The sequence below is a fragment of the Hirundo rustica genome, chromosome 22, assembly GCF_015227805.2.
Source record: "Hirundo rustica isolate bHirRus1 chromosome 22, bHirRus1.pri.v3, whole genome shotgun sequence".
Taxonomy (NCBI): domain Eukaryota; kingdom Metazoa; phylum Chordata; class Aves; order Passeriformes; family Hirundinidae; genus Hirundo; species Hirundo rustica.
This window is the reverse complement of record NC_053471.1, coordinates 7,215,644-7,357,305: the sequence shown is the minus strand read 5'-3', so window position 1 is coordinate 7,357,305 and position 141,662 is coordinate 7,215,644. Positions and strand designations below refer to the sequence as shown.

The window sequence follows — 141,662 nt, the reverse complement described above, 5'->3', positions numbered from 1 at the left end:
ACAGGAACCCTGTCCACATTGTGGATCTCTGGCTGGAGAATCCCTGTGGGATTTATCCAACATTTCCATGAGCCTCCTACCCATAACAGGATCAGATAATTGACAGCTTTCAGAACAGGTCTAAAACTAGTCTAATCATTCCTTTTAGTGATTAGAGACACCGGTGCTGAGATCTTCCTTAAGTGCATGGAGTGGAATAATGAACTAGTAGAATCACAGAAATGGGAATCTTTTCTGATGAACAGAAGGTGTTGAGGCGTTATCTTGGGGCTCAGGAGATCTAAGATTGGTCTCAGGTCTCTACTATGCTAAGTTTTGTGTTGATCTAAAACAAATCTCTTACCCAATTTGTGCCTCAGTTCCCTGCCTGAGTAGCTGAAATAACACTCTTGTAGTAAAGTTGATAGGAAGGGTGTGTTGGGTTTCAAACTCTGCTGTACTGAGGGGCTGAGCCTGGTGTGGCTCCTGGAGTGAGTCCCCAGGTGGTCTCAGTGCCTCAGTTCCCCCATGTGTGCAGGGAAAAAAAATTACTTTTTTTCTCTCCCTGGACTTTGATGAATGTGTATGTGTCACAGCTCTGCTATTTTGCACTGATCTCTCCACCCACATCCCAGACAGTTTCCGGGTTCCCAGCCCACCAAACCCCTCAGGCATCTCTTCAGGGGCCCTTTCCTCTTCCAGTTGAGTGCTGCCTTATCCCAGAGCTGGGTGGTGGGGTGCAGCAGACATCCCATTTGGGAGCAATCCAGAACGGCTGAAAGGCTGAGCGTGCTGACGAGTTGTTTTTTGTGCGTCCCTGCATTGCAAGGGTGCACAGCCCAGAGCTGACTTTGTTGTCTTGACTGTCTGTGAGCCAGATCCTCTGGAAGCTGGCTTTATCAGGAAATGTGTCATTGAATTGCACTTAGGGAGAAAAGCACTTTTGAGGGTGATGTCCCCAGTTCTGCTCCAACAAGGAATCTGGACATGCAGGAAGCATGTTACACTTCATCTGCATCTGTAGGTTTTCCTGCTTCAGGCTTGAATACCTGGCTCTGTCCATTTCATATTCTTGCCTGTGCTGGGAAATTTTTATCAGTACCATCACAGATTTGTATTTTCTCTGAGATTATACTTCACACGCCTTACACAGCTGCTCTGACCTGTTTAAAGGGGGTGGATGCGGATACAGACGTGGTGTGGGACTCCGTGTTTTGTACAGACCACTGGGCAGCCATCAGAGTAGTAACTTACAGTCCCTTTTGATCTGGGTTGGTTTTAAACCAGATGTCAAAGAATGTATGCTGTAAAACAGAAATTATTTCTCTAATCTCTGCAGAGTTCATCTCCTGTGTCTTCTCCTTGCAAGGAGGAAAGAAAAGGATTTGTGTAGAACAGTTTTCTGCTAACCCTTATGAAGTCTTGTGTAAAAAAGGTTAAAATTTATTTTGGTATGTATTCGCTGGTCAAGCGAAGCCCTGGAGAGCGTCTCAGATTCACATTAAAGGTACAACCTACGTTAGCCATGCAAAGCATGTCTCTGTTGAACTAGATGCCACAACTGGTGACTTCATTATGACATGGATTTCACTTCAGTTTTAATGGTGTCAGGAATCTGCTCTCTTCTTAGTGCTGACCTATCCTAACACCCTGAAAGTTAAATAAAATGCTTCTACTCACTGCTCACTCAGCTACAGGTGGTGGTGAGAACTTTTGCTTCTTTTTTCTTGGGAGTTTGGCAGTTAGTCTGGATTACGGGGCTGAGGTGTGCTTCTGTTACTACCCAGCCCTTTCAGCGTTCTCCCATCCCCTGCTCATGGCTGTGTAGGCTGATGTGCTGAGTTGATGAAGGCTTAGAGAAAATTTAAGGATCTTGTGTTGGAAAGTGTTATAGTGGAACCTGAGCAAACACCCTGACAGCCATGATGGCATTTAATTCAGGTCTAGTGCCCTTAATCCTCTTCTAATGATCAGCAAAAGTTCAGACTTTATGCAAAGTGAAGGAGCATTAATTGCCCTTTTCAAGCAAAGGGGAAATCAAGTCACAGGAAAAGTTACATGAATAATTTTCAGGTGTTCATGAGCCTTTGGCAGAGCAGGGAGTGGTGCTTGAGCACCTACCTCTCAATCCTGTGCTCTTAACTTCTAGATCAAACGTTCCCAGACGTTTTCCAGTGGATGAGAGGCAGCTGAATAGAGAGTTGGCCTGATTGATGCCCTTTCTGTACATAATCACAGAATCTCCCTGTGGCAATTCCAGCAATTGCTTACGTGGGAGGTAATGGCAGGAAAATACTCTTGGTAGGATTTGTATGTGCTTTGTGTTTGCCTAAACCTGATCTCCTTGAAGTCCTAGAAGTTTGACTCAACACTTCAATGCCAGCAGAATTGACCCTAGTGCTGGGCAGTTTTGCAAATCTGTGTCTTCTCAGTTGCATTGAAAGCAGGTGGGGAGCTGAGGGAGTGAAGAGGAGCCATCCACAGGAGTCACCTTTTCATCAGGTGATAATCCAGGGCAAGTATCAAACATCAGCAGGTGGGAACCTCTGCTTTTAATCCTTCTGCCTTTGGGATATATCCTCTCTTGTGTCCTTAAGCATCGTAGAGCCTAAAATAGGGTAATCTTTGGGTCTTCTGCTCACCAAAGGGTGCAGGGCAGAGGGAGGTGCATGTTTTCCCCCAGGGACAGCACAACCTATACAGTGTCAGGTGAGCAGCACAGCTTGGCAGCCTCTGCCATGGGCTTTGACCAAGTTTAAGGTCTCACAGCTCACACGGGTGTACTCAGCAGTGCCTTTAAACCAGCTGGCCACAGTGTGAACAGCACAGACTCTGGTAGAGGCTGGTTGCCAGGGCTCCATTCAGCTTCTCTGGAAGGTTTTGCTGCCAGAGCTGCTTACCAGGGGTACTCAAGAGAACTGCCGTGTAGATACAGCCTTGGTGACTTGCTGTGCCCTCTTCCACCCTCTCCCTCTCACTGTCCTCTGTGCCTTATGCTCGAGTGGACAAAGAGATGCTCTAAACAGTCATTCACTTCATTTGGCTGAGACTGAGATAGGTCATTTGTCCAGTTCAATATCCAAGGGCACATGGGAAAGTTTGGGTGTGCTCTTTCCCAGTCTGATGGTGTTTGGTTCAGTGTCTTTGGACCAAAAGCACTTCCTGGCTGAACTGCTGAGTTTGAATGAGTTACGGAAGTGGGGAATGTGATCCAGGAGTGCCGAGCTGGGCGGTACTGACAAGATCCCAGTTCAGTACATCCTATATCTTCAGTACATCTTGAAACTTTGAGGTAGTGTGATGCTTCCTAAGCACCACTTGTAATAGTGCAAAGAGAACAAGAGAAGACCAACACTGGTAACTCCTAAGGCTTTTGGAGGATAACAGAATATCTTGCCCAGAAAGCCCAAGAGGGGTCATGAAAATCTGCTTCCAAGTATCTCTGCTGGTTGGGCTGGGGAGGGATGCAAGCTGGAGGGGCTTGACATACAGCGGGAAGGAGGCCTCGGCTCATCCGAGCGTGCCAGGCAGGTAGCTGGTTGCCCTGTTTCTCCTTGGTGTCTGCTAGTTTCTGAGTCCTGGTTCACAGCTCCCTGCAAGCCAGGGATGGAGGAGATCCTATGAAAATGATGATATGTGACAATCAGTCACAGCAATTAGTGTTTTGGTTAACAGGCCTTTTTTGTTTTCTCTCACCCAGACAGAATGTCACAAATAAATCCTCGCCTGCATTTGCATATTAATTGGATCGGAGACGTCAAGCATCTTTCATTAAAGAAAATGATCTGCATATTTGGAGACATAAAATAGTTATTTTGATGGGGTTTTTTCATAAGATCAGGGGGTGGGGGAGGAAGGTGATGGGAGCAGTGGAAATTGAGGTAGAGTGAAGGCAGAGAAAGCAGCTTTTCTGGTTAACCCCTTGTGGCCCAGAACTAGCTGGTGCCCAAAGCAAAAAGAGTAATAATAATAAAAGTAAATAAATGCTGGTTCTCAGAGCAGCTTGTAGAGTACTGCACCCCTCTCTCCATAGCTTTGTTCTTGAGGCCATGGAGAGGCTAGGTAGCCGCAAATGCACTTCCAAAACATCTTCCCCTTCTACTCTGTCCAGCCATGGAGCTGGGTTGTTAGAGAGCCCTCCTTGTCATCTCCTTTTCCTGATAGTACCTTGGCCATCCTGATGGCTGCTTCCTCTCAGGCTGTGCCAGTATCAGGCATTTCAGACGGCAGGGCTGCAGGATCTGTGTGCAGTGGCTGACCTGTGTGCCTGAAGCAAGTAGTGGCAATGGGAGAGTGACCGTGTGCCTGGGGGAACACCATGGTCACAAAGGAGGGATATTCTTATACTCAGGTCCTGCTTCCGTTACTCCCAGCTTAGGAGACGGAGGTGCCAGAGGGCTGGGATGTGTTTGTTCCACAGCTGTGACCTTCTCCTCTCTTTCTATGGTCTCTTCTGATTCGAGGCAGGGATAAAATTTTCCCCAGTTCAAGTCAGTAGACTCTCCTATTGACCAGTGTATGTGATTGATAGGAGAGTCCCCTGTTTAACTCCTGGATTTCTACCCCTATACTACCCTTTGGTACTTTTGGCAGCAGCCCAGGGCAGGATGTAAGGAACTTGACCGTCTGCTTTGGAAACTGACTGGGGAATTTCTGTAGGCAGCATGGAGTGGCTTGAGATGGATTTTGGCTACGACACTGAGGTTAACACTGCAATAGTTCCAAGGGTACATTCACATGAATGTAAATGATCATGTTATGGCAGATCAGCAAGTTGCTGCTTGTTAGCTGTGCTGCTGTGGGACTCTGAGAACACTACTTGCCTGTTGCAAATTCCAGGTAAAGTGTATTTGCTTGAAACTGATGCAGGCATGGATTGAAGGACTGGCTTCTCCTTTGCAAGTTTCCAGGGCATTGGGCAGTGCCCTTGTCCACCTGGTCACATAGAAGACTCCCTCCCTTGAGTCCAGCCCTATCACTTCCAGCCAGTCTGATGATGTGCACCAAGGTCTCACCAAGCTCATTTCACTGAGGTGTCCCTAAAGACAAGTTGCTCCAAAACAGCAGGTGTGGCAGTAGCCTTGGTTTTGCAGGTTCCCAATCCCTTTATTTTCACAGCTGCCCTCAGGAGTCTCAGCTGAGCATTGCAGAGGAACACAATCTCGGTATTCTCTGCCCAGTGCTGAGGATGACAGGAGCTGGAACTCTCAACAAGGCACAGCAGAAAGTGTCCTCTGGCCCCAGGATGCTTGGAGAGGAGCCCATGGAGGGCTCCCTGACATTCCTGAGCAGTGGTTTGTGTGGCACAGCTCTAGCTCCCCACAGGAATGCTTCCTGGGACGGGGTCAGGGAAAAGGTAGAGAGAGTCGGGCGCGTTTGCAGTCATGGCACATCACCTATGTCATGCTGTGCTTTATTCTACTTTTAAGAGCTCATCCGAGTCAGAAGGACCCCTGAGGACATCTTCTGGGGTCAGTTTTCAGGAGTTTCCATTTCTGTGCATCAGAAAACAGGGAATTTGGTTCAGAAAGCACATCTGCCTTTTGGGAACAGCATGGTGCTCACCTTGGTACAGCCTGGCATGAGCAGATCCCTCTGAGGCCATGTTTTCCTGGGGGAGTTTCCTCATGTGCCAAACACAATTTGGTCTTGAAGCTGAGAGTAAGGACAAAGCAGAGGCTCTGGTTAGGCAAGTACTCCAGAGTTGTCAGTAATGGAGTGTGGGGGCTGCTAGGGTAGGTTTAAGGAAATCAGCTGGGAATAGATGAGAGATAATTTCCCTTATCAAAGTGCAAGGAGCAGGTCTCTCTGGGCTTCTGAAATCACTGCCAGAAGGTGGGGAAGACAGTGCAACCCAGAGCATGTGTGTGCTGGTCTGGGGACACAGCTTCTTTTCTTGGCTTTGCCATGACCCATTTAACCTTAAACAAGTCATCAAGAGATGAAATCACCTCTCTCAGCCTTGATTTCCCTTTGCCTGCCTCTGATATTTTAGCCCAAGTGCCTCAGGCTGTCTCATCCTCAGAAATCACCTGGTGCACAAGGGGTCAGGCATAATGGAGCAGCTGTAAAGGAGGGTGCAAGGTTACCTTTCCTCTGCACTTGGAATCTCTGCAGGAAAGGTTTTGGCACATGATAAAATCTTCAGGGAACTCTTTAGTAGGAAGATTCAGCTCCTGGCTCCAGAGAGCTCTGTTCTAGATGAAGGGATTTTGTTTCACACCCCTATGCTGCCTCATTTTGCAGAAAGGCCTGTAATTAGCCATGATTCCTCTCTTTACCCCACACATCAAGGCATGTTGCTGGGTTTTTTTCAGAATTCTGGTCCTAGGAAGCCATCAGTATCCAGGAAGCTTTATCACACACACTCGAAATAACCCAGAAAGCTGCCAGCCCCATATTAGGGAATGAATCCCTCTCAGAAAGTAAAGTGGATGCAAAATTTATTGACAGGCTACTGTGATTGCAGGCAATTTGTGACCCAGCCCCTTCCTTTACCTCTACCCCTCCCCATGAGCAACAACCCAAAAACCCTCTTCAGTCTTGCAGCCTTTATATTTAGCTTGTCTGGGTCCTTTGTCTCAGTACCCAACATTCGCAGCGCACTCAGGAGCCTTCCCAGGGGAACAAAATACAGCTGCAGGCAAGGAGGTCAGCACAGTGTCCTCCCTCTCTGCCCCACATCCAGTCCTCTCCATCTTCCCCGGTAGCTCAATACAGAGAGAAAAACAACAAAATCCTAACACTATCCAGCCTAAAAGTTCTTTTTCTGAGCCCAAATTTAGCAGAGGGTTGCTGTCCTCATTGCTCCAGTGCAAGGCAGGATGAGTTGGTGGTGGGAGCAGGAGGTGTATGGGAATGAGCTCCTCGTTGGCTCTGCTAAGGACAGGATATGTTAATCTTTAATGACTTAAGTTTCCCCATTTGTAGATCTCTACCATCGCTGCAGCCCCCAAAAGTCTTTCATGTCTGCTGGTGAATTTCCTGGAGAGGTTCACCGAGCTTCTGTTGGGAGTGTAAAATTCTACTTGAAGCAGGGATTTGAGATACTCACTTGTGACTTTTAACAAGAGGATTTGTTTATGAATTTTATTCTGCTCTTCTTTATGAGGAAGGATAGGCACTCAGGAATATCATCCGTGAGGTAGCATGGGCTTAGGCATAAGTTGCTGTAGAGATGTGAAATGTCACTGTACTATATATGTATTAGGATGTAGAGAAAAGAAGGGAAGTGTAGGATGTGCGTTAGCAGTTGAACTGCACACGGAAAATTTTCCCTTGCGTTTCTCATGGAAGGCAGGTATCTCTCAGGCTCGTGCTGTACCATAGCACCAAAAAGTTCAGTGTCAGAACATGGCCACCAAGGGATCGGAAGCTCATCTCTGAGGACAGGATTGGTTTGGGGAGAACTGCATCTCTCCAAGCAGGAGTTTGTAGTAGAAGAGGGTTTGGTGGTTTGTAGCACATTCAGCTTAGCGGACAGGAACTACAGATTATCTCTTCAGCACCTGCTGTCCTTTAGCAGTTGGACGGCACCAGCAATCATATCCAGACACCATCAGGAAATGATTCCAAATCAATTTTAATTGCTCTTCACTTACTTCCTGTATAAATCACTGATGTTTCACTGCAGATCCCAGTGAAACAGAGGAGCAGGAATCTCTTCCCTTGACTTTCTGTCTCAGGCCCACCCACTGAGTTTCTTGGGATAGCTCTGCCATTCTGAGAAGCAGCCAGTGATTGGGATTTAAAAGCATTGGCATGTTTTACTGCCTCTGAAACCTGGGGATGGATGGGAGGAGCATACTGTGTGCTCTTCACATCTCTGTGATCCACAAGTGAGTGGGGAGAGGGGCTGTGAGACAGAGCCCACATCTCCACCATTCAGCTGATGGAAGAGGTTTTATGCAGAGGCATTGTAAGCAGAGATCTCATTAATGCTGGATTAGGTCCTAAAACAGCCTTTCCCAATAGGATCCTGGGTGGAGTTTACCAGACAGGTGTTCTCACTTCCTTATTAATTTTTTTTTCTCCTTCCTCTTCTTGTTTCTTCTTCATCTCTTCCAGGCTTGTTTGTGTGCTCAGGAGAGGAACTGGTGTTCAGAGCTGGATTTGAAGCTAAGAAAAAGACCTGCTAAGGCAGGCGGCACCTAATGCTGTTTGATTTTCATGGTATCAAAACATTATGAGCTCTTCTTTTGAAATCTCAGCAGTGTGTAAGATGGAATGAAACACCTTTGGGGAAGGGAAAGTCAGAGGATGAAATAGCATTTTGGAGAAGGGCAGAAAGCCAAGCTGGAAAGACGAGATGCATGGAGACTATGGAGGGGGAAGCAGAGTGGGGTGAGAGCAGTGAGGAGGGCTGCCAGGAGGCCAAGGCTGGGCACAGAGTGGGATTGCGTGCGGCGGTGGAGCCATGCCAGCGCAGATCCTGTTTGGCCGGCGCAGCCAGCGCTGGCTGGGCTGGAGCAGCGAGGAGATGCATGGCCGTGGGTGTGTGGTGGTAGGGAGCCTGGTCAGGCGAGAGCGCGCTGGGGCAGGCGCGGGCGGGCAGCTGCAGCAACTTCCAGGCGGATGATTATTTTATGGAGTCCTCAGAAGTCCAAAGTTATGTGTGTTTGTTAAGCACCGTAACGCTGAGTTTATTTAATGTGGTTTTAACTGCTGCATGCTTTTATAAATCAAAATAATTAAAAATAATAAATTTGAAGGTTAAACAACAGCCTGTGCTGTGGCAGAGGAAAGAGAATGTCCCTGAGCTGTGTTTGCCGGGAGGGAAACAGGGGTTCCCAACGGCTGCCTGCACTGCTGTCACATCACTTGGGGGATGGGGGCACGTTTCAGGCTGGTGTAGCAGGGGTAACACTGCCAAAGTCCAGGCTGTGGCACAGGCATATCCCTTCATACTGTGTCAAGGCCATCATGAGGAAAAGCACATCCAAGTGGCAGTGGCAGCCCCAGCTGTGTCCTCATGATAGCCAAAGATTGCTGGTTCTCTTCCTCTTCTAAAGCACCTACAGACACTTGGGTTTGCTGTACTCCTCATAGGATTTTCCGGCTATCGATATTCTTGTTGTTGCAGGGCATTTCTATTGATGCCACATCTCAGGCTGCATTATTTAAACAGAGCTATTGAATCTGTCCCAGTATTCAGGACAGCCTGACAGAACCCAGCCTCCCTCTTTAAAGGTTAAACAGGTCAGGTCCCCTCACAACATGGGCTTGAGACCTGGGAAACGCATGGCTCCAAACACCTACCTCCCTCCACACACTCTGCCTTTCATTTTAGCTCAGAAAGGTTACCCTGAGGCACCAGGGACTGGGAAGTGGAGTGTGCTGGAGAGTGTGTGTGTCTCTTTAAATGCTCTTTGTGTCAGTGTGATAAGGAATTTGATGGCTTTATCAGAAATACCAAAGCTTTATTTAGCAGGGTGAGGCGAGCACCACTCGGCTCCTCACAATCTGCTGATAAATTGGAAAAGAAAGAAAAGAAAAGAAAAGAAAAGAAAAGAAAAGAAAAGAAAAGAAAAGAAAAGAAAAGAAAAGAAAAGAAAAGAAAAGAAAAGAAAAGAAAAGAAAAGAAAAGAAAAGAAAAGAAAAGAAAAGAAAAGAAAAGAGGCAGGCAGTGGGGAGAGGAAAGTCTAAACTTTGCTTTATTGCATTTGGGCGTGGCACGGCTTTCAGGGAACATGGAGCTGGACACATTCCATACCCGACCACAGCTGCTCTGGATGGTGAGGCCAGGTGCATGTTAGTGTCCTTGCTCAAGATCAGAGCTCCTGTGAAGCACAGAAGCAGCTTGGGTTTATTCCATTTTTTCTTCTGGTGTCCCCACTGTTCACCTGGTTGTATCTCTTGCATTATCCTTTTTCTTCTTTTGTCCCCAGTTTGCTGGGTGGGTTATCTTCTCTTTCACCTCGACCCATGGTACTCAAGCATTTTTGGACAACATCTGGGCTATAGTACAAGCCTTTGGATAAAAAGGCCTCACTATTTTTTCTCCATCCCTCAAACTATGGATTTCAACAAGAGGTTTGAGTTTGGCTGTTTCCTGAGCCTTGTCTGCCTTACCTGGAGTTTCCCTGCCAGGTTATGTGAGTGGGAGGCACAGCAATAAGGTGAGAAAGGAGAAGTGTCTCATCTTTAGGCACGATATGGAGGTGAATTATGCAAAGTAGTCCTTCTGCACCATGGAACTGCCAGGGAGCTCACAGCTGGAATGGCGAATACCCCCAGATCAGGTTTTGTCCCAGCCTGCATTACTAATCCAGCTGCAAGAGGAGAGGCTGACATTTGAGGGGCATATCCACCCTTGGATCTTTGCAGTCCTCCCAGTGTCCCACTGGGCTGTGAGAGGATGTTTGTCAGTGCCCACCCGTGTTCTCCTACTGATGGGAGTTCCTCAGAGGGAGAGTAGACCTGGTTGTGAGCTGGTTTGGGTGATAGGCTGCTCTCCTGCAGCAGAGATACATGATCTCATTCATCTATTGCAGACCCCTGTATCATGGGGACCTCCTGCAGTGAGGGCAAAGCCAAGTCACAGAAATCTTCCCTCAATGCACCGTTGATGGGTTTGGGGAAGGCAGTGCTGAGTGAGAAACCTGGGATCATGACCCCATCTTGCCTGCACTGTGTAATGCTATCACTGCTTTCCTTCCAGATAGTCTAAACATCTATTTGGTAGTTAAATCACAGAAGTGGGAGTCGTCTCTTGGTCCCCAGCCACAGCTCTTACACCAACTCCCCCAAGGAAATCTGCTGCCTTCTCTTTGCCTCTGTGGAATCACTCCATGTACATGAGCAGAGCAGCACGTGGGTTTGCAGCAGAGCAAGGAGTGAGCAGGGTTTTCCAAAGGATGCCCATTGCCATGGCTCCTGTCAAGGTTGAAGGGGTTGTGCTGCCTTACTGAAACAAACCTGGCCCCATGCTTGTGCAGCTGTCTGAGATCTGGGTTGGGAGGTGCTCAAGACAGACATAGTATTTCTCCTGATCTGCGTTTATCATTAACACATGACATCTATTATATATCATTGCCATGTTTTGTTGTTCATCGCGTGCCTGCATGCAGGCCACACACATTGTGACAGCTTGGGTCCCTTCTTGATCTCGTGCCTCCACACCTTTTCTTCCCATCTTTATGTTCATTCTTACTCCTCCTCTTTCCTTTCTCTCTTTCGTTTGATTTTTCCTTTCTCCTCTGCTTGCACGCACGCACACAGACAAACACATACACATACAAAGCCCTTTCACAGTTGGATCATCTGTTCTTGGCTCTCGCCCACATCTCTTTTTGATGTGGTTTCTGGGGGGTTTGGGCCAAGTCCCCCATTTCTTTCTCTGACATCAGGAAGCCTGCTGCAGCCTCTGATTCCAGGCGGATCTGGTTAACTCTCTTAGGAAACCTTGCCACCTACCAGAGTACGACTAGTGCTCTAAGCCTGGCCAGAAAGGAGAAAAAGGGCTTGATCTGTGCTGAGTTACAGCTGATATTCTGGACAGTTACTCATGATTTACACTGATTTGTGTGAGCACAGAACAAGGTTCTGAGCTGATGCAGCATGGGTTGTCTGGAGGCACTGACTATGGACCTGCTTCTTTGGAAGATGTTTCCCTTGTTGGGGTTGCGTGGTTGCTTTCCCTCTGCAAAGCTGGCTGCATAAGAGCAGTCCCCTAAGCTCCAGGCAAGGCTCTGCCTCTCAGCTCCCATTTTGGGGGCTTCTTGGAAGGATTTAAACCACATTTTCTCTTGGCCTCAGCCTAGGACACCTTTCGGCTTTTTTGAAGCCGTCTGGTGCAATGCTGTCCCTCTAGCAGGGAAGACAACCTCTTCACTTGAGCACCATGTCAGAGAGAACCATCCATGATCCCTGGGAAATGCAGCTGTCAGTCCCACAGGCAATTCCTCCTCCAGCAGGCAGTGTAAAGATGGCGTGATTGTGAGGGTGAGTAGACAAGTTTAAAAAGGCTTAACAGCAACTGGGTCTAAATGAGCCCTCTTCTCTGGAAGGTTTCAAAGATCCACGGTCACTTTTGGGAAGAGAGGCTTATTCCTGAGTGCTCCCTGTGTGATGTCTCTATGTGGCCGCGGAGTGGCTGCATCGCAGCTGGCTGAGCTCACAAGTGCGGTGGAGTCCCCTGGGGGCTGCTGGGAATAGTTGTGCTTTTAGCACAGAGCGGGTGCATGGGACAAAGGGACAGAGGCAGGGACGCAGCCTGCTCCTCTCAACACGCTTCTCGTGAACTCCTGCCCAAATGGCTTGTCTCAAATCCTGTTAAGATGGCAGCAAAACTTTCATCAGCCTCGGTAAAGAGCAAACATTTTCAGTCAGTTCCAGGGCTGGGGATGGGGTTAGGAGGGAAATACCTGAGTGACAGTTTGCTTTAATAGAATGGGGAAGGAGGTGAGAGTAGATTGCTTTGGGCATGGGTAATGGGGCATGGAGACCTCACTGACTCAGCCAGCACTGCGAACTCTGTCCTGGTCACTCAAGCTGTGGCTGCTTGTCCTCTTGTCTGAAATGAGCCCATCATCTCAACCTGCAACCTAGCAGGCTCATGTCTCCTGCCACAATGCATGTTTCCATGTGGCACTAACTGGCCACACCAACCAGGAGCTGGGCCGGAGGGGCTGTGGAGCCTGGACTCCATTGGCTTCTCTTGCAACTCAGTGATGAGGTGGGGACAGTTTGCCCCTTGGCTGCACACACAGCCCACACGCAAACTTTGCATTTCCTGATGATCCTGGGCTAAATTTGTTCCTTTCTAAAAGGAAAATTTGTATAGAATGGGCTAAAAGGCCTCAGGCTGCCCCAGTGTGGGCCTGGGGTTCTGGGACAGCACAGCTCCTCCCTGAAGCTGGCTAATAGAAATCAGTCCTGATTAGGATTAGTCCAGCCAGCACTGAGCTGGCAGGCTGATAATCTAATAAAAATTCCCAGGATTGGTTTACTCTGGGGGGGATTTGTGCTGGACACGGGAGGAGCAGGATTAGCCCAGCTGTGTTAGGGAAGGGAGGGCAGCCCAGGGTGGGCCGAGAGGCTGCCGAGAGGGTGGGGGGAGTAAGACAGACAGCAAGAGTAAGTGGAAGTGACAGGGTCAGACCAGGCCTTTGTCCTACAGCCTGATTAGAGAGTCTGCCCCCAGTTTCTTACACTTTGGGATGTTGTCGGACAAACTGGAGCTTAAATATGTCAGAGCGCAGTAGAGATTGGAGTTGACATCCCAGGAACATATTCCTTGCTGTGCAGAAATCCAGCCCTGCTGGGAAAATGTGAAATGCCCACCCCAGCCCCCTCTGAGCTGAGGAGATGAGCTCAACTTCTTTCTTTAGCTGTGTTGGGTGGTTGAGGCTGAGAGCAGAAAGGCTTGTCCAGAAGCCAGGATCTGCCATGAGTGATCTGTGTTGAGTTCCATACTGGTCTCTTCAGCTTCAGCCCCTGATGGAGAGGAAGTCCTGAAAGCGAGGTTGATCTCCGTCTGAAATCACCAAGCTTTGTTGCATGTGGTGCCAAAGGCATCCACCATATGTGAGTGAGAACTCGGCAGGAGATCTTTGTTCCTCCACGGAATCTTAGGGTGGGCACTAAAGCTCCTTCGTATGCAGGGAGGAGGTCTGAAGCTGCAGGCAGTGACTCTTCAGACTGGAGCTGCCAAGGACTTCTTGGGCTGTTGTTGTTGAGGAAGACCCTTAATTGGGGAGGCAGAGCAGGAAGGTAATTTTTGGGCAGTAGTAGCCAGGCCCCAGCTGTACAGGCACTGAGGAATAAGCTTTGCAGTGTTGCTGGTTTTTTGGCAGCCCTGTGAGGGCTCCATGCCCCATGGCGGGTTGCCTGGGGAGCTGCTGGTGTGTCTGGTGCAGCACACAGGCATAGGGAGCTCCCTCAGCCCCTCATCTGGCTGCTCTGGTGTGAGCAGAGGGTACCCAAGCAGCCTTTTTGCTGCAGGAATTCTTGGCCTGTAGTGCCTGGAAGGACTGTGAAAAATAGAAAAATCCCTGATATGTGTGTGCCTGTTTCCCTCATTTTAAATCACGAGTATATGGGGGAAGAACCAAGACTCAAAGTTTTCACCTTAATGTTGCACAAGAGGATCTGTGGATTATTTCAGATATATTTTGGTATAGAACCTAAAGGCTGACAGCCTGCTCTGGCTGCCTCAGCCTTTTAATGCTCCCTAGGTAAGTCAGGAGAGCAAGTAGCCCCACAATCTTCCAAATTCATCCTTTAACTTACCCTGTTTCTCTGTTCTCCTCACCTTTAACTCATCCAGACTGATTCTTCTGCTCCTTGCCTGGGAATTTAATCACAAAATCCCAGACTCTCTAAATGCATCTTATCACTGTGGGGACACTGCAGAGAGAGACCCTTTGGAGCATGCAGGGGGGAGTCCTGCCAGGAGCAGAACCAGAACAGCCACTTCAGACTGGACACAAGGCAGGAGCTGTATAGGATGCAAACCCCCTCCTTTGAGCCAGAGCTTCACGGAGAAATACCCTTGGACCCTACAGAGGATGCAGATTTTGAGAGAGGGTTTTTGTCCTTTCAGCTATCTGCTGCTCCTGTGGATAGGCTGGAGCATTTCCCAGCTGAGTGGATCTGTCTGTGGAACAGCATCCTGAAGCTCTGGGGTCTGGTGGTTGTTTGGGATACCCTCCCATTCAACTACCAACCCCTGTCCCCACAAAAGGTAAAAAAAAAAAAAAGAAAGAAAAAGCCTCCTAGATGAAACCAGGATAACTAAATAACAGGATCTGTGTCCTCTCCAGGCTCGGGTAGCTGCATATATGATTGTCATCTTGATGAAATCCCCCCGGATGTAATGAGCTGATTTTCTGCTGTTAATATTGCATCTGCTGATGAAGGATTCGTTAGGATAATGGAACGAAGCTAAAATATAAATGACTCGCTGTCAAGAAGCAGCTTTTGCTAGTGTTCTCCTGACAGCTCCTCGGCCATGGCTAGGGAGTTTTGTGTGCTCTGCACATGTTTGCAAGGTGTGTGCGATTATTGGGTCCTGCATGTACAGGGACACAAAGGTGTCAGGGTATGTTCCCTGTGAGCCCACTGCCTTGGGTGCTCGGAGTCCTCTGGCACACCATGGGCACTGGCAGGGTTCTCTGTGCCAAGTGTTGCTTCCTCAGAGAGCAGCAACCAGGGAAAGTTTCTCCTTTGCTGGACTGAGGCTGCCAGAAGAGGTGCTGCTGGAAAAGCATCTGTGACTTCACTCCAGGTCGTTTTTGGATCTGGCATGTTCCTTTTCTCTTCCAGTTTAATTGCAAAAGTTGCTGTATTTTCTTTCTGAACAAGAGAAATCAGTTTAAGCACATTATGAAGCGAAACAGATATTTTCTCACAAAGCTTTTGCAAATGCAGAGTATTATTTTTATTGGAAAATGCAAAAAACATCTTGATAAAAGTGGTTGTCATACTGCTGAACAGTAATCCAACATCTGTGCAGAAAATCTCAAAGTTCCAGTGTTGGTTTGGAGAGATGGGGTTGGTTTTCCTTGCAAAAAGTAGAAAAGAACCAGCTCTGTCAGTGAGGGGATTTTAACTTTAATGCAGTTTTGCACACGTGACCCCAGCACTAGTTTATCACCCCATCTCAGGGCTGTGCACACACCTGAGCAGGTGGCAAATCATTTTTACCAGATGTGGAGGGAGGGAAACTACAAAATGCCTTTAAAGAATACCTTTTCAAGTGTCTTTGGTATCTTCGACTTTCTGTATGTTTTGTAAAAACATCAAAACATCAAAAAATTAAATTGCCAACCCTTCCTTTTACCCTGTGCCCGAGGGCATTTGGTGTTTTCCCTTCAAGTCCATAGACACACATTTAATTCCTGGACTCATGAGAATCTCAGCTTTCACAGGTTTTGGGGGGAATTTTTTTTTCATTTTTAATCATATTTCTCTTTCTTCTGATTACCAAGGGGGAAAAAAAAAAAAAAAAAAAGAAAAAGCAAACATGAACCATAATGGCTTAAAAATGAAATTAAAAGACCTTGTTTTCCATTATTATTTTTCAAATCCCAATTTTTAGCCCCTAATTTCAGGGATCAAAGGAGTAATTTTAGGGGTTTTTTTCATAGCAGTTTTTCTGGAAGTGTGAGACAGTGGTGTCCAACCCCTCTAACCTGCACATCTTTGGTGAATGTTTGAACAAAGCCTGGCCTGGCTTTTGGGGAGTTCCTCTAACTGTTCCGGCTCCTCTAGTGAGGAACATCGGTGATTTAATTGAATCATTCTTTACGAAAGACTGTGAATATCAATAATGGAGGAGGGTGGAGACACATGAATATGATGCTGGAAATTCTGCATTGAAGTGTATTTGATGGAAAACAGCCTTCTGACCAAGTGAAATTCAGAATGTGTGGGGATAAACATGTATGTAGCGCTTGGTCAGCCTTTTGTGAAAACATTTATTTGCTTTTCTTCATGATAAAGACTACATGAAAGAAAATTTTCAACTAAAATCTTATTTTCCCAAAGGTATTTGTCAAGAAAAAGAACAACCTTTTCTGTCCAGCATTCTATGAGAATTTGACTTGTGCCAACATAAGGAAATGAGTGAGATGTAGTGGCCTCCATGGAGGCCAAATGCGAGGGACAATTCCGGAAGCCCAGGCATCTCCCTGTCCCACTGAATTCCTAGAGACAACTCTACCAGGACTCTGATATGCCAGAAAAGGCAGAACAGGGACATTTTCTAGGGGATGACAGTTACTCCCGATTGGAAAGTCATACAGAGAAAGTGGAAAACCTTTTGTGCTTCTGCACTTTATATTGCACAAGCTTTGGAGTCCTGAACTCACAGAGGAAGAAGCTGGTGAAGAATTTGCAGTTTCTTTGCTACCTCTTGGCAAGAGTAACACAGCCAGACCCAGGAAACTGCAAGCTGTGAGCTCGGCTCCAAAAATGTGAGCTCATCCTGGAAGGTTTGAAGATGGAGTAGGGAAATGCCAAAGGGTATGACATTCTTGGACTTCTGTTCTGAGACCTTCAGCCTTTCTGGGCTTTTTCCTCTGCAGAATTAGCCTTGGCAAGGGGGAGGAGTTGGACAGGGAGGTCTGACCAGAATCTGCCTCTTTTGGCGTCTCTGAGGCTTTTTATACCAGTTGCTTGGGGGCAAAGAGCCAGATCCTGAGCCAGCATTGGTGTCAGCAGGGCCTCTGTGATTCACACACACTCGGGCTCTCCTCCCAGTGTCAGGGAAACTCTTTTGAGGAATTTGGTTGCAAATTCAAGCATGGCTTGGCTGGGACAGTGTCTGTATTATGGGAGGGGCTTCTTGGCCCTGGGGCTTGTTGTTGTTTGGCAGGCTCAACTTATAGCAACCTGCCTGGGGGGATAGCACAGACTTCTCAAATCCTCCACTTCGGCCTTTCCTCTATTTCCACTCTTCTCCAGTGTCACCTCTTCCCACATACAAGGTCTCTTGGGCCATCACTTGGATCATTTCTGTGTGCATGTTTCTGTGTGCCACACTTACTTTTTTCCTAGTGTCCCCTGCTTCATCATTATCTTAATCAGTGTTGTGTTAAGTTTCATGCTTCTTTTGACCTTTATTTTCGGCCTGGTTATGCTGTTTATATGCCTCTGACACTTGTCCCCTGGTGCTATTGCCAGGGAAACTCAGCACTGAGGCCTTTCCCTTTCCCCCCATCTTCCCATCTTGTCCCTTTCTGTTTAATTTTTTTTTTTTTTTCTTTTAACATGGTTTTCCTAAAAAGTTTTTTAATCAATCAAATTTGAGGCAGAAAATAGGCTTGGTCACGCCTGGTCCTTGGGTCGTGTGACACTCACTCAGGGTCCTGACAGCTCCTCAAAGGGGGCAGCCGGGACGAGGAGGGGGGGCAGGAACGCGTTTCCCCAGGAAAGAGCCCGTTTCCATGGCACTGCCCCCACCTCTCCGCCATCCACCAGCCCGACGTGGGCCCGAGGCTCTTCAAAAGGGTCGCTGGGAAGTGTGCGTGTGTGCGGGGCCGGGAACAAAACGGAGGCGCAGCGGCGGCGGGGGCTGCGCCAACAGCTGCCGGGGTTCTCTGCCACCGGAGCTTGTGGGGGGCCAGCGGGAGCGACGGCGACGGAGCCAGGGCCCCAGCTAAATCTGCATAATCAGGGGCTTTTAATAAATGCCCCATTTTTCATCCCCATCTAAGACATTTGCTCATGGAGAGCCGGTAGCCCTGGCATGGAGGGACAGCGCCCAGTGCTTCGCAGTCCCTGTGCGCACCCCTGGCTCTGGCCTCCTCATTTGCTCTGCGCTCCTACACCCTCGTCCTCCTCTGCCTTGTCTCTGCAGGCAAGCAGGTGCCCAGTCCTCTGTCAAATGCAGCTCATGCTGCTCTGGCTATGGCAGAGCCCTACTGGGGCAGAGATGGAGGGGGTGTGGAGCCGGCTTTGTGGCTGTGGCAGTGCCGGCTCCCACCTTGGCTCAGCATGTGCCACAGCTGGGCACTGTCACTTTTTCCTTGGGTCCTCCCTGATTCCCTCACCTTTGCCTCTCCCCACCCTGCCCTAGGAAACCACTTGCCCTTCTGCTGCTGACTGCATCCAAGGCTCTGCACCTGGGATTTTAAAACCCTTTTCTTCCCCCACAGCCCCTTTCTCAAGCTCTCTTTTCTCACTCTTCTCCCTACTGTCGTTCTTTTCCCCACACCCCTTTCCAGTTCTTCATCTGTGCAGGGTCTTTTTCTTTCTCTCTTTCTTTATAATTAATGATTAGCTTTAATTGGTTTGCTTAGGCAGCCTGACAGCAAATTAGCAGGAGCCAGCCCAGGGCTGCTGAGTGCCAAGTTTGGGGACTGCTGTGCTTTTCAGATGCCGTGGCAAGAAATGAACTCCTTGGGATCCCTGCTTGGCGCTCTCCTCCAGCTCTACTCTGGGCTGTGCTCTAGCTGTGCTGTGAGCTGGGGATCAGGGGCCTTCCCTGGTCCTTAATGCCATCTGTGTTGGTAAGCTGGGACTGGCAGTGGATGCTGTGCTTGGTCCTCTGTCCCTTGCCTGGCTCCAGCACTCTGAAGGTATCCAGTGGGCACTGAGCTGCAGGGTTACCTCTGGAATTGTCCCTTTCTTATTGCCCACTGCTGGTATTCCTCCTTCTTTTTGCATGATCACCTTTATTGAGCTGGGCTCTGCTCAACAGGTTTGAGCAGAGGTGAGAGACAGGGCAGGATCTCCCAGGGAGCGCTGTGCCAAGGGGACTCTCCAGCACAGCGAAGCAGGCAGCTCTGCCCAGTGCTGAAGGCAGGTAATGGGGACAGACTGGGGAGAGAAGTGGGGGGGCTTTGCTCTTTTCCTCCTTTGAAGTGATTTTCCTTTGCTTTGCTTTTCTTTGCCTTTTTTACAGCTCCCATTTTTCTTTTTTATGAGAGAGAAACTGCAGGGTTCTCCCAGGGCTGGAAAGAGCGTTTGGTCCCAGGCTGCTCCCAGCCAGATGGAGGGGAAAAGAAGGGGGGCAGTGGGCCCATAATCCTGGGAGGAGAGTTTTCCTGGTTAAAGAGCATTGGGGATAGAGTCTAGGACATTTCAGCATGTTGTTTTAGGAAGAAGGGGTAGACCATGACCTATTTGGGATGCTTGTGAATTTTCAGCACAAAACTTTGCTGGGAGCACTGGCAGCTGTGTGGCCCTACAACTGGGGATGGAGTTGGTTTGTGCTGCACTACTGGTGTTGCCTTGTAATAGCAGCCAAAAAAGGGAGAAATGGGAAATAACAAATTTCCCTCTCCTTCAGCCCAGGCCTTTTCAGCTGAGCAGTCCAAGACTGCCAGGAAACGATAGCTGGATGAGATTGCTCAACTGGATCTACAGAGCAGCCAGATTATTCCAACCCCTCTGCAAAACCAGGAAGGTTTGTTGGGCTGGTGACAGCAGGGTATGTTTCTTGTCCCCAGGAATCCTGGGCTCTCTCAGTTGTCCTTGCTTCAGGTGTTAAATGGGTGATTTGCCCTTTCTGGACACCAGTCCAACCCTCCAGCTGAGTGTTAATATCTACATATGCCTTTTTATGGGATCCAGAGCACATATAGAAGTGAAATCAGAGGGATGTGGTGTCTTCCTGGGATTTCTGTCATGGAAGAGCAGCCTCTTTGTCAGCCACAGAGGTCCCTGCTGCATTCCAGATTCATGAAAGATGGAAGCCAGTGCAAACACGTCTGCTCTCAGATCTGCGTGTTGTTCAGCTGTGAGTGTACTGGCAAACACCGTGCTGTGCTACCTTGCTGCAGCCTGGCCTCTTTCCCAAAGACTGGTACGATTACAGCTTACTCAGGTGACAGCACTGATAATGCATGTAGAGACTGGAGCCAGCAGGTCTCCTATGGGGCTCAGAGGCTTCAGTCACAGCTCTCCCTCCTCTGCCCCTGCCCCTGCCCTTGCCCTACCCAGGAGACATGATGGTGCACTCCCTCACAGCTCCCGTGTCCCTCCCCAGTCCTGACGACACTCTCGGAGTCCCTCACATTTGCTTCTGGACCTTAGTTGAGCTTTGGGCCTCTGCAGAGTAAGGCTAGAGGATGAGTCTTCCTATCCTGAGGGAAGAAGAAGTGTGGGAAAAATACTTGCTAGAAGTCATTGAGACCTCATAGCCCATTTCACTTTTAGGTGGTCATGGTTTATTCCCACAGCGGATGTCTCTGCAGTACTGGAAAATATATTTGATTTGTGGCAAAACTTTCATGTTCTGTGCACTTGGATAGTCTCCTTTTCTTTTTCACACCCCACCCCCTCTTAGGTGGTGTTTTAAGACCCTTTTCACTTTCCTGTTTGCATCTCACTGCCGTTCAGTGAACCAGAAGGGGCTCAAGGAGGTGGCCACATGCTGAACACCCTTGTGTGACAAAAGGGCTGGGACAGATCCAGCCAGGTCATGACCTAGGCTGTGTCATCTGTCTGTCAGTCCTGTGTTGACCCGTATCTAGGGCTATTCATGCTCAGGTGTTTTTTTGCCAGGTGATGCTTGGTCCAGGTGACTACACACCCAAACCCTGTAGCCATAGCCGTAGCTACTAGTGAAGCACTCCTGGTACTCATCAGAGCTTGGGGATGGGCAGTGCTGGGGTGGCTGGATTCCCACCTGTAGGGCTGAGTGCAGAGGGCTTGGCATCTGCTTGCTTTGCAGTCTGTCAAATTTATTGCTGTTACAATACTGATGAAGACGTTTTCAAAACTTGGTACTGCCACTGGAGTGTCAGGTACTGCACAAAGTTCAGGCTAGGCACAGCTGCCTCTCCAGGAGAGAAGCCATCCCTCTCCCTACTGTCAGAGCTGTCTCTTCCCTTCTGGTTTTAGCAGTGTGGGTGCCAGGATTCACCCTCTCCCTTTGCAGTTTAGGGGTGCCATGGTAATTGTGTAGTTCTTGATAATTGAAGAGCAGCTGAGGGTCACCAGCTATTTCACTATAGAGCTGCAGGGGTGAAACTGAGGCATGGATTTGAAGGTGCCTGAAGATATCCTCAAAGCTCATGAAGTGATCCGCTGAGGGATTATCCCACCTGGGCTCCAAGGTTCTCAACACAACCCATCCCACAGGCTGCCAACACAACCCATCATTGCAAAGGAAACAAGAGAAGCACATGATGCCTCCTGTCCTGCCCTGCTGTGCCTTTAGCTTATCTTTCTGCCCTTCCTTTCCTCTTCTTCCTCTGAAATTCACTGCTCCCAGCACATGCCCTGACTCCTGCCTGGACAGCCTGAACTGGCTCCTTTAAGGCAGGCACGCCAGGGGATTGTGCGTGGTGCCAGCCTTCACTGTGAGTGCCTCTCGCGCTTCCCCCTTGGAAAGTTTCCTGCCCAATTGTTATGTGCGATCCGATCTGAAAGTTGCTCTCTAAGCTTCTTGTCACATTTTGACTTAATGAAGTGCAACTGGAGTGGGAATTGGGGTTCATCACGCCAGTCTCACTGCGCTCCCTTGTTGTCAGAAAACAGGGGCGGTTGGGGACCGTAATGCAACGCTGCAAGTCGTTATCATTCCGGTCAGTCTGTTTAACACAAAATTAAACAAAGAACTAATTAGTGCCTCATGAATTAATAAATGCGCAGTTGCTGGGTAGGAAGGGGAGGAAGGAAAAAAGGTTGTTGAAGGAAAGATACTGAAAAAGTCGAATTAGGATGTTGTGTCAAGGGGAAAAGAAAACAAAACTGAGTCCACTTTGGCGAGGAGTTTGGATCCATTGGTTTACTTGGAATAAGCTCCCCTCCTCCTCCTCCTGTGTCCTGCATGTCTGCTCTGGAGCAGTGATGAACGGCAGGCACAGGGAACATATGGCCTTTCAGTTCTTCTTCAGGGGGGCTTACAAGAAAGATGGGGACAAACTTTTTAACAGGGCCTATAGTGATTGGACAAGGGGTAGTGGTTGTAAACTAAATACGCACAATTTAGGCCAGATATAAGGAAGAAAATTGTTACGGTGAGGGTAGTGAGACGCTGGCACAGGTTGCTCAGAGAAGCTGTGGCTGCACTGTCCCTGGAAGTGTTCAAGGCCAGGCTGGATGGAGCTTGGAGCAACCTGGTCTAGTGTAAGGTGTCCCTGCCTATGGCAGAGGAGTTGTACTATATGACCTTTAAAGGTCCCTTCCAACCAAAACCATTATAGGACTTTATGATTTTCCAATAATGTTCCCAAGAAGCTGGATCTGGGGTCCAGTAGCCATATACAAATACTTACCCAAAGCAGATGTGGCAGCTAAGAGGCATGGGGTAGAAACCCATCACTGGAAAGGAGGGAGACTTCAAAGAAATTCATGGTGAGCAAGTCTGAAGGCTTTTTTCTTTGTCTGAAGGCTTTTTTCCTGGGGAAGCCACAATTGACACTGGAACAGTTTGTGATCTCAGATTAACTATGTAGCAGCAGCCATCCATCCCCCTGCTGTCTGGCTCTCTGGCCCCCTTCCCACCCAGAGCAGTGCAGTGCTGGAGGCTGACCTGCAGTGGGGCTGGCTGTGAGGGCCGTACCAGATGCCCACTCAGCCCTTCCCACAGGTGCTGTGCCGTGCCACGCTGCCAGCGAGCGGGCTCGGCTCTGGCACATTGTCAGGCAGGGAAGCAGAGCTGGGGGAGGGAAGAGTCCATCCTTAAGAGGACATGTCAAGTACAATTAGCGTTATCTGTCTAAATATGTACTGGGAACACAGAATACAAGAGGAGGCCTGGCTGGCTTTAATGGAGACATATGCAAGGTCATATTGCCTCATACAATCCCCCAATCTGATTTGGGGATTACACATTCTAAGTAAATTGGCGTTATTCCTCTTGCATCATTGATAAGCTGAGGCCAAAAGAAGAAGAGTAAAAAAAAAAAAAAAACAAACAACAAAAAAACCCCCCACCAATTAAAAACCCAATCCCAAGAATTGATCGTGCACAGGGGTTAGAGAGTGAAGGCAGGAAGGCAGAGAGTTACAGGCAGAGAGCTCAGGAAAGAGGGAGAGAACAAAAGAGAGGGAGAGAAAAAACAGTGTGACAGAGTGGCAGAGAAAGCAGTGGAACGAGCAAGGAGGAAAGGGAGAACAAAGAGAAGAAAAAGGTGGAAGAAGGGATGCCACCAGAAGGACAGAGGGTGCCAGGGTAGGAGAAGCACCTCAAAGCCGGGAGCTGTTACTCCAGCCATGCCCTCCGCCTTTTTGGCATCGGGATTTGAGTGGGAAAGGAAGGAGCCAGGCTGGTTATGCACCTTCCTCACCCGAGGGGCTCTGTCCTCCTGTCCATCCATCCATCTGGGATATCTCACCAGCTCCTTCCTGCTCTGGGTCCCAGCCAACACGTGGCATCTATCTTTGGCAGCGGCAGAGTAAAAGTGACAGGAGGAGGCTGTCGACATGCACAGAGCACCAGGGCCCTGGGACACAGGGGTGAGCCATGGCAGCAGCACAGAGTCCCCTGAATCCCTCTCACTTTTGTCCCACAAGGGACCCAAAAGGGTCACAGAAGGGCTGAGTCGCTGCACACGCTGCACCCAAAGGGACCATGCAGAGAGTCAGTGTGTGGCATGGACAGCTGGGGGTCCTGGATTCAACCACAGGCACGCTCTGCATGACTTCGGGGCAGTTTGTCATTCTGCTGCCACCCTGGAGAATTGTAAGAGCCATTTTGGCAAGGCTGCAAAACAGAGGCTACAGGAATGGGCCAGGCACCCCTGCCACTGCGCATGAAGCCACCTTGTGCTCCAGGCTACCCCCACCTCTGGGAGAGGAAAGTCCCTGTCTGGCTGCAGAGCAGTCCTTCCCCACCCGTGAGCTCTCCTCCCACCCTGCCTGTGCAGAATAACCCCCTCCAGAAGTCTCACAGCACGGCTTTTATGCTCTGTCACATTTTTGGAACATATGGTTTTAAATAATTCAATTTACTTTTCATGTATTTTTCTGTGACTTTTTTTTTCCCTGTCCCTTTTTCTCCTTCCTCCTCACTCTCCTGGGTGGAAAATGCACAGATGAGTGGATAAGGGGGTTCAGTGACACGGGACCTAGTCCTGCACCCTGTCATCTTGTGCCCCACAAGGTGTGCAAGGGAGGCCTCACCATTAGCACACAAGTGAACCTCTGGGGAAGAAGGGTCAATAGAGGACATGTAAAGATTGGGAAGGGAAAATCTGGTATGAAGCAGAATGCAACCTTAGATGTGTGGGCAAAGTATGGAGCAGACTAGAACAAGGTCTATCTCTGGTACCCGGGGAGCAGGATTCAGGCCAGTAATAGCTGCTCTCTATGTGAAGTTATTCCCTCCCCTCATTAGGAACCTCTTGCACAGGGAAGTGCCCTGGGGTGCATGGCCAGGAGCAGGAAAGCATTTTGTTCCCTTGTGGAGTCTGACTGTCCCATGCTGGACCATGTTCTTAACCAGCTTTTGTGAGTCTTAGCTCTTACTCAGGTGTGCCCTGTGTGTTAACTGGATCCTTTCTTTTCTCACTCCAGAATGAAGTGAATTTAGAGCTACAAACGAGGCAAGAAACGAGGCCTTGAAATCTCCGAAAGGTAGGAGAGACTTCAGACTGCAATGGGTATGTCACTGTGCCCTCCTGGGTTCTCTTTTCCTCTGTGCATCTCTCACACTTATGGCCTGCTCACTGTGGCCATGTCTGCACTAGAACTTCTGGAGCTGGACTGTTGTTACTCATGAAGAGAGATGGAAACAGAAGGTGAAGTGCAGACATGGCATATGTGTGTCCTAGTCCTGTTTTTGTCTTTGTACAGCAGTTGTTCTGGGCACCTGGTTTTGTCACTGAGGGTTTTCTCAATATCTTCTCTACCGCCTCTATCTTTACAGCTAAAAAAGCATGTAAGGATTTTGGTGAAAGGGAACTGCTTTATCTTCATCCATGTGTACTGGGGGAGATGGATATAAGGTCCTTTCACTACACAGGATGCAGTCTTCATCTACTGTGAAGTTTTGCTGAGCTCTGTTCACATAATTCAGATGGTGATGTGCATGTTCTTCTCCTCTTCTGGCATGTTTTTATCTATTCAGATGCAGAACCATGGTGGTAGTGTGGAGGCATTTCTGTGCCTCCAGCAGAATTAGGGCTTTCCTGGGTTTTCCCTTTACCTAGACCCTCCTGGTCTGTCTTAGAAGAAAAAAACCCAGCTTCACCGTCTCCTATAGCTGGATGGTCGCTTAGTCTGTGCCTGGTAAGAGTTAGAGGTCTAGAGCTCGGGGAAATGCAAGATATTAATGTCTCTTAAATGCCTTAACTCCATATGCTGGCTAAGACACTCCCTATGCCACCCCAGATAATGGTTACTGAGAAGATCCTTCCATGCTAAGGCAGTTCCTGCTGTCCCTGGCTCCCCTTTCTGGCCCCAGAAGGACCATGAAGTTCCTTGTGTGTCACCTGAAGAGTTCCCACTCTCCCCATACTCTGCTCTGCTCTCTGCTCCCCATGTCTCTGCATCACCAACCACATCTGGCCTCCTGCATTGCTCTCCTCCATCCCCAGGCTCCAAGACAGGTCTGAGGGCAGGAAAGGCCCTGGGGAGTATGGGAAGTGCTCTGCCCTGTGAGACATTACACAGAGGTGCCAGGAGCACTCACTGCAGTGTGTGCACTTAGAGCATCCCTGCAGCAGTGGGGACCCCCAATGCCCAGTTTAGGGGAGCTCATGGACTGAATCTGAGCAGCATCTGAGGGGCCCAGGCTGGCTGGGGTGGGAGGGGGCCCCAGGCTGGGCTGGGCAGTGTCAGAGGTGACCGGTGGAAGGCCAGTGTTATGTAAATACTGCTGCTGTAACATGGCAGGCCTGAATGGCCCTATGCATCCATCCATCATTGCTGGGGAACAGAAGCCTCCCTTGGAGCACGGGGGGCCGGCAGTGTGGGGCATGCAGACACAGGCAGCATGTGCCCTACTCATAAACTGTTTGTTTTCTTTTTGTCTCTCTCATTTCGGGGCACCCCACTGAGAGCAACTCTCTGTTCTGTCCTTGCAACTTCTCCCCCAACCTTCCCCCCACCACTTCAGGCCTTCCTTTTCCTCCCTTCTTTCCCCAGCCCTTAAAAAATGGAGGGGGAAAAAATGGGGGAAAAAAAAGTCCCCAGTTCACATTGCGGCTTCTTTCTCTGACTTCAAAGGCTCCTCATCATTGTTTGGGATCGGCAGGCAGTGGCCCTGAAAACGTGATCACAGCCAGGCACAGTGTAGGTCAACACTGAGCGCCATGCTCCAAGTGCTGAAAGGAACAGGCAGATTCTTCCCTTTTCATGCTTCACAACCCTGGTTACAGCACTCTGCCTCACCCGCATGCTCCTCACTGCATGGCTATTCTTGCTCTTTTCTCCTCCTTTTCCTCCCGCTCTCCCTCTCTCTGTTTCTCTCAGGTCCCTCATTTCTCCATTTGTTTGCTTTCATCCTGCCCCTCTCTGTGCCCAGCATCACACACTTCTCGCACTTTCTTCCCTTCTTTCCATTACTTTTCTTTCTCACTGTCTCCTGCCTGGCACTGCTGCCACTTCTCTGTTATAGGAATCATTGTTTTATTTCTCCATTTTCCCTCTTGTAAAGGTCAGGTTGGAAGTTGATTTCCTCATGCTCCCTGTTCCTGTTTAGTAGCAGCCTTCCTCTGACATTTGCCCATATTCTCTCTTTGCCTGTGATATCTCACTCGCTGTGCCCAAAATTGTGGCAGTTCTATATTTTCTGGATTAGCCTAGACAGCTGACAGCCCTCCCTGCAAAGGTGTGAGCCCACTGCTTTCATCTGCGGTGGGTTTATCCCCCAAAATTTAGCCTAGCCTCACATGAGGAAGTAGCACACAGTGCCTGCCATCAGTCAGCTTCCAAACTTGCTCTTTGGCTTTGCTGGTTAATGTGAAGGAGTGAGCAGGTAGGGTTAGTGTTGTAGATGGATTTGGGAAGCCAGGCACTGACTTCATACATATCAGAGGGAAACATTTAAATCTTGTAGTTCTAAAGTGGAACACGATACTGATGGCAGAGCTGAGAGCAGAGTTAGGCAGGGATAAGGCAGAGGAAAACAGGCCCAACAGTTTAATGGGCATCCCAGAACACTTCCTCAGTGGATTTCAATAAGGCAACAACACTCTGTTGTGCTGAAGCTTGGGCATGTTTGGCAGCACAGTGAGCCACAGCCAGATGGCAATTCCCTGCCTGCAGAACACCCCCAGCAATATCTTGGAACTTCATTTTTCTGCAGGGGAAGAGCCCAGGACACTGCGCCCCTCCAGCACCCATCCAAGAACAACCACCCTCTCTCCACCTCCAGAAGTGGAGATCATGGTGCTTGTGCCTCTAGTGATTTGTGAGGTTGTTTTAATGCCGAGGAGCCCACCAGGACTTGTCTCTTGCTAAATAGGCATATTAAGGGACATTGCAGCAGGGGTTATAGAGTAATAATTTGTTCTAATGAGCTGGTGTCACGTTCTCCCTGGCTGAGCTGTGCCCGAGCAGGAGCCGTGGTACGAAGGGGCTGTGCTTGCTGACCTGTCAGCCCAGGTTAATGAAGTACCACTCTGCTCGGGGTTCAGAGAGCAGGAGTTCAGCCAGTCAGCAGCGGCTCAGGGACTCGGAGGGAAGGATGGGGCTATTCGCTGAGCTGAATGCCCCGGGGAAGGTCTGTGCCATGCTGCACAGAGCAGCGGGATGTATGTTATGGCACCCTTAGGGAGCAGGTTGGTGGCAGGACAACCTGGGCAGCTGCAATTTGAGCAGGGCTCCACATTCTGCAGGAGACGGCAGAACAAGCCACAAACAGGGGACCCATGGCCTGCCTTGCCTCTGTGAGTGACAGGGGGCAGGATGGTGCCGTCAGCCACACCAGCACCCTGAGGTCTACAGCACAAGTCCTGTATGTTCTTCTCCTCCCATTCCGCTCCCCACCCCCCCCGCTTCTCTTCGCTTTTCCCTGTCTCCATCTCTCTCTCCCTTTCATCTACTCAGAAGGCTTTACTCTACTTCCTTGTCACCCTAATTGATTGCATTAACCTTTCAGCGTATTGGATTTCCCCAGCATCGTGCAGAGAGCACTGTGCAATATGCTTATAATCCAGGCTATAATGGACAGGGAGCAGTCAACAAGCCCCTGCTCCAACAGGTTCTGCTGACGACTTCTTCTCAGGGAGGGCGAGTGAACCAGGGGGACCTGGGGCATGGTTGTCCTGCAGCCCTTGCAGACTGGGCCTCAGTGCCCCCCCTGAGCAGTCTTGTGTTAGCTTGTGAGACTGGAGTCTTTGGAAAAGGATCCAGCTCGTGACGCAGGGAGGAGATGTTATATTTGACCTATTAGTGTAATTTTTCCTACTGTTTGAGCACCATTCTTCCCTATCTGCTTGGTCTACAGTTTTCTTCCGTCTGTTCAATACTAAGTTAATGTTCACTTTGCATTTAGGCACTTGTTGCTAGTGGCAGGATGAGAAGACAGTACTATGGAATCTTCCTGTTTTCACATCATGCTTGCCTCTGCCTTTTCCTTTAGGATGAGGATACAAGGGAGATGGACAGCTTTCCTTGGATTTCAAAGAAAAGCATAGCAATCTTGTGTTGATGAGAAAGACAGCAAAAAGGTGCAGAGAGATCAGGAGACAGAAGCCCTGAATTCTATCTCAGGCTTGGCCTTGGGTAAATCCTTTCACTCTCTGGTGAAAGTGATTTCACTTTCATTTTCACGCAGGATGTTGGAGGTATTGTTTTGGTGCTGCAGTCTGCAGGAGGGTTGGGGAAGACGGAGGGCAGTTATTGCTGCTCACTGGGCAAGGGATGAGAAGGTGGCTGCAGACTGGCAGTGAAGCTACACAGCCAAGTGTACCTTCTCACACTGCCTGTGAGGTAGGAAATAAACCCACAAGATCAGTGGCTGGAGCATGTGAGCCTGTGAAAGGCCTGGCAGACTGCTGGTGATCAGGGCAGAGCCAAGAAATGTTTTGGCATCCTTTATTTTAAAGGATTGGAATGATGGATCTGCCATAGTCTCCTGGCCATGGTGCCCCCTTTAAAGTCTCCTCACCACAGGCTCAGTTCAGCACAATGCTTTGAGCACTAGGTTGAGTTTTGCTTAAGCCAAAATCATTTAAGCCAATATTTAGGAGTTCCGTTTGACATGGACCATAAAATGAGACCTAGACTCTTGTGAGGCCCTTTCATAGTTCTCCTTTTCAAACAGCATTTAGCACAAGATGGTTCTTCATTTATGGTTGCAACTCACAGTGTAAAAAACAGCAATAGTGGGAGGGTTGCTGATCACTTCACAGGTTTTTAGTTCAAGTTACTTCATCTTGTTAAAAGCAGTTACTCTGAAGGTATCCACTCTCCCAAGGGGATGTTTACAGCTGGCCTTTAGAAACTTGGCAAGTTCCTGAGCATACCAGGAGGAGGGGACAGGGCTGTACCATGCAAGGTAAAGGCAAATCCCCCAGTTTTTCCAGGAAGGAACACGAAATGACAGGAGTCAGAGGGAGGAAAAGCTTTATTTCAAGCGATCATTCCGAAAAGTGGGAGGCTCCTTACAAGCCAGAAGGTAGTTAGGGTAGGGACTTTATTTTTAAGTTAAATAGAAAAGAATTAGGAGCAGGAAGCAAAGGATGAGAAATCTCAAACAAGCTAGAGAGAAAGCATGAGGGAGAGCAGCACCTTCTAAATGGAAGGGTAAACAGGCACTCCGAGGCATTAACTTAATTGATTGTTCTGCAACAGGATGAACGCTGTGTTACTCTGTCACCGTGGCAACAACCCAAAAAAATTGTCAGCCTGTTTGGATGAAGTGAAGCGAAACATTCTCTAATTTGCGGTGATCCGGGTGTTTGTTTTCCTTCCGAAGAGGCGGGGGCTCTATTGATCTATTGTTTGCACAGAGCTCTTTTTTTTCATGGTGATAAGGGGAAAGCAGGAGCCCTGGGGTGTGCTCCCGGGGCAGGTGAGGCAGCAGGGGTGTCTCTGCTGTTTTTCCACAGATCTGCCTTTGCAGGGTGGCCATGTGAAGCCAGCAGAGGCTCCAGTGGTAGCAACCATCCCGAAGAAGCTGGAGGACAGGGGAAAGTGTTTGGGTGTGAAGAACTTGTGCCAAAAGCGTTTAGCTGTGTTAAACTTGTACAAGGGCTACTACTTTGGTCCATCCTGTTCTCACCCCTTCGGGCTCTTGCAGTTCACAGAATCATAGAACCACAGAGTGATGGAATATCCTGGGCCAGGAGGGATCCACATGGGATCATCAAATCCAGCTCTTGGCTTTGCCCTGGACAACCCCAGAAGTTACACCAGTTCCGTCTATGTTGTAGTCTCTGGTGTTAGGTGGAGTCAGCAACAACTGCTTCAGGGACAAGAGCAGCTCTGTCCCCCCACCAGCTCCCTTTCCAGATCCATGCTATTCCATGTTATGTTTGCAGACCTGTGTCTATGCACAGCCTGTGCTTGTGGGAACGTATCATTGAACAGTTGGGGGAATGATAGGAATCATGTTTATCCTTATCCCACGGCTGTGGGAACATAATGAAGTCCCAGCTTTGAGTTCTTTCTTACAGCAGAGATGAAATCCCTCGGCCAAAGGAGGAGGGATTTTGTCTCCTGGGATAGGGGTTCAGTCTGCTCCAAGGGACTGTGTGGGAGGGGAGATGGAGATGGCCACAGTGGGATGGGTGACTTGCTGCAGGCAAAGCTTTGGGGCAGAGGCAGGGGAGCCACACAGATGGGAAGAGGTACCACACATTGTGCACCTTGTCAGCAGTGTCTGGCCCTGCACAGCCCTGGGAGCCAAGCAGGAGCTCTTGGGGATGCCACTTGCTGTCAGCACGTGCTTGGTTTCAGAGTGAAATGTTGCTGCAGCAGTTGCTTCAGCTGAAAATTAATTGTTCAGTCAGAAAGGGAAAGTGCAGGGGACTAGGGAGCAAGCCCACAAGGCCGGGGTGAGCAGCAAGACCTTGTGCCAAAGACATGATGCCAAGAGATGGGGGCAGTGGCAGGGGAGGGGAAAGGTCAAAAAGGTGCCTTACAGGTCTGCAGTGGGGGGAACAGGCAAGAGTGGCTCAGAGCCAGTGGGAGCATGAGTGGCAGAGGTGGTCCTGGGCCAGCAAAGTAGAGTAGAGTTTCCTCGTGACAGGGGATCAGTAGAAAGGACAGGCTTGACCTTCCTTGTGCTTGGCCCTGCAGAGAGGTTTCGTCCTCCTGTTTAGGGTTTTCTGCACTCTGGCAGCCTTTGGGCACCCTGGGGGCAATCCCATATTTCTCATACAGGCATTCAGGCACATAGGCAGTAATCCTCATTACTCCTCGGCAGTGCCCCAGCCCATGCACAGCTGTTCCAGCTGCTGTACAAGGGCTGTCTGGTTGATCCCTAAGATTTCAGGGCAAGCTGTGGAATATGTTGGTGTCAACTGCTGGAGAGTGTTGCTTTGTGGGGTATGCAGGGGGAAAAACCCACCGTGTATTCCTGTGCTCTTCCTGCCTCCCTCCTGGATCCTTTCTCTGTTATCCTAGGGGGTTTTCCTCCTCTGTGTGTACTGGTTTGGCTTTATCATCATTTTTCCCTTCTGTCTCTGTCTTTACTTCTCCTCTATTTCATTCTTTCCATCCAGTTTTTAACTCTTCTGCTCTGTTCCTCTTTTTCACAGCGTAGATGTGGGTTGGGGATGACTGTGGCTGGTGGGTGAGCAGTGTTCTGAGGCACTGTGTCCCACTAAGGCATCTGCCCCAGTGCTCCTGGTGGGTATGCGTGGGTGGGCTCACCAAGGGCATGGGAAAGAGGAGTGCTGGATGTCTCTTGGGAGAAAGCTGAGCTGCCAGCAAAAGTTTGGTGGTTATCAGTGTCAGGAGAAGCTAAATAACCCTGTAACTGGTATGAAGGTGAATTCACGGTCTAGTGAGCACTGAAAATATGAAAGGGCTCTGAGACAGGCAGAATGTGGAGAGGGGAATACAGCTTGACCATGGCTCAGGGAGTGGTGTGTTGCCAAAGCTGTGCAAGGACATGTGCTGATGCCATCCAGATCATCAGCCATGGCAAACCGCCTTTGGGGGGGCTGGACAGAACAGGGAGGGTGCTCAGGACTACAGGTTCGGAGACAAATGAGACATGCAGACATTAACATGGCAAGAACACCCTCAGAGAACGTCTGTGGGCGTCCGTGCCTAACTGCACAGCCCTGTACACACGTTGCCAAGTGCCCACATGGTGCCACAAGGCCATGCACATCCACGTGCGCAGATGTGCAGACAGCCATACCGACGCGGGGAGGTACGCATTGCGTGTCGCCCTGTGTGGAGATGTTTCTGCAGCTCCATAAACATGGGGTCACAGACACACCCAAGCTGCCAATGCAGTGCTCTGCAGCCTGTGTCAGCTCACAGTCATGCCAAATTCCTTTTTGGTGTAACTACACTCCAGTCAGGCAGCACAGACGGATTTATCCCAGCGTATCTTGGATGCCTGTGTGGTTACCTGCTCTGAGCAGGAGAAGACTTGTGGGAAATCTATTCTCCTTACAGTTGGGAGAGGCTGATGCCTTGGAGAACCAGAAGATGGGCAGAGAGGAAACCCCCTTCAGCTCTTCACCTGGAGCTGGTGATCTCCTTGCACCAAATCCCTGGAAGAGGAGAATTGCATCTGAAGCCCAGCCAGTGGTGATTTAGTGTTAGACATTTGCAAAAGAGACTTTGATTAATTCGTAGTAAAATCAAGTAGCACTTGGGTGCCAGCACCACATTCCAGGGTGAGACAGCGACCAAGGTGCACGCTGGGCAGGCTGCCAGGTGCCTGAGCAATCCCCGCGGAGGTGGCAGCGCCATTCAACCCACAGCCTCTCCCTGCTTGGGCTTCTTAATTATTAATTTATTTTTCTCCCTTCCTTGGCAAAAAAATACTATTTGGTAACGACCTCAAATTGCAAAATGCTGATGATTTGGAGAATGTGTCACAGAAGCTCCAGGGTGATAAAGGGGAGACAAATCCCAGCCAACAATCCGGCTCAGCCAGTTTGCCTATTTATTAAAGAAAAAGCCCAGATCATTAACTTTTTTGTTGTTCTGTTTGCGGGCAACTCCCTGCTGGCAACTTTCGGGTGCCCAGTAAATTAAACCAAGTATCGGCCTGGTTCTGGGCAACCTGAGCTTCTATTTAGAGCTGTGAGAAAAACTGGCTTCGTTTATGTTTGCACGTGAATAAACCCTTTAGGGTACCATGCAAAAGTGCTCTCTGGCATAAAAACAGTGTCAGAAAATCCTTACTCTTGCTGCCTCATGGAGGGTCAGGTATTGTAACTGGAGAGCTGAGCTTCCCTTCTCCTCCCACTGCTTGTTCACACAGTTAATTGCCCCTCAACACCTCACTGTGCCATGCTGGTCCCCAGAGAAGCAGGGCTAGAAGAGAGCATCTGTAGGCACAGGCTTTGTTGGGTTCCCCACTTGCCTGCTTCGTTTAGTTATTGAATAAAGAACAGTTTAGGGATGGGCTTGCCTGCCCGGTGCCTCTGTGAACTCCGAGAGTTCCCTGTGCTATCAGGGAAGGGTGATTACATCCCCCTCCTCTGGAACATCCCACGTGTTTGCTGAAGTAGTGCTTCAAGCTAAATCAGTTTGATGAGGGCTCCAGCTTCCCTTAATTCAGTGTCAGGACCAGGCTTGCATGGCCATTATTCAAGAAGTTTTATCAGAAGCACAAAGCTAGCATCTGCCCTCCTGCTTCCCTCTAGGCATCACCAGCTCTCCTGCCCTGGCTTTGGCACACGGAGACTCGAGGGACTGCCTCACCAAGCCCATTTGCAGGCAAAACTCGTTCCAGCTCCTAGAGAGTCTCGGCTGTTTCACTGGCTGTGGAAGCACGGTGGCTTGTCACTAGTGCCTGGCACAGCAGCTCAGAAAATCTGCCAGAACCGAGGAGCTCGTGTGGGAAAAGGGAGCAAAGACACTGCTCAGATTGCTAGCCTCTGCCCTTCCCTCTTCCAACCCAGCTGAGTTGAACTAGGGCTGGATTTTAGGTTTTAATCTCAGCTGATATCCACACACTTTCTCCCAGAGCTAGCCACCTTCTTCCCTAGGCCTGGCTTGTGTCCCTCTGCACTCATTTCTCTGGTGAAGCCTGCCCAGATCCGTGTTCTTGTGGATGCTGACGGGAGGAGAAGGGTATTTTTCAAGGTTTCTGCTGGGTTTTTTTCTTCTGAAATATAAGGATGTGCAATTTTTTTAGTTTCAATTTAGCATTGGAGAATTTTATAATTTAGTAATTAAAATCTCTGATAGGCTTTAGAAATTGCAGCTAATTGAATTTAATGGGAAGATGATTTTCAGTTTTATTTGATTACCCGGACCCCTGGCATTGGTATTTATGGGAAAAAAATGGGAAATGTGCTGTGTGGGCTAAGATGGCATAATTGAATTAGGGCTAATCGGATTTCTTCGTCATGAATTTCACTATAATTTTCCTATAATTTTCCATTAGATATCTAGTTTACAAATATTCACAAAGAAATGAAGCTCTTTCGGAATGGAGATTGCTGGCTAACAGGATTACAGGGACGATAGCTCGGCACTGCCAGTCCGGGCTCCTTCAGTAATGCAATCGCTGCGTCTGCCTCACACTTACCGCCCGCCGCTGCTCCCGCACCCCCGGCCCTCGGCCAGGGCTCCCGCGGGGCCGCGGCCGCGCTTCCGCCGGGGCTGTGCGGCCTCCGCCCGGCGCTGTCCCTGTGCCCCTCGGCACACGGATCCTGTGCCCCTCGGCACACAGGTGCCCGCCGGGCGCGTCCCCGTGTGGCTCAGAGCCGCTCGCATGCACGCTGGCACATCCCCGTGAAGCTCAGGCAGCCCCGATGCACAAGCAGGGCCAGCCCACGCGGATACGCGCGTACTGCATCTCGGGCAGCTCTCGGAACGCACCCATTACCAGCTCGCGTACGAGGGGACTCTTTGCCTTCCCTCCCTGTGCTCTGGTGAGGATCCTGCTGTCACACCCCAGAGGAGGAAGAGCAGTCAGACCCGGTCTGTGTGCAGTCCTGAGTCTGCTGCCCATTTCTTACCTCCTCCATCGTCTCCTCTCATTGTCACTTCTAATGAATGAGTGATTTCTTCATCGGGGTCAGTCCCTGACAGTGCTCTGTACCTGCAGGGCCCCACATGGGAGCAGGGGTGACATAGCCTCTGCCTGTGATGGGGCAGGTAGAACAGAGCAAACGATGTGCCAGGTTCCCTCTGCCTTCCCTCCTTTTACCTCTTGCCCCTGCCCAAGCCACATCAAATCCAGAGTGAATTTATGGAGACCAGCCCTACTCCACAGTGTTAGAGTCCTGTGAAATCCAGCCTGTCTCTCGACCTGCCCCATCTCTGTTACTTGCTGGTCTCCGTGTTGGGAGCCTCTACTGATCTGCCCAGCTCATGTCAGAGTTGCTGAGGGAGCAAGTCATAGCGCTGTAGAGTAAGCAAGGTGGCAACTCCTTTCTAGCCAGTGCCCCTTGACATCTCCTTGCCATTAGGCCTTCCACACGTGTCCAGAGCAGGACAGTTTCTGCTAAAACATCCATGACAATCCAGCCCTGTCTTGGGTGCTGCAGGACCATGCACAGGGCTTCCTGTATCCATGCATTTACGTGTGACTGTGTGTGTGCACAGGGCATGTGCTCACGTTTTCGTTTGCATCCAAGTGTGTCTGTGCAGGAACACAAGCTGGCTTGCAGATCCTCTAGACAGAAGTCACCATTTCATTTTGTGCTTGCCCCGTGCAATTTCCCCACTGCAGGAACAGGTCTTGCCCAGTCTGGGACCCATCCTTGGGCAGCAGTTTCCCATCCCAGCTGCCTGCTTTGCCAAGCCCGAGCTCAGGGGCTTTGTGGAGTTCAGGATGGTTCAGGATGGTATTTGCTGGTTTTGCAGGCAGAGCACCTGCTTTTGAGTTCCAGGTACCTTCCCTACTGGACCTGCTGCCTGGGTGCGACTATGCCCTTACCTCCTCATCCTGAAATCCCCAGGCTGCGCTTTTAATTGCTGCACTAAATTGTAACTAATTGTTAGTGCATTCAAACCCCTGCCACTCCTTTCCCCCAAGTCTTCCTGGGCCCCTGTGGAGCACATGCTGTGTGTGTTCAGTGCCGTATGGCCCATTCCCAGTACAGTCATTCCCTTTGGGAAGTGGTCAAGAGATGAGCAGCATTGGCTTCCAGCAGATGCTGGAAGCTGTGGAGTGCCTGGAAAAGCAGTAGCCACATGGTGGGGACCTGGTGTCAAACTGTTTGAGTAAGGCCAGAGGAACAGAAAATGGCAGAATTGCTCCCAGCAGAGCCCACCCCAGCAGGCTGAGACTTAGCACAGCTGCTTTGGCAAGGGGTTCTGGGAGCCGTGTGCCAATAATGTGATTGAAACTGAATTGAGAAGGAAGGAGGGAAAGAGAAGGAAAGGGAAAGAAAGTACGGATTGTCTGCTCCTGCCGCCCAGGCCCCGAGGCCTCTGGGCACCTCCCTTGATGAAACAGAAATCAAACAAAATTACAGAAATAGGGCAAGAGCATTTGCCTAATAGACTCCCCAAGCAGGAGCAGGAGGAGGGGCACAGCACTGCCAGATCTCCAACCTGCAATCTGAGAGCCAGCGCCCTGATCCCACATGAATCCAGAGCACAGTCCCAAGCCCCCAGGCCAGCTCCAGCTAAGGAGGGAGAAACTGCCAAGAAAATGGGCTAAGCATAAAAAACAAAGGTAGAAGAGACACAAAAAGGAGGGTGTCCCACATCTCAGTGTGACTCACCCCCTGCTCAGCCCTGGCACACTGTCTGCGGGGAAAGCATTAAACTGTAATAATAATAAATTAATCATCCTTCCCCCTCCCATTGCACTTTTCATCTCAGGATCTCTGAGCACCTGGCAAACCTTAATTACCAAGAGCTCCTGATGCCCCTAGGAGGGTGGAAAGGGACACAGAGAGATCTCTTCACCTGCCACGGAAGGCCAGACGTGTCTGGAGTGGACAGGGAGGCTCTCGCCATCACACAGCACAGTTCAGAGCAGGGTGAGAGGTGCTGCCTTCCCTGGAGTGCTCCTGGAGAGCAGGACATCCAAGAGCCTCTTCATACCATGATCAGAAGCAGCCTTTCCTCAGAGTGGATCCATACCCCGAAGGGATAAGGGAAGGAGGGGAGATGCTACCCTTATGGGGGGCACAGGAGCAGAAAGCTTTAGAGCCCCTGAGAGAGGAAAGAACCAACCTTCCTTGGGTAAGAGGCAAAGGAGGGAGTATGGGGAAATAAAACCTGATCCTGTGACAGGAGATCGCTGAGATAGGAAATCAGGCCTTGCCATTGCGTCAGCTGCAGGGCGTGGATTTCACCTGAAAAAACACCTTGGCAAGTTGTTCCTGCAAGGAGTGGGAGGTACAGTGGGAAATCTGTGGAGGGGATCCTCCAGGTGTGTTTAGGTTGTGTATGTGGGTTCATGTAAGTCATGGTGTATGGATATGTGTATATTTGAATGTCAGTGAGCACAGAGTATCATTTTCTTTGTGGAGGGCATATGCATCTTGCGTGTGCATGCTGGGATGGGAGGGGTGGGGAACATTTGTATACTGATGTGTGAACGTGCTCAGCTTGGCGCATGTAGAAGAACAGGTATGTTTAGAGGGTCTGTGGGGCTGTGTATGTGTAATATATCCGCATTAGAAAGTGTGTTCCTCTGTGAGGAGTCAGAGATACAGCTGGGGCCCACTCTCTTAGGGAACAGTGATGGTAAGCAGAACTCCCATTCTTTAAATATTAAGTTCACAGGAGAAGCAAAAATGAAGATATCTGACACAAAGTGCAGTGAACTTAGGGGACCTGTCAGCAAACTCAAACCTGGAAGGAAGTGCTGAGTCCAAACTGAGCTATTACAGAGCCTGCACAAACAATTCTGGTTCTGCTCATTTCTTTGTAGGGTGGGATATTCCTTGGCAGGTGCTGTAGTGACTGATTCAGGTGTAGGGACCAGGGCAGGCTCTGCTGAGGATTATGGGTGATGTCGGCTAGGCTGGTGCCTGCATTGGGGCCAAGTAAATTGCAGAAAGGCAGCATTTCAAAGGCAGCATTGGGTGACAGCACTGATCGGAGCTGATGGTGTGGTGATTGGGGAAGTCCGGGCAATGCTGATAAAGCAGGAGCTTGACTGCATCAGGTGGGAAGGTGAGTCCCATACAGGGCCCTGTTCAGGACTGCTGCTTGGCTGGGCAGCCCCCAGGCAGGGCACACTTGCCTCCTGCCTGATACTGCTGTCCCCATATGGTTCCTGGCTTGCAAGGTCCTTGGATGACTCCGTTTCACGAGACTTTGTTTAGATTTTTTTCTGAGAGAAGCCAGAATATTTGTGGTTTCCACAAATGACTCCCCTCTCCTCTTCCCTCTCCCTGCCCTCTGGCCTGCTTCGCTGCCTGTGTGTTTTTGCCCATGCAAATGCAGCATTGCTGAGGTGATGAGCTACAGTTCGTGTTGCCTCTCTGGGCTCAGGACACTATCTGCGTGCAGCACATCCTGGTGCATGGAGCCAAACACACCTGGACTCCTTCCAGCCCTGTGACTAACCTGTCCAGCCACTTCTGGCGAGTCACTTCCCTCACTAGTGCCTCAGTTTCCCCATCCCTAGTGGGGTAATGATGCTGGCCTCCTTTGGGAAGCACATTAAGTTCTGCTTATTAAAAGGATTTAAAAGCTGGTAAGTCCATGGACAGCTCTGTGTGAGCCCCAGTGAGGAGCCCAGCTCTGCCAAAATCCTGGAGCCAGTGTGATATGTTCACAAAAACAGCCTACAACCTGCTCAAAATACCTATTTAATCAGGTAAATAATCTACTCGTTTGTTTTAAAGAAAGAGGCTTCTATCTGTGTTTACCCAACACACCTCTCAGAACCTCCCTCGCATTCTTTGCTACTTAGAAAAATAAAGCCACAAAAAATGAGGAAATTCACTGCAAAAGGACCCCCTTGCCCACGCCTCCCGTGAGCCCGGCGTTTAGGGGTAGAGCGGCACGATCTTCCTGAGGGCCATTGGGCAAGATGCGTCCAAGGTTGTGACACCCGCAGGTGGCGGCCACCAGTGCCCCGAGAGCTCTAGTCCTCGGTGCGCGCTCCGCACCGCACGGCCGAGCCCGGAGCCGCGTGGGACGGCGGTGCCGGGGCGACCCGCCGTGCCCCTGCCCGCGGGTCCTGCCGTGCCCCGTACACGGGGCACCGGTGCCGCTCGTCCGGGCCCGTACGCCCCCCCACCCCCCCCATCCCCTCGCGGCTCGCTCCACGCCGGCGGCTCCGTGCCCGCCGCTCCGGGGCTTCCGGAGGAGCCAGCGCCGCGACCGCGGGGCAGGTGGCGGCGACGGCCGGCAGCGATGGCAGCGGGGCACCGCGGCCGGGCTGCTCTCGGCGGGCGGCCCTGCGTGCGGGGCAGCCCCGCGCTCCTTCCCCGCCGTGCTGGGACCGCCGCGGGGTGCGCGGAGGCCGCGCTCCGGGTCCGCCCGAGGTAACCCCGCCGCCGCTGCCCCCCGGCCCGGCCCGGCCCCGCACCTGCCCCCGGGCGGCGGGCCCGGCGAGGGGCGGGTCCGCCGGCCGCCAGTCACCGCCCCCCGCGGCGGCGCGCCCGCCCCCGGCCCCGCTGCCAAAGTGACTCGGGGAGGACCGGCACGGCAATGACATCAGTGCTTTAAACAACTTGTTATTCGGGAGCAATCAGCTGCAATTAGGTATTAATTAAGTATTATGAAAGTTGATTATTTAAGTGAATACGGCTTTCGTCTCTCCGACTATGGTAAGTACAGCACAATTGTCCTTTTCCTGCCCCCAGCCCCCCGCCCGCCTCTCGGCAGAGTCCCCGGTCGTGCGGCCGCTGGTGCCGGTGCCCCCTTGCCGGGCCGTGCGAAGCGGAGCGCTGTCCGCCCCGGCCGCGGGGCCGGCGCTGCGGACAGCGCGGTCTCTCGGACGCGGGGCTGCCGCCGCACCGAAACTTTTGTTGGCGGGTGCGCGGTGCAGAGCTGCGGGCCGGGCGGTGCGGTGCGGCGGGGGGCTTGCCGCCTCTTTCACTTTGCTTCTTTCACTTGTTTTACGGAAGTTGCTCCCGCGCCCGCCGCCGCTTCGGCCCCGCTCTCCCGGCCCCGCCGAGGTGAGCCGGGGGCTCTGCTCCCTCCGCCGGTCCTTCCCGGCAGCGCGGCCCCCGCGGGCCGGGGCAGCGGGGCGAGGAGCGGGTTGGCCATGAGAGGTTGCGGAGGGGAAGTTTATGGGCGTTTTGAAATGATTCTGCCTTTGTATTTGTTGTAAGTTGTGTGGGTTGTTTTCTCTTTCATTTTTTTTCCCCCTCCTGAGCTCTGGCGTGTCGGTGGTAAAGGTTGCTTGTCAGGTTTCTGTAGTGCCTAAATGAAAAGGAATTTAATTTATTTGGGACAAGGCAGTGTCAGATGAAGAGGCTGCTTATTACATTTAATGAGTTGTTTTTTGGTTGGGTTTTTTTTGTTTGTTTGTTTGGGTTTTTGGGGTTTTTTTTTGGTTGGGTTTTTTTCATTTGTTTGTTTTTTGGTTTTTTTCCATCCTGGGCATATCTGGGATAGGTTTGTTTTTGTCCTTCCATGTGAGGTGTATGAGACCTCCCCCACCCCTTCACATCATGCAGGGATGAGGAAAGGCGGCCAGGCTGGGTCAGTGTTTTGGTTTTAGATTACAGGCCCTAATATTGGGGTGTGTTTTTGATTGTAGCTTTTTGTGGCTTGTCTACTGGTTTTGATCAGGTATCAAGATGGAGAGTAGGTTCTGGCCTGGTGCTGGATTGGGCTGGGCTGATAGCCTTGCTGGGAATGATTATGGACAGGTCTCTGTCAGGCTGGGGTGTGATTGCAACCAGGAGCTGTGGGGCTCAAAGTGTTGGTAGGTTTTCTAATCCTTGGACCATCTGAATCGGAGTCTCATTTAGATTTGACAAAATGTGCAGTTTCAGAGTGTAGTAGGAATCAATCCCTTGGGTGATATTACCTCCCTCTTTGGGACCAGGTCCCACTACCCTGGCCCTGTACTGGCTAACACAACTATACCTGCTCCTCCAAAATGGTGTAAAGCATTCTTAGTCATTTTAAAACCAAATGGCAGCAATGAGCCAAACAGGTCTGTACTGGAAATGTGCCATGGTCCAGGTAATTATGGCCAGAGTGTGTGTGTGTGTGTGTTGGTTTTTTTTAATAAGGAGTAAGATGGTAATAAACTGGTTGATGATTGACCGGGCCTGAACTATGTACTCTGATACTGTGAGTGAGAGGATAATTTTGTTGTCGTTTATTCAATTTATTTACTTATTTCTACCATTGATACCAGGAACTGAGTGGCTCCAGAGCCACTTCCACCTGTGAGCACGATGTGCCAGCTCTGCTTGGGTCCAGGCGTGGGCGTGTGGCTGCCTCCCTTCTAGATCAAGAAGCTGGGATGTTGCGTGGGCAGCCCAGGAGTTAAGGATGTGGTGAAACTGCGGGAGGGCAAATGCTTTAAAGAGCAATTAACAGTGACTTGCCCCGATCTCCATCTCGAGGAGCTGTGGCAGCTGCCCGGCCGTCCCGGGCCGGGTGCCCCAGGCGGGCAGGGCTGTGCCCCGACCCTGCAGTGCCCTCTTCCGGCTGGAAACACGCCCGCTGCCCTGTGGGGGCTCCCCCGAGTAGGGGCTGCCCAGCCGACGTCTCCCCCTCCCCAAAAAAGGGACCCTCCTTCGCCTCGGAAGTGTGGTGGGTGCTCAGCTTTGACACCGCTGCCCCCAGGTAACACGTGGGTTTTAGTCTCCAGTGTGGGAACCCGGGGCTGCAGTAAGCCATGGAAATGAGGATCGGGGAGATTTCTTTAAGTCAGCATTACGGTCTGTGTGTGGGTGAACCCGTCTTGTCATGATCTTGGGGCAAAGACCTGCCCCGTAATCACCACCTCTAACCCTTATCTACTTGGGCCAATTTATCTCCCTCAAGTCGCTGCCTCTTGAATTCTCTCCAAGCCCTCGGGCAGTGACTCTCCAGAGGCAGTGCCCGAGGGCTGCACATACGAGCTGCCAGCTGGCAGAGGCAAGTCCAAAGGGGTTTCTTTCCCAGAGGGACTCAGTATGTGGGGTCTGACAGAATACTCTACTCTTGCTGAGGGCATTCTCAGCTCAGTCAATCCTTGCATGGACCTTCTAGGGCCAGAAATGTTACTGATGGTTAAGGGCTGAAAAGAATTTGTGGACTGAGTCCATCTGTGCAGGAATGTGGCAAGATGTTCTCTACAGTGTGACTTTCTGTGAGTCTGGTTTTAAATACCTTGACTAACTGGATACTTGTCACTTCCTTTGGGAAACTGTTCCCCAGCCTAGTTATCCTTGGTATGAGATTGCAGGAACTGACCTCAGAATGAGAACCAAGACACCTATGGTAAATGGGCGGAGGAATACCTGGTTTCCCACCAAAGGGTCATTTTGTGTCATTGGCTGTTGTTTGAAACACCCAGTGGATAGAAACACCTTCTTTGGGCTGGTGACCTTTTTTTTTTTTTTTTTTTTTTTTTTTTTAAACCAAAATTTTTGGGAGGCATTGGTGTCATTCCTGAGCTCATGCTCTACAAAAGATTTCCAGGCAGTTGGTTTGGGTGTTCATGTCCCTTTCCAGCAGTTCTATGAGATACTTGTTGGGTGGAAAGCATTCAAATGGTAGGCTTAAACCTACCCAGTGACAGTTGTTCCTTGGGAGAGGAGTTTAGCAGGGCAGGTATTAACCTTCCCATCATGTACTAAGCCAGCACCCAAGCTATTGCTTGGAGAACATGCTTCAAAGATGCTTGGAGTCCCTAGGAGTGTTTCTACTGCTTTGGCACTATGGAGAGATAACGCACAGAAAGACCAGAAAGTTGACCTCTGAGATAAACTCCTGTTTCCTCACCTGTACTCTGTTTGCTGGGTCTTACGAGTCCTTCTAAACCAGGTCTGCCACTGACAGAGTGGGGTCCGCTGATGTGTGCAGATACTGCCCCGTTCCACTTTGAGACACAGAGTCCCAGAGGGGAAGAGGCAACTTGTACTGAAACTGGCTGGGAATGGTACAGATACCTCGACTGGAGGGGATCAGATATCTGATGTGTAGTTTCCATATCATCAGTTTCTCGTTCTGTTTTCCTGGACTGTTTATGCTTCTACCCAGAGTCCTCTTTCCTGTGATCGGAAAGTACTGTCTGAGCTTGGAATTTATCTCAGGGCTTTGCCTACACAGCCTTTCTGTCCCACTTCTTGCACTTGGCTGTCCTCACAGTGAGAGCCTTTGTGGCCCCTTTGACTCTCCCTCTGACATCCAGTCGTACCCCATGGCTGCAGTTTAGGCGCCCTCTGAAAAGCTGGTTGAAAGCGGAAAGTAATGAAAGTCCTGTAGTTGGTGAAGATAACCATTACCTGGGCTGCATCTCCCATCTCTGCCTGGGCTCCTTCCCTCCCTCCCAGGGTTTGAAGATGCAGCCGTTTCCAAGGATGGGAGAGCTCAGGTGCCACCCAGGGCTCAGCTCCCAGAAGTGCTGACATTGCAGAGGCTGTGCTGGCCGATCCAGCTGAGGTTTGGGAGAACCAACGTCCTCGTCCTCACTTGCACTTTGCAAAGCAAAGAGGGGGCAGAGGAGGCTTGGCTGGAAGCAGGGGAGGGGCAGAACCTCCAGCCAAAAAAGTCCCACGCGGCACGGTCTCCTCCCCTCTGGTTCAGTGCGGACTGGATCAATTTGGACGTCTTCAGCAATAAAAAATGCCGATGTCGTCCTAATTCACTAGGCCCCGAGATGACAGCAAATTTACATTTTTTAATTAAACTAGCAGCCAGTTTTTATGAGAGGGGGCTGGGTTATGCAAATGAAATGGTTGTGTACGAAAGATTAGGAGAGTTTGGGAATAAATTCCACAAACGCTAATAAAAAAAAGAGAGAAAATGAGAGGGGGGAGAGAGAGGGACATTGTTCCATTAGCCCCTTTTAGGCTGATTTCCCTAGGGAGAAAGCTATGGGGGGTGAGAGATGGAGGCATCTTTCAGAGACAGGTAAAACCCATTTCCAGGATGGAGAGCCCCTTGTACCAGGACCTTGTTGCTCCCTGTTTCCTCTCCAAGGACTCGCAGGGGAGATGAAGGCAGAAATTAGTGACAAAAGAAAAACTTGCAGGTTTCTAATCGCCATTCCTGCTTGACCAGTGATCTACAAGCTGGAACAGCGGATGGGACTGGCTTGAGGACATAGAAAGTGCACAGTGCCCAGGTGCTGGAGGGGCACAGTTGAGTGAAGAGCTGGGCCAGGTCACCGTGGTGCTGCCAGAGGGTGGATGTGGCAGGGTGACAGGGCAGTCCTTGGATGGGCAAAGCCCAGGGGCTATGCAATGCTTCTCCGGATAGGGCCCATCTTTGGGCTGACAGATGGTCACAGAGCAGGGCTACAGCTGGGATTGGTACCCTGGGGCTTCATCTCCTTTGTGCAGCTCTTGTAGGTGAGCTCTGGTCCCTGGCAGGAGCTGCTGGTTGGAACAGGCAGTAGCGCTGATCACAGGTGAAAGTCTAGACTGCTATTTCATGGAAGCACAGGCTTTATCTGCAGAGCAGAGTGTGTTTTGGAGAGGGATGGTGATGCTTTTCTCTCACCCAAACTGTGGAGCCCCTTGTTGCCCATCCATAGAGCTCTCAAAGGCTGACTCCAGCTGTCAACATCTCTTTCCAGTGCATTAACCTGGCACGAGTCTTCATCTCTTTCTCAAGGGACTTTCCATCTTTCTTCATGTGATGATTCCAGAAAATAAAAGTTTGTCAAGTCTCTTCAGGAAGACAGTTACAGTGAATAAAATGCACATGTTTCACTCATGTAAAATATGTTCTTGTATAAGTTTCCCAAAGAATTCCAAGTTCTCATTGCATTTGGGAGTTAGGTGTGGTGGCTAGGTACCAAAGCAATTATTTGTTCTGCTATGGAGAAGCAAAACCTGAAAATTTCTGGAGGCTGGGAAACTGCTTAAAGCTTCCAGTCCTAAGGCAGTTTCATGCTTGGAATAAAAGCTGAACAACCCATGTAGATTGGCAAGAGAAAGCAAAGGGTGGAGAACAGGAGATACAAGGGAAGAGGATGGGAAGACTAAGGTCACTGGGTGCATTTTATGACAATCCCCTGAGGATTTGGTGCCTCACTGGAGAGCTTTGCCACCCATTCCTGGTTTTGGGGTGTGAAATGATGATTCACCAACATGCTCATGTTTTGCTTTGGAGAGGTGGCATTTTAGCAGAGCCTCTCTTGTGAAATCAGTAAAAACACCAGGCTCTGGTGGCGCATTTCTGAAGGTGTTCCCCACACCCAACATCTACATCCCCATCACCCTGTCCTGAACGCGTACATCTGCCCCAGACACACACCCACCTCCACGCTCCCGGACACTCACGTGTTAGTGATGTGCTGAACTTCTTGTTCCCCAGGTTGCTCTCTCAAGGCATTGCCATGATGAGCACTCTGGTTCTGTGCACTTGCATCATTGTTGCCACAAGTGAATCTTTCTTGGCAGTAAGAGAAGATGAGTATGGTCTCTGCCCTGTGTGTTGGGTGTCTCTGTGCTCCCACAACTCTGCAGTGAAACCCCCGCTGTTCTGCTGCTGGGGCGAACAGTGGCCTTGGCGTCGGCTTGGTCCACAGCCTCAGACAGGCAGCTGTACAGGGATTTTTGTAACACGAGTTTCTAAACTGAACTAGGGCCAAGTTCAGCCTAAACCTAACAAAGAGCTCCAGAACAGGTCTGTGAGGCATGGCAGAGTCTGAGGATTTGGTGTAGGATGAATAACTCCTAATCTATAATCATACTCCCTTGTGCAGCCCAGAGCCAGGGCTGGGTGCTCAGGGATGGAGATAAGTGAATGAGGCCTGGCTGCTGTCCATGGATGGGTGCGGGGGTCGAGCAGGAGCGCTCCTCCCTCCAAGCCCGCGTGGAGTGCCTGGGGTGTGGGAGAGCTGAGCCTCCTCCCATGCCTGCCTGCCCTAAGGCTCCTTTGGCATCCCAGCAGCCATGGGTCCAGGGTGGGTTGTCATGGACCTGCAAGGGGGCCTCTCCAGGACCTGGGCTGGGAGGTGAAGAGGTCCAACTGGGCTATTCTGTTGGAATGGTAAAGTGGTGTCAGCCCTGCTTCCAAAACTGGATGGGCCAGGGCAGAGCAAGCAGAGGAAGAACCAGAAACTTTCAGCTTTCATACATGGGAAACTGTCAAGAGCCAGGTAGCAACACCAGCTTTTGTCTGGTATTTCCAGAAAAACCCGGCAGGACCTGGCATCCCAGGGCATAATTTATTATGGAAAAATAAAATAATAAAGTACCAATCCCTTTGAGGCCTGAGTCATAGAAACATCTTCTCATCAAAGCAGCTCCACCTCTCTGCCTGGTGTTTGCCAGCTCCATGCCTGTATGAATCCACTCCCTGAGCTGCCTCGCCCAGGGCAGACCTCCTCCTCCGCCTCCTCCTCCTCCTGCTTCTGCTTCCCCAGCATACTTCTCCTCCAGCACCCCTTCCCCTGTATGGAGGAGTTCCACATCTCAAGCCAGCTTCTCCCTGGGCCCCCCCTCTATGGGCCAGGTGGATGTTTTGTTGGTGTGTGTTGTAGACAGATGTCTTCATCTTTTCACCCACCCACCTCCCAGCCCTGTGCTATCAAGTTCTCTGGGCATGGCCCTGGCTCCCACATGCCCTTCTCCTGGCCATGTGGTGTGAAGATGTGTGTGGTATCTTTCCGTAGCTTGAAGCTCTCTTCCAAGTGTCCCTCTGCAAACAGGGAAAGGAGAGGAAGCTGCTCCTGGAGTAATTACCATCTGCATGTCCTGAAGGCAGGCAGCAGATGTTAGCAGAGGAGGACAGGATTGGAAGAGGGTGAGGGAACAGAGGCTGGGGAAAAAGGGGTCTGATTTTTCCTCGATTGCATATGAGTATTTTTAACTGAAACTCAGTAGTACAAGAATCCCAGTTCTGCAAAGTTGATCCATGCACTTGGAAACTTACGGGAAGGCTGTTTTGCTTGCTCTTTATGTGTTTTCTGTCACTCACTCTGCTTTTCTCAGCCTTTTTAAATGCTGTTCTATTTAACTTTTCTTACTAAATAGCTTTCCTTTATGTCCTCCTTCCTTTCCATATTCCCACAGACCTGTCACTCTTTGTCACTCTCCTGGACTTCCATTCTGTCTTTGACTCTGTCTTGCTTTCCCTTTCCTCCCCCCCCCCTTCCATTGTCTTACTCTATTTTTCATTTTCCCATTTATATGTGGGCTGATATTCAGATGAGCAGACTTCTTCCAGTTAGAGGTCATGAATATTAGGATTTTTCTATCAAACAATGAAATATGGCTCAAATTACCCTAAAGAATAGGGCCCTTTTTATAAACCACCTGCTGGTTTTTTTGAAAGAAAGCACAACCACTTGCTTGTGTGCTCCAAGCAGTTGTCTCACATCTCTACCTCGCCAAACTTTGCCGTTCCAATTTCTTCTGCTGAATTTGTTGATCTTGGTGGAGTAAGTCTGCTCTTCCCAGACTGCCGGCACCCAATGAGTCTGGGTTTGGACAGGTTGGAACAGGATGGGGATTCTGGCAGGATCCTCACTACTTTAAATGTTGGTTGTGATTGTGTTTTTTTGATTACAGTGTGCATATTCTAGGGTTTTATTTTTGTTTTCAACAAACAACATTCTGGTCTGAAACTCATTTGGTCTGAACCTCTCACCTTGACTGAGGGATCTCATTCAGATGTTAGCACCCAGTGGGGCATGGAAACACACAGACCTCCCCCCACCTTCTCCTTGTCTTGCTGGTGTGGACCAACCATCTCCGGCATGAGGAGGCTGTGGTGGAGGTGACCTGCTCAGGCCTGGACACCAACCAGGCTGTGGTCATTTCCTCCTGGCTCTCACGGTCCTGCCCCTTTCCTCCCAGCCACATGGCTTTCGGGAAAGGACCTCTGAGCACAGTGGCTGCAGCTGGCTCTGGGAAAGCCAAGTTTGTGCTGCATGAGATCCTCCATTCCCTGTGGTCCTGGCCATGCTTAACTGGGTAACACCGTGCCTTTTCCAGGACAGCACCAGTACAGCTTGGCTGTTCAACAGGGACATGGAGGGTGGTGGAGCTGTGCCCCAGGGACCTGGAGAGCTGCAAGCAGAAGAGCCTCTATGCTCCCTTGGGAGTTGCCACGAGGCAGGCATGGGTAATGCCAGAGACAGGGACACCAGAGGATACCAGCTTGTCTCAGACTTGTGTTCTGTTTTCAGTCCAGCCTATTTATACTCTTCATAGTTGCTATTTTTTCCCCAGTTACATGAATGTGTCTTGTCCTCGCTGTCTTCCATCTTCTCTCAGCAAACCTTGCCATTTTCTGTGTGTCTTTGCTGGGAAGCTCACAGCACCATTCCTCCTGGGCAGAGACCACACTTCTCTGAGGAGGCACCTCTCACTGGTGTGCTCCTTCCAGGAGCCTGGTCCTGCCCTTCCACCCTCTCCCACCTGCATTTCCGTGGACACAAACTGCACACAGAGCCTGGGCTGTGTGAACACGGAGTTTGTTTTGCCAGGGTGACCTGTTTAATCATCTCATTTTCTGGTGGCCGTTTATTCCTCGTTTCCACGGTTACAGCCCCATTAAGAGGAGAAGCAATAAGGCAGCGAGTCAAACAGGTAATAAAAACATTAAAGCCATGTGCGCACTGGGAGGGAGGGAGGGAGAGCGGCACTCAGTGAGACGAGACGGGCCATGCCAGGGAGACAGAAGGGTCACAGGAGCCTGTGCACAGTGTGGTGACACCCAGCTCAGTTCCCAACCTCTGCAGGGGCCCGACAGCCAACCAAGTGTCCTACAGCATCCCACAGCACTCCACCCTGCTCTGTTGGAGTGTGCTGACACTTGGGACAATGTCGCTGCGACCAGCGTGCTTTCCCCATTGCTGTGCCGCTAAGGCAGAGTTGCAAGTGGACAAATGCACTCAAAATCAGAGTGTATTTTTTCTGTATTTTCTTTCAGGGCTGTGACTGTCTGTCAAGATTTGTAACTTTCTGTTTCTCTTTAGTTCTGGTGATGCTGGTGGACTCAAGTATTTGTCCCTGTAACAGCTCCACCGTGGCACTTGCCAAGGTACCTGCTCTTGCTGGTGTCAGCTGTGCTGCTCCCCTGCAGAGCCATGGCTCTACATAGTTCCTAAAGTAGAACTGACTGTTCCACATGCTCCACCGAGGTATTCAAAGCCAGCTACCTGAGCCAGCACAACCTAGAGTACTGTGACACTGGTTTGAGGCTTTCCTAGGTAGAAATACCTGTTTATGGAAGGCCATATTTCTTCAGCCTCCAGGGGAAGGTCAGATGCCATGGAAACAGGATAGCCAAGTCTCTGCTCCACAGCAGCCACTGCCAGCAGTGGCTGTGGGCTGGAGAGTGGGTGAGAGCTGCTCATCTGGGAGCAGTGGGGGATGCCTTCTCGGCCATAGGTAGAAATCAGGGGAGAGGTGTTGAGGGCAGGCAGCATCGCTGGGAATTAGCTCTCTCCTGCTAGGAGGGATGCCCAGATTTCTGGCTTTTCACTGTGAGCTCCTAAAGGAAAAGTACCAAAATGAAGAAACCTAAAGCAGCAACTCTCAAGTGAGGAGAAGACAGAGCTGTGGTGTCTCAAGAGAAAGAACACAACTGTTTTCAGCTCACATCCCTTCAGGCAGTGGTCCTCAGGGAACCTCAGGGCTCTTGGAAGGCGGGAGCCTTCTGCTGCTATATGCTGGTTATCCCAAAACTGACTTGGCAAGCGAGGAGATGGTGGCTTTTCTTCCTTTGGGAGATTCTGGGCTAGATGTACTCCTGGGTTTAAAACCATGACCTGACTGGCAAAAGCCAGCAAAGTTACTTTTCTCTATAATTTCTCAGTGGCCATGGAGGCCAAGCAGCATTGGATCATAGATGATGAGATGTTTGGTTTGAGGCTGCAAGTCACTACCATGAAGGAGCAGGTGCCCATGGGCTGAGAGGGTTCTGACCTGTGAATAAGGGTGAGTTTCACTGTGGATGAAAAGAGGTTATATTTAACAGTCCCTCTCATATAGGTGACACAGTGCTGACAGCAGAACAGAATTATTCAGAAAAGCAAACTATAAAGGAGAGCAAGAAAATAGTCACAGAACTGCAGTGAAATGGGGTGCTTTACCTGCTAGCTCTCTCTGTTGAAAGAGTCTGCCCTGTCACATCCCCATTTTGCCCTGGTGGGATTTTTTTATTTACTTCTGACATTGTTTTGGGTTCTACAGTTTCTTTTCTCCAGACTTTATCAGAAAGCGTATTTGTGGTGAGAGCCTGTGAAAGGACCTGGCTTGCTGAGTAAATGTTCAACGTGGAAATGAGCTGCATGACCTTGAGGGGGGGCGGGGGGAGGGAGGAAAGCTGACAGAAATTCATAAAAAGCTGAAAAAGAAAAGAACAAGGAGAAGGGAGGGGAGAGGAAAAAAGATAAAAGGCCTGGCCAGACTGGAAGAAGTCACACAAGAGAAGAATAATGGTCTTTCTTGTTACAGCAGTGACTGGACCTGTCATATTAGGCATCTTAAAGAGCCCGATTCTAAGTTGTGCTGAGCACTGACACTTTGAAAAATAGGCCCATTTAAGGTGACTCAAGTTGGGCAACAAAAGTCAGTAGTCACTTAAGATCATCTTGGCCTGTGTTCAGAAGGGTGAATTTTATCCTTGGCGAAAGGCCAGTGGGAGGCCCTTCTGTGTACTGTTCCCGTTCCCAGAATAGGACTTGCGGTGGCTCCTGGAGCTTTTGCTGGTCCTTTGGGGAAGGGGCAGAACCCGCTCTTCTCAGGTTTTGGGCTGAGCCCTCCCTGTGCAGGAGGCAGTGGTCACTGACTGGGCTCATGTGTCAGCCCAGTTGTCTCTGGGCAAAGAAACTGGTCTTGAATTTAATTGTGGAATTTGGGCGGGGGGGGGGCAGGGGGGCAGCTGTGGGTGTCTGGAGAAGGAGCTGGGTGGAGCAAAGCCTCTGTCCTCAGTGCAGGAGCAGACAGGAGCAGCCATGCAGGTTTCCCAGCCATCCTTGGAGTTCCTCGAGTGTGTGAGATTGAGATGGAGACACTTGCTTTTGAAAACTAATGAGGATGTTAATCAGAAAAGACCAACAAAACACTGTTGCAAGGAAGAAAATTTGAGTGGGAACACCCTGCCATCGCTACCAGAGACCAAGGTGTGAGGTCCAAGCATGTTCTGGAGCTTGGCTTTCCAGAACTGCCTGGTTTGGGCTTGACGGTTTTTACTTCAGTCCCACATCTAGTCCTGGAGGATCTAAAGCAGGATTTAAAATTGCGTTGTAGGGATTGGAGAGAAATTGAGCACCAAGTTTGTGCTGGTTCATATTCCTCTAGCATGTCCTTAGTATCTGGATGACACCAGCTCCGGGAAGCCCCTCAGTCCTGCAGTCCTTGGCTCTGGCACCATTTCCATGGAGGGATCTGGGCACACAAGGACCTGGCACCCAGAAGTCAGGGGGGCTGGAGCAGAAACCCTTGTGCTCTTCAGGGAACCAATGGCATCTGCTACTTTTTTTTGTTGTGTGAATGCGCATAGGCTCCCCTTACAGCTCATTCTGTTGTCATTTCTTTGACTCCCCAAATTCTCTTAATTTTCAAGAGGGGAAGTCTGACTTCAGTAGCATCAGCACTTCCAAAGCGCTGCACGCTGGCATAAGCAGTTCAGACTGTGGGGCAAGGACTGTGCTGAAGCAGAGCTCTCATTTGTGTTGAAACAGGGCTGATCACCATTCTTTGGTTAAACTTGAATAGCTGCACTAATGGTCCTCATGTACACATCTTTAAATTTTAGTTCATTTAGGTGGGGCGTCAATTTCTTTCCATAAGACTGAAAACTGTAGAGTAAGATTTTCATCTTCAGTACTGGTATGGGGGAGCTCTACTGTATGGAGGAGAGCATTTCTTGATTTCTTCCCAGCTGGAGTGTGTGAAATGGTAGGGAAAAGTCTTGTCTAGTGATGACCTCAAAATAATTTCTCTAGCAGTGCAATGTGATGTCAGACAGACAGTATGTGGCTGGGTGGGAAGTGCTGACAGTGGGGGCACAAGTGCCTGACACAGGGGAAAACCATCAGTCCACAGCTTTGGGAGGAATTGGAGCAAAGTCACCAGTGCAGATGCCAGAGCAAGGAACTGTAACTGTACATTTAATAGCTTTGGATGTTTGTTTTAAGTGACAGTTGCTGCTCAAGCAAACAGATTGGAGAATTCTAGACTTGCGTGGATTTCAGGGATTTTGTTTATATGTGTTCAGCACGGGACATGAGTGGGATGGAAGCACAAGGGTTGTTTCAGCAGGAAAAGGGCCCTGTACCCTGCTCCTCCCTGCCCCTGTGCACCTTCATTTTAGGAGCTGAGCCTTCCCCTCTCACTCCTGTCCCTAACTCTTCCCTGAAGTCACTGTCCCTCCAAACCCACCTCACTCACCTGCTCCCTCTGCTCCCAGCATCATCCCACACTCTGTGGAGCATCCTCTGTCCTACTGTTCCCTGATGTGCGCTCCTGCAGAAGCCCTGCCCTGTGCTGAAAGCCCCATCTGGAAGTCAAACAACCATGCTCGGAGTGCTGGCCCAGCCCGACCTCCCCTGCCCAGCTTGGGGTGCAGCTGAAACTGTCCTGTGAGAACTGCGACGCAGAAGGGTGTTTTAACAGTTTATTCTCTGAAAGGAGAGCCTGCAAGGGGTGAGGGGCAGACTCCTTGCAGCGAAGGTGTTAACAAATAGCAGGTGATTAAACATGACAAGCAGTGACATTTCTGTGTGGGGTTCTCAGTACCAGCAATGCCAAGAATGAAGCTATAAACCCTGACATTTTGTGTTATGCACTGAGGTTTTTAATAGACATCTTTCTCTCCCTCACCCCTGTTTGTTTCTTTTATTCCTCTCTTCTCTTCTGTCCTCTTCTCCCTTTCCTCTCTCTTCCTGATCCTCACCCTGGCTCTGTCCCATCCCAAGTGCCCCCACCTCCATTTCCCATCCCTCCCTCCCCACTCTTATCTTTGCTCTTTTGCTTCACCAGACTCATTTGTTCAATGTCCTTCACTTTAGCTTTTGTTTCTCTCTTCCTCCCTATTTTCTTGTTACACTTTTCCAAGATTTTTTGCTTTTCATGGCATCATTCACCCTTCCTTACTCTTCTCTTCCTCCTCTTAGCTCCGGTCTCTGCCATATGCACACGCTCGCAGTCTCTCACACATAGGCACTCCCACACTTTATTGCACGCACACTGCCGCTTCCCGCGCACTTCCCTGCTCTCCCCCACGCTCCCGCTCTCTCCTGCTCTGTCTCTCACATACGCTCGCACTTGTTCTTTTCTTTCTCTGCTTCCCCTCTCCTGCTCTTCTTTGTCTTTGTTACTCCCTTCTGCTATCATCCTCCCTCTGTCTGTTCTTTTCCACTCTCTCCCCTTCTCCCTCCCTTTCCTTTCTCTTTTTGGGGTCTGATGTAATACTCTAACCATGGGCAGCCAGGCCAGTTGCTTGTCAGGGAGCAGGTGTCCCACCCCTGAGTGATGTTTTTGTTAATAACATTTTTGCCCTGACTCAGAAGCCGTCATTTTGGAGATTGGTTGGTGGGGTTTTTTTAAGGACAGGAGCTGAGGAGGCTGAGCTTTTGGGAACAGTTGCTGGATTTGTACTAAAAGGACGGCAACAGTTGTTCTGCTGAGCGAGAACCGTTGGAACAACTGCAGATTCTCTCTTCACCACCCCCCCCACCCCAGCTATCCAAAGGGCATTTGGAGGTGACACCTATTGCACCGTCCCCCCTGCAGCCAGCTCTAATTGGAGCTGATGAGCTGCCACTCATTCTTGGCTTTGGAAATATGGGGCACTTTTGCCACTGGAGTTGTCCCTACCCAGCCCTCTCTAACATTTCTTCCTCTTCTGCCTTCTCCTGGTGGTATTATGAGCACAAAATTAGCAAAATGCCAGGGTGACCAAAGCAGTCAAACACAGGGCTCTCCTCCAGCAGGTCACCTGGTCTCCAGGGCCCAGCTACATGACCTGAAAGGGGTCTCCAGGCACAGAAGGATAAAAGGGGTCAATGGCAGTAATCAGCTCCCCGGTCCATGACCTGCCTGGCTCACTGTGTCTTAGTAGGCTGTGATCCCTTTCATGCAGAGCCTGAGAGGCATGGCATGATGCTCCCACTAGGCAGGATGGAAATGGTGTGGGCAGGCCCATCAGAGCCTGTCCTCTCTGCTGAATCAGCCATGCTATTGCCACCATGGCCAAGACCTTCCCACCCCGCTGGCCCCAGTGAGAGCCACACTGCAGAAGTCATCACGAAGTGCCTCCTGAGGACTCAAGGCATCTCCAGAGACTCTTTGAGCGGCACGGCGATTCCTTCTCACACGGGTGCAGAATCTCTGCCTCTCCCCAGGTCCCTGGTGAAGATCTGTAGGGAGCTCCTGGAGAATTACCAGGCACAGGCTCTGTGCTGTGCATCAGGGATGTACTGGCCCATCACTACAGCTGACACCTCTGCACTGAGAGCACCCAGGGTGGGCGAGAGGCTCCTGCCTCTGTCCTGGGTGGACAGAGAGGAGGATAGAGGCTGGGGCAGCTTCTTTGGGCAGGAGGTCCCCATATAAGGGGCTCAGCAGGTATTTGAAATGAGTTCAAATTAAACTGTAGCTTCAGTCCCAGTATTTCCTCTTCCTTGACTCCACACTCATTCTAAAAATCAAAATAATTCCCCATAAAGAACTGCCTTTCCCATAAAAGGGCCTCTGCTTCCCTGTCTGCCCAGGTCTTATTGATCAAGCACTACAGACAGTGGCTGCAGCTTCAGTTGCCAAGTAGGGCAGGTCGATACTCAGGATGGGATTTTTGGCAGCTGGAACATGTATTTGTTCCTCCTTCCGCCCCACCATCCCTCTGGGAAGTGGTCGGTGTCACAGTGGAAGCAGGTGGAGCAAAGCTCCGTCCTCCTGCTTGCTGCTCACCTTGTCACTTGTCCTCTGTGCTGCAGCCCTGGGACCAGAGGCCTCTACGGGAGAATCTGTGAGGCTGCAGAGAATGTGGGGCACGTGTGGAGACAGAGTAGTCCCCACCCTGTGCTGGCTCCCCTGGCCCCTCTTTGCCGCTTATGTTTTGCAATGGCCAAGTTCACCCTTCTGTATACTGGGGCAATCCCATGGGTCATTCCGGGCTCCCCAAAAGCAGTATTTGGCCTTTATTGCTTGCCCAGTCTCTTTATTCAGCTAGTGTTTTTTCTGTGCATGGATCCAAAGTAACTCCCCTCTGCCCTTCCCTGCTGTGGCCATCAGTGCTGTTGTCATCTTTTCAGAGATGAGGAGAACAAGGCACAGTGATGGAAAGTGACTTTCTGAAGGCCAGAGGGACTTGGTGCTGGAGCTGGGGTTCGGAGCCATGTTTTTGCTGTCCTTTGGCAGCTCTCAGCCCCATGGCCATGGGCTTGGGACAGTGCTTCCCTGCTCAGAGCTTTCCCAGGCTGCCCTATCTCTGTGGGATCAAAAGCTGTGGGCTGGTCTCCAGCATGAACTGGGGGAATAAGACACAGAGGGGAGCACTGGGGAGGAGAGGGATGCTGTGCAGACTTGCCTTGCTCCATCCTGTCTGAAGAGCAGTTAGCTCTGCCATAAGTTGTCCTTAACCCCTGCTAGCTCTCCTGGCTGCCCAGCCTCTGGCAGGTGCTGAGCGCCGCACACAGAGAAGTTAAAGAAATGAGTATTTTGGGGAGGGGGGGAGGGAGGCTCTGTACTGCACCCTGGGGCCCTGGATTTATTAATGGTGACCTGCCATTAAAGACTAAAGTGCTAACCTGGTCATATTTAGCAGCTTTCAGTGGTATCCCAGTGGTCTCTGCCTGCAATATCAACTCCTGCTTTCCCCCGCAGCCCCAGCTCGGCAGGAGCTGACTCCAGAGTTTCTCTGCTACAATGAGTCTGGTGGGCAGCACTAAGAAGTCTCTGTGCTGCTGCTGCCAGACAGATTTCCACCTCCTCCTGCTGCTTCACGCAGTTTCCCCCTCTTACTGCCAGGTCTTGGCCAGGCAGTGCTTGGAAAAGAGGACCAAGTCCTGGCATCTTCATGATCTCCTTTATACAGACAGAGCCTGGGGGTCACTAGAAGAGGGAGATGTGCCAGCATGAAGCTCAGAGGGTTTGGCCATGAAGAAGAGGCTTACTCCGGCTCTTCAAAGCATTTCCACTGAGCTCTCCGAGAAGGCGCTGGCAAATTATCCTTCTGAGGTGGCAGGCTGGGAAGCGAGGCAGCAGCTCTGCCAGCCCTGATTAAAACAGGACTCAAGGCTAACAGCTTCAGGTCAGAGCAGGAGGGCTGCTCCCGCTGCTGCTGTCCCTCTTGCTCCAATATAAGAGGGATGTGGAAAACCCAAGTTGGGGGGATGTCCCCTAGGGGATATTAGCAGTTGGATATTGCAGTGACAGGCACTTTAGAAAGATGCTGGGAGCTGCTGCTGGTGCTGCTTGGCCAGGCAGGGATCAGTGTTAGCAGAAGAAAAAAAAAAAGCCCCAGAGTTTCCCTGAAGCAAATTCTGCTCTTGATGCCTCCCCCGAAGCAAGATCCTGCTGTGCTTCGTGTGCCAACTGAGATTATTGCTTTCCCTGATCACTTCTTCCTGGATTAAAAACTCAGCACAGAGTATTTTGCAGTGTGTTATTGCAGGATACCCACTAGAAGCTCAACATGGTGCAAACTCTGGCAGAGATACCCGGGAATCATGAGGCATCTCCAGCTCAGGCTGCTCCTGCTGCTCAAATCAGGCGCACCCCTGCCCCCTCGCACTTCTGTTTGGCCTGAGGTGAGGGCACAAAGAGCAAGGCTGTAGGGATTTTCCTCTCTCCAGAGCCCCATAAGCCACAGATCCCATATCTTCGCAGCCCTGCCCTTCATGTGGGCATGTTTGTCACTGTGGGCTACAGGCCATTCCCCAGCAGAGCCAGCGAGGGCAGGGGCCTTGTTCCAGCGCTGAGCTCCAGCCTTCGCGGCTTCCCAGCAGGACGAGTGCCGGTTTGGCAGCCAGGCTGGGGGCAATCCTCGCTCTCTCTGTTGGCTCTGTGCCCCAGCTGATCTGCAGCCAGGTTTTGCTGTAATCCCTACATCCTGTTGCAGGTCCTTAATCAGCTGGAGCCAGCCTGAAAAAAAAACCCCAAACCCCAAACTGTTGTGGCTAAAGCTCCCCACTGCCAGGTGGTGGGGAGGGGTGGGCAGCAGCCTTCCTAGGCACCAGGTGGGAGACTGTAAGGGTTGTGAGAGATTACAGTTTCCTTGGTAAGGATGAAAGCAGAGAAAAGGGTGTTTGTTTCTGCTGGGGGTCTCTGCAGAACCCACTTGTGCAGTTCCTCTGCAGAGCGGTTGGGTCTGGGTTTGAGGCATTGATTGCTCCTTTGATTTGACTATGACTCCCACTGCCAGCTCAGCTATGGACACTGCCCCTTCAGCCCTCATTGGGCAGGCTTGGAAACTCTCCGGGTTGTTGTTGAGTTGTTTTTTTTCCCATTTAATGCATAGAATAACACTGATGGGTCTGAACAGCTCCAGCCAGGCGACGAGAGGAAAGAATAACAAGCTCCTGAATGTCAGGCAAAATTATGGGCCATTGCTATTTAGGGTGAGTCTGGTGGATTTAGGGCCTCTCTGTTCTATTGTCCTAGCTGCTCAGAGCATTGGAGCAAGCGAGACACAAGTCGGGAATTTTATTGCAGAGCATGTTCAGGGGAAGGCTGGTTCTGAGCGTTTCCGGAATGGAACAGCCGCAGTGGGGGAGAGGGGACTGCTTCTGTTGGAAAGTTGGTGAGATGTGATACTGGAGGCTGGAAGTCCTGGAGAGGTGAGAATAGAGCCCCTTTGCAACCTGGTTTCTGTCAGGATTCAGCTCCAGATGTTCATCCCATTCCCCAAGTCTGTGTGGTGTTGGTCTCCATCCGTCAGACCTGGGCTGACTCGTCTGGCTGCTGCGTGTCTTGGCAGACCCTGCTGGTCCCCACTGCATCTCAAGAGCACATAGCTCCTTGTCGTCTATTGTGAAGCATTCAGGAATGTAGTTCATATGAGAAACGGTGCCTGTATGTGTGTGTTGAATGGGGATTAGGGGTTTTGGTGTCATCTCTTGGTTTGCTTTTGGCTGGCACTGGTGATGTAACCAGGGCTGGCACTGCATTCGCATTGCCAGGTGTTAGGGGAAGGGCCCAGCTGAACAGCATGATCATAGAAGGACACAGAAAGGCTGAAGAAGGTGTTATACAGTGAGATAGAAGTGGTCCATGGGAAAGTGAAGTCTTCACAAGTCCTGAACAGGGTGTACCCTAAGCTTCCAGATTCTGGCAAATGCATTCTGTCCCATGCCAGGGTGGGGAGGAGTGGCAGAGAGCAAGAAAGCAATTGAAGCCTGGCTGTCTGCATAGGTGTGAGACTCAGCAGGGTGAATTCTTTGCTTCTTTGGGGCTTCTTTTTATTTGACCAGATTAAAAAGCCTATTTGAGTTTCTTAAACCATTTAATCTAAAATCCCTAGGTAGATGTGCCATTGGATTCAGTTTTAAGCTTATAAACAAAATAGGTCTGTGTTGGTCTCATCTTCATTTTGTTCTAAAGAAGAAGGGTTTGACCTGTCCTCCCTGGAGCTGGGGGGAAGTTGAGCTTCTGGTGCCTATGAATTCCCATGAGCTTTCTGAAGGGTGAGGAAGTGCAGAGACTGGGCTGCTGGTGTGACCTTACTGCAGCTCCATGGCCTGGGCAGGTGCTGGGAGGAGGGAGCAGGGGCTGGGCTCCACTGGCTGGTCCCCAGGGCTCAGTACCTGCACAGAGTACTGAGTGTAGGAAAAATTCCAATAGAACCATTGCTCTGAAATTTCTTTGGGTAAGTGAAAAAGGAGAAGATCATAGGAGATGGGAGAAAATGGGAGGAAAGCTTGGAATGGTCAGGATAATTCCAGTTCCTATAGTCCTTTGAGAGGAACTGGTTCTCCTCTGCTTCTAGAGTGTCCAGCTCCTTCCAGTGTTTCCTCCTGCATCCATCCTCTCCACCCAGTCTCCTCTTGTCTCCTCTACAGTGTATGTGGCTTATTGTCGCTACTCCCTGTGCTTCAAAGGAGGTTCCATTGTCCCCAGAACGGGACAGTTCAGGATTTTTTTGCCGGAGAAGGTGCTACTGTTGCCTGTGGCAGCTGCAGGAATGTCACAGGTTTGTGGCCCACAGTGCCAGATGTGCCAAAGGAAGGTACCGAACCCGCAGCAGGCGAACGTAAGATGATTTGCCCCTGTGTCCCCTCAAAGTGTTTTCCACGTGTCCACCGAGAATCACCTCAAGTCAGTGATACCCGCACACATGTGAGGTGACAGTGGCAGTGCTCAAACTAACTGTAGATCCTGTCCCCAGTGCTGGGAGCACAGCAGAAGCGCTGGGCCATCCAGCTCCCTCGTACAGCCAAGCTCATTCCAGCACGGCCATAGAACGGCCAGGAGGGCAGGATGTCCTCACCTCTTGTGATCTTGGCTGTGAGCAGAGAAGTCTCCCATGTCCAGGGCTCTCAAAGGGATGCTCTATGTAAGGGGAAGGTGGGAACAGGACTGAATCCTTCCCACCTTCCTTCTCCCAAGGAACTGAAGACAGACAGAGGGACGGGCATCTGTCCGATGGCAGCTAGAAGAGGAGGGAGCCCTGTTGGCTTTGCCGAGGGAGCCTCTTTCTATATGGAAATGAAGAATTTAGGCTAATGGAGCTCAACCATCTCTAATTTTGCGATGGCAGGAGGATTTTGATTGAAAGTAATTAAGCAAGCTAGCTGTAAAATTAATTAAAGCAAAAGGGGGGGATTTTTTTATTGGATTGGATAGCGATATAGCGGCTGTCAAATGGGGGACGGATGGGGGTGACCTGAATTCTCTGCCCTCCCTCCTCCCACTCGGGACGTTTATGTCACTTTAATCTCCTTACAGCGGCTGGTGTGCATTTGTTTGAAATAATCAAGGAAATATGGTCAGAAATTGTCAGCTTTCAGATCTAATTTACCTGACAGCCCTGCGCAGACCAGTAAGCCTCTGTGTGCGTGTGTGTGTGTGGTGCATGCGACTGTGTGGTCATGGAGGACTCCTTGTCTCCCCTCTCTCCTGTTTTTGTTAATTCTGTCTCCTCTTGATTCTTAGCAAAAATACTTCTGACATATCTGGGGCCACCCAGCACCTTTCAGGAAAAATAAATAAGTTTGACAGTTTTCCTGCGGTCCCTTCTCCACCCCCACCTTCCCATCACTATCTTCTCCCAACCTGCTGCCTCATCCTTGCACCATAACCAGCTTTAGGGTTTAGGCAATATAAGATTAGGAGAGGTGGCTGTAATTCTTTATTCCAGATGGCTGGCAAATGCTAAACCCACTGTCACAAGCAACGAGTTATAAAAATACTTAAATTAGGCCCTTTGTTTCAGCCCATGTTCCTGCCAAGCAGCTATCCTGGTGTCCTGCCGGGAGCTCAGCTTGCACAGAACAGGTGGGGAACTCTGAGTCCAGACTGTAATGATGCTGGGGAGAGGCTTCTCTGGACTCACACCTACCTGGATTCCCTTGCTTAGCTCCATCTGCTTCTTTTTGCCTTTAGCTCTTAAAGAGAGATCTGCAACAAGAGGAAGCTGGGCATGAGTTGGCGTGTGCTCACTTTGCAGGTGAACATCCCAGGCCAGGGACATACAAAGACTGCAATTCCTACCCACATTCCTGACAGAAGTCTCAGGCTTCTCCCTGGACCTAACCCTGCAAGAACCTGATGACCTGAGCTCAGTGTACTGGAAACTGGGGAAGAAGGGGAACTGCTATAGGACCAGTGTTTCCTCGGAGCTGCCCTGGTTGCGTCAAATCTGTATTGCTTGGTTGGTTCTTAGGATTATTATTTACTATTTATTACTATTCATTAAGCACCAAGAGAGTTTGGGCTTTTGTTTGTTTTGTTTGGGTTTCCATATAGAGGCCTTTGCTGAGGCAGACTCCGGTGCCAAGACCTCTGGCACTTTTACAATTACAGCCCATGATCCTACTGTATTGTTTATGTAATGACTCTCAGTCCCGAGGGATTCTGCAGCCTCTCCTAGACCAGAGCACCCAGCACCTGGCAGGGAGAGTGCAGGGCAAGTGCTGGACCCTGGTGCCAAGGAAAATCTCTGGACTCTTATGTCCCAGGGGATCATTAATATGTAGAGGGCACAGCCTGGACCTGCTGCTTCAGAAGGAACAGATGATTCATCCCTGCCTGCTCTCTATGGTCCAGGGTCTCTTAGTACCTCAGACCTGATGTTCTGGCTGTTGGGTGTCTGCAGCCCACCAGTCTGTCTCTCATACAGGGAGCTGAGTTGACTGGTCCTTGTGGGCCAGCTGATGTGATCAGTCCCTGAATGTCCCAGAGCACCCCTAACCATCTCAGCAACAGGGATTGAAACTTCTAGTTGTTAAGCAGATGTGTGGAGGGCTCCACTCCAGCTTTGTAACCCGCAGGACATGGGTAGAGCTGGTCATGACCAGCTGCATGGGACTGTGCTGAGGTGGGTGATGAACTCATCACCGTGATTCCTGGGTTTAATTCCAGCTTTGCCACTGATTTGCTTTGTATCTGTAGCCATGTGAATGCATAGCTTTGTGCCAGGGCTTCCTCATCAGTATAATGGGTATAATTAGGCTTCCCTGATTGAAGATGGCACTGAACACTGAGTGTGCTGGCAGACTGTTTGCTTTTGTTTAAAAGTCCCTTCCAAAAAAAGGAGGTAAGACCAAATATAAGGGTGCTGGTTCCCATGTCATATTGCAGACATGTGAGGTAAGGTCTCTGACAATACCCAACCCTTTCCTTGTCTGTTCTGAAGAGTTGGCTTCCCCTAAGCCCAACAGGACAGTTAAGACTAAGTGCTTCTAAGTACTGTCTCCCCTGTATTCAGCAACATACAGAATGTGGAACTGGTGATCTTTTGTGTTAATTACAGATATAACAGAATGTAACATGAAAAATAACCTAAATAATTTCATGGCCTGTTAACCAAAAGAGAGCTTAAGTTCTGGGGCATGGACCATGCTACCACTGATAATGGTATCCGAACTCAGTGGTGTCTGGAGGAAGGGTCATACTGTGCTGACTACTCTGATTTCCCACTGTAGATTGCAAGACCAGATGATTAAGAGTGCATTAGATAATCTTCTAATATAACATTCCCTACAGGCAGTTACTGGCATTGCTGTAGAGACATCCTGAACGACGTGTTGGAAAAGGAAGTGAACAGGACAGTCTTTCTGCATTGTGAACATGTCTGAGACCCCCATGCAAAGCTGTGCTCTGTTCTGACTCCAAGTCTTCTCAGACATGGCCGAGGAAAATGCACGTGAGTGCTGACCTGGGGGCACCTTCTGTTGTTCTATTTGCACCTGCTTGTACTTGCTCGACACCTCTTCCCTCTCAAGCACTGCCACTCTCACTGCAAATGAGTCTGGAGACCCTAACTCCAACCAGGAGTTGAGAAACATCCCATAGCTGGGTGAATGGAATGAAAAGTTCCGATTTGGATAGCATTTCTTCTTCTCTTGGTTTAGTGTGAGTGACAGTGGAAAGGCATAAGCTCCCTTCTGTCACTGATGTGATGTCAGCTCGGAAATGATTCTCCTGAGCCAAGCAGAGTGACATGAGCATAAGATCAGTCAGAGAGGGATCAAGCCCAGCAAGTCAGGAAGATCTGAGGCACCGAGCTGAGTGTCTGGAGATGAGCTGCCGATCCTCATGGTGGGGAGGAGAGTCCTCCAGAAAGGGACTGGCAGCTCATCTAACACTGGTTCAGAGAATGAGAGTGTGCAGAGTGACCTCAGGGGTGAGTCAGGAAGACAGACACCTGTACCTGCTTTTTCTGTGAACTGCTGACCCTGACAACATCCTGCTCCAGTGTTGAATCCCGTCGGCTGTTCCTGTGCATCCAGCTTGCTTGGGGCAGCAAAAAAAAAGAAAAAACAAACAAACAAACAAAACCAAAAAAACCCCCAGAGCCAGCAGCTCAGCTGATCAGGGGTTTCAAACAGAAGTTGCCCTGCCTGACTTGCAGTAGACTCAGGGGCTTACTTTGGAAACTGTCTCTAGGGCAAGTCTAAACAAGCCAGTGGCACCTAATTTCCCAGGGAAGGAGAAAAGCCACAGAGAAAAAAAAAAAGTTGCAATAGAAGCTTGGGGATAAGAGGACATAGTGTTGCTGGCCAAACAAGGCTGTGAATGGAGATGTATCTGCCACATCCCATTTGCCTCCCTGGCAGTGGGACCCAAGGACCCCATGAGGATTCAGGAAGGCTTCTGGGAAGACATCCTGAGCAGGGAAGGGAGTGCTGAACGGGACAAGGCAGCAAGGGAGGTGTGGAGAGCTATGTGTCACACAGCTCAGCTGCTGGGGCCCAGTAAAAAAACAGGTGTAAAGTAAAAGGGCATCAGTGTGTCTTCAGCTCAGCCTCTCCCTTCCCCCTTGCTTCCATTTCATGTCCTCCCTGGAGCTCCAGGAAAGTTTATGATTTACACCTGAATGTAGTAGAATCACCAAGGTTGATGAAAGGGTTTTGGTTTCATTAATTCTGGACCCTGACATGCCAGCCCTCCACCGTGGCACTCGTTTGTGGGGCTGTCGTGGCTGACACAAGCTTCCTCATGGCTTAATAAACCAGCACCTTGGAAGCCTGGGCTGAACTCACAACATCATAGAATTGTTTAGGTCAGAAAAAACCTTTAAGGTCATCAGATCCAACAATTAACCTGGCACTGCCAAGCTCACCTTACAAAGGGAGTTATCCTCCAAGAAGTGTGAGTGGGCACGCTGGGTTGCAGCGTCCTCACTTGGGTCACCTGTACTGGTGCCATACTGAGACTTCTGGGGACACCTGAGGTTTCCTTCTCCTGCACCCCAGCAGAGGGAAGGGAGGCTGTGGGCTGACTGGCAGCAACTGGTGATGGATGTCTCCATGTGTGTCCTCATACGAGTAGAGCAGTCCCCAGGTCAGGTCAGATCCATGCTGCTCCCCAGACAGACCAGGAGCCAAGTTGTAGATTTGGGAGAGGCTCAAGGCAGCACTTCCTGAGTTCCCTCTGCAGAGGAGATACACCCTCACAGAGCTGTCTTTTTATTTGCAAACTGAGCAGTTGTACTGGAAGAGATTTAGCAAACATAGGACTGCACAATGCTGTGTGTACTGAGTCACACATCAGGGCTGGAGCCAGCTAGCACTGTGAGCTACTGAGGCAAACATTTGAGAATAGCTACAAAAGGCACCAAAAATATCTTCAGATGTGATCTTCCTGAGTTGCTGCAAGTTGGGTAATAGTGAGGACTGATAACTTAAGCTTAAAGTCTACGCACATTCTCTAGAGCTCATCCTGGGCAAGCCAAGCTACTGAGAATGGCAACAAAACAGAGGCAAAGCAGGTTTTCCCCTGTAAAGGGAGCTCTGATTAGCCAACTTCACATGGGTTGGGAAAGTTCTGGCTCTGGCAAGGCTCTAGGGATTGACCCTGTGGCTGCACTGCAGGAGGGAATGATCCCAAAATTTATGCCATGCTGTTGGATCTGCAGCTCACACCTGCACAGGGCCAGGGCAGGATCAGTCCCTACAAGATGTCTCCTGTCTGTTTTTAAAGTTCCCAGGCACAGGGCCTGGTCTTGGAGTCTCCCGTAGAAGGTTTCTTTATTTGCAAGATTTTTCTCAGGGGTTTGTTCTGTGGTTGCTCTTTCCTCTCTACTACTCTTTCAAAATAAAGGAGCTGCTTCCCCAAAACCCAGCTCTGACTTCTGGGCCATAATTCCCCAAATGCAGATTTTTGGGGACTTGTTCAGGCCATCTCAGCAGAATGGGAGAACAGGTGGTGGAAGGTCTTGATGCTGTCTGATGTGCACACAGAGGTCAGGGCTGGTGGTGACCACTGAATCTGATCAGCCTCCTGCCAGGTGACCCTTTGGCATCTTTTTCTCAGTCCCCCAAACCCTTTCCTTGCATCCTGCTGCTCCCTACACCCTTGTGCAGGGGCTGGGATCGTACCTTGGCCTTGCTGCGGCCGCTTCCTGCTTGCAGCACACGATCTCTCCCACTGGTTTTGCAGCCGTTTTTTCTGCCAGCGCAGGGCACTGAAAAGTGCTGGCACTGCCAAAAACCCTGTGTGCACTACGACTCCCCAAACATCCCTTTATTTTTATTGTTCTGTTAATTACTGTTTAAACTTTAATAAGTCACTTCGTCAGGAGGGGGGACCTGCAGTGAGGTTTCTGTGCAAACACTGGGCCCGGCGGTGACTCTAGTGTAACATAACCCTTTATACAATGTGGGAATGTTTAGACTGTAACAGAAACTTGTTATTTTAATGACAGTTAAAGGGGAGCAAAAGAAAGGAGCGAATGAAAAAGGGAAGCAAGTTTGTTGGGGAAATGGCTCATCTCAGTCTCTCTGTCTGGCCTCTTTTCTCTTGGCTTTAATGATATCTGGATAAGGAAGCTTTATGGCTTCAGTTGAGGCAAGTCTTGTTCCCAGAGATGCCCTATACAAGGCAGTATGTGATCCCTTCAGTTCGGCAGGGTGAGGCCAACAGCGGAGAGATGCTGATGGAAGCAGCATGGCTTGATTTTGCTCAGACACAGCAGCAGATGCCTAAAGCCAATTTGAGCTCAGTCTAATTATTCTGACCCACACAAGAGACTTTCCCCTTCTATTCAGAGCTTCTTCCACTGGTTAAGTTTTTAAGTAGCTATGCTGACACAGATGCTGGCATGTCATACATAAGAGGATCCAATATCCCACAGAAAAAATGGACCTTGAAACAAGAAGATGATGTTTCATATTGACTCCTCAAAATGAAGAATCATGGAGACCTGAGAGAGGGAGAGAGCCTGGTTCACACCCTTGGCCGTGGGAGAACAGAGAATTCACAGGCATCCTTGATTTTGCACTGTGGCTTCTTACATCTGCATTGCTTTGAGGTGGAGAATAACTGTGCAGTGGCTGCTGTCCCCGCACCACAGCACTGAAGTCACCTCCAGGTTTGGCTTGGCTATATTTAGCACTCACTATAGACAAGACCATATAGAGATACATATGATCTGAAAACCTTCAACTTCTGCTGACCTCTGCTGCTACAGTGAAATCCCCCAAATCTGTACAGTCTGAGTGAGGAGTGACATGAGACCAGGAGAAGGGAAAGCTCCCATGTTTTCCCTGTCAGAATTCCATCTTCCCCTCCCCAGGCTGGTCACCAGTCCCTGGCAGGGCTGGTCCTCCGGGAAGCCCAGCTTTTTCTGCCAGACCTAGCTGTTGGGCCTACAGGGAATGAGGGCAGAGAGGTGTAAGGAGGGTATGGGGGTGCAGGCTGGGGCACAAGAGCATTGGCAGGAGATGCTAGGAAGGAGAAGGGTGGAATGATGCTGGGAACTTGAGGAAAGAAGATGGGAGAAGAGGAGCATCCTAAGGCCAAGGCCAGCAACTGGCACAAAGGACAAAACTTTGGAGGGGAGGAGAAGTTAGGAGGGTGTGGAGTTAAGGAGCACTTTGCTGGGAGAAAGAACCTTCCTCAGGTGCCAGCTCTTTCCCGGGAGTCCAGTTCCTCTGTGCAGGGCCCCTCTCTCCTCTTTGCTAAGCTTCTGGCTAGAACAGGAGCATGGGGGACTTGCACTCCATAAAGCTTTTTGGTGAGGATGAGTGTAGGGTGGAGTGGGAGGGGATGAAACCATGGGCCTCTGGGGAGTGTGTGTTTTCCCAAGTGGCTGAGCATGCAGGGAGTGGGCCAAAACAGTTCATGCCTTCCTCACCCGCTGCTAGGGTTGTGATTGTTATTGATTGGGTTTGCTGTTCTCGGCACTTTGTGTTTTTCCAGCTGAGCATTGGCTGCCCCTGGATTTTTTTTTTTTTATTATTATTTTTTTTATTATTATTATTTTTTTTACCCTCTGCTTTAGTTCAAACATGGTAGATGGGTCAGGTGCATCCCCAGCTCTGTGCCAGTCAGCACTGCAGGGACTGAGCCTGCACTGGGGCTGCGCAGGGCTGGGAGAGTGCAGGGGTCTGTGAAAGGTGCCAGTAATGTGCAGACCTGCTGTCACTAGGATTAAATTCATAGGTCTGTATTATCTCTGGATGTATGTCATACAAAAAGGTAAAGAAATCTGCTCTTCTGTGATAACCACTGTCAGGGCTTCATGTTGGATGAAATAATAGGGACATGCACAGGGATTCCCATGCTTGGGCATGTATAACATATAGTTGGCTTAGGGTGCATAAACTTCAACCTCAAAGCCGAAGGGCCAAGAGAATGCTAGCTGGAGAGATAGTTTTGTTTCGTTTCCAACACGTGGCCATGACTTTCAGACCCCACCAAGTCCCTCATGTTGGGCTGTTCTCCCTCCAGACGTGCACTTGTGTCCATCCGAGGGCCAGTGGCAGGAGCCATCCCTTTAGGAATGCTATTTTCCAGGTTTCTGTGTGAGGCCAAACGTGTCCCAGCTGCAAAAATAACTAGTCTGTAAATCCTGTGGAAACAGGAGCAGCAGCGACACATCTGTCTGGTCTGGGCAGAGCCATCTTGTAACTAATACCCCAAAGGGGCATCAGGAGGCTGCAAGTCCCTTGTCAGTGTGCAGAAATCCAAAACAGAGACCTTTGGGGAGGACTAGGCCCTTGAAGGATGAAGCTCTGCAGTGGGCAGAGCAACAGATACCTCTGAGCCTCTTGCAGGACCAGTGTGTTCCAGCAAGACATTAATATTGACTGGCTTCCCTGGCCCAGCTCGGGGCATGCAGGCTGCTGGCATGGCCGGGTACACGCATCCCCCAGAGCACCTCCAGCCTCTTCCTGGCTCCCTCCTGCCTCCCCCATGGCCAGTGGGGTCACTTTGCTTGGAGAGCGCAAGCAGAGCTCAAGGATAGAGCCCCCTGGACGGAGCCAAGGAGCCAGCGAGTAAAAACGCTGAGGTTTCCTTTTCTGTACAGCGCGTTTCCCTAAATTGCCTTTGACTGTGTGCATCGCTAATGAAAGTTTATGCCCTTGTTAGAAGGACAGGCAGGTCCATTCCAGTTAGGGCTGGGTCTATCCTTCTGCCAACTGCCCTCCCCAGCACACACACACACTCTCACTCACTTGCTCTCCCTAGTGAATAAGTGAGGCTGTTAAAAAAAAAAAAAAAAAAAAAAAAAAGAGAGAGAGAGAGAGAGGGTGAGAGAGGGGGAAAAAAAAGGAGGGGAAGAAAGAAAATTTCCATATTTGTGTAAGTTGCTTTAAAAGCATTTTATCATGTCATAAAAAAAAAAGGAAAGTACTCTCGGAAATTGATCCTGCACAAGAGCCCATTGGACAGAAGGACGTTGGGATGTTAATGGCTATTTTGCTCCAGGGTGGCTTATTAAAAAATTTATACATAAATGCTTAAAATTGCATAAATTATTTAAAAAAAAAACATAGTAAGCAATTTGCAATCCCCATCTACTTTTCCTCTTTTTCTTTCCGTCATCATTATTTTCTTCCATTCTTTCCTACAAAAAGAAAATATTCCTTCCCACTTCTTTTACCCTTGTCCCCCTCCCTGTCTGAAAATGTGATGTGCCCAAAATTGTACATGTCTGTGGGTAAAATAAATACAATTTGAAATGGTACCTGCCACTGACCAGCAGAGCTATCTGTGAGTGGGGAAAGGAAAAAAAAAAAAAAAAAAAAAAAAAAGAAGGGGAGAAGAAAAAAGAAAAGAAAGAAAGAAGTTTGGATATGATGAGTGTTTCTCGCAGGCGTGGAATGTCACCCACATATCCTGGAGATTGTACTGGGGAGGTTTATGATGGTTTCCCATTGATTTGTTTCCCCGACGCAGCTGCCGACCTCTATTGAGGGACAAACATAATCAGCACTGACGCAAATTAGATGGTTATTCGTTTTGAAAATTGACAGAAAAACAATAAAAAAGATGAAATGCTCCCAAATCAATAGATATAATGAAATTCAAATAATCCGAGAGATGAGGTCTCCATGGCAACTGATAATGTGGAAAAGAAAACAATTTAATAAAGGACAGACACACTTTGAAAACAGATTGGGCAAAGGGAAGGCGGGGGGGCGAGGGAGCAAAGGGGGGCTGTGGGTTGGGTGGTGGTGGGAGGGGGCAGCGGGAGGAGGTGGTGGTGGGGAGCCAGAGCCACTGCCTCTCCGGTTGGTTAGCAGTGCTGTAGTGAAGGATCACTGTCCATCCCAAGGACGCTTGCCATAATTAAGAGAGGCTTTCGGTCCAGAAAGTGCAGATTCAGGTTTTAATACACAAAATTATTTCAGGAGCACTGAATCGGAAAGTCGTTTGTTATGACCTTCCTGAGAGGCCTGGAGCAGGGCATGTTGGAGGCGCGGCGGCTGAGCCAGCTGAGTTATGGCATATTTGTGTTTTTATAGTGCGGAGGGGAGGGGGAAGGGGGGAAGAAGGTTAAACAGTATTTACAGCTCAGTTGTTTTCAGAAAGGAAAGAGAAATAGAGTTCATGAAAAGATGCGAGCGGAAGAGAAAGGGAGAGGGAGAGGGAGAGGAGAGGGAGAGGGAGAGGGAGAGGGAGAGGGAGAGGGAGAGGGAGAGGGAGAGGGAGAGGGAGAGGGAGAGGGAGAGGGAGAGATCACACACACTCTGCTGGGACGTCAGCTCCAGTGAGACATTCCCCGGGGCTCTGTTTGCCTTAAGGTGTGAGCTGCAGCTGGGCTGGGGCTACAGAGGGACTCTTCCATGGTATGGGGAGTGTGTCTGTCCCTGCTGCAAGTCTGGCTGCAGGGTCCAGCTGGGAGTCCACTGTATTCTCACTCCAAGCTGCAGAACAAACTGCATCTGGCGTGCAGGCTCACACTGAGTGTGTGCGTGGTGCTCACACCGGCGGCTGCCTGTGCTGGCTGCTCGTGTGGTTGCTTGTGGGCTCTGCGTGGGTGCTGGTGGCCTCTGTGGGGTGCTGGCTGTGCGTGCGGGGCTGAGCGGGGCAGGTGTGTGCAGGGTGCAGGTGCTGTGTCTGTATGTACATATATGTATGTGTAGATGTGACACCTGTACAGCGTGTGACACACAGCAGAGTTGTGTGCATTAGCATGTGCATACAGTTATGTGTGTTTGTGTGCAGGGTCATGTGTGCCTCTTCATGTGATAGTGTACCTGCACGACCACGTTTCTGTGCACGTGTGCATTCCCATGGACGGGTGTTTGCAGTCAGTGATAGCACAGGCACATGGATGGGCTCACGAGGACATAGGAGATAAGAGGATGATCCCTAATGACCAGAAAGAAGAGCAACAAAAGGCAAGACATGGAATTAGAGTGGTGTGAGCACTGGGAAGCACGGGGTGAGCGCCCACATGGCCCAGCCATGGGGTTTGCTCTCCTGTGCCGCTCTGACAGGACTGCCGAGTTAACAACTCAGGCATGACCCACTGCTTTCACACCAGAGCTCTTTCTCCTCTGGCCTGATCATTCCTTCCAACAGGATGGAAGCATTTCTCCTAACCACATTGCACACTATTTGCAGGTCGCAGACATCTTCAGGGATTCAAGAGCCCTTGAGCTCCCAGTGCTGTGTGTAATGGGTACCTGCTCTGGATTCACAAAAGACTTCAGCCCCACCTGGGGATCACAGCAACTTCTAAGAGCACTGAGTACCCCCTTTGCACCCAGCCCAGAGCCGTTACCTGCTCACATACAGCTTAGGGAGCAGTCAGGGGCTGTGGAGAGGACAGAATATGAGCTGGAAGGCTGAGATGCTCTGGTTTGCTCTTTGTATGCAGCCCTTCCTGAGGTTTCACTCACCTCCTTCAGGCTGACACACTGATTTACTTTGCAGGGCCTTGAAAGACCACAATAATGAACTTCCTCTGGCCCTGCATTTCTTAGTGGTGCAACAAGCATTCACACTTGCAACTCCTATTTAGCTCCCGACTTCCCACTGCAGTTAATTAGTAGTCTGCATTCTTTGTTGGGTCTGAGCTTAATAGCGATGAAGGGGATTGCAAATTGCCCCTAAACTGCTGACCAACTACCAAAGGGTCAGAGGGACCCTGTTTTAGGAGCTGGCTCACTTAACCCCTGCCCTCAGTTATGGATGAGCCCAGCCTGACACCAGGGAGCTGCTGTCCACTGACTTGGATCATGGTGGTTTTGGATTCTCTGTAAAATCACTCATTAAAGAAGGTCACCCAGGGGAACTGATGAAACTTTGAGCAATTCCCTTCTGAAACTATCCTTTGAGGGGTCTGTTGTCTCTCCCCGGTCTTTTTTGTTCCCCCAGTGTCAGGTATTTGCTGCCAAGTCTGGTTCCCTCTTGATCTCACCTCCATGTTTCCCTGCACCCCTTTCCTTGACCCGTTCAGCCTTTAGAGAGGGATCTGTGCAGTGCTTCCAAGAGGCTTATGTTTGGCCTCATCTTCATTCCTTAGGAGCTGGCTCCCACATGAGGCAGCAGGCTTTGCTCCAGAGGCTCTTCCAGCTCTTTTCTTCCACCATCCCTTCCCTCCCTCTCTGCATCCACTGTGGCCTCCTGGCACAGCACTCCAGCCATGTTTCTGTGCTATGAAGAGGTGAAGTTAGGCATTGTGTTGGCATTCAGCTGCCCTGACAACACATCTGGCTTCACAGGGAGTTTTCTAAGGGCCACAGGGAGCCTGCAGGTGTAGCCTTGCCCACGAATTAATGCACCACAACATGCAGGGACCTGAGGGTGATGAGCTATTACGCCTCACTCTGCCTTTTACATCTTTTTCCCCTTGGTTTTCTTCACAACCTGTGTGGAGATTGATGGCAGAATTGTGATGTAGATGTTAGCAGTTCTGCTTGATTTATAGAGTTACTTAGGCTGAGTGAGGCTACTTATGCTCCTCTGGATAGTAAACCTTTTAACCAGACTAAAAAATTAATAACAAATAAATAAGGAAGAGAAACTGGATCAGAAAAACTGATCCTCTTGGCTTTATGTTATCTGAAAGAAAGATGGTGAGGACAGAAGATTCCCAGGGAGCCGCTCCTCAGCCTGGGGACCCCAAGACCCTGCTCACTGCATTGAGTTGGAGAACTGAGAGCAGGTTTTCATAGGAAGGAAACAGCTGAAATGTCTTTTCAAAAATCCTGCATTGACAAATGAACTAGGAAGTTTGCTGCAGGACACAAGGGACTTTTGAGCTTCAATCAGCCCTCTATCAGTGCTTTTCCTCTGCTGTTATTTGATTTGCAGTAGTACCTAAAATTGAAAAGGCACTGGGCTCATTAAGCTGGGCAAGAAATCCTTTCCCAATGGGTGATCCATGAAGGGGAGCCTGCATGATGTCCTTTGTCCAAAGACAAGGAACAGTAGCAGAGTGGGGAGCAGAATCAGAACTCCTGACTCTGTTCCCCCCTTTTTTCCCCTCTTCTTTACACTCGGCTCCTTTTGTTAATTGTAGAAGCTTCCTGTGTTACTTGTATGCAGAAAGGCATTCTTTTCTTGTCCTTTGGAGGTTCCAGGGCACATGAGTGCAGAGCAGGGCAAAGGGAAGGGCAGAGATGAGGAGCTTTGCCTCGGACCCAGGTGAGAAGCAGACCCTTAGTGGTTCTCCCAGTGAGGAAGCTGAGGATAGGCAAGATCAAAGCACACTTAGAGTCTTTTTTGAGATCTGCCTAGGAAAAGGTTCAGACGTGCATTACTAAAGAGCTGTGAAGAAGGATTAGTCCTATCCTTGCTCAAAGTTGAACTACTTTCCCCACCAGCTGTGCCAAATGCCTGTGAAGAGCTGGCGGAGCAGGTCAGTGGTAGGTGAGAAGGGAGTGTCAGAGGTGGGGTGAGGCAGAGGGGCTGGGGGAGGTTGTCACCGTTCAGCCAGCGAGGGGACAAGCTGACTTGGGCTGGGCTGCGTGGGGCCGGTGAGGAGGTGCTTGCGGCAGGATGCGGTGGCCAGGAGGCAGCACAGTGCTGAGCATTCAAAGGTGTCCATCCTGCTCTGCTGCCTGCCAGCCAGCTCGGCTCTTCAGCAGGGACTCTGCAGACTCTGGAGGACTTTTTGAGTTGCAGCCCATTGCACCATTGCAGCAGGAGCGGCTGTGCTAGGGCCAGCTCACTCCTAGTGTGAGGTCTGCACTGCCTTTCTCTCCCTGGCCAGTGATATATGGCATAAATTAGGCCTCTGAAGGGGGATACTGCATCCTTAAGAAGAAATATGTCCTCATTTTTCTTAAACACCGTTTGCACTGAGTGAAATGTTTAGAAGGGACGCTGAGGGATAACTTTATTTCTTACTAGGGAGTTCAGAGCCGTTCAGTTAAACCCATAAAACACTGGGAGTAGGGAAGCTGACAGCCTGCCCGTGCATTAGAAAAGCCATTATTCATCTAGGGGAAGTTCACCCCATGCTGGAGCCTTGTGTTACCAATGGGGTGGTCCAGGGGAAAACATGGGATCATCTCCCTTGGCCATCTAAGGGGTCAGTAGGATGCTCAGAGGTGGAAAAGGCTCTGTAACAATCCAGCACAGTGACATAGAGTGCTGATACCAAGACCCCAAAGCATTGGGTAGGGCTCACTGGTGGGTAATTGTCCTCATTCCCCCTCCCCTCCGTGGGGAAACTAAGGCACTGAAAGCTGGGAAGACTGACGGTTACACAGTGGTTGGAAACCACGCTGGAAGCCAGCATTTCTGGCTCTGAATCCCCAGTTTGAATCACCAAAACCAAATTGCATTCCAGAGGCAAGGAGTGAAAGTCAGGAGGCCTGACCTCCCGTTCAGTTTCTATCACAAAGCTATGCTCCCAAGTGGAGTCGGGAGTTCTGATTCCATCTTCATTGTACCAACATTCAGCCCTTTCTTCCCAGTGGGATTTAGAAAACCTCTTGGAAGATGAAGGCAAGGTCTTGTAGTTCATAGTAATGGGAATTCCTGTCTTGGGTGGTGGTTGGTGCTGTGGTGGGCTGCATTACAGCTGGGGGTGTGCGAGCTCATGCTCATGCCCAGGCACCTGGCCCATGCAGGCTGCCATCGTTCCCCCAGTAAGTGGCTGTTTGAGAGGACAGGGCCACCCAGGGCACCCAGAGTCGTGGCAGACAAGGCATCGGCCACCAAGGGGGTGGTGACTTTGATATTTTATTTTTGGAGGCTTGACACCAAAAGATTTAATATTTGTTTGAAATGAGAAACAGTTCTCAAGTGAATTTGGAGAGCCTGGGAATTAATGTCAGACCCCCCTCCCCTCCCTAAACATCCCTCCTCCCCATCAACTGAGTCCCCCCCCCCTTTCAATTTCTGAAGCTTGCTGATTTGAATATTTATAAATATCAGTAAATTATTTATTGTAGCAATCTGCTGTGCCATTTCACCAATCGCCGTTAACACTTTAGGGCTTGCTCTTCGGGAGGATGCAACTGGAGGAGACGGGCGCCTGGGGGCTGGGAGCAGGCACTGGGGAGGGGGTCCTGCTGGCCTGTATGCAATGCCAGGAGGGGTTCTCTGTGTGGGCAGCACTGGAAGGCTTGAGATGTTCTCAGGAGAGGATGGGGACCTTCTTTGTCCAGTACCAGGGGACACTGGAGAGGACATGGCTAAAAAGGGAGGCTTTTGTATTGACAGGGGAGGGCAGCGAGGGAGTGGCCTAAAGGGATGGGCTGTCTGTGCCCTGAGGCATACAGGGACCTAGCCCTGACTTACAGCTCAGCACTCACCACTCTTTACTTGTAGCTTCTGTTCCCCTGAGGAGGAGAATTCCTCTCGGTTTCTCCTGTCCCATTCTCTCCCTTGAGAAGTACACTCCTGCACAGAAAATACACTCTGCTCAGTGATGCTGTGGCTGCTTTCTGCTTAGGTAGAGGAGGGGCTCCCTGAGTTCGTAAGCTCTTCTTCCAGAGAAACCCTATGAGCAGCACGGGAGCAGCCAAATGGCCAGGTGAGAAACAGGAGCAGCCCAGCTGGCTGGCAGCCCCAGTGCAGGGCAGCAGGATCTCCAGAGCCCATGGCTTCCCCCTGCTCTCAGGGTGTCCTGTCACTCAGTGCCCAGTGCCAATTTCTGTGCACTGCCCCGCACTGGCACCAGGAAATTTCAGCTGAACTCTGGACCTGAGAAGGCTGAGCTAACGGAAGTGTAAGGGCTTGCTGAAGGGAAGTGACACTGCTCTCTGTCCCTTTGGGCCTGGGCTGAACCAGGCTCTGGGAGCTGCAGATGGGGAGAAAAGGAGCCCCTTGTGGGTCTGTAAATGCCAGTGTGGTGGGCAGGAGAAAGTCAAGCAGTGAGGACTGCAGGCAGACTGTGCACTGGCAGGTGCTGGCTGTGGGGACCAGAGCAGAGTCCCCCAGCCTTTCCTCCCCGGTTTATGGTTGGGGGGTGTGGGGAGAGCCCTCATGGCTGTGGGAAAGCAGGGAATGAAGCTGGCAGCTCTTGAGGAAGGACACCCTGGCTGCTCGCTTTGTTTCTCCTCCCACATTTTTGATTCTCCTTCTCCTGCCTGCCCAGTGCTGAGCTGGAGCATGTCACGTCTGACTCTCGCACCGAGGGCTTTCCCCAGCTCCTTGCAGACACGCACAGGCGGGATCCATGCTTTCAGGGCAGAGGAGGTTGTTAAAGAGCCTTTGTGAACTCCCCAAGGTCAGCCAGAACAGACAGCATCCACTAATCCAAGGTCATTTCCTGGGCTAAAAGCAATAAAATGTTTTATTGATAAACTGAAGAGGGGAGAATACGCGCTAAATCCACTCTCAGACATTGTGGGCCATGCCTGGGATGTTCTGCCTTTGCCCTGGCCCTGCCTGGGAAAATACACAGGTCTTTGTGCTGGAGGGAAAATGTTTTCTGGTACGGGCTGAGCATTTGGCTGCCTTCCCTGCCTCCTCCCAGCATGTGGCCGGGCAGTGCCAGGGCATTGCTCCTGAGAAGCATGTTCCCAATGCTCCAGTGGCCTTCTGCTGTGAAGGTTTGGCTCCATTTTAGGGACTGCAGCTCAAGTGTGAAGAGGCTCCAGTGTGCAGCATCCTCACCTCCCATCCCAGCAAGCGGTGCTGCCCTCCCTGTTTGGGACTACTGAGCAGACTGGAGTCTCTCCAGTCAAGTTTGCACCACAGTGGTTAAAAAAGAAAAGGACTGTGCATGCATGTCAGCCCTCCTTTCTTCCCCCTCCCCCCTCCCAAATAATGCCGTTAATAATTAATCAAATGAGAGCTTGCAGCTCCTGGAAAGCTGGCACTGGGACCTCCCTCCTGAACAGAGCTGCTCAGCTGGGCTTAAAACTCTTCAATAGGAATGTGAAAGCTCCATCTGTTCGACGTACCCAGCCCTCTGAAGTGACAACGCTGTCCCTCCTCAGCCAGCAAACCTCTCCCCCCAGAATGGGCCCTCCTACCCCAGGGGCAGGGGTCTGCCCTGCACCCTGGTTCTTCCCACAGCAGTAAGCTCCTGCTGTTACCCTCCACCCATACCAGCTGGATCATCCAGCTCCCATTCGCCCTTTTTTCCCAGCTGGGACCCTTCCTCCCCTCTGCCAGGAGAGGTGTGTTTTCATTAACCTCAAGCTAAAGCCAGGCTTGGGCTCTCTCCTCTTCTCCCTGCAAAGCCGAACTTATCTTCGTAGCCGTTTACCCTTGGCTGGGTCCAGGCTGCAGATCCTTTTGTTCCTGCACACCATGTGTCCCCCACAGCCCATTTTCTCCTTCAGGGGAGGCTGGGCTAAGCTGTGCCCAGCTTTGCTGCACCCCACTGTGGAGTTGATGGGTGTGGAGTTTGGTGCTGTTTCAGGGGCTGCGTGGAGCCAGAGAGCCGGGCTCTGAGGTTCTGGCAGCAAGGGGAGACCCAGGGCAGGGATGAAGTGGGGGCAGCAGCCTGGGCTGACGAGGCAGCGAAATGGCGAGGTGAGCTACGTCCACCTCTCTGCCAGCCGTGGTTGCAGCAAGCTGAACCTTTTCTTCAAAGGGAGGATGTGCCATCAAGATGCCACAGCGATGGGTACAGAGGGGGAAGAGCCTGTGTCTCCTCAAAGGGTGTGGAGAGGGGGAAAGAGGAGTAAACTCCCGGTGGCATTGTTTTCAGAGGAAGTGCTCAGTGTAAATAGAGCTTGTGGGAAGAGTTTGTCCCGGGCAGAGATGAAAAGTCCGTGTGACAGGCTCAGGTTATAAATGGCTTCCTTAGATTGATGTGAAATCAAAACATTTCTATTTAGACGAAGAAAATGAAGGGGGATGTTTACTTAGCCTGGAATCTTTAAACAGTGATTTGGGGTGGGGAGCTGGGCCTGGGGGGGAGGGTGCCCTCTGCCTGGCTTCGGGGATCTGACAGTCCCGACCTTGGGCAGATACAAAGATCCCTCATCCAGTAGCTCAGCTTTTCTCCCTCTGCCCATGAGAATGAAACACAGGTGCTCTGGTCTTCTCCAACCCAACAGTCATGTTCACCATTTCTCTGTAAGAAAGGTTTTCCTTCTGCTCGTGGACTTGACAGCCTAAAAGGGGAACAGGAAGGTTGGTAGAGGTAATGTCCCTCCTATTCCATAGACAAGGAAGTAAGGGAATGGAAAGATAAAATAAAAAGAGAAAAAAATCCCAGAGAAAAAAATCCCAAACACAAGAAGGGAAAGGAAAGATGCCAAGGGGCAGGGCAGGAGCTGAGGTGCAGAAGCTGAGGAGGTAGAAAGGCAAAGCCAGGGTGTGTGAGGTGGAAGGAGGCAGAGCAGGAATGGAAGACAAGTTGCAGGCTCCCTGGAATTGCTGCATACGCAGCAAGTGCAGCCTCAGGAACGTCTGTTCCTCTTTTCCTTTAAATAAATATTTATATATTCATTTGCCAGCTGTTGCACACACTTGGCTGCTCACCTCCAGACCAGAATAATGGGATCTGCCCTCCTGGCAGAAAGTGGTAGGGCAGTGAGGATTCGGGCTGCTGAATGTCTGCCTCCCAGTTATCTCCAGCTGCGAGCAGTGCTGATCTCACAGGTTAAGTAGGGCTGGCTATTGTGAGAATGTGGACTGGGAATCACCAGGCCGTGCTTGGGAGGGAGGCTGGTGATTCCGTGCTGACCCAGTGCCCTGGCCCTGGGCGGGCACTGCATGGAGGCTCCATCCCAGCCACCTGCAGCCAGCAGGGTTCTCCTGGCCCTTGGCCTGAGCTCACGGGCATGAGCTGGAGGTGTCCTGGCCAGGCTCTGCACGGAGCTCACAGCAGCCTCCTGAGATTCCCTCTGTGGTACCAGCTGGGCATGGGATCGGCATTCACTTTGTGCCCTAAACGGTGGGAATGAAATTGGAAGGGAAGGTGCTGGCAAATAGAGACTTGCAGCTTTATAGTCATCTGCCTGTGCCCATCTGTATGTGCGAGGGCTGCAGGCTTGTGTTGGGGAATCTGTGAAGAAGGAATGCGTGGGGGAAGGCACAGGAATGTATTTTGGGGAGATGGGACTTCTTAACCTGTACGTGTAGGACTATGTTTACGGAGTGTGCCAGCGCATACACACAGCTCTTTGAACAGCTGTAATTTCTGGATGGGGAGGTACATGTTTGGGAGCATCGTGTGCTTTCCCTTCATGAAAGCATGATTGCACGTAGGTGTTAGTGCCGGGGGGTGCGTTGGGAAAGTGGAGGAGTACATTTTGCCTTCCTTTGTGTGGGGGGCTAATATATTTGTCGGGGGTTATTTTTCTTGCAGTCCTTGACAGGGAAGCGTGTCTGAAGCTGTCAGGAGTTTACGCTAAGCAGCCACTCTCTGGCTGTTGGACAGCAGGTCTAAAGTTTCAGTCTGTTTGTATTGGGCTGTCATGTTATGGGATTAGGGGCTGTCACGGTGGCTTCTGGGTGCATTGTAGGGGGTCTGATTAATCTCAGTGTGCTGCTTTGGAGCAGCACCTCCGTGCTGGTGACAAGGAGGTGTGGGCTGAGCTGCCACAAGGGACTCCTGTGCGGTAGGGGAACCCATTCTTATCATTTGAGGTCTGGAGACGTTCTGTTTGCTCTACATGTGACTGGCCCCTCTTTCAGCACAATGTAAAATCCAAGAGCCCATTTTGGAGGAACCTCCACCTCCAGCAATATCCCCACAGTAACTCTTGTGGCATGTGTGACCAGCAAGTGCTTTATTGGGTGCTCGTCCTGAGCCCTGGAATGCAGGGCAGGGTCTGCCTTGGCTCTGCTCTGGGGGAAGAGCCAGGCTGTGTGCCCATTGCAACCTTCTGTCCTTTAACCCTGCTTAGTCTGAGCATCTCTCAGGAAAAAAGAGAGAAATGAGACAATGCAGCTGCTTTAGAATAATTATTTTGCTTTTATTTGGGATCGAACCTTGTTAATTGTTGGTGCAATAATTATGCAAGTGACTGATAGAGACCATTTAGTTCAAGATTCCCCATGACCTTGAAGTTAAGACCTTACCTTCTTCCTCTCTCCCCCCACCTTCTCTCACCCCTCCCTTACTAGCTGTCACATATGAATAAACTACATTAAAATAACAAACTCACACTAATTAGCTGATTGTGCTGGGAAGTATGAGAGCAGAATTTCCTGTGTGCACCAGCAAGCAGGCAAAGGGGCCTGATCAGCCAGTACCAGCCCCCAGCAATTTTCTCCATACTGCTGTGACACACCAGTCTAGTTCCGGTGCTCTAACACACACACTTCGCCAGTGCTCCTGTCCTCCATAATGGCTCTTTTAGGTGCATACTGGTTCTCTTCTCTGAGAATATGCAGAAACTCTTTTAGGTGAATTCCTCACTGTCCATAGGGTTAGGCTTGGGAAGCTGTTGTCCTTGCTAGAGATGCTTGGGTGCAGTTGCTGGCTAGTGTGGTTTCGGCACCCACTACGTCTGGGATAGAGCTGGGGAGCTGTAGCAGGCGGTTCTGCAGTCTAAAGGAGAGGGCAATCCAGGCTTTTAACAAACTTGTATCCTGCCTCAGCCAGGAGCAAAGGTTGGTGTCACACTCACCTGCCTGAGATGTTTGGGGTCTTTCAAGCCCAGTTCTGTCCCAGCCCAAACAGGTGTCTCTTTCTTTTGGCCAGTGGCATATTTTGGTCCCAGCAGGTTCAGAGGGTGCTTCTCACCGAGCTCTTATGGCTGGGCTTCCACTCAGAGTTAGGAAGCACAGAGCAGCTCCACCCTTCCAAGGATGGGACTGGTCATGCCTGAAAGCCCACTGGGTTGGCACCATCCTTTTGCTGTTTGGGTTCAAGTTGTCTGATCCCACTAATGCCCCTCCTTGCTTCTTTCTCCTCTCTCTTCCCAGCTGAAAGAACTATATGCACTGACGCAGCCTCAGGAAAACCCGCGATGGCTGCCAAGCGCAAAGGCGGCCTGAAGCTAAATGCCATCTGTGCCAAGCTGAGCCGCCAAGTTGTCTTTGACCATGGGGGAGCTGAGCAGGCACGTGTGGACAAGGGGCCACAGCCAGAGAGCATCAACAAGGACCTGCCCCAGCCTGGGACCAAAGACCTGGGGACAGAGTTTTCAGACGGACTCAGCCGCGTGCAGAAGATCGAGGAGGACAAAAGGAGGGAGGTGATCGAGAAGTGGGTGAATGGGGAGTACAACGAGGAGCCCTTGCTGGGGAGAGCAGAGGGCAAGGAATGTAAGGGCACCGAGAGCGCAGAGGTGCCCCCCGAAGGCGTTTACATGGTGCAGCCCAAGGGCTGCAGCGATGAGGAAGATAACGGGGACGAGGCAGACACTCTGAGGGGCTCACAGGATGGCAACTTCTTGGATGACAGGGATTCAGATGGGCCAGCGAAAGACGATGCCTACCGGTCCTCCAGTGGCGAACCAGGCTCCAAGCTGGGGGCAGGAACCACCTCAGGTAAGCCCTCTGTCCCCTCCATTTCCTGACATGGGGCAGCTGCAGAGTTACATTTTCTGTGTCCATGCCAGGTTCTGCAGCAGCTGGCAGCCAGGGAGAGGAGTAAGAGCCCTGTTCCCCTTGCAGAGGCCTGTCATTTTGCTCTTGGGACCATACAGAGTTTGCCTCTGGCTTAGCCTCCCCTTCCCAAGAACGGTGGTGTGAGGGTGGACGTGGCTGGGTAGCTCTTTGCAGACCACAAATCCCTCCAGACTCCTTCACACCACTCAGATGGCCATAGCTGTGGTGGGTTCTGGTTCCCTGGTCTTGTATTCCCACAAAAGCGAAGAGAAGCAGAGATTTGTCCTGTGACAAATCCCAAGTGGATTCTGCAGGGTGTCCACACAGGGGCCGGCTGGGTTATCTAACCACACTCGTGGCCACACATGGCACCTTGATTAGTAGTTACTGATCCTGGAAGCCCCAGGACGAGCTGAGAGAGGGCCAGGATCTCTGGCAGGGCTGCCTCTTCCACTGTTCCTGAGGTCTGAGGCAGAGCCCCTAGCTGCGGGGCCACGGGTGAACCGAGCGCAGCCCCAGGAAGGGCGGCCCCAGCTGCAGGGCCAGACAAGATGGGATGGGACGGGACGCGAGCAGTCACCGGGATGAAGGTTCTGGAAGGAATGGCCACCGAGGTGTTCCTCCAGGGACTGGACAGCACCAGGGGGAGCCTGCGGAAGGCTGAACTGAGCCAGAGCAAGGCTGGGATGGTTCCCGGAGAGCCCCTAGAGAGCCACTCAACGCTGAACATCTTGCTGCTTCATGATCCCTCGGCCCGGATGGAGGGGCTGAGGTGACATTCGTGTCAGGGTGTTGCCTCCCCTCATGAGGGCCCCAGTCCTCGAGCTTTGCCCACCGTGAGCTCAGGATCGAGCTGGTGAAAATGCCACTCCAAACCTCATTTCCCCCCACTATCTCATGTGTTCTTCCTCCAGCTGTGTATTTCCTATTTTCAGATTGCTTCTGCTTTATTTTTGTGGTTCATTCAAAAGCTGAGTTCAACAAGATATGTTGGGGAAAGCTACAGATGACTTTCTTGCTCCCTTTCTGATAGCCAGGTGTCCCCCAGATTGATTTGAGGGGGTGTATGAGTGCTAAGTCTTGATAAAAGCTTTGGGTGAATTGAATTTTCTCCATTAGGGTAGAGCAGCTCCCTCCCCATTTGTCTCTCAGCCAGGCTGAATCTGTAATTGAAAGATCTTCCCCTAATCTGCTCGACCTGCACGCACCCCTCCCCTGATCTCAGCACTTTGTGAATCCATCAAACTTTCCTCCTTTTGTGTGTGCGCATGTTTTCCTCCTCCTGTTAATAATGCAGCTGAAACTCATCTCCGTCTGTCCGTTCCCCTTCTGGAGAGGCACATTCTCTAGTCTTCACGAGTTCAGTGGCAGCGCACATAATTATGCATATAAGATATAAACAGAGCTGTTTAATTATCCTTCGCCACATCAGTGACAGAGTAATTAACAAACATTGCAAGATCAATGAGGGAAAGTGTGACCTTCAGTTTCCTTTGATAGGAAAGCCCTTGTCGTTCCCAGACACAAGGTGATTGTGCCTGGACTCTGGTTTAGTTAGTTTTAATTCACACCACTCCACCCCACCCCACCCCACCATTTACAGCTTTTATTTGCAATGAAAAGTAAAAAGAGGGGAACTTAAATGTAAAAAAAAATGTTACCAAACTAGGGAAAATGAAAAGAAGCTGAGGTTTCTCACTGGGGGAAGAGATTTGAGTAAAATACCTTTTCAGGACTGTATTGTCAAAGGATTATGCAAAAATGGGTAACTGTTCGGAAAGGGGGGGGAGGGGGGGGCCCTGAAGCTTCATTTATGTCTCTAAGGCAGGTAATGGCAAAGGAGGGGTCCAGTTTACATATAGAACCACGTGGGATTTGACTTGCAAACAGACGTGAAGAACCTTTTTATAAATGTCATTTGCAACATTTCCCTGAAAGCACAAGCAACATTCTTTGCTTTGGAAAGGACAAAGTTATTTTCCTTTACTTTTTCTGTCAGTGTTCAGGAAATGAATTTTCAGCCGTTCATCACCAAGTCTTCAAGACCTGATGTTACTGGGTGTGAGCTAAATTTATTCCAGTGAGATTTGGAACTTCCTCTGTCAAAAAGAATTTTTTTGTAGGGGCTGGGGGGTTGCAGGAGTCAGATAAAAGGAAAGGAATACAGCTCTGCCCTCCCAGTGAAAGTGGCTTTGGGGGAGTTATCACAGAAACCGTGATTTGAAGATTCTGAGCACCAGTTGCTCCCTATGAGAACAGAGGTTACAGAGCTGACAGTGCCTGAGCAGTGTTTAAAACTGAGCCCATACTTGGCATCAGCTGGAAGCTTGTGTGAAAAGCAGGAGCCACACAGAAAACCAAATCCTACGTCTAACAGGCTTTCTTGGTCAGTGGGAAAAGTGATCCTAATTATAATATGAGGATGAGAAGGGTCACTGCATCCCAGGGTCCTGATGTGTACACACACTGTCCACTTTCTGAGGATTCAGCTAGTGCCCATGTCTTCCACCAGTACCTTTCCTGGTCTGTTTCCAAACCTGGCCACCTTTGTGTCCTTCTGGGCTGACAGGAAGGCTTGGTGTGCATCAGGCAGGAGTTCACAGAGACTCGGTCAATACTATTCAAGCCTCATGCTTTGAAACAAGATGGAGTTTCTTTTCGAGTCTCCCCTTGGAAAAACAGGACTAAGGATTGGTGCTCAGTTCTTTCCCTGTGTGCCTCCTCCCTGGCCCACCTGGGAAGCACATTCAGGAGTCACAAAACTGGTATCTGTCAGGAGATGGGTGTCAGAAGCTGATCTGGACATGCAGATATGTTTCTTCATACATTCAGGCACCCTCTCTTGCCCGCTGACTGGCCCATGCTTCTCTGTGCACATTTATATATAGCAATGAGATTTCTCAGTGTAGTCTCTGACACAGATCCCTTTCCACAATTGCTGACTGACGCACACATACCCAGGCAGATTTTCCTAAACATGTTCTTCACTTTGTCTGTTACACAGTGGGCTAAAGCAGTCAATAGGAGCTTCCCCCTGTACAAGCTTTTGGATCTGCCTTTCTTTTCTTAGCTTCTTGGCTAAGTCTCTTGGAATATTCATTGGCCCTGTTTTCAACCAGGAGAGTTTTCTCTTTCTAATTTCCTGGGGAGACTCCGCTTAGGAGAGCATACATGCCAAGTGTCAGCTTCTTGCTCATCATCCTGTATCCCCCAAGTCTACATGTAATTTTCCCTCTCGAGCAGAATAAAGGACATAGCCCTGGCTGGGATGTCCCATCCCCCAGTATCCAGACCTTGCACTCCATTTGGGCTGTTTTGCTTTTCCTTCCATATATAGTGTGCTGCTGCAGGCTATTTTTAGCGCCTTTTTTGCTAGCTTCGGATCCTTTGTGATATGATAGCTGCTCACACAGATCTCTGCTCTTTGGCAATGCCCACAAATGGAGAGCAGCAGCAAGGGGAGAGGGAGCCCTTTATTATCACACAGGAAAGGAGAGGAAAATGCGGTGCAGGGAAGGGGGAGGAAAACACAGGCATAATGCTTCCTGTGGCTTCCAGGATTCCTCACAGAGAGTGTTTCCCAGCTGATGTCCTGCTTCATTTTTGTCTGTTTGTGGATATGAGGAGGGTTTTCTCTCAAATACGTAATATCAATTACCTCTTCACCGTTGTCTGAAAGTGTATATGAAGTGAGGTGGTTGAGTCTAATATGATCCTTCTGGTGAGCCAGCTCCCTTCTGTAAGCTGCCTCCACTGGAGAAGCCTCCATGTTAGGTGCCTGAGCAATTAAATGCAGGTTGTCTTAACTTAAGGGGATGTGTTGGGCTTGTTGGGCTCGTGCTGGATAAGTGGAGCCACACTTCCTGGCAGTGAGCAGTGGGAACTGGCCAGAGCTTTGTCTCAAATGTGGGTGAGGAAAGACTGCACAACACCAGCAAAGCCGTTGATCAAAGAGGGTGTTGTGATCATCTGGAACCAAAGCTAAGCAAAGGAAAAGCAGAATTCAAGGTGGGTTTGGGGATTAAATCCATGACAGTGAAAGCTGAAACTCAGACTTCACAAAGCTCAAAAGAAGTTGGGAAGCACCCCCCCATCCTTTCCTATGGGCTTGGATTTTGCATCTAATTGTTTACACCAGTTGAGGTATAGCCACATGGTACCAGAGACAGGCCACATTGGCTTTCAGGGCAGTGGCTAAAGCTAGCAAAAATCACATTTAATAGTTTAATTTGGTATCACATTCTCAGTGTGGTATTCTTTTTCCCCTTGCAACTTGACACAGGCTGGCTAGAGTTTTTCTGTGCAGTGCTTGGAAATCGGGGCATTATGAGGGAAGCTGGGGGTTGTTTTACACATCCAAAAAGAAAGGAAAAGCAGAACAGGGAAAGCAGATTTAACAGAAATGGGAAATTGTTAGACCCAGTAGGGATTTCATGGGTTCATTCTCTTTTGTTGGGTCATAGAGTTACACTGAAATGGAAGTGGGGAAGAGAAAAAAAGTGGTGAAGAGGAGAACTGCTTTAAAGCAGAATGAAATTTTTTAATATGCTGTGTGTGAAAGATGAAGTTGTCCTTCAGGCAAGCCCTGTTACTGGACCCAGTGAGGAATGGTTCTGCATTTAACGTCCTGTAAGATTAATACCAACCCATGAGGTTGTGCTGGGCCCTGACACTGCAGGGGCATTGCCACCCATTCTGTGACTAACAGGGTGCTTATTCTGGAGTCAGGCATCCCAAATCCCATGCAGAATGCTGGGCTTAAGTGCCTGGAACGGGAAGGTCATTTTGGGCTAAACCGGATCCCAGCAGGTGTGGCTTTGTCCTTCGCCTTGCAGGCTCCAGGCACGTTCTTCACATCGCCTTCCCCCAGAGCCACGGAGACAGGGCACCAGTGTAGCAGCACTTCTGCTGCAGTTAAACAGCTATTCCGGGCAATCCTGGAGCAGGAATGTGACCTTCATGCTCTTGCCCATTTAGTGCCCATCACAGGCAGTCTTTTCCTCCATAGAGTCCTGTGAAAACTGATTTGTGGGAACTGATGGCTATTGAACTTCAACTGTGCTCATTGACAGGCTCTTGTGTGTGCAGAAATGCTCTCCTGTACGTGCCTGCCTGTGCAAGTGGCATCCCTGGCTGTCGGAGTCCCCACACCTTAGGGATCTTTTGGATCTACTGGCCTCTTCTGTGGCAGCGTCTTGGTGCCTTCTTTTTCCACTGTGTTTCAAGGCAGTGTTGCTTTGTTTGGAGTGGGACCCCATTCCCCCATCCTTCTGCTGGCAGTGTAGCTCCCTGTGCTGGCTCCCTGGGAAGGAGTGTGCTTGCCCATTAGAGCCAGGGCAAGTGTTGAGTAAAGATGATGAGGGAGGTTTGAAGGACTCCTGCACACAGTAAATCTTTACTCTGCAGGAGAAAGCAAGAGGGAGAGGAGGAGGAGCGCTGTGTCAGACTGAAGCCTAAATGAGGCCAAGCCAGCACATCAGAGCAGTCTTTATTTCTTCTTTTACACTGATATTGGGTGACCTCCAGATGTGTGTTGTTCTCATCCTGGTGGCCTGTGAAACTGCCTGAGGGAGTAGGGGAGGGGAGAAGGGAGGGAGAGACCTAAGGAAGGACAGCTTTTGCTCATTCTTCCTTCCTGTAATCAGGTTCCGTTAGACTAGCCCCTTCCTGCCTCTTCCCCAGCCCATGCTCCAGAGAACTGGCTTTCTCCCCCTCCCTGGAGCCCACATCAGGACAACAGCTTTCTCTTCTCAGTCTAAATCCTGATGGAGGGAAGGCTCTTCCTTACCTATTTTGCACCTGTGTGGACTTTCCCCTTTCCTGGTGTTACTGGAAGCTGTTCCTGGATGCTTGAGAGGCTGCCTGTAGGTTTCCATAGCATTCACTGGACTGTGGCTGTTTTCCACATGGCAAGTAGTAGCTGTCCAGTTATAGGGATTGAGAAGGAAGAGAGCAAGCTGCGTGAACCCCTACAAAATTGACAGGGAAGGAAAGGACTGCAACAGTGATGAGGAGTTGCCCTGTCTTAATCTTGCCTTTTCTTCTCCACTCCTTCGCACACTCCTCATTGCCAAGTTGCTCATGCACACAGCCTTTTCTGCGCGAACCCTGCCTTGATTCACGTCCATCTCGGCTGCTTTCCTTCTCTCTGCGCTGTTCTATTCTGCCCTCCTCCTGCTTCACCCTATATATTGCCTTGCCCATCTCCCTTATCCATTTCACACCATGCTGTCCTGCCTGCTCTCAGCCCTGCTTGCTCTTCACCAACACACACGGCATTTTCACATGGGTTTTCCCCCTTACATATGCCACCATCTATCCTCTGTGCACCTCCTTCCATACACAAATATACACAAGGACAGATCTGTACAAACCTCGGCATATTGGCATTGGTCTCACTTCCAGTAAAATTACTTTTTCTTCATATTAGGCCAAGGCAAGAGTGCAGGGACATTTATGAAACTTTGTTTAATGTACTGAAAAGCCATCGGCTAGAACATTTAGGAAATTGATTTTCCTGGCATTGATGAACTCTTTTTATTTTACCCCAGTATTAATTACTTTTTTTTTTAAAACAAATTAATTTAAGAGTCATAAAACCTAACAAGTGAGCCAAACGTCAGTAGATCATGTTCCCCTCTCCCTTTCCTCCCCTCCTCCCCGCTACTAGTGCTGGTATGGGAGGAGAAGAAAAATCAGTGCCTTGGGTGACTCTCCCCTCCTTCTGCAGGGGAAGCTTCATCACTGCGGGATTACGCCGCCACCACCATGAACGAGTTCCTGGGCATGTTCGGCTACGACGACCAGAACATGCGGGATGAGCTGGCCCGCAAGATCAGCTTCGACAAGCTGAACACTGCTACCTCAGAGGCCACTGCCACTGCTGCCTCTCTGCCTGGCGAAGATGCCATGAGCAAACGAGCCCGCTTCTCCAAGTACGAGGAATACATCCGCAAACTAAAAGCTGGAGAGCAGCTCTCGTGGCCCATGCACTTGGCCAAATCTGAGGAGTTGGGCTCCAAGCTGGGCAAAGAGCCGCCCTCAGTGCTGGCACAGCCCATTCGAGTGCCAGCTCCAGACACCTCCATGCTGACAGAGACCAAAGCCACTATCCTGCCACTGCCCTCTCCCAGCAGTTCCCAGATGCAGGGCCTGATGTCACGGGCCTCCAAATATGACTTCTTCATTCAGAAGCTGAAGACGGGTGAGAGCATCCGGCCACAAAATGGCAACACTTACAAGAAGGCCTCCAAGTATGACCTAGAAAACGTGAAGTACTTGCACCTTTTCAAGCCCGGGGAAGGAAGTCCAGATATGGGAGGAGCCATCGCCTTCAAGACAGGCAAGGTAGGCCGGCCTTCCAAGTACGACGTGAGGAATATTCAGAAGCTTACTCCAGTAAAAGCTCCGGTCCCCAGCCTGGCCCCTGCTTCCCTCGCCAGTACCCCCAGCAGCACTCCCGTGGCCGGGCCAGAGCAGTCCATCTCATTGCCATTCAACACTCCTGAGTACCTGAAATCAACTTTCTCCAAGACAGACTCCATCACAACTGGAACAGTCTCTACAGTAAAGTAAGTGTACTCCCACTTTTCTTGTCTAAGTGCTAGTGGGGGATCGTACCATAAGTCTGTGTGTGGTTCAGTGGGCAATTCCAAGTTCTTGCACTGTTAAATACTGCATTGTTCATGGGATCATTCTCTTTGTTCTCTCTCAAAGTGTCTGCTCCTCTTTTACACCTTACATCTCTATTTATCTGGTTTGCACTAAGGCTGTGTCCCACCATCAGCAGTCATAGCCATGAATCTGGAGTCCAGTAGCTCCTGAGTTCATAGGTTAAAATGAGAGAGGAGGGAACATGGTGCCGTCAGCACTCTTAAGGTCAAGGTTGGAACTACTTTATTTTCTTCTCCCTGTGCTTTCCCAGGCATTTAGATGTGTCTGTAGGAGAACCTGATTCTTGTTTCCATTAACTCAAATGCATGACTCTGCTGACTTTACTGGGGCGTTTTTGTTTGTCCCAGAACTCAGAAGACATGTTGATGCCAAATTCCCATCAATTTCCATAGGAGTTAGGCATTTACCTACTTCAGTTGGGCCAGGCCTGTGTCTTCTCAATTTGCTTACACAAATAGAGGTGATTCAGTTACCCCTCAGACAGGGCAAACTCATTAGCCCAATTGCCACTAATAACCTCCTGCACATACATTGCCAGCAGTCTCTGCAGTGGTGCCATTGACTGAATGGAGGTATCTGAAGGCCTTGCCAAACCTTGAATTACTTTTCAATGTGACTTCCAGAGGTGGGAGCTGTAGAATAGATACATATGTATGTCAGGCTGCAGCAGGGAGGAAGGGAGAGACTTCTCTGCTTTATTGTCATGGTTTGGGTTTACTTGTTTATTTTCTCACTGTGGACCTGGGGCTATTGAGAGCTGTGAATCCCATGGGGTCATTTGTAATAAGTCCAGGGCCTTCTGTCCTGCCCTCTGTGCCATCACACACACCCTATGCTTGTTCCTCTGATGAGGAAGAAGGCTGTTTTTTGTTTGGTATGTGGATGTAGGAGACCTTGGGCTTACTTGAATGCTCTTTGCAGTCCCAGCAAAGTCTGCATCACCCACTTTCCCTGTTTCCCCATGTGGAAGGCAGAGCCATGTAATGATACCTGTCTTCCATGTGAAGTTGTTGTTTATCAGCTGCCTGCAGACAGATGGGGAGCTCCATGGTAAAGGTGTTTGGGAAAGGACAGAGGATTATTAACATCTCTTCAAGATGCTCAGGGTCTGCTCAGAGTCCTGCTCAGGATGAACCTGTATGTGCTACAGATGACAGGCAGGGACTCCTATTACTTAGAAACACCGTGTTGTAAATATTCCTGTAGACTCAGTGCCCTGTTGTGATGGGTGACTTGGTCTGAGACTCTGTGCCTGAAATGTCTTGAGAACACTCAGCTGCCTGGGGTTCAGTCACCATCCTAGAGCTGTGCCTGAAGGCACAAGCAAGATAAGCAAGCCTCTTATCTTCTGTGGCGTTGCACTGGGATCCCAGATTGTTTTCCTTTCTCTTGCTCATTTCCTGCCTCTTGCCAGATGTGGGTTTGCCAGCACCATGGTGATCCTTCCTCTGACCACAGGACTTCCTCAACCGGGGCATCATGATGGGGCTGCAGCTGGAATCGAGGTGGCCAGGGTCTACTGGGCCACTTCCTACGTCCTGATCACATACTGCAGTACAGAATGGGCTCTGGTCCCTTCTTCAGGCTACTCACTAGATAACAGGCTTCCATGATAAAAGACAGCAGCTCGTTAATTGTGCTGGTGAAGAAAGTGCTGACTGCGGTATCTGGGCCATGGCTTCCAATTCCCAGTCCCCACTGGGTTCAGTAACCTGGCAGGAATTGCCCTTTACTCTCACACATCTGCACATGTACCCTTGCCATGGGTTTAAACTCTCTTAGATCCAATGCCATTAACCTGCCCTGAACTGGTCTACCTTCACGTGAACTCTGTGCGAAAGTGTCCTTGTTTAAACCAGGGTGCAGAGCTGCAAGGAGGAGGAGGGGAGGTTGGGCACAGACAAAGCACAAAGAAGATAAGTCCAGCCTGTCTGGAGGTGCATTGGGGTGGCCCTGTCTCTGGAGTCTGGCCCTGGATCTCATCTTCCCTCTTCCTGAAATCACTAAGAATGTCATTTTTGTCTGCTTCCTAATGATGTAAAATAATCTAGGCTTATGTGACAGGTGGGGTGGTTTTCTCATTGATTAAAATACATCATCTGTCTGTTAGAGTTTTGGGGTATCTGTGAAACAGAGAGGCATTTGAAGCCCCATCCAGGGGCTGGAGCCACTGCCAGTGCTGGTCATAGAGCAGCAGGGCTGCTGGCCACAGGGAAATGGGCAATAGCTTGCAGCATGGCTAGCAGTGAGACTCCTGCTGAGCCAGGGGCAAAGCTTCCGTGCCCACAAGGGCAGCATTGCCAGGTGTCCCAGAGAGGTGTTTGTCTGCATATGGCCATCACTTTTTTGTATAGGCATTTTTTCTGTAGAAACAGGTTTTTGTGGTTGATCTTTTCAGTTTCTCCAACAAACTGTTCTGAGTCCTGCAAAGAGGGAACATGCAGGAAGGGTGGTACACACGCAGCCTGTGTGTTTCCCTAGGAAAAGAAGATACAGGATTTGAAGGGCAAAGGGGAGGATATTTAAACTTACGGGTGTCTTCTGGTAGCCTTCCCTGGGCCCTCTCTCCTGATCTGTCAGTGGTGTGTGGGAGAAACAAGGAGTTTAAGCTGTGCCCTGTTCCTGCTAACCAGCTGTACCCTGTGTGTCTCTCATTAGGAATGGATTACCCACTGACAAACCAGCCGTCAGCGAAGACGTAAATATTTACCAGAAGTATATTGCCAGGTAGGCAAAACTTTTGACTTTTCTGGGGAGAGGGCTGGGATTAAGAAGGTGGAGTGGTGGTGGGAGAGACAAGGTCTTGTCTGGATCAAGTGTTTAAACCAGACATTGGCACTTCCATTTCCCATGGCATCTGTACTTGCTCTGTCCCCCTGCTTGGGAGAGCAGTAGCTGTGAGAGATAGACAGTCATGCCAAGAGCATGCTTAGCTCCCTGGAGCTGTTAAACTTTGTGATAAATGGTGGAAATCTGCTTCACTGAAGAAGCCCAGGATTTAAATGGGAGTTCTGCCTCTTGGCTGTTGTTCTTTCTGTCCACTGCCTTTTTCGCCTACCATGTCCAGTGTCTGCAGGAGGCAAGCAGAGAACATCTGAGCTCTGAAAATCCAGGCTGGAGAGATTCACAAGTGACTTGAGTTTAGGGAGCTCTTGGCATCAACATGGGATGTTTATCCTAGAAAATATTTGCAGCTCATTTGTCTGAGAAACCCTCACTGAATCAGGTGCAGAGTAGGGCACCTTATCACAGCTGTGGGCATACTTAGGTCAGGACAGTGATGCTGAGAGGAAGCCCAGGGCTGTAGTGGTGGGATCGAGTGAGTAATGCTGCAAGAGCCAGAGGGACAGAGGAGATGACTGCATAACACCTGCCTGGTTTAGAGCTCGTGGTATAAAGGGGCCATCAGGCTTTGCCCCCAGCCAGTTGAATCCTCCATCGGTAGTGTGAGAAAGCTCTCAACAAAAGCCCCTCGTCTGCAGACAGACGCGAGGCAGAGAAGCAAGGAAAGAAACTGGAGGGTTTGCTCCCACCAGCACTTGGGCACTTATTAATGGAAGGGGAAAGGAGTATGTACTGTGATTTTCCACCTTACCAGAGCCCAGAGAGAGTCTCCTTGCGGGACACAGCCACTAGGAAAGTGAAGGGAACATTTTGGCAGGGAGAAAGAGTGGGAACAGCACTCTCCTAGCTCAAGGGTGGAACAAGAAGTGACTTAATTTCCTCCCTTTTGCCCAAACCCCAGATGCAGGAGAAGGGGGCAGAAGACCCCATGGGAAGAGAGGACAGTTGTGCCACCACAGGCAGCTCTTCAAGCAGCAGTGCCTCAAGTGCATGTGAGGATTCACTGCCCCGGGGGACAGTACAGTAGTAGAGTATATAGAATACAGGAAGGAAAGCAGGAGTTTAAATCTCTCTTTGCATGGGGCAGAAGGAGCAGCATCCTTTTATTTCTGAGATAGCAGGAATTGCAGGGATTGCAGTGGAAGAGGAGGTGGCACCTTTCTGTCCCCCATTCCCCTCTCAAATAGAGAACTGTAAACACTTCAGCCACATCCACTGCTTGTGGAGCTCTGCAAGCCCCTTCCCCTGGGTCAGGCAGGTAGCTGAGAGAGGATTGTGAGCTACCTCAGGGACACCACATCCTGCTTAAAAAGGCTCCGCAAACCACCCGTTGGCAGCACAGCCACTTCCCTTCAATTTACACACATTTAAAAAAACAGTTTAAAGCCGTAAAATCAAGGGGTGGGGGGAGAAGAGACACAACGCTCTTATGTCTGTACTGCATAATTAGCTTAATGAGTTTGCCAAAGCCACTGCCAAAAGCTGCCCAGGGATAATCCATTCTCTCACACAACAAAACAAAACCTCTTACTTAGCTAGTTTGGGTTGGGTTGTTTTTCCCCCTCCTCCTCCCTGTATATTTATAATTAAAAAAAAAAAAGACCACAGAAAAAATTATTATTATTATTATTAGTGCCTCAGCAGATGGTGCTTCTGGCAGCACTTGCTTAAATATTTATTTCTGTGTGGGTTTCCTCCCCCCTTGTAATTGGGGTGGGTTTTTTTTTCTCCTTTCACATCATCGTTACAGAGTAATGAGTCTGTAAACACTCTCTAAGCATGCTGACTTCTTTATTTATTATTTTTATTATTATTTATCAACTCTTTCCAAGTCAAGACTTTCTGATCAAAAAAAAAAAAAATAAATAAAGTGAACCAATTAATGTAAAGGAAGAGGGAGTGGGGTGTTCTTGTGCAATTGAATCTATGTGTCTGTATTGACAACTTGGAATTTGGATTTGTATATCAGTGTGATGAGCTGGTCTGTGAGTTTACTTTTTTCAGGTGTGTGTGTTTGTTTGTGTGCATGGAAACTGTGGGTGTGTTCATGTAAATTCAGGGGGGTGTTGATGTACTGTAGAGTCTGTGCACGTAAATGTGCGTGTGTGTATACGTATAAGTGTGTGGTGTGTAAGCTTTCCTGTTATGAAAAACCTAAACAGATGCTGTGCTTTAAAAATTAATAGCTTTGAACTGTTTCAAGTGTCAGAAGAAACACAGGATAATATAACCCTTTAGGAGCCCAACCTTGCATACTGAAGGAGCAGAACTTCCCCCTTTTGTGCTGGGTTTGCCACTTCCCTCCTTTCCCCAGCACACGGCTTGGTGGAACACTTGTCCCTCCCGTCCTGTGCTATAGACACCACACACATCTTTCTGTAGCACATGGAAAGGAAGGTAGGAGTTGGAAGTGCTGGAGTGCTTGTTTAGCTGTTGTTTTTAAAACTGAGCCCGTGGGTTATTCCTGCTAGGATGCTTCAAATAACTCATCTCCTGGAGTCAAATCTCCTTGGTGTCTGGCCCTTCTTTTATTCCAGCTGGTATCTCTAGTCATTTTGCATCCTCATTTTTGATAGTAATTTGAACTGCTTTGTATTTGTCAGCAAGGTCTTTATCATCCTCTTCTCTCTGCCTGGCCTGCAGCACACAGTTCTCCAGCCCTGCACAGCCTTTTGCTCTTTTTTCCCCATCACATCAGTGGAATAGAGAGGAAGCTTCCCACAGGGCACTTTCTTTCCTTGAAGAGCTGCTGATGGTGCTTCTGACATAAAGCCCTGGACTAGCAGAACCAGTTGGTTGTGTGTGCTGTGGAGCCACATGTCCCTGGTCAGTGCCACGGTGGCTCTGGCGGCTGCCCTGGACAAGCCTAGCAGTTGAGCAGGAATCCCTTCCTCTGCTCTCAGTTCCACACCTTTGTTTGGGCAGCCACCCCTGCTGTTTGCCTTGTGGTTTGTTTCTTTGCTACTGAGGTTTGTTCCAGTTTCTCAATCACCTGTTCTGACGTGATCCTGATTTCCTGCAGTATTTCTTCTTCTCCAGGGAAAGGCATGTCTGCTCCTGGCATCTGTCCCTGTCTCCCTTTGTGAATGCTGAGGCAAAGAAGTAATTTAATTTTTTAGCAATGTCTATCTTTTCTGTCAATTAAGTCCCCCTTTTGTCTCCTAGAGGCCCTGCTGTCTCCACAGTTGACCTCCTCTTCCTTACTGTGCTTCAGAAATGGCTTATTTAGTATTGCTTTTCATCCAGACTCTTTCTATCCCATAGCCTTGTTTTACCTCACCTTACAATGATCCGTAATCTTCCCTGCCCCATTCCTCGATTGTCCCAGGACACCCTCACTCCTCTTCATTTTCCTTTTTTGTCTTTTTGTCTGTTGCCCTTCCTCATTTCTTTCCCATGCCCTTTATCATATGCACTCCTGCTGTGTTTAGCACTTAAGTGACGTGAGGAACCTTTGAGGAACCTTTGAGCAGATGGTACTTTATCTTTGAATGTTTCCCCTCTGAGTCCCCTTCTCTCCACTGCTTTTTCCTTTCAAGCTCTTCGAGGGTCCTCTAGAATACACACGAGGGAGTTCATTGCACTGATTACCCCATTACTGGATCATCCCCTTGTGCCAATTCCTGGTGTGTCTGTCAGACAATAAATTCTGCATATTGACTGTTTTTATGTCGATCTTACACAGCATTTCTTGTCTTTCTGGTCTTTTTTGTCACGCTGTATATCACAAATATTAGGAGTTTTCAACTTTGCTGCATGCAGCTTTTCTGATATCCTACTAGATGGGCTTATACTTAAAATTTAGAATCCATATTTACCCAACATTTGTTTGTCTCCTTCTGACATGGGAGGTTTCTGAAACTTGCTGGTGTGGTATCTAAACTCTATTCTAGAATTGTGTGGTGTTTAGTTCTAGGAACCCTCCTCCCTTATACTTCCCCAAGTAAACAACTTAGATAACGGAGATGAATTTCAAGAGAAAAGACAGATTAGGGATGTACAGGACCTGAGTGATCCGGCTCAAGAAGTGCCTTTAAATAGTGACAAATAAGCAAGGAAAGATGCAAGGGTCACCATCCTTGGAGGGGATAAGGGAGGTGGGATTTAATGCTATAAGCATGTGAGATGAAAGCAGGAACAGGACTCAGTTTATTTGTACCTTGCTTATAGGCACTGCTACCAGGACGGTGTTATTCTCTCTCCCTCTCTTCTGTCTGCAGGTTCTCTGGCAGCCAGCACTGTGGACACATACATTGCGCCTACCAGTACAGAGAACATTACCACTGCCTGGATCCCGAGTGCAACTACCAGGTAGAGCAGTGCTCAAAACAGCAGCACAGCTCCCCAAATATACGGGGAGAGTGTGCGTCCTCCTGTGCTTTCCCCCCACATACACACACATGCCTTTTCACTTCACCGCTCTGAAAGAGGACAGGATATGTTCTGAATTTAACAGAACTTTATTTTGCTCCCATTTCACTCAATCTAATACCATTGAACCAAACTCGCACTGCCACAACGAGGAGCTGAGTATGGATCAGCTCGTCAGTGGGAACTACTCCACATTTTTATCAGTGAAACACCAAGAGCTTGTGCTGTGTTACAGACTGTGCCTGAAACTAGGGAATGCTGATCTGTTAGTCTGTCTCTTTCCCTCCTGCTGCCCGAGTGACTGTAGCAGCAGTATCTGCAACAAAACACGCAGTAAGGCCAGCAGCAGTGTGGGATTTGTGGGGAAGGCGTGGGGGTAGGAGCAATGCTGTAATTGCTGGGAGAATTGCCAGGGTATGCACGTCAAGCTAGCAGGTCACGTGCCATGTTTGTTTACCCTTACCCCAGGTCCGGGAGTTTGACACTGGCATTTCTGTGGTCAGGCTGGTGCGTGAGTGGGAATCCCAGAGTTTGCCTCTGCCGTGCACCAGACACAACTTCAGCCCTGCCCTAGGAGACCTCTGGGTCTCACGGGGATGAGTCTGACCACAGCAGAGGAAGTTGATGTGGAGCTGCTGGGCTTGGCTGCGGGTTTCTATTGATCAAAGGAGAGTTTCCCTCCAGGATGCACATACTGGTCCTTCTAGCCCAAGCATCAAGTGATCAAGATGAATCTACCCCAACTGTGACACAGATATCCCTGCACCAGAAAGAGAGAAACTCAAAGGATGGAAAACTAGAAAAACCTATTATTATGATTGGCCTCATGATTATTTCCTAAAGAGTCTGGAAGCTGCTTGCAAAGGAGCTGTCTGGTCTCACAGGGAATAAGGATTTAGGCTGCTTTTTAAAATGCAAATTATTTTATGGCTGAGATATATTTTAGAATAAGTAACGCTTTGTAATAAGTGGGCACAAATTAGCAATGATTGGCAATAGCAATCCTGTATGTACACCCTGGGAAATCATAGCTCCAGCCTCCAAGGGATTTCTGTTGAAATCTATATCCATATATTCCTGTGCCAATACCAATGAGATTGATCAGGATTGATATTACAGGAGGAAAGAGTGGAGGCGATAATCATTTGTTTCCTATGAGGCAGACTAGAAAAGTTGTTAAACATTAGAATACAGGCCTTTTCAATTACTGCTCAAAATAAATGGATATTGATTTCTTTTTCAAAAAATCAGATTTACTTTCTCACCTTCAGTGGTAAATATTGATGTCTGTGGGAAATAGAAATAAAAAGCTTAATTTTAAAGGCACTTATCCTGCTCTAAAAATGGGGTACCCCTTCATTGCTTCAAGCAGGTAGACACTGAAAAGGATATTCTGGTCATACAGATTTAGCTCTGAGCTCTATTTTTCTGTAGAAAAGCATCTTTTTCTGTGACTTGAAGAAAGTCTTATGTCCCTGTTTTCCTAATAAAACCGTCCTACCTTCTAGGGGACACAAGAGACTTAGAATGGGAAGACAGTGTAAAAGAGCAAAGGGTTTTTCCTGATTTCTAGTCCGACATGAATGTGGCAGCCAGTGTCTTGCTAACCACTACAGTGAAGCTTGGCTTGGAAGCTTGGCTTACTTGCTTGTAGGCTGTTCAGTTCACTGGTTTACTTTCTAACTATAGCACTTCTTGAGATAGTAGCAGCTAAAATTATGGTAGAAGAACTGCAGTCTTAAAGCTGCAGGGAGCAGATTCTGGGCATCACCCCAGTGTCATGTTTACTCTAGAACTTTTCATGTGTGTTTACTTTCCCTTTACCAAGAAGATACATGCACACAATTCCTCTTTAATCTGATTCTCTTGGGGTGATTACTTGCCAAGTTTTCAAGTCCCGGTCCCATAACAACAAAAGACACCCACCCTGCCCCCAGGATTACTCACCCACTGGCATCATGTGTGTCTCACTGTCTGTCTCTGTATCTCTGCAGAGATTCACTAGTAAACAGGACGTGATTCGGCATTACAACATGCACAAGAAACGTGATAACTCCCTGCAGCATGGCTTCATGCGCTTCAGCCCCCTGGACGACTGCAGCGTGTACTACCACGGCTGCCACCTGAACGGGAAGAGCACTCACTACCACTGCATGCAGGTAGGGGCAGCGCAGGGGCCGCGGCGTGAGCCAGCTCCTCTCCGGCCTTCTGGGAGGATTCACGGGTTCCGGCCACCCAACGCTCCCTTGTCAGAGAGCACGGGGCTGTGTAAGGCAGAGGGGGGACATTCATAGCCTGTCTTGCTCGCTTCTGATTCAGGAACCTCATTGACAAGTCTATGCCTTGTCCCTACTGCACTTTGTCCTGCCAGGTGTTGGGAATGGCAAAGGGAAAGCCCTGTTCTCGGTTTTTAGAAGCCTTGTCCATGCAGTGAGGCAAAGCAGGTCTCAAAGTTTTCTCACAGTCTTTGACTTGTTCAAGGAAGTCCCATTCTCCGAGACTCAGGGACTTCTATAATGCCACTGCACTTTCTCTGCTCAAATCGGATCTGTCCCTCCCTTGAAACCAGACTTTCTTGCGGCACATCTGCCCTTTAGCACTGGGTTAATTTCTTCCATAATAAATTTCCAAAGTAATTAAACCTTAATGTCACATATCTGCACTTAACACCCCTGGTTCTCCATGTCCTTTGCCAGTGGCACTCGTGTGGTGTAGGCTGAGAGCTGTGTTTCAGGGGCAGCCAAGCTTCAGCAGCAGTGTAGCCAGAGCTGGAGCTGCTGCACAGATGTCACTGTGATGCCTTCACTGTTTTAGACATAGACATTGTTTGGGTCTTACCCTGATTGTTTGGTGACAGATTTTCTGGTCTGAAAAGTCAAGCTCGCTTCCTGACCTGTCCCAGCAGTTTAAGACCCCAGTTAAAGTCACAAGGCCTTAATCACATGCTTAAATGCTTTGCTAGGATAGACTTCAGCATATGTTTAACTTGAAGTCAGGTAAGCACTCTGAAGTCAATGGGGCTTAAGGACATACTTAAATGTTAGGCATGCACTCAAATTCTGTCCTGAATAGGGGCTGGTTGAAGCATGTGCTTACAGCATTTGATAAATTGGGAATTTCATGTGTCTTTCTCTTGAGGACATTTTCTGTTATGCTTCCGTAATATTGATTATTTAGTTTCTTCAGTTGAGCAGGGTGGGATTTGTTTGTTTTGGTTTTTTTAGGGTACAAGGAGTGTTTCACAGCTTTAAGTCACTCTGAGTTGAAATAGAGACCCTCACTTACACAACCATATATGGCTAATTCCATCCTGTGCCCACTGTCTTCCAGTAAAGTAATGCCCATGTAAGCAGTGTCTTACAGGAAAGGTATCAGAACATAAACTCCAAATTAAAGAAAATACTGCTTAAATAGCAAAATTTGTGCCATCCATCACATAGGATTTTTTTTTTCTTTATGTCCATAATTGGTGTGGATAAAATTCAGTTAGCTGTTTATATAAACTGACATTTTTTTAGGCTTTCGCACCAAGAGCTGCATTGCAAATTATTCCTAAGGACGCTTTTGTTTAATTCTTTTTTTTAATGTCATGCAGGGCCTGTCTTTTTTCAAGGTGTCAGTGTGGAGAGAGAGAGGCTCTTTTATATTGGAAATAGCTGGAGATCCTTTTTATTTTTTTCTCTGGGTATTTGTCATGGGTTTTGTTATTGCCTGTTTGAATCAACCTGGGCTGAACTAAGGGGTGGTGTTTTCCTTCTCTTCATTTCTGAGATGGTGCAGGCATTGGCACATGTTGTGCTAGAAGAAAAGAAAAAAATCCTCCCTCAGCAGGGCTGAGGACGTTTTCAGATTCCAGTGGGTTTTTACTCAATATGGCAAAGTTGCCCCGCTTTACCCAGAGGAAAGCAGGTTTTCAGCATTCCGTCCTCGTCACAGCATTCCCATTCGCTGCACAAGTTTAAAATTATTGAAGTGGGAGTCTTGAACAGTGACGGGAAAAAAAGTCACCAGTTTGCTAAAACCAGCTGAACATGGGGTTTAAGATTTGCTAGAATGAAACCATTTATTACAATCTCAAAAGACTGGTGGGCCTCATGTTGCACCAGCATGCCTTACCTCCCAGAAGGACTAAAGAATTAAATCACTTATTCCCACTCAATTTTGTATTCTTCAAGTAGATTAAATCCTACTTTGTTCTGTGTCACTCCAAGATAATAAAAAGCAACAGCATCAGTTAGCATTCTGTTCTTTTTAAGAGCAGGAACCCTACTAACTGCTTCCCCAAGCAGGCATGATTATCTGGAGCTGGTGTTTTATCCCTTCAGTCCTCCCTTTTTTCCTTAAAAAAACAGCCAGAGTTGGTTTGGGTTTGTTTTTTTTTCACAACTGCTCAATGCTCTATCAGTCTCTAGATTGGGAATTAAAGTGGACTTAACACCCCTAGGAGAAGCACACAAATGGAACTGTTAAATGTACATGTGCTGCTCATGTATTTATTGCTGCTGGTAATAATGTCAGGCTGTTAAACCGCTGTGCTGATGACTCCTCTTTCGGCCTGGGGTAGGTGGGTTGTAACAAGGTCTATACAAGCACCTCTGATGTGATGACCCATGAGAACTTTCACAAGAAGAATACACAGCTCATCAACGACGGGTTCCAGCGGTTCCGTGCCACGGAGGACTGCGGCACTGTGGAATGCCAGTTCTACGGGCAGAAAACCACTCACTTCCATTGCAGGTGAGACAGCAGGGAAGGGGAGGAGTCCTGCCTCAGAGCTGTGTGGTCTGTTTGCCTCCTTCTGCCAAGTCATAATTTCAGGAGTATGCACAGGGATTTGATTTGCCCTGCTGTGACCTTCTCAGCACTGCTCCTGGGAGAACTTGTACTCCAGAGCAGATGTGATTTCCAGGACTGTGCCACAGACCACTCTGAAGGCAGGAGTATGATCTGAGGAGAGGATACCCACTAGAAAATAGAGCCTAGAATCATATGGGAGAGAGACCACAGTGCTCTTCAGAGTGCAACTGAAGTAGGCCATTAATATATTACTAATGGCACTTCCATGGTAGGGTTCTCTACAGCCAGCTCATCCCTTTTGAGGCCAGACTTAGCCTGCTGTACACAATTGCTCTTCCATTGATTTCTTATGTTTTCAGGAAGAGCAGGAAAGCAGTTTGTACCTCAGTCCCCTTTACCTGCTGTTCTGTTGGAACTTTTAGTGGAGGGAACCTGTATTCCCACGTGCCTGTGGCAGTTCCACAGAGTGGAGTGAGCTTCCCAGCCCTCCCACGTGGCAGCATATCTGCTTGCCTGGGTGTCCCAGGTTAACCCACAGACAACTCCTCAGCCCCTCTGCAGCTGGGGCGGTTGTCTCATTACAGCCCCAGTTCTTGTCCTAGAGAGAGGCAGGAGACAGCAGCTCTGACTACACAGCCAACCACCCTCTCCTCGATGCCCTTGCAGGAGACCTGGGTGTACATTCACCTTCAAGAACAAGTGTGACATTGAGAAGCACAAGAGCTACCACATCAAAGATGATGCCTATGCCAAGGATGGCTTCAAGAAGTTCTACAAGTATGAGGAATGCAAGTATGAGGGCTGTGTCTACAGCAAAGCCACCAACCACTTCCACTGCATAAGGGCAGGCTGTGGTTTCACCTTCACCTCCACCAGCCAGATGACCTCCCATAAACGCAAACACGAGCGCCGGCACATCCGGAGCTCAGGGGTGCTGGGCCTACCTGCCTCACTCCTGGGCTCCAAGGATAACGAGCAAGAGGAGTCCAGTAACGATGACCTTATTGACTTCTCGGCCATGAGCTCCAAGAACTCCAGCCTGAGTGCCTCCCCAACCAGTCAGCAGTCTTCCGTTTCTCTCATCGTCCCAGCTGCACCCTCCTCTGCGGCTGAGCTCTCTTCCTCACAGGCCACCAAGTCTGCCAACAGCATGACACCAGCCACAAAGATCTCTGGCCTGCTTTCCCAGGCTCTTCCCAGCAATATACCCTTAGCCCTGGCCCTCTCCAACTCAGCACTTCCGGGAACAGCTGGATCCTTCTTCCCCATCATCCCCAGTCGGGTCTCTACACCACTTCCTGCCAGCTCGGCTAATCTGATGACTGCTGGTTCTTCTAGCACCAATCCAGCATCATCTGCTCCTACAGATTCCTCATCCCAGGCAGTTTCAGGAACTGGTGAGCCAGTGGCTACTTCTTCACCTGCTCCAGCAGCCTCTATAATGGAAAGGATCTCTGCTAGTAAGGGATTAATCTCTCCTATGATGGCCAGGCTGGCAGCAGCTGCACTCAAGCCCTCTGTGGCACTTGAAGCAGGTGAGTTACCTCATCAGTTGTGATAGTGGTGGGAGGCAGAGCAGGGCCTGATGACTTGGAGGAGAGTGAATGAGAAGCCACCCAGTTGTCTATGGGACTGCAGCTGGGGAGGGGGTAGAAAAAGAAAATAAATGGGAGAATGAATGTGGTTGCGTCTAATTAACCCATGAGGAAAGCAGTCTTGTCAAGGTTTCCTGTGGAGCCTGGCTATGTCCACATGGCCAGAAGAGAGGCAAGAAACATCTTTGCCCATGAAGGCTCTTAGCAGAGCTGAAGTGTTGCCACATGTAATTTGCTGTAGGCTGAAAAGAGAGAGTCACTGTATTGAAAATAAGAAATTTAGAAAAAAATACCTTAGCCAGTACTTGCAGGCTCTACTGAGACTGTGTCAAGCTTTAGCTGGGCCCAGTGTTGATGGTCCTGTAGCCCATGGCCAGTTTTTTCCCTGATGTGAAGGACTGTTCTGTGCTTCAGCTTTGTTGTCCCAGCTGTGGGTTTGGGGATAGTGCTGGTACAGTCCACAAACGGGACCTTCTTTTTGGTCACTTCTTGCAAGCTGTGCTCCCCTCTCCCTGCACTACCTGAGGGGTAAAAGATGAGAAGGGAAATGCCCCTGGGGCAGCCCAGAGCTCTTCCTGCAGGTCGTAGCTCCATCCCAGCCCTAACAGATGGATGTGGGGCTCCCATGAGAGCCCAGGGAACCTGCCCCGCCTGCTGAGCAGGGTCAGCTCACAGTGGGCAGAGAGGGGCCGTGCAGGGGAGGCTGTGGCTGGCAGCAGCCCGCGGCCCTGGGCTGTCCCGGGCTCCTTCCCTGTCGGAGTTCTCGGGCTGCAGGAGGCCCGGAGCCGCCGGCCCTGGCGCTGGGAGCGCTTGCTGAGGGCCCCGTCTTCCCGAGAGCAAACGGGGGAGTAAAGGAAGTGATCTGATTAGAGGGAGGGGATCCTTCACATACTTTTAAAATTATTCTTTGAAAAATTGTTTCCTAAAGCAGAGAAAGGTCATTGAGGGAACTATTTTCCTTTATTTTTAATAAAATGCCACTTGCTGTCTGAGAAGCAGCTCGCCGTCAGCTGTACTGCCGGAGGGTAAATTAATATTTTAGTCACTTGGGGATTGTGGAAAAAAGCTCTTCAGACATGTTTCTGTCAGCAACTTTTTTTTCTCTCCTCTTTTCTTTGCTGTTTTTCCTATTTTTCCTAATTTTTTTTTTCCTTCAATTTGTTCTCCCCCCCCCCCCCCCTTCCCTCTCTTCCTTTAATTTGAATTCTCCTTTCACGGGCTCGGCACTAAGCCTCCCCCCTGAACAGAAGCATGCCCCGTCGCTGTGGGGACGCGGGCGGTGGCAGGAGGTGGCGCAGTTGGGAGCGGTCCCGGCGCTGTCACCTCCGATCGTCCCAGCGGGGCAGACGCTCCTGCTGGGCAGGCGCAGTGCCGGGCCCGCGCTGTCGCTACGGCAACGCTGGGACTGGGGACGAGGAAGGGGGCTTGACTAGCAGTCGAAAGCTGCCACATTGCCTCAGCATTAACAGAGTCTTTAATAAACGCTTAAGAGGCAGCCCCGCAAATTAGTTATGACAGTTTGTGCAGAGAATCAGGTCTCCCCCACGCTCCTTCCGCCTTTCTCTTTTAAAGGGCCCATAGCCTGGACAACTTTGACATAATTTTGCAATAATTATCAGTTGAAGAATTTCCACACTGGAGTGGACGTCAGAACCCATCACGTCAACTTGGCAATAAATGCTGACCAGCAATCCCAGTACTTCCTCCCCCCCCCCCCCCCCCCCGACTTTTTCTTTGCTTTTTCCACTTAGGCCTTGATGCCTATGATTTAACTTACATATTTGCTGTTGTAACAGCATTTTAGACCAATGCTTTTAATGTATTTTTTGCACCTAATTTCACTGTATTTCTTGAGCAGGGAATGGACAACCAGCACCTCCCGGCCGGTTCAATCCAGTCCAGGTGAAGCAGGAGCCTGTGGAGGCCGTGGGACCATCATCTGCCACCAGTCAGGACCCCTTGCAGGAGCACAGCTTGGACCTGAGTGTCAAGGACCATGGGTGAGACACATGGGCAGGCAGGCACTCTCTACACTTCGCAGCATCAGGCTTTGGGAAGTTTCCATACATGTGATTCGAGAGGACACAGCATGCTGGTGAAAGGCAGCTTCATGGTGGTTGAGTTGGACACCCCAAACCTGGAAGCAGGCAGGCTCACTCTGCTCCCCATTAAGTGTATGTTTTCCAGATGGTTTTTCGGGCTCACAGGCACCTACTGACTCTTCGACAAGAGCTTCACTTCTTGTGCTCCCTTTTGAAAATGGGGCCACTGGCAAAGCTGTTTTCACTTAGTCCTCTTGTCATCAATTGCTGATTGAAACTGCCCCAGTGCCACACCTCAGCACACTCTTAGCAGCAGCAGCATTTGCACTGCTGTAATCTGTTGAATCAGGGCTAAGGGAAGCACATTCCAGAGAATCTGGACACACAAAACAGCTGGGTGTCAGGCTAACTCAGCCCTGGGTCTGGCATAGGCTGCTCTACAGTTATGGTGATGGTTGTGCAGATGTGAATGCACATATATCAAAGCATGTGTCCCACTTGCCCAGCATCTCTGCTGAGAACAGGAGTGTTTGGGGACTGTGCTGTATGGAAAAAGTGCAGAGGAACTGATCCTGAGGATAAGTGAGCTCCACTTTGACCTTTGTATCCAGTCCTGTCCATGCCTTATTTAAACAAGCCTTCCTTTGGGAGTCCAGCACTTGGAGCCAACTGCAGAGATCCTAAGGCTGCCTTTCAGTGCAGGATTGCGCCTTGCCTTTCTTACTGCGCAGGGGACCCCTGTCCCTGGCAGTTTGAACCTTTATCAACATTCCCCTGCTTTTGTGGTATTTTTGTGATATTTTTCAAAGTTCTGATGGGATAAAAGGGTAAAACCGGGTGGGGGGAAGGGAGAGGGGGCAGGTCATGAGTTAACAAATGAAGTGTGATGGAGTGGACACTGGGGGAAGAGGTCCAGGCCATTTAGTAGCTGAAAGAACTAAATTCTGCAGACCTGGGACCCTCTTTCTGTCCCTCTTGGCTATCACAAGTAAGCGAGTTTGGCCCACCCAAGGGAGGGTTGGCATCATTCTTTTTCTCTGGATGTAGTCGGTGAGGAGTGAGGCAGCTTGAAGGGAGAAGGATTAATCTCAGTGCTCACAGTCCCTGTGCACATCTTAACTAAACCCTGTTGGTTTGTGTGTTTCAGTAATGAATCAAATGGCCACACAGTCTCGGCAAATTCATCTCTTTTATCCTCGCTTATGAATAAGGTAAGAGCCATCCATCAAATGCCTTTCATTCCCCCCACCAAGAGAAATTAAAGCTGCGATAGTGGGGAAGGGGGGGAAGAGATGTGTTTGTTTTTTAATGTTTTGCCTCTAATAAGATGAGTTTGTACCATTTAAATTTTGAGACCATTTTTCATCGGGTATAATTTCAGAGCCACTGCTTACGAATTAATTTAATGAACTGGCTGAAGAAATATATTGCCGCCTCTGACACTTTTTTTTTCCCCATCCTTTCTAGACAGAGGCTCCAAAAGGTTGTGGTTGTTTTTTGGGGTTTTTTGTTTGTTTGTTTGTTTGTTTTGTTTTGTTTTTGTTGGTTTTTTGTGGGGGGGGGTTGTGGGTTTTTTTTTGTTTATTTGTTTGGTTTTTTGTTGTTGTTTTGTTTGGGTTTTTTTTCCCTTTTCTTTTCTTTTCTTGGGTTTGTTGGTTTGTTTGGGGGTGGTTTGTTTTTTGTTTTGTTCTTGTTTTCAGAACCTGGCAATTTCTCTCTCACTTTCCTTTTATAGTTACTCATTTTGTTTACTTGCTTAAAAACATTTTCCTTCATTTGTGGAGGGAGAGAATTATCTGTTTTTATGAAACAGAAGAAAAAATTAGAACTTTTGAACCAAAATCATCAATTTCTGTCTTTCTGGTGTGAGTTATAGTACCTAACAGAGTTCCCTTTACAGTGTTCTAGAATGTTTGTTTTAGATAATGCAGGAAAGTAATTTAGATAATTCCTTACTTTTTTCTTAAATTATACATCAACTCAAATGTATATTTCTCTTTCAGATGATAAATTCTACTGTACCAAGATTAATTTTGCAGCTGTGTACAACTGCAGTAGAGATCATGGCACCCTTTGAGCCATGCTTTAATATTCTGCTATGTGATAGGTTTTATAGGCATAACTATTGCCATCCCCTTGGCACCGGGTGTTACATGCATCAAGGCCTAAGAGAAGGCAAAGTGACTTTGCCTTTTTAATCTCCCACCTCCTTTCTTATCACTGTTTTTCTCTGTGTTGTTTAATTTCTGTGTTTATCCTTATGTCACTTTTCTCCTCCATTGGCTCTCTCTTTTACTGGGGTTTTGATTTTCCCTTTTAAACTTAATTTCTTATTTGTTCCTTTGTATTGTCCCTCTAGTGTTTCCAAATATGCAGGTCTTTCTTTAGTGAGCAAATGAATTTAGTTGCTCTGCTCTCTGGGGTCATGAGTCATTCTGAAGGTCCCAGATCCGGGAAATTCTCTTTCAATGGGGACTTCACTTGAAAATCTCCAGGATAATATGTGATTTAAGTATATGTTTAGAAAAAAGCATTTCTTTGTGTGCAGCCTGACATAAGGTTCTTTAAGTTGTGCAAAGCAAATGTAGCACAGGTGCAAACTAGGAGTCAGGTTAAAGGACTGGGATTAACCAATGAGATAAACCAGCAAGGATTAGAACCCACTGTGTGTGTGATTGATGGCACCAATTCCAAGACTAAAGATTGTAGAGTTAAGCTCAGTCTGCTCAGGAAGACATCACACTTGCTTCTTCCTCTTGCTGCACACCATTTTTGTCCATGGGAGAATCCTTCATTTTTTTTCTAGGAGAAAGAGCCCTTTACAGAAATAGAATTACCAGTGGAAACACATGACCTGAATTTCTGACTCCAGCCATAAAGAGTTGCAGTCTCCACACAGCAGCAGGGGCTTTACCTTCAGGGGCCTTAAGAGAGCCTCAAATAACCAGGGTTCCTGTAGCCTATTGCAGTTTATTTAGGGGGCTGTCAGGCTTAATTAACTGGTATTTATAAAGGGCTTCTAGACCCTCAAGTGGGTGGAGTTTCCTGTGCAAGTATTGGGCCCAATCCTGCATTTTATTCATGCTGTGAAATTTGCTGTTGTTACTGGAGGTTATTGAGAGCACAACAGAGAAAGAAAGAAAGAGTCTGGGAAATTGTGCATTTATTCTGAAAGAAAATTTTCCCTCTAGGCAGGCTTGAGTAACTTAATTTTTCTGTCCTGCACATCATACACCTGGACCTCTAAACCTTCTCTGTGTAGATTCTATTTGAAGCTTTTCATGCAATGCAGATTGAGTCCCAAGTCCTGCTTCGTGGAGGATGTGTCCATTTAGCACAGAAAAGTGACATGATTTTATTGTTGAAGTTAATAAGAATTTTCCAGGAACTTGAGACAGAATTTTTCCCCACTTGAATGAGATTTTCATCCTTGTACCCTCACACTTTAGTCACTTTAAAGGAGACATCTTTGTGGCTGGGATAAGATGACCAAATAAACTAGAGTTTACCAGTTCTATCACCAGCAATTTGTAGGAGCTACACAGGGCTATTCCTGTTGAAGCCCACACACCTTTTCCATTGTCAAATAGGAGATGTCTCTCTTCACCTCAGTTTCCTCCTGGATAAAGTAGACATGACACCTCATTACGAGCAAGATCCATGAATAAATATTCAATGGGCACCTGAGTGCTTTATGCTGATTGGGTGGAAGATGCAGAAGAATGAGGTGTTATTAACTTTTGCTGATGCAGTTGGAATAGCCTGCACAGACTTTTTGTCTTGTCTTTTAATTGCTGAAGACACTGCTCTCTGTGGGACAGTCCTGAGGGTGGCCATGTCTGTGTCGGTGTGCTGGGCTTGATGCAGTGTCTGTTCTTGTTCCAGATGTCCAAGACCAGTGCCAGCCTTGGCAACCTGCTGAACATTAAGACAGAAGGCGAAGGCAGCCAGGCTGGGGCTGGGGAGCCAACCCAGTACTTGGGCAAGGCAGTGAAGGCACTTGTCCAGGAGAAGCTCTCTGAGCCATGGAAGATGTACCTGCGCCGGTAAGGAGAGCGTGGAGCTGGGGATAGCAAAGGGATCTTGAGAACCAAATACGAGCACAGATCTTCAGTTCTGTTATTCTGGACTTCACCCTGGGCTCCTCCTTATGACCCTGCTGTGCAAGCCCAGGGGACCCAGTGCAGCTGTGCTCTTAGCACTGGACCTGTGTGAGACCGTGGCCAGTTATTACACACAGGTCATTGCAGCCTTGACGTGCTTCCTGTGGCATTTCAACTGAAACAAATCAAGTTTTGGGGATGCAGAGGCACAGGAATAAGAAAAAAGGGTATGAGAGCTGGGATGTTTTCTGCTGCTTTTGTTGTAGGAAAGGAGACTCAAAAAGAAAATGGAGCAGATACAAAGCTCACCCACATACAGACACATGCACACACATGCCCCGACAGACACGTGCTTTGAGCACACACAGATACACCCAGGCAGACACATAGGTTTGTGCTCTTAACACAGAGACTCACCTACATATGCCAGTGCATACTTTGTAAATCACAGGCTTTAATAGAGAAGACTAGAAAATCTAGTCCATCAGCCCCTGGCTGGTGTGAGATCCTTCCCTGCAGTCCTTTTGCATTTTGTCCAGTCTGGTTGTAATTCTGTCCGGCAGTGTGGCTATTTTCTTGTCTCTGGGAGCATTATTCTACTACATAGTAAGTTTCAATGTCACCACCTTTTCCATGGTATGCTGCCTGAATTCCACTTTTTGTAGTTTTGTTGCAGCTCTGTTCATATCCCCTTGAACCACAGCAGATCTTCCCTCTCTGCAGCTGGAGTTCAGCCCCTTCAGACATCCACAAATTTTCAGCATTCCATTTAACCAGGCTTACTTACTTCGTTTAATCTGACTCTGCATTAGTCCCTTCTGCCTGCAGGTCCTGTTGCTTTCGTGTTGTCCCCTAGATGGTGCAGAATTGCCCCCCTCCTGACAGAACAAGCTCCCTGCCCCCAAACAGGCAGCTCACAATTTGTTTGTATCTACACAGAGTAATGTATGGTACCATGTTTATTATCCTCTGTGACGCAGAATTGCTTTTAATGTTGTTTAGTGAGTCTGCAATGTATAAAACACCCCCCACACCCAGGTGTACCTGTTGACTGTTTCCAAACGTGATTCTCCTTTTCTGAACCCTCTCCCTTGTCTTGCAAAACCTCTATGTGCTCTTTTTCTCCTCTTGCACTGATATTGCCACCTCCTCCCAGTTTAGTATCTTTGTGAATTTCATAAGCACGCTGTTTACTCCCAGATCACTAATTAAGGTGTTAAATAAACTCAGACTTACCCACGTCCTCCTTCAGCACTCACACGATGCCTCCTCCTCCCAGCTCAGTGTGGTGCTGGTTGTCATCAGCCTTTGTTTATGGTCCCTCAGCCAGTTTCAAGCCATGAGGTGGCATTCCATCCAGGCCAATTGGAATTAATTTTAAGCATATGCGAGACTGAATCAAATGCTTTACTAAAATCCAAATATATTGCGTCCCTTCATCCACTAATTTTGTAATTCTATCAAAAAAGGCAATTAAATTTGTCTGGCAAGATTTATTCTTTATAATCCTGATGCTGTTTATTGCTCATGGTTCCTTTATCCTCTAGATGTTTAATGATTTTCTCCTCCCTCTTAATATTTGTTCCATTACTTTACTGAAAGGAGAAGTTAAGGCCAGAGGTGTGATAATTGCAAAAGGTGACTTGTCTTTTATTCCCCTCAAAGAACCAGTACCTTGACTGTTTCTTTCTTCCTTCCCCCCTCCCCCCCCCCCCCCCAATTTATGTGGTACCTCCCACTTCTCTATGGCTTAAAAACCAGCAAATGGTAATGTAATCAGTTTGGGAGTTAATTTCCAGTGCACTTCGGGGCATACATCATCCAGACTGACTGATTTGTGCATTTTTATATTTTTTGAATTAGTCCATTTATCTGCTCTTCTAGAAGGTCTTCACTACATCCCAAATTCTCTGCTTTGTCTTTAGTTTTCTCATCCAAAGCAAATTTTATAATGCAGCCATTTTTGATTCATCACCTACCTTTTTGTGGGAGGCCTTCTTTATAGGTTCAACATTTCTTGTCTCTGAAAAAAACAGCACCTTCAGTTTGCAACAACGTGGTTTCTTCTCTCTTACCCCACAATTGTTTTCCTAACTCTTCATCCTGCAAGCCATAACTGACAGCACATGTTGTATATCCACAGACCTTCCCTCTCCAGTACAAGTTTTTTCTCTTTCCTTTACCCTCCCATTGGTGAGAGGTCCCTCCTGGGACTGTACAGGCTGCTGTTTGTTTCTTGCTTTCCTGCTCATCAGAGCAACTGTAGTTTGTTGTACTTTAATTATGCAAGATTCTCTTGTTAAATTTCAAATCCTTCCTGCCAGTGTTTCTTACTTGTTCTGGAGTTTCCTGAAATCACATGTACTTGTACCGCACTTATTAAGTCCAGAGCATCTCAGCAATGGGTGAGCAGTGACACCACGCTGAGCTGGTTTTGCCCTCTTGGCCATTTGCTCCAAGATAACACAAGACATTTCTTGGGTAATGTGGTGGGTTTTGCTCTGGGGTTTGCATGGCAGGGTTGTTGTTCTGTGCATTAGGGATGGTGCTGTGCAGTATTTCTGCAGAACAGGCTGCTATCGCCGCTCAGATGATGCTTCATCTCTCCCATTTTGGAGATACCCTCCTCTGCAGGGCAGGGGATGGGTGGTTTCTGGATCTAGCTTCCCTGGAATGTCTGTTGCTTGTGGGAATGCTAATAGGGTTGAAAACCACAGAAAAAAAATGTCTGTTCCAACTCCACTTCTCTCCTGGGGCCTTCCCTATGATGTCTGCTTGTCTCTTTTGGCCAGGTTTGGCACCAAGGATTTCTGCGATGCCCAGTGTGACTTTCTCCATAAGGTGCATTTCCACTGTGTGGTGGAGGAATGCGGGGCCCTCTTCAGCACCCTGGATGGAGCCATCAAGCACGCCAAGTAAGCAGGAGAGCAGGAGGTCTGGGGAGCTTGAGAAAGCTCTGCAATGCACAGTTCAAGACCACTCCAGGTTCCTTTTAAAGGGAATGGAATATCCAAGTAAAGGATGAGTAAGGCCTTCAGTGGCCAATTCACGTGCCCTTCATGAGCCTGAAGGGATTATAGGGAAGGAGATGTTGCAAATTTTCAGACAGATCTGCTAGCACAGTTGGTCTCTCCTGTTGGATGGTTCCCTCTGGTTCACTGCAGGAGATGACTGGCTCCTCCCAACAGCCCTGGGAAGCTGCCCCACAGCTCATCTCAGTGACTGCAGTGTTTATGAGATTTCTCTAATTCTAGCATGGTTTGGCACCTGTCTGCACCCATCTTAATGATTTCCCTTCTCTTCATAGACGGTTTAGGAAGGCCCTAAATCTTACCTCAAATTCTCCAGAGCCCTTTTTAGGATTTATCCACACCCATTTGTTTACAGCCACATTCTTGTTGATGTTTAATCAAATTACATGAAATTGTCAAGAATTTATGTCTGAATTAGTATCATGTTTTGCAGTTTTCACTTCCGAACTGAAGGTGGAACTGTGAAAAGCAACTCAGAGTCTCCCTTCTCAACTGCTACTGAGAATAAGGCTTCACTGGCCCCTTTGTCACCATCTGCTGCTTCTGCCACCATGGCCGGTGCTCCTGCCCTGGATGTGCCCACTCCAAATCCAGCTGCAATGCCCTCTGCTCCCACACTACTTGCTTGGAAGCAGCTGGCTTCAACCATACCCCAGATGCCCCAGATCCCAGCAACAGTGCCTAACCTGGCAGCTTCACCCTTGGCAACAACTTCCCTGGAGAACGCCAAGCCTCAGGTCAAACCTGGATTTCTCCAATTCCAGGAGAAGTAAGTTTTTGCTGCTGTTTGCCTCCTTCTATCCTCCCCAGCCTTGCAGTCCCCTTTGTACCTCTTCTCGGAGCTGCAATACTACACTTCTGTTCACCCACTGAAAAACGTGTCTAGAAAGTACTCGGGGCTTGACCTCACAGAAAATTTACTTCTTTAAAGTCTAGGAAATACTTTAAGATATTTGAGTGCATCTGAGAGCACTTTCAGGCATGAGTTTAGAAGATAGATAAACTTGGTGATCTATCACCAATCCCTGTTTTGTCCCTTGCGAGAGCTGCGCAGAAATGCAGGTATCTTTGCAGTATGTTTGACAATGAAGAAATCCATGGACTGAGTTGGGGGCAGAAGGTACCAAACCCATTTAGCTGATGAGAAGGGCAGTGCTGGTTTTGTCAGATCAGGGGAATCCCTGGCATCCTGCAGTGGCCACGCCTGGGTCGTGTTTCCTTTGAACTTTGCATTGGAAAAGTGGCCCTCAAAGACTACAGAACCCACCATGCATTGCTGTGTTCTAACAGTCCTAATCAAGTAAGTGCAGTAGCTGGGTGGAATTGCAGTAATGTTGCCAGCTTCAATTTCCCTGAAGAGGAAGGTGGCTATGGGAAATCTGTGGGCCATGTTTGGAACAGAGGCTTCAGCTTGGGCTCCCCTTGAATTAAATCTTGGCAAAGAAACAAATGTGTGAAATGAGTGAAGGTGATGATTGGGTTTTGGATGTATTCCAGTGATCCCTGCTTGGCAACAGACTGCAAGTATGCCAACAAATTCCACTTCCACTGTCTCTTTGGGAACTGCAAGTATGTGTGCAAAACCTCTGGCAAAGCAGAATCCCACTGCCTGGACCACATCAACCCCAACAATAATCTGGTGAATGTGCGAGACCAGTTTGCTTACTACTCCCTGCAGTGTCTCTGTCCCAACCAGGTAAGAGCCATTCCAGAGCAGTGTTCTGGCAGGACTGGGGAGAAGGAGATGAAGGATCAGGTAGACTGACTCCCCGGCAGGAAGTGTGACTGTGTGTGGCTTTCTTGGTTTTACTACAGAACCATGGAAATCATAATTACGTAGTCTGGAAAAACATTTGGTTTCTATCAAATAGGAAATCAGTGATGCTTTTGTGTTTCTTTGACTCAGGTGAAGTGGACAAGGGAATAAGAATAATCTGAGAGACACAAAATGAAACAGAATAAAAATTTGTGGTGAATATGTGATGAATCCATGGAATGCCATGAGTTAGGTTTGGGATACTTCAACACAGACTGGTGTATTACAGAGTACACGACAGCAATGTAAAAAGACTCGAGAGGGAGCAAGCTGCATGGCAGGTTGTAGAAGATAAAATGGGGTCTGAGTATCAGTGCAGGCCCCTCTGACACCTCAGAAGGGACACCATTAGTAGCAGGCAGTTGAGAGTGGATTTGTTTTAGATGTGCCTAAAGCACCATGCCTGTGTGCTCCCCTCCAGCACTGTGAATTCCGCATGCGAGGGCATTACCACTGTCTGCGTCCTGGCTGCTACTTTGTGACTAACATCACCACCAAGCTGCCCTGGCACGTGAAAAAACATGAGAAGGCAGAGAGAAGGGCAGCCAACGGCTTCAAGTATTTTACCAAGCGGGAAGAATGTGGCAGACTAGGTGAGTTTTGTTTCGTTTCTCATGTGGTGTGTCCCATGTCCAGGCCAAGAATGCCATAAGTTAGAACCTGTAAGTTATGCTTAAGAGATATTTGGTCATTAAATCACTGAACAAGAAAGGCAACAAAACGTAAAGCAGTTCCTGGTCTGTCTGGTTGAAGCATGTTTTCACAAATAGACCCAAGGTAAATGAACAAAAACTGTACCAGAGAGAACTGTGCATATGAATTTGTCTGGACATACAGCTTCCTCTTTTTTTCTGCTTTTTATCTAATTGTCAAAGCCTTTTTTTTTTTTTTTTTTTTAATACTTTGTAGTCTTTTAGACCTACTGTTTGTGTTGGGTGAAATTTAAGGGTGCTCTTAGGAGGATTTTTTTTTTCTTAACCAGTGCTAGTGCAGCATACTGAAAGTCAAATGGCTAAATAAGACCGGGTCTTCCCTATCACTCCTGTTTGGAGCAAAGGCTGGAACCAAACAAGGTTCAGAATAACACCTCTGGGTGCTGTTCCTTCCCACTACAGTACAACAGCCACAGTAACCAGAGCAAAACTTTTCAGCTTTGAATACATCAAGAATTTGTACCCAAATGGAAGTTTGATTGTGGTACCCAGGGTAATGAGTGTCAACACAGCACAGCCAGTACCTACTTAGGTCCTGTTTGCATACACATGGCAGTAGATTCAGCAGTTGCTGTTATTTACTCACCTTTTGGTGTTTCAGGTGATAGCAGGGGCTAGACAAAGCAGGGCAGTGATATGTGACACCAGCCACAGGGATGCCTGGCAACAGGCAAGCCCTCACCTGCCCTTTGTGGTAGTGTTCCAGTCCTGCAGCACTCTTTGTTCCCAGAGCACAGGGATGGGGAGGGCGGGCGGGGTAGGGAAAGTGGGACCTAAACAAACACACTCTTGGCCTGCACGAGACACTGGCTGTCAGCTCCATATGAGCTGGGGGAGTCAGGAGCTGCGAGGCAGCTGCAGGCTTTGGTTTGGGAGGGATGGGGTACATGCATCCAGAGTATGTACATTTGCCTATAAGCTGGCCCTGCTGTGCAGTAGACGCGCGTTTAGCCAGCACTCTACATTTGCCTGCATAGATGGAGGCAGTGTGCTAGGATGGTGCAGGTGTGTATGGTTTCACCAACATGTGGATGCATTTCTACATCTGTGTACACTCCTGGGGTTTATGTTGTGTATTTATAGATAGCAGGTGCTGGCCTGTGAGTGTTTGTGAACAAACAGACATGAGAGACTTTTTCAATGTATGTTTCTGTGTGTATAATTATATAAGTGTGTATGATTGGGGAGAGAGAGGTGAAACATACACATATAAGTAAAGGTGGATGGATGTAGCTAGATAAATAAAAGTGAACCTGTCTCTAGGTCTCTGCCTCTGTGTATCTGAGGGTATGGCCAGGGGAGGGTGGGAAACAGCAGATCCTGATCACTGATGTAGCTGTGTTTGAACTATGACAAGCCATTGTTTATCAGCTCTGCAGTGTTGCTGTTCGGGGCTGTCCATTAATGATATGTGCACGCCTGGCACGGGGAGCAGAATGTGTGGTGTTCTATGCCAGAACCCATATGAATTGTTTGTTGTTCAGTAGCTGCCCCTATTACACAACCGTTTTGGAGAGGCAGTAAACACTTCCTGGCTCATTCCGGTCTGACCAGAGCACACACACTGTCCAGAGCCAGAGCTGCTATGAGACTGCTTTTCTGAGAGCACAGCTAGAGGGGGGAAAAAAAAGAAAAAGAACTTTTCATTCCTAATCTAATTATGAGCGTGTATTTTGATTGTAGCTTATATGATACAGCTAAATGTCCTGGTGTTGTTCTTGTTGTAAAAGAAAAGGCACTAGCTAAGACTGAAGAGCATTAGGCACTACTAGATGTAATGGCAATGTTCCTTCCTTTATAATGGCACAAAGAGGGATGGGACTAGGCTCAGGCTCATGTCTTAGTTCTCTGTACACTGTAATCCTCTCTTGCAGTTGCTCAGCAGGCTGTAGATCGTGGGTTTGGGTTTTTTTCATTCAAGATTGTTCCTGAATAACCCATGACCACTGATGATGTTCAGTCCATCAGAAATCCACATGGACAGCAGCCCTGTCCTGTCCAATCACCTCCCCTCTGGTCCTGCTCTCTCCCAGTACCTTCATATGCAACATAAAATGGTTTTTGTGTCTGCAGGTTGCAAATACAACCAGGTGAACAGCCACTTCCACTGCATCCGAGAGGGCTGCCAGTTCTCCTTCCTGCTCAAGCACCAAATGACATCCCATGCCAGGAAGCATATGAGAAGGATGCTGGGGAAGAACTTTGATCGTGTTCCTACTCAGGTAACTCCTTGTGTTGAAGCTGTAGATCCACATGCAGTGTTGGCACTCACATGACTCGGGCATGGTTCCAGCATCTGGAACTGTGGCAGGACCTACACAGTGAGGGGGCAATGCCAACATTAACACCTCCTCTTTGTGAACGCATCAGAACCCACATACCAGGATGCTGGTGCCAAGATTAACACTCCCAGCTCCCGAGTGCAGCACAATTCACATACCAGGATGCATGTGCCAGGTTTAATGCTCTGAGCTCCTAGTACAGGAGGATTCATGCTCCTGGCCCCAGTGCCGTGGGTTCCACTCGCAAGCATGTGCCAGCTATCCCTCATGAACTGTGGCAGAGGGAGATAAATGTGCCGACAGATGGTTTTGGTCCTGATCTCTTGCTTTTGGTATGAAAGTCCCCATCTTGTTTTCCTGCTGCAGGTTATTGGCCACACTCCAAGAAATGAAAATCTCCCCCAGGTTGGCAGCATGGCACCCAGCCCAGCCTCATCAGGAACCCCAGCTTCCTTTCAGGGACCCCCAAGCATGATGGACACTGAAACAGAAGAGTACATGGATTACACTGGTTGTAGCCCTGGGGGTATCTCCTCTGAATCTTCCAATATGGACCGCAGCTGCTCCAGCACTCCAGTGGGCAATGAAAGTACATCAGCAGGTAAGGGAGAAGAGTGTGTGTGAAATGAATCATCAGTTGCCTGCTCTCCTGGGAGATAGAAAAAGAGGCCAAGAGACAGTTGCACCTTTAAACACACACTGTGCCAACTTCAGGAGTGCCTCACACTAACCCAGCTCTCTCCAGCACCTGAGAGGAGAGGTCCATCAAAATATACACCTCGAGCATCCAGGAACTAGCAGCACACCTTTCTCCTCCCATTAAGAGAGGTTTTTATCCTGGGTCTTGGAGTTGGGTCTATTTTAATAGCTGATTAAAAAAAAAAAAAGACTAGGAAAAAAAAAAGGAGGTGTGGGCCCCTTCTGTACTTGGCATTTCCTCTGGTACCTCTTTGTATTTCCTCAAGCAGCATCTGAAGTCAGGCACTTTACTGTAGTGGTAAAGCACAACAGCAGATATGACATACACAGGGGATGAAGCCTATCACATCTTCAGAAAGCAATATCTAACAGCAGCTCACTGAGCTCCCTTCCTCACCCAAAAACTCTTGTTCCACTTTGTGCAGTTGCAGAGAGCAGACCCCTTTCATCCCCTCTTTTGGGAAGTAACTCCCTGCCCTGTTTGCCAAGATCACGCAGAGCTGTCTGCCCCAGCCCTGCATTACAGGGTCAGCTTGTCAAGAGTCAAGTACCTGGTAGGAATTTTGCCATCGTATAGTGACGACCAGGGATCTCTCAGCTGTCCTTCCCAGGGTTAAGTGGGATATTCAGCATAGCCTGCCTCAGTTTGCTTTAATTCCGTACACATTTTCCCGGTTTTCTTTCCCACCCCAGTTAAAGGCCATGACAGCACAGTCACATTGTAGGAGCACTGCTGGGTCATGGCACTGGCCCCACGACATTATGGCACCTCCAGAGGGTTCTGTTGGGGCAGTGGTTCCTGGCACTCTCTTTTGTGTCAGTAGTGGCTCAACTGCTGGGAAATGCCCCCCACTGCTCTCCAGGTAGGGAGCAGCTCCACCCACCCCAAGTGCTGGAGCACCCTTATAGCTGTTGACTGAAGCAGGCAGCAACCCTATAGGACCAGAATGGCCAAATGTATCCAGAATTCCTGCCTGAAAGTCTGTGCCTCTTCCCCCATACCATAAAGCCACCTTATCTCCTGCAGAGACAACTCTCCACTTCCTGGTGCTGTCAATTCCTCACCTTCTGTTTCTTCTCTGTTGCAGTTCTGTTCCATACATTTGTGAATGTATTTTCCATTTTCATCATATTGCTTCTGCTCTTGGGTTCTCATTTCAATTCTTCTGTTTCTTGTTTTGTTTTGGTGGTTTTTTGGTGGGGTTTTTTTTTTGGTGGGTTTTTTTTTTGTTTTGGTTTGGTTTTTTTTTTTGGTTGGTTGGTTTTGTTTTATTGTTTTTTCTTTTCTTTTCTTTTTTTTCCTTTTTTTTCTGCTTTTTTTCTCTCCACATTCTCCAGGCTGCCTGGTTCCTTCTACTGCTACTGCTGCTGACGATGATGCAACCCACACTGCACCACAACCTCCACCAGCATCTCTGCATCCATCTTTCCCACAAGCCCTGCTTAGGTCTCCCCTTCCCACCCTCCCCTATCTCTTCTCTCCATCTTGTCTCTCATACTCCTTGCTCAGTGCCACTCTGGGAGCCAGCAGAGGCATTGTCATGCCTGCCGCCAGCACCGCTGGGTTTGCGCCCATCATTGCCACTCCAACTCCAGTAAAAAGTGACGTTCCCTTAGTGCAGGATGCAGCAGGTAACACTTCTTTGCTTTCTCTCCATGTCCTGTGCCCAGCTCCGTCCCCACTCACCCTGCCCATGTTTTTTCTCTGCACCTATGGGTTGGTAGAGCAGCAAAGGTTGCTCTCTGCCTTACCAAATGTTTTCCAAGGGCCCATCCATGCCTGCTCCTTTTCCTTGCTGACACAGTAACCGCAACCAAGGGGAAACAAACCTTCACAGACATTTGGGTGGGTAACAGAACAATTGCCACTAGTTCCTAACTATGAGAAAAGCCTAACAAAATCCACAGTTAAAATGCATTTTCAGTGTCTTGGTAACCTCAAAGCGGCCACAGAGCAAACCTTTGCTCATTGTGGCATTAAGGGGACTTGGACTTCTTGGTTAGATCTTCCAGGCCACCCAGTCCAGTGCCTGCCGTAGTGTGCTGCCCAAATCTCAGCAGGTGAATGTCTGATGAGGTACCCAGGTCACGTGTTTCAATTGGTCTTGCAAACTTCATGTGAAGCCACAAAGTTCAGGGGTGCCTTCCCAGGATGAGGAATGAAGTACAGACAGTGTCACATGATGACCTCATCAGACAGGTCAAGCTGTTTCTCACACTCATTATTTATATCTGCTTTAATCAGCTGCAGAAATACAGATAGCTTTCAGTTTTGAGCTGCCATGATCCCATGTGTAAGATCAGAGATGTCTCAGGCTGAATATTCTCATTCCATCTGGGAATGGCTTTTAGGGTGTGTCTCATTTTTGGCTTCTTTTCCCAACTCCTAGCTCTTTTCTGGTTAATTGAGGACATCTTTGTGCTTAAAGCTCACATTTTTGAGGCTTCTGGCAGCCTACAAATGTCCCAGTCATTCTTCCTGCCAGTTTTAGCAATAAGTAAATCCAAGGTTGGGAGTATGGCTGGAGGACCAACTTCACAGGTTTCCAACTCCAGTTCATAGGTTTTTCTCAAGGGATTTGGCAGGAGAAGGATCCTTGCCTTGTCCAGAGGAGTGTGTGCCGATTAACAAAAATCACAAGAAACTCTCTGCTTCTTTTTTAACTGGATTGCATGCAGCTGGAAACATTTTAACCTTGTGCTGTGCTTCCTCTAATCAAATATTTTAAAATGTCTTTTGTTTTTACCTTGGTATAGTTTGGTGAATGCTGACAGTGTTTGTGGTTAAAGAAATAAGCTTGTGGTAAACACTTACCATTGAGACTTGGTGGGGATCACATCCATTGAGGCTTGTAATCTTCCACAGGATGCGGGGACTGAATATGGGCAAAAGAGGAGAGTGCACCAAGGTGTCATCTCTCTTCATTATGCTCTTACTCCAAAACTTTGCCTGTATGAGAAAACAGAATTGGTTTTCAACTAAAGTTTTAAGCACATCTGTTTGAACTGTTTTAAAAGCTATATAGATAACAGAGTTTTAAACAGGTAAAATGTAAATTCTACTTATTTCCCATACAGAGCCTTTTCTCCAAGATGGGTTATCCCATATTCCCATCCAAAGACAGGCACTATGAGCACTTATTAATTAATGCTAAGGAACTTGATGGTTTGGGAAAAAAAAAAAAATTATGGCATTTCATTTAAATTTTATTAAAAGGAGTTAATCTGAACAGGAGCAACTTGTCCAGGCACCACTGCACTTACATGAGTTGGCTGGGAGTGAAGAACTGGATTTTACAATACCAGATGTTTAGGGGAGAGCAGAGAGTAAATTGGTCACAGATTCTGTAGTTAAGAGCCTGCCAATTTCAAATCTCCAGTGACAGAAAGTTATTCTTTAACTGGTAGCTGGTTAAATCAGCCTTAGCATGCAGTTTCTACCGTGTCACTCAGATGGTCTCACTATGGATGACCTGAGCTGGTGTCCAGAGTCAGACCACAAGAGCCATTAATTAACAAATGGTGTAGGAAAACCTTTTGTTCTTTGCTTATCCCACAAACTGCACGGCCCAGCTGTGTGGGAGAGGCGGTTCCTGCCGCCAATCCCATTGGCTTGTGTGGGAGGTTTCCTTCAGTGGTCGCCACCTTCTCATGAAGGGTGGTCCCTGAGGGGGCATCACCTCTAATACCTGTGCACCAGCCAGGAAGGAAGTCATTCTGCACCAGTCAACTGTCCCTTCAGTCTCCCAGACAGCAATGCAGACTGCACTGGGTTCTCGAGCCCCCCACACCATGTGTCACAAATTGTGCCTCTTTCAAGAGGATGGCAATTTCAGCAGGAAGAGAGTCAAAAAAACCCAGTATGTGTTAGTTGCAAGCTATAATTTCTAATTACACTCACAGTTCTGCACCTGCTGAGAAAATCTTGCCTCCAACCTTGTCTGTGCTGCATATTGGTACTGGAGATCATGGGTTGATTCTGGAAACAGCAAGCAGAGAAGAAAATAAGTTAATAGATACATTGAGGTCAAGTCCTTGATGTCAGTATGATCCTAGGGGACATGAGCACTAGCCACTTACGCTGGCCCTGTGAATCAAAGTGGAAGATAGATGAGGGATCTTTATTTATACTAGGGGCATAGTGGAATTTTTGAGACCCAAGGGAATGGTGCAGAACTGGTATTTTCTCTCAGAGTCCACTGGTTAGTGATGATGAGAATTAGCCCCATTGAACATCTGTCCATCTGTCTTTCTAAGTGCACTCATTGTGATATGTGGGCTCATTACAGTGAGGGATGTTGCAGTCTCCTGGCCAAAGTCCATCCTGTTTCTATAAATTCCACCCCCTCCTGTTGCAGTTCTAATCATGCATGGGATCTTCCTTCACTTCCTGCCTGTCCTTGGCAATCGTAGGGTATTACAAGAGCCTGGACAGGGGGAAAGAGTGAACACGTACAAGCTTTTAACACACTGCGACTCTTTTTACCGCCCCAGTGAACTGCAGTAACACACCTCAGTCTTTGGACTGGAACAAGGCAGCTCCTCCCTATTAAAGTCTGATTTGAGGAAAATGGGACTAGAGATTAATTAAGAAGCAAGAGAAACTGTGAAAGTAGCAAAACCACAGAAGCAACAATTAACATTTGTACAAGATCAGGTCTGCCAGAGCAGCAATCAGAGACAAGGCAGGATATGCTGAAGAGTGAGGAAGTGATGTCCAGCAGGCATCAGCTAGCCCACGGTCTGGAGTTGAGGCTCCCTTAGAGCTCGAGGGATGAGCTGTGGGGTGGGAACCGTTGCAGCATTGCGTCTTGGCAAACACAGAGCTTGCCAGGACGGCTGGGAGATGGAGAGACCTGGCTGTCAGCAACACCGCTCTGCACTTTCTCTCCTCAGGGAACACCATCACTATGCCAACTGCCTCGGGGGCCAAGAAGCGTTTCTGGATTATTGAGGACATGTCCCCATTTGGCAAGCGCCGCAAGACCGCGTCCTCACGCAAGATGCTGGACGAAGGGATGATGCTGGAGGGATTTCGGCGCTATGACCTCTACGAGGACTGCAAGGACTCCAGCTGCCAGTTCTCTCTCAAGGTTACCCACTACCACTGCACACGGGAGAACTGCGGCTACAAGTTCTGTGGCCGTACCCACATGTATAAGCACGCCCAGCACCATGACCGTGTTGACAACCTAGTATTGGATGATTTCAAACGCTTCAAGTCTTCACTGAGTTGTAACTTCCCAGACTGTCAGTTCTCTGGCAATAGCACACACTTCCACTGTCTGCGCTGCGGCTTCCGCTGCACTGACAGCACCAAGGTGACAGCCCACCGCAAGCACCACGGCAAGCAGGATGTCATCAGCGCTGCTGGCTTCTGCCAGTTCAGCTCCAGCGTGGACTGCGAGGTGCCTGACTGCAAGTACAAACTCAAGTGCTCCCATTTCCACTGCACCTACCCTGGCTGCAAACACACCGTGGTGGGGATGTCACAGATGGACTCCCACAAGCGCAAACACGAGAAGCAGGAGCGAGGGGAACTGCCTGCCATCTCTCCCGGCCCCGAGGGCCTTGCCCACTCCACTCTTGAGTATGATATCCAGAACTCTTCCATCAACCTGGACAGCTCCCTCAACCTCAGCACTGACAACAACAGCTCCCTCTTCTTCCTGCAGAATGCGGCCGGTGTGGGGCTCAGTGACTCCCTGGACCTCAGCAAGAAGCAGGCAGAAGTCAGCGAGGGCCCGTCCCCCAGCAGAGCCGGGGCCGCGCCGCAGGAGAGGGGTGCAGGGGCACCTGGCTCTGCTGATGTGGAGGACGAGGATGACTCTTCCCAGGAGGATGAAGAGGACGATGAGGAGGAGATGAATGAAGAAGAGGAGGATGATGAAGAGGAGGATGACGATGATGATGATGAGGAGGATGAGGAGGAGGAAGACCTGAACACAGATTCTGAAGAATCGCTGCCAGACCCTGAAGGTCTGGCCACTAAAGAAGATGGAGAACCAGAGGAGTGTGCTTCTTCCACAGACCATGGCGATGCTTCCAGGCCACAGGGCGAGCCAGCCCTCACTCCAGCCCCACCTCCTGCCCCTGCTCCAGCTCCGGCTGCTGCCTCAGCCTCCACCATTGCTCCAGCAGCTTCTCCTTAATCCTAGAGACAGCAACGGCAGTGGTTTGGTTTTTCTCTTACACAGAATTACTTAGACGACCCTGTATGAGGTGAGAACAAAGATGGGGATGGCAAATGAAAAACTCTGTGCCACAAATGAGAGAGAGGAAGGAAGGAAACCTCTGCTCCTCCCCAGGCCCCAGAAGAGATTGGTTCGCAGCAGGACTGGTGCTGCATCACTCCATTCTGCAGATCCCGGAACAAGGGGGCAGGATGCAGCAAAATATACCCTTTACAGGGACATGAACCCTAAGGGTACCCACTGCTTTTCCTTGCTCCCTGCACGGTGCGTGGGGCCTTTGCCCATCTGGGGACCCTTTTTTATGGGTGGGGCTCTATCCCCCCAGTTTTCTTTCTGGGTTTTATTTTTCTATTTTTTCAGTTGTACGATAATAATAATTATCTCCACTTCATGGAGGGGGGTGGGTGGGAACAAGAGGTAATGAATTTTACAAATATATATTTGTGTGTGTGTCTCTCTATATAATGTACACATACACACATATATAAAATTAAAGGAATTGGTGTCACAAAGACAAGTAGCTCAGCTTTTGCCAGTGGGAAGGAGGGGGTGAGGAGTGTGCTCTCTCTCTCCACCCTTCCCCCTTCTTCCTCTAGCATTAAATGGCATCAGACAGCCAGGGTGGGAGTGGGTATTTATTGTCACATAAATGAGGATGCATTAATGAATGAGCAGGGGTGGGAATGGGACACTCCTCTGTTCTTCCAGATCCTTTTTACTGTTAATAATTTTGAATGCTATTTATATTGTAAAACTTTCTCAGTCTACACTTTCTCCGTAGGACACCTCATCCCTGCTGTTCTGACTGTAGGGATTTAGCTGAAGTAACCTGGGAAGAACACAGCAGGCAGTTTAAAGGGTCTGTCACACTGGAGGACTGGGGTTACGCTGCCATCCAGTTCCATCTCATCCCAACTCCTAAGTGCTTCCTCTCTGTGGAGGGTGAGGCGTTTTCGTGGTGCTTCAGTATCCCCATCTCAGGAGCTGTGAGCTGCCCCTACCCCGTGGTGCAGCACAGGGAGCACCAAGCTCGCACAGGAGCGTCCTGGTCACTAAAACAGCCTTGAGAAAGGGCCCTGCTCTGCCCCGGGCACTCGGACCAGGACAGGTCCCAGGCCCCAGGCCCCGGTCCCCAGCCCTGTCCTGCAGACACGCCGGTCTGTGACGCACATAGCTCTCAGGTGACGCTGGCAGGGCACGCTCTCAGCTCGGCTCTAGGCAGGGGACAGCCCTGTTCAGCAGCAGGACCTGGGTTTGGCACTTACAGACCCTGCTGCAGCCCCACAGCCCAGAGACCCTGGCGCTGGGAGGTGCCCCCTAAGAATTGCTGCAGGTCTGGGCCATCTGGGCATACTTTGACAAGCAGGGCTGAGGGCTTGGGCACTGCATAAGCAATTAAACTGCACTGTGTTGAGACCTGCCACCTCCAGCTGCTCGGGCTTTCCCCTGGTTCCAGGCTCTGCCCTGCAATCTTTCCCTGGCCTGCTCCAGGAGCACACACTACAGGACTGTCCCGGACTCTGGCAGGTGTGACAGGAGCTCTTTGACCCCAAATCCCTGCCTGAGCCTGAAAGGGCTTGTCTACACACACCAGGGCACCAGAAGGACTTGTATGAATTAATTGTGATAGTTATTTTGGTGCCAGTTTTAAAATATACCAGATTAATCTGCGGTTTGTCCTTTTTAAAAAAAAAAAACAAACTTTTTTTTATGCCATGCAGGCACCCACTCCCCTCCTCAGCTCCATGAGCTCTTCAGCTCTAAGGGATCCCTAGGATTTGTTTTTACCCTGGACAGATAAAGGTCTCGTGAAGTTTAGGTTGCTTTTTTTTTTTTTTTTTTGGTGTTTCCCTAAGGAACTGGTGCAGATCAGGTCTGATTTATAAACAAGCAGCTCAGCTGTGTAAATGTGGGGACAGAATGTTCAGCTAATATTTCAAAAGGAAAGGAAAAAAAAAAGTTGTACAGTATTTTTCCTGTAAAGGTTATTACTATATATAGAACAAAAGAGAAACCACCAATGCCAGGGGTGGAGGGGGAGGTGTCACCTGCCTTCTGGCTAGCCCTTACATATGGTTAATTTTGTGCAATTTTTATTCTCCTTTTTTTTTCCTCTCTCTTTTTTTTTTCTCTCTCTTTTTTTTTTCCCCTTTTTTTTTTTTTTTTTTTTTTTGTGTGTGTGTGTGTGTGTGTGTGTGTGTGTGTGTATGTGTGTGTTTGTTTTTGTTTTGTTTTAGTTTGGTTTTTTTGTGTGTTTTGGGGGGGGTTGGGAATTTTTTTGTTTATTTTGGGGGGTTTTTGGGTTGGTGGTTTGGTTTTTTTTTGTTTGTTTGTTTGGTTGGTTTTTTTTGGGGGGGGGAGGTTTTTTTTTGTTTTCCTCTCTTTCAATGTAGTGTATGTTTGTAGGGGTGGCAGAGGAGGGGCGTCTTAATGCTGTGTTTTGAGGCTGACTTCACACTCCCAGCACTGACCGGACCTGCACGATTCCTAACTCTAACTTGAATTTTGTAGAGATGAAACAAATGAAAACAAATGAAATATTATCACTAGTTTGTAGTTTATTTAATTCTTTGGAGTTCTTTTCCTCTATCAGCTATTTGTGTGGCTTTTATTTTTATAGGGATTTTTTTGTTGTTGTTTGTTTGTTTTTGTTTTGTTTGGTATATCCCCTGCCCTCAGCTATGTGTTTCCTAGCACAACCCCATTCTTGAATAGAATGAAGCTCACGTTCCTGGGGTAGAATGATGGAATGATGCCCTGGAATTTCTCAAAATGGGATGGGGCAAAAAGATTTTACTTTACTAGCATTTGCTGCAGGTTCTGTATTTGTACATTTTCCCTGTGTTCAGCTACTTAGATAGTATGGTGATGGGCTCCAGGAGGAATCCTTAAATTCACACAAGCTACATCTTGCAAAGCAGATGTGATTGTTTTGTACCGCCAAAATCACCAGGATCTGTCAGTGACTGTGGGAGCAGGACCAAGCCCTCCTGGGAGTGTCTTGCCCGGGCACACGGAGCTGCCCTGGGCCGCTCGTGTCCCTGCTCTTGGGAGCTGGGAACCCGCACTGTGACACAGTGATTTACCTCTCCCCTGTCACATCTCACCAGACTCCACAGACTGAGTCACTGCACAACACTGGGGAAAGCAGAAGTGTGTGGAGGAAGGGGTGAGAGATGTCCAGTGGCTCTGGCAGTGCTGGACAAGGATGCCCCATCCCAGATGGGGCCCCATGTCCCTCGTCCCGTGGGGCTGAGTGTGCCAGAAGGGCCCATGTTTATCTATGCACACCATTTTCTCCCCCCAGGCATCCTACTTCTCCCTAACATCTCAGTCCTTCTCCCAAACTTCTGTCACCTCTTCTCTAGGAGCTGGCGCAGGGAATGAGGGTTCTTTCCCAGCAGGCTACTGCTAAAGGTGACCCCTGAGCAGGGCCTGGCCCCCAGAGAGGGTCAGGTGGCCTGGCAGTGCAGCGGCCACCCGGCCAGCCTGACCCCCTCCTTCTCCCAGTCCTGTTTCTGTAACTCTTACACTGTCTCTGTTTGCAACAACAACAAAAGAAGGTTGAACCCAGCTTTTTATTCTGCCATGTTCAGGCTTTAATTCAGCAAAACCCTTAAGCAGATGACTCTGAGTGGGCGCAGGTTTAAGCCCGAGCTTAAGTGCTTTTCTGAACAAGGGCCTCAGCAGCCCAACGACCCCATCAGAGTGGGTGGTTTGTCATTCCAAGCTCTCATATCAATGGGACTGTCTAAAGAATGACCAGAGAAAGAGGGAGATTCAGCTGGCTCTATTAGGAGGGGAAAGAGGAGAGATGAAATGGAACTATTTTGTCCAAAACAAGATAAAAATCAAACAAAATAAACCTTGAGATGGACCCTCCTGATTCTGCTACCATTCACTACTGAAGAGCAAAAAAAATAAATAAAAAATATTGACTAAATTGTTCATTTTAGCCACAAACTCAACTGGATTAAAGTCTGCGTGGAAGGAATTTTCTAAAGAAAAAAAAAATCAAAAAATTTTTCCAATGTAGCAAAAAAAAAAAAAAAAAAACAAAAAAAAAACCTAAAAAAAAAACCCCCACAAAAAATTAAAAAAAAAATACAATGAGGGAGGATTCTAGCCTTTTGTAATATCCATATTGCACACTAGGACTATAAGCCATTGCTAGCTCATTTTGAATTTTAAATGTGTAATTTTATTTTATTTTGTTGTTGTTTTTTTTCTTTCCATGGGGGAGGGGGGGAAATAAATGCTTGAACCACCAATGCTCTTTTTAATGTTTTATAAATATGTATGTGTATATATATAAATATAAAAATAATATGTATGCACATATATATGTGTGTGTGTATATATCTATATGTATATACATATATATAGATATATAGATATATATATAGGTTTTGAGACAAAAATGCAGAAAGTGAAAAAAAAACACCCTAAACAGGATGGTGTGCTCTGATTTACTTGAATCTGGTCTCTTCAGCACCTGCATTATTAAGAACTGAATATTTTTCCACTTGAATTTAGTGCTATTAGAAATTTAATATATGTGTTTTATTTATTTGAGATTTTTTTTTTTTTTTTGCATGACTGATGCAAGGTTTGACATTTTCACTCAATAAAAACTGGAAAAAAAACCCCCAAAGTTTTAAGTGATCAAGCTGTCTTCTTGCTTGAGGAGGTGGTTTATGTTTGTAAGAGTTTGGAGCTGGTGGGGTGCTCGGAAAGCCCAGAAACCCTGGAGCAGTCACTGCTGCAGCTCCAGTTCTCCAGTGGGAGGTGGAGTAGGAACGGAATTCTCTGCATGGACTCTGCTGTTAAGGTTTCCCTGCAGCCCTGAGGTTTTATCTGAGTTGCCATCAGGGCCCTTCATGAGACATGAGACATCATGAGAGCATGAGCTCATGCTCACAGTTCCACAGCTTGCTAAATGGGACATGGAATTAGAGATGTGGCTGTTGACATTTTGATTTTTCCCCTCCTGCCTTGGCCTTCAAGCTCTGGGTGCTGGATTGGGGTCTGTGGTGGAACCGTCGGACTGTAACCCACCCGAAGCCTTGTGGTGACAATCAAAGCTCCAAATCAACACGTGTTTGACTGTCACTCAAACAAGAGATGAGCAAGAATGAAATGTCCTGTCTGCACGGAAGGGGTGAGGAGTAGAAAATCCCCACTAACATGCTGAAATCCACATACTTTTGACAGAACTTAGTAAGAACACAAAGCTGCATGCCAGGCATCCAATATCCAGGAGCCAGCATTCCCACCTGGCTGCTCTGTAGCTTTTTCCTGCTGCAGTAACCTGTGCACGCCACGCAGTGACTGCCATTGGGGATGAGGATGTCCAGGCAGGAGGGTGTCCTGACAGCCCCGCTGTGAGCACAGTGCCCTTGGGACAGCTACTCCAGCAGCCAGGAGGGCTGACTGTAAAGGAACAGTAAATTGGCTAAAAACTACACTCCATCCATCCAGTCCCCCCTGTCTCCTACCCAGGACTCATTCCAGACCTGGGCACTTCACACTGGAGATGGGTCTAGCACAGGCTCTCATCACCAGCATTCCTGCAGAGTAGGACAGGCAGTAGATGCCATTTTTTATGAGGAAGTTAAGCAAGTTACTTTGGGGGAAAAAGCACTTCATGTGCTCTAAAGTGGCAGCCCTCGCTGTATCTGCCAGTCCCAACACGTCCTGAGTACTCACCCTCTGTGCAGGTCATTGCTCCCGTGCTCGGTCCCGGTGTGCCCAGAGATATTACTGTGCACGAGAGCTGCCTTGGGGGACCCTCACTTCCTCCACCCTGCCCAAAGTTGTCCTGTCACCAGTGAGGCCCCAGCACTGCCCATGGACAGCACAGATCCAGCTGCCCTCCTGGCTGGTGCCCTGCCAGCAGCAGAGATTTGCAAGTCTGTGCGCGCATTCCCGCTCGGCGCTGTGCTGGCATCAGGCACTAAATGGTGCTCGTCCTGCTGACGTGCATGTCAAAATGTTCTTGTTTCACCCTTCCCCAACCAAATGCGTGGCTCTTCCCCAACCACATGGAAGCAGCTGGGTCTTTGTGCTTCTCTGCCATTGTCAGAGAACCCAGGAGCAGCAAAGCAGCGCCTGCCAAGCCTGATACATTGGAAGCAGCTGCCTCCTTATTAGCAGAGAGGATTAGAGTCCTCTCTCTTTCAAAGCCCCCTCGTTGCTCTGCTGCAGCTCCCAGCCATCCTGTTTTCAGATGTCATTCTCTGAACATGTCCCTAATCCAACCTTGGAGCCCAGAGGTTTGTTCTCACTGGAGCTCTGCCCACAGCCCATGGAATATTTAAATGGCCATGTTTGCAGGTGGGGACAGGGAACATGAACAACACAATCCATTGATGGAAAGCTTTTGCTGTAACTTACCCTTTCTCAGTGGGACTCTAACTGGACTACATAAAGGAATGACTCTGTCACATAAAAGTTGCGAGAGAAGCTGCAAGTTGAACAGATCAAAGTCTCACTTCTGCGTTTTTTCCAAGCCCTTGCAGGTGGTGACAGTGCAGTCTTGCACCCACAGCTCTGCAACTACTGCCACTGTACCTGGTGAGCCCTGGGAAGCAGCAGACATGAGGCAAGATCTCTTGTTCTAATGTCAAGACAAAATCTGGGCAGTTCCTGCCGCTATTGTACTTTAATACCTCAAGCATATCACCGTAATAGCCTTTGAGTCCTCTGTAGCAGACATTGTCACATGGAAATCCAACACTCAGGCTCCAGCCCTCGCCTTTTGGGTCTCTGCTGTCTTGAACAGATTCTACCAGGACCTGAAAGCTGACAAAACCTGCAACTCCTACCCACAAAACCCAACTCCTACTAAATGGGAGAGGGCAAAAAGGGAATAAAGGCACTGAGCATTTGTAGGTATAGGAGGTGCTGGAAGGGCTGACAAATTCTTCCTGCCAGCCCTGGGGCAAGAAGTGGGCTCACTGGAGCCTTCAGACACTTCTTCCCTCACAAGAGTCAGGCATTGCGCAGAAGATGGGAACATGGCCCATCCTGAAGCAGATACCAGAGCAAGGCAGGGTGTCCTTACCCCAGTCCTGCTCCTGCCCATGACGTGCCCCAGGCCCATCCTCACTGAGGAAGGGTGGCCAACAGAGGCGGCTTCCCTTCTTCCTTTTGCTCTTTTTTGGCAAGAAAACTCTTAAACAAACAAATGAAGAAACACTGAGGATTTAAGTAAACAGCTGAAGATTAATCTGACAGGCAGAGCGAGCTGTTCCCTGCCCCCTTCCCGCCCTTCCCACAGGGCAGTGGTAGCCAGCAGCCCCTGCCCTGAGCCCCGCTGCTGCTGACAGCCCACGGACCCTCCCTGGGATCTCAGGACACGGCCAGGCTTTGCCTAAATGCCAGGGCTCCGCATTGACACACCGAATTGGGCACTGAGACACTTGGTCTGTGGCCAGAGCCAGTCAGGCAGCCCTCAGAGGGGTGCAAGTGCCTTCATTCAGTGGCCAGGTGCTTTCCCTGCAGGTCACATCTTGGGGAAGAGCCAGCTGTGCCCACAGCATAGCAGAGCTGCAGCCCTGGCCTGTGGCCAGAGGCACCGAGCACTCACACAGTCCCTGTGCACAGGGTGCCCCAGGGCTGGTGTGGCTGCAGCCCCTCCACATCTCCTCCACACAGCACAAGGCGGGACCCCCGCTGCCAGGGGCATCCACTTCCCCATTTTCACAGTATTTTACACAGATTAGCAAGTCTGCCTGTGGGTTTTAGAACTTGGGCAGGGTGGGGGGAAAGGAGGCAAGAAAGAGATGCAGTAATGGGATATTCCAATTCCAGGCTGTACCAGGCTTGTTCTGGCAAACAGAAGAGCCTGTGAAGCAAGAGTCCCAAGCTCCATCTCACAACCAAAATTGCTGCTGCTGCCATGGAAGTGCTGATATTACTGCAAAAAAGCAGGCAGGTAAGCCAGTAAACAGGCACGCAAAGATGGGACCTGCTGTTGACAGTGAAGGGGGAAGAAAGCAAGGAATAATTCATCTATACAGGAAAGCTGCAGCATTTAGCACCACGTCCTTAGTGCATGCACAAAGTTGAAACTGCTTGCAGTTTGAAACTGCAAATCTGCTCAGAGATGCAAGAATGTCCACTCCAGAATTTGCTCTGGTTTAATTAAATCAGTTAAAGAAATTAATTTTAGACAGGTGTTACTCTAGCTGTGCACACATAAAACCTCAGTAGTGGCTGTAGAAGCAGAGGTGTAAAGTTGGAATCAGTCTGTGAAGTGTTGCAAAGGAAAGAGATGAGATAGACAGAGGGTGGAAGGTAGACACAGGCAGGACACTGCACAGAACAGTCTTGCCAAGCAAAGGGACTGAGATACAGGCAAGCAGCCTGGCAAAGTGACAGAAAAACAGACAACAAACAAGCCAGTTGTACTTCTCCACCCTCTGAATCAGCCCTATCCAGCCAATCACCTTCTCACACAGAAGACACAGTCCCACAGAAAAGCAAGTATTTCACCTAAACCAATGAAAAACACAGTGTCACCCTCCTATTCCTCTTCAGGCTGTTCTTGCAGCCAGCATCATAAAATGTCTCTCATTATTTGCACAAACACAGAAGAAACAAAATAAAATCCTGAAGGATGAATTCCTTCAGCAGATGCAGAAAAAGAGTGCTTGGTACAAAAACAGGGTGTTGTTCTAGGGGGTTCCATACTGTAAGTAATCCCTGAGCAGTCCTTGCAAAGCATTTGGGGGGATTTTTAGCCTGAAAGACACTTTACAGAAATAAATTTTAATTGAGTTTTAATAATCTTCTCCTTTTCAGAAAGAGCCTGACAGATGCTGCCTAGTGCTCACTTCTGCCCCATTTCAAATATTTTTACCTTATTTGGATGAAATATATTATTTTTCTAAAGAAAGGAGGTTGGGTGGTGGTTTTTTGTTTTTTGTTTTTTGTTTTTTTTCCCTTTTTTTTCTTTTTTTCTTGGTGTGTTGTTTTTTTTCCAAAGAGATGGTTTTCCCTTCGTCCAGCTGGTGCCTTTATTAGGTTAGTGTTTGCTCCCTTTTGGGGATGGGATTGTTTTTTTCCCTGATCTGGGACAGACCATGCCAGCCCCTCAATCTAAAAGTGTGCAGCTTTGTACTGCACAGTAAGTGGAGAAGTCAGGCCCTGATCTCCATCTTCCCTCTTCCCTGATACCCCAAAACTCACCTTAAGTACATTTTCATTTTTTTATACTCTTTTTAAGAGCATAAGAAGTGGTGAGAGCCACCCTTTCACCAGCATAATATGTGGACACAGCTCCAAAGGTGCCTATCCAGGCTGACTCCTGGGGAAGCAGCAAAGGCTGGGGATAAGACAATAAAAGGGAAAATTACGAAAGCTAGAAGCTCTCTCCTGTACCCTTAGGTAAATAATTTCCCCTGTTTCACTTTCCAGCACCCCTTTATTTATGTTTCTAATCCCTGGAGATCAAGCCTTTCTTTCCCTTTACACTTGCATAGCACCCACTGGTATGAGAGGGCTGGAAAACTCACAGCTCAAGCTCATCATAGGTTTTTGATGGGCAGGTTCACCAGCTACAAGTTGTGCTTAACACAAAGCACCACCACACATAAAGGACTTTCCAAAGCTTCCTGTGTCAAAGCCCTGGGCAAACACTGAGATCTCCACAGCCTGCTGCTGAAGGGTTTAATCAAGCATGGAGACCATGACTTTAACAAAAACAGGTTTGCAACAAAATGCTGCTCTGCACCTGCTGCCTGAGCCTTTGTTTCCCCCAGGCACAGCACTGCCCCAGCACAGGAAAAGCAAGGAGCCTCTGCTCCTGCAGCAAGTACTGCAAATGCCAGCAATGGAGCAGACACCACCTTTTTGGAGCATTTCCAGCTTTTCCATGCTCCAACATACACCACATTTTTTTCCACCAGCGCACACCAGGATGGACCTTCTGGCAAACCTTCCTCCCCTCAACTAAAGACAAAATTAAGACAACAGTTATAAAAGAGCGCTTACTTGCCAGAAGAACCCGAGCTCCAGCAAGAAAAAGGCAGATCCAAGTGTGTGTCTCAGAGCAAGCTGAGGTGCCGGGCAGCTCCTCACTCACACCTGCACAGCACAGCCTCAGGGCCAGTGGCCACGGCTGGGTGGTGGCCAGGAAAGGGCCGGGGCTCTCGCTCCAGGGCACAGAGCTCATGGGGCTGGGGGTTGTACAAGCTGCAGGACCTTGCACAACATCTGTTTCCCAAAGGCAGCTTTCTCAGCAACTTGTCTGTGTCACAGCTCTGTGTCCATCAGCCAGTATTTACCACCATCATATGTGAAATCCAAGGCACACTTAAAAGTAAAATACTTTGCAAAGTCATCCTCTTCCTTCTGATCCCACATACTTTGGTTTGTTTGGTTATGTCACCAACACACAAAAGACAATAAAAATAAGAGTCTTCCTGCTTTTGACAAAGATGCACATAGCACCAATTTGGCACATCTGAGGGTAAGGGAGGTTGAAGGGAGATGATCAGGAAACATCTCTCTTAACCCTTTCCCACTTTTGAATAGCCCACATTTCTCTTGCAGCTGTTGAAAAGGGAGTTTTTATATTCTCAGATTACTGGGAAGTACCAGTCTGATATTGTTTCCTCTAGGAGAAAGCACAGGGTCACAGGAGTTGACTGAAATGTGTCCAGATGACACCATCCAGAGGAAGCTCCCTTCACCTGTTTTTTATATGCTATTAAGGACCTATAGAAACCATGTTAGGAACCCACCGAACTCAACCCTCTGGTGTGTTATTCTTCTTCCTGTGTAAAATAGAGTGAAAATAGAGTACACAGTAAAACAGCACTAGAATAAGCCAGGGAACTGATACTACTGTCTCATTCTGTAGATAAAATGTTCTCTACCTGGTCAGCTTCAGTTAATAGGACGCCATTGGCAGTGTCAACAGGCCAGTGGGGCAAGCATTTCACTGGGCAGCTGAGCTAAGAAGTTTGCTTCTAGCAAAAAAAAAAAAAAAAAAAACACCAAAAAAACAAGTTAGTAGTCAGGCTACGAGGACCAAAATCCTCTTCCTGCAAATGTTGCTATGCTGGAAAGAGAAGGAACACAACACAGAGGAACAGAACTTGTGATTCATGACTGCACTTGCAGGTTAGAAGGTCTCTCTTCTTCCAAATTTTCTGCTGGTGGGTTGGATCTCTTCAACAAAATACACAAACACCCCATCAACAGCCAGAGGCACAGAGTAACGTTTTGAGCAACAATGACCTTTATGGGGTTTTGTGGGATTCATCAGAATGGAGAAAGAAAAACTTTAGAACTGGCACAATATACAGAATACCTACAGAACTGGTAAGGTAGTGAGAAAGAAAAGCGAATGCACAGAAAAGCGCAGCTAAAGAAAACTGCCTTTTACTCTGCATCAAAAATCCTGAGGTAAATGCATTGAACACTGGCAACATGGAGGAAAAGGGGGGAAAATGAACCCGCAGGGATGCCTGTACTATAAACCCTCTAAGTCACTCTGCAAGGCACATACCTCAGCAACATATTTTCCACATTTCACCAACTGCTGTTGTCCATGCACTTTCTATTTTCAAAACCTTCTATGTATATAAAATGTATACAGGCAGGACAATACTCTTTCATCACATCCCTGTGTTTCTGTGTTTTCTTTTCACAAGGATTCTTGGCCTGGAGAAATGAAAAGTGTCATCTCTTAAGAAAGGCCTTTCTTTTTAAACACTTTCAAATTTGCCCTGTTTTAGCTAAACGTGACGTTCTTTGTGAACGTTAAACAGTGGAGAGAGAGACTGAGAGGGAGAGAGAGACACACACACACTCACTCACTCCTGGGGAAGATATTCGTCCATTTAAGGCATGAGAAATCATCACATTCAGCAGCAGGTCTAAATACAGTAATATGAAGGTCCCTTTCACTCCCCCGAGCAGGAAAATGTCACTGTGTACCAGACACCCAAATACTTGGGAATCAAGTAAATCCCTCATTTTTCAGAAGGGAGCCAAATCGTTCTGTTGAACAACGATGGAACTGTAGTAGCTACAATCTCCTTGCTGCACACCATCTCCTTCAGTGGCTTCTGGACTGGGATGGCAGGGTTAGACCAGTCATGGGATCCAGCACAGCATTCCCTCCTGGAGATAAGACTGAGGGGCCATGGGATATCTCACACGCTCCCTTCAGCACCTCCTGCTGCTGGTGGAAGGAGCAGGACGCAGCATTATTCCACACCCTGCAGAGCCTCCTGCTGGGAGCAGAGGCACAGAATAACTGCATGCACTCACTGGGGGTACATCCACCCAACCTCTGCATCACTGGACACAACAACAACGCAGCACTACCACGCTCATGGAGCTGTTTGTAGCATACTGCACTTAACACCACTGCCTCCTGCTGATACTGCCTAGGACTGGAGCAATCAGAAAACCAACCACAAATGTCCTTTGGAAAACATTTTAAAAGGATCGGATTTCTGTAACCATCTCTTTCCCCTCCCCTGACCACCCTACATGCATATTTCTCGCAAAAATAAGAGCCACAGTAATCCAGTAATAGCCTGGTGTTAAATAGTAGTAACTCATATTTATTACAATTATATACAATCATATTTTATATCTGAAATCTATACATGATCACACAGACGTGCACACTTGCTTGGTGAGGACAGTGAGACTCAGTTGTTACAAGAATTGCTCTGCTGAGATGCTCTGATGCAGTGAATAGTATCATTGGACACCACCATTTTACCAGCTGCAAACACAAAACTGCGAATGAGAGGTTTAAAATTCACTGGTTTGTGTATGGCCCAACAGGGCAAAAAACAAGGCTGGAGTGGGCAAGAAGGGCCAGTGGTTAAACCTCAGGACTGGAGCTGTTCTCTCTGCTAGAAAGACTGCCTTGCTGAAGCAAGTGCCTGTCACTGGAGAGGTACCATTTATGATCATTTTGCTTCTCATTTAGGGAGAAAAAAAGGCTAAAAACCATTGTAAATATTCAGAACTAACCAACTATTTCAGCATCTGATTTCACCCCATTCATTCATTCATTTATTCATTCAGGGCAGCTGTGAATAAAATACAAGATGTCAAAAACTGGTGAGCTCCTTGTCTTCAGAGGACGAAGGGTAATAATTGGGATTGGAGTCAACTTCTTTTAAAGCCTTTTACTGGGGAGCAACCATCAACAAAGCCACCTGTTCTCATGGATTTTACTGGGGCCATGACACCTGGACTTGATCCCTACCAATAGGCCACTCTGATGAATGTAAGCATGAGGGGTGGAAATGGCATTCTTTGGATGCCATAGAAATTTAGCGTTTTTAATATGCTAGGTAGTTTCAGCAATTTGAGGCTTGGAATAAGGTTTGAAGAGCCAAGACTGAGGTTTGAGGTTAAAATGTTATTTTTCTTTTTTATTCTTTTTCATTCTTTTTTTTTTCTTTTTTTGCAACAGAGTATCAAGTAGTTTGGGAAATAAACCAGGGTTATTTTGGGAAACAGAATTGGTTTGGGCCTTATGTAGGATTAAAGGCTTGTGAAATCAAGGAGCTCAAGACAGACTGGTTTCTGAAATTGGATAGAAGGGCTCTAGGATGCAGCAAGAGGCCAACTGCTTCTGTAAGAGGGCGTATTCTGTAGCCGTGGTGCATGGTAAGGCGACTGGTCTGCCAGCCTAGCAGTGACCCCAGCTCATGGGAAGAAGGGCTGGGAGGGGAGAAGAAGCCACTGCCAGGCTGCAAAGCCCTGTGGTGAAACAGGGCGATCATGTTGTTCGCTGAGCAATCACAACCTTGCTCAAGGTCAATCAAGGGAGAATCACTGCAGGGAATGGTAGCTTTTCCCTCCACAAAACAGGAGAGGCACTGGGAACAGTGCGGCAGGCCGGGGGAGATGTGCAGCAGCAGCAGCAGCCAGGGTGCCCTAGTCAATCTCATTCTCATTGCTGGCCCCCTCAGGTCTTCGTAGCTTTTCCACTTGCTCATTAATCTGACCATCCCCTCCTCGCCGGTCCTCACTCTGGACACCCAGACATTCCTCCTCATCCACATGGCTAACATCATCATCCTCATCATCCTCTTCCTCCTCATCGTTCCTCTTGGTTTCCCGTTTCTCCTCCTCACCCTGCACCTCCATCCGCACCTGGCTCGTGACGTCGATGACAGCCTTGGTGTTCTCCTCCGTGCTGAGCAGGTGGCAGCTGACCTTGGAGCCCTCGGGACTGTGGTTCTCCTTCACTGGGGAGGACGTGGTAGACTCATTGCTGACTGGTGAGATGTCACTGCTGCTGTTGTGGTTGGCAACAACAGGGTTGGAGGGTGAGCTTGGCTTCACTGGGATCTGCCATGACGGGATCTTAGGAGCTGAAGGGGAGGGAGGGAACTGCCTCCTTGGGGAGGAGAAGAGGGAAAGAAAAGGAAAGAAAGGGGCTTTATAAATACTGAGGGGTTTCAGCAAGACTGAAACTGCAAGCCTCTTTGCCATAAATGAGCAAAACCAAGGCCACTTCACTTCTCCAGAGAGATTCTCAAAGTGCTTTACAAGCGTTCAGCAGTTGAGCCTGTACACAAGGAAAATATCCCAGCTGGGCAGTCTAAAGCACTAAAGCGATCTGATTTGGCCAATTTCACAAAGTAAGCTAGCACTCAGGAATGCTGCCTGTGAAAAGACATGGGTGTCCCTTTATAAGACAATCACTAATTAATTGCTACAGAAAATTACCACTGGAGCAAGAAGTCAGACACACCAAGTGCCTGAGCCAGGGAATTTCACCACCTGGCTCTCACCTCACTGTGATACACCATGATTGCATTCTGGCTCATTGCAATCCACAGCCTTTCTCCCAGTCCCAGCATACACTTTACATGTTTGGGCCAGACCCTGGCTGCCACAAACTGGTTCAGCTCCTCTGACTTGAATGGAGTCCTAACAGCCTGCACCAGCTGGAAAGCTGGCCCTGAGTCCTTCCCAGCTGGATTTTAAGGATATGATACTATCAGACTAATGCCCAGTACTAACAGGAGATTCCAAGTGCCAAACAGGACAAAAGTAAGTGCACGGGGGGCACTGGTGCGTTCAGAGTCATGAAGGGCAAAGCACAAAAGCATGTCTGATGTAGCACTCCCATGCATCCTTGCCTGTGTATGTGAAAAGTGGGAGTAGGAAGAGGTGTGAGATGAAGTCTGCAAAGGCTGTGCGCCAGGGGCTCCTCATGCCCCTCAGGGGAGCAGGCAAGTGCCACAAACAAGAGCAGAGCAGAGGACAACTGGCTGCCCTCCTGCACTGAGTGTTCACCCTCGGCATTGCCTTCCCTGAAGTGGGAACAGGAGCTGCTCTCACCTCCCCTGCTGTTGCTGCTGCCATCAGCAGCCACTGCAGGACTGGGCTGAGCTCACCCCATCCTCTGTGAGTGCTCTGCTGTGGCATGATTCTTTCCACCCTGGCTATGCCCTGACCATGAGCAAGGAAGATGAACTGAACCTACAAATGACTTTCTAAAACAGAATACAGGTGCAGATGCAGTCAATTCCTCAAACTAGTTGAGAGGCATCCTGACTGTGGGGGAAGTACAAACAAAAAGGAAAAATCTTATCAATTCCCTAAAGCATTCTGTGATTTGAGGCCAGTTTGAAAAGCATTTTGAGACCTGCAAAGAGAAAGTGATAGTGGAGTGCAAAATGGTATTATTAAAATAGCAGTAACAGGATATAGAGGTAGTTCCTGTTGGAAATGCCTTTCCTTTCCATGACTGAGGAAATCCCAGAAAGCAGCACTTTCCCCACAACAGTCTGCTCACATACTGCATCCATACCGGTTCAGAAGAAGTCCTTTTAAAGAGTAGATCTCAGATTTCAATTCATTAATATTCTGTGACTCCAGAATCCAGTTGGTGGAAGTTGTGGCCTAAAACATGAAAAACAAGACATAAAGATCAGTGTCTGAACTGGAAGATAGTTCACAATGTCACTTTTTCCTATGTTGTTCTGCTCCCATCTGGGAATTTCAGGTCCTGTGGATAACATACATAAGCTCTATCACTTAAAATCTCTCAGATCTGAGCAAAACAACTTCCACACTAAGAAATACTTGAACAGATCCCCATGATGACCAAAAATAATGATTGTCTCAAGGTGCCAAGACTGTTCAGTATTTGCTTTGTGTTTGGGAGACTAATTAATCTTGTCTCCAATCCCATGCACAAACTATTGCTAAAGCATCTCAAGGGGATATTTCTTTTTTCTGGAGGCCAGCACTTGTGAGAATTCAGGCACAGGTGGGCCCACATTGGATGTTTTCCACCAACGTATCAGACAGAGAACAACACCCAGAGAGACAAACTAAATCATTTGGCACTGACCTATGAATGATTTCTAGAGAAAAATTAGAACTAGGATCCTGAACAGCAGTGGGAGTTGCACTGAATCAGGTCCTTTACTCCTTCATGTGACTGAACTTAGCTGAGGCAACAGATTTGAATATTATATATTAACAACTGTCTTAAAAACATTTGCTCATTTCTCCTAAATTATGAAAGAAAGACTCCATTATCTGCACTCTGTGGCATTTAGAAGTGGGCTGATAAATACATACTTGAAAGTTGCAAAAATTTTCCCTACTCGTTCTGAAGAATTAGATCTATGCTTGAGTTACCAGGTCGTATCTCCAGAAGCAGCTGGACTAAGCACTCTCTTGGATATTTCAAGGCAGTGAATGCACTTTTGTGGGGAAAGATGATAAGTAACTCATGGAAGCCTGGTACAGCTGCTGTCAGAATTGCATCAGAATTGCCATGGGATATCAGGCAGAAATTAGAGTAAGTAACTGAGAATAACATGCTGCAAACAATACTTTTGGCACTCTTTCTTTTAACCCTTTTGGGAACTTGAGAAATGGGAGTTTTCTAAACACAGACCGTGGTCTATGGTTATCACATCTTTTTGCTCCAGTAATTCCTGCTGCTATAAGACTAAAGAATACATGCCTGGCACGCCCCACAGTAACTTCTGCTAAAAGCCATTAGGAACAAACACATTGGTGAGTATCACTGCAGAGACAGTTCTAATAAATTCCTCACCTAAGGATGCCAGAACTGGAATAACACGAAACTCCTCCTCAGCCATTAATGTAGCCAGAACTGCTTGCTCCTACTAACTCTTAAGCAGGCTTGAGCTGCTGCAGAGTAACCCTGCAGCAGCACTACTCAAGTGACTTCTGGGCTTCAAACTCAAAGGACTGGGAGAGGCTCAGGCTGTAGTAGCTGTGTTTTACACAGATGCATTCCCTCAGGATTCACACTCCCAGTCCTCAGACAGCAAGAATCCAGGAGCCACTGTTCTGGCTTTCTAAGACCTTGAAAGCTACAGCAGCACATTAACAAGGGAGTGATTTCCACTCACTGGCCTGCAAAGGACTCAAATTTCCAAAACACATATGGTGCCAGATGCCAAAGATTTAGAAATAAAATCTGACATCTGGGGCTTTTTAGCCAGTCTCTTTAAAAACAGTTGTAGAAAATTCAAGCCTTGAATTTTTATGAACGTTTTTTAATTACTTAAAGTCCCTCTTTTTAATTTTTTACAGCATGCCAGTAGGAGTTTGAAAAGCAGATATAAAAACTTACATTACAGCTGAGAAAACACAGCTTTTATTCTTTGGTTTGTGGAGTTGCCCAAGTTTTTCTTTGTACACATGAGGTTTAGATATCATAACAATGTGTGCTACCATTTCAGTGCAGGGGGTAGAGAAGGGGGAAGGAAAACTTCTTCAAGACTCTCTAAACCACCAAGACTTATGGCCTTTTTCCCTCTTAAAGCTCAACATGTGTTCTTAATCTTAGCACTTAAGACCTGAAAACAGTTTTCCAATTTCCGGACTGGCTCCAGGCCACTGTCAAGCCACAGTTCCCAAGGAAAATTGAAGCATAGTGTTGTGACCATAAACTGGCTTTCATGGCTGCGTTTACAGCTGTGCCACTGAAGGACTCCTCCTGCACAGTGTGCACAGCACAGAGTCAGCTGTGTCCCACCGGTTACACACCATCCAAGGGTGTGCATGAGATTGAAGTGTGCTATGGGGAGAAGACAACTGCTCCAGCTACAGGTGAAGGGCTGTAACACAGCCTGAAGGGTTTCACAGGAAAAGCTCCCTGTACAGAGAACACCATGAGCTAACTGCGAACAATCTTAGCCTTGAACAATCCAAGTTTGTGAGTCAACGGAAGACTTCATCTCCATGTGACTGCTTCACATTCACCCTGCCTCACATGTCAACAGT

General features: G+C 48.8%; 2 protein-coding genes across 4 annotated transcripts in view; one reads left to right on the top strand and one right to left on the bottom strand.

The window, feature by feature from the left end:
- The first annotated feature begins 40,037 nt into the window (after positions 1 to 40,037).
- Positions 40,038 to 123,749, top strand: CASZ1 (castor zinc finger 1). Of its 3 annotated transcripts, none has more exons than XM_040084345.2 (20): positions 40,070 to 40,157; positions 62,613 to 62,772; positions 80,601 to 81,167; positions 87,958 to 88,798; positions 91,560 to 91,628; positions 95,966 to 96,056; positions 98,111 to 98,275; positions 100,681 to 100,853; positions 101,580 to 102,448; positions 104,364 to 104,508; positions 105,698 to 105,761; positions 108,436 to 108,596; positions 111,446 to 111,568; positions 112,119 to 112,454; positions 113,183 to 113,381; positions 113,923 to 114,094; positions 116,288 to 116,436; positions 116,863 to 117,097; positions 118,534 to 118,827; positions 122,092 to 123,749. In XM_040084345.2, the coding sequence occupies exons 2-20, from the start codon at positions 62,754 to 62,756 to the stop codon at positions 123,345 to 123,347; spliced, it is 5,928 nt and encodes a 1,975-aa protein (XP_039940279.1). In that variant the 5' UTR covers positions 40,070 to 40,157; positions 62,613 to 62,753; the 3' UTR covers positions 123,348 to 123,749. The 3 variants fall into 3 exon arrangements, with proteins under 3 accessions (XP_039940278.1, XP_039940279.1, XP_039940280.1); XM_040084346.1 differs by lacking the exon at positions 40,070 to 40,157 and adding an exon at positions 61,173 to 61,278; XM_040084344.1 differs by lacking the exon at positions 62,613 to 62,772 and having other exon boundaries at positions 40,038 to 40,157; positions 104,367 to 104,508.
- Positions 123,750 to 135,950: 12,201 nt separating this feature from the next.
- Positions 135,951 to 141,662, bottom strand: part of PEX14 (peroxisomal biogenesis factor 14) — a 65,901-nt gene continuing 60,189 nt past the window's right edge. Inside the window, exons 7-8 of the mRNA XM_040084885.2 lie at positions 139,201 to 139,292; positions 135,951 to 137,778 (exon numbers count right to left, since the gene is read on the bottom strand). Of these exons, the coding sequence (XP_039940819.1) occupies positions 137,313 to 137,778; positions 139,201 to 139,292 (558 nt within the window). The 3' untranslated portion in view covers positions 135,951 to 137,312. The remainder of the gene's footprint in view (positions 137,779 to 139,200; positions 139,293 to 141,662) is intronic.

Bases quoted from the DNA above. Each gene is read 5' to 3' on its own strand.
- CASZ1 (XM_040084344.1), top strand. From the start codon at position 40,109: ATGAAAGTTGATTATTTAAGTGAATACGGCTTTCGTCTCTCCGACTAT. The intron at 100,854-101,579 runs GTGAGACAGCAG...ATGCCCTTGCAG, and splicing joins ACCACTCACTTCCATTGCAG to GAGACCTGGGTGTACATTCA. The intron at 113,382-113,922 runs GTAAGAGCCATT...GCTCCCCTCCAG, and splicing joins AGTGTCTCTGTCCCAACCAG to CACTGTGAATTCCGCATGCG.